Here is a 144179-nt window from a genome sequence, read left to right as displayed (position 1 = left end):
TGAACTTAAAGAAATATTTTTTAAATTTTATCATCTTTAATTAAAAAAATTTTTTATAATTAAAATAAATTTTTTTTTTATTCAAGAAATTTTTTACTTAATTAAAAATATTTAAATTTATTAAAAATAATATTTTTCTCTTTAAAATGATTTTTTTTCTAAAATCAAAATTATGTTTAATTATTTTTAAAATTCATATTAAATTTAACATTTGAAACTTTTATTTTTTAAAAGAGATTTAATTAAATCGCTCTAAAAATTATTTCTAGCGGTCTGAAATAAAATTTAAAAAGTTAGCAGTAAATTCAATAAAATCCGGTAAAGTTAACGTCCATCATCTTAGACTGATTCCCGGAATAAAATGCGGGTCGAGCTAGAGCTAGTGACCGAACTTTTAATTAATTTGCGGTGGAGACTTGGAGAGTTTTAAAAAATAAAAAGCACTAATCATGACTGTTTTTAAAAGTTTTGAGCAAACGTTTTTTGTACATCGACAGTTGACAGTTAAACTTAGCTACTACGGAGCTATATATAATACTTGTACTTAGACTTATTACGTTTTCTTCGATTTCTGAGGGAGTAAGACCGCCAGTGTACTATGGATGTACATACTTTGCTTAATAAAAATAGTACACGTCTATTCCTAGAAACTAAGTTGATATATTATTTATATTCTATTTAAATTTGTAATATTCTTTTTAATTTCATAAAAATATTCATTAAAAGAAGAGGATATATTTTTTTTAATACAAAATAGATATTTTTAGAAATTTAAAATTATTTTCAATTTTTTTTTTTCTTAATATTAAATATTATCTAATCTATATTATTAAGAGAATAAGCAAAATTTTATGGCCAGTGTATTTATATGATAAAATGAATTTTTATGGTTAAATTTGGTATCGTTAGATCAATAGTCAATTTATGATGATAAGTATTCAGGCTGCATTCGAAAATGCTATACATAATTAAGAAATTACCTTGTATCTTGTGAACTATTGACATTTTTAAAGATATAAGCTCATCCTGATATTACACTCATCAAGAGCTTTCATTTGAGTACACACATCAATTTTTTATATATTTTATATATTTATGTATATTATATATATGTATATGTGAAAAATATATCAAAAATGCATGTGGGTACTCGAATAAAAGCTCTTGATGAGTGTAACATCAGAATGAGCTTATATCTTTAAAAATATCAATAATTAAAAAATGACTTTGTATCTCGTGAACTATTGTCATTTTTAAAAATATAAGCTCGTCCCAACATTACACTCATCGAGACCTTTCATTTGAGTACCCACATCAATTTTTCATATATTTATATATATTATATATATGTATATATGAAAAATATATGAAAATGCATGTGAGTACTCAAATAAAAGCTCTTGATGACTGTAACTTCAGGATGAGCTTACATCTTTAAAAATATCAATAATTAAGAAATGACCTTGCATCTTGTCAACTTCTGACATTTTTAAAGATATAAGCTCATCCCGATGTTACACTCATCAAGACCTTTCATTTAAGTACCCATATCATTTTTTTCATATATTTATATATATTATATATATGTATATATGAAAAATATATCAAAAATGCATGTGGGTACTCAAATGAAAGCTCTTAATGAATGTAGCACCGGAATGAGCTTATATCTTTCAAAACGTGAATAGTTAAAAAATTACAGTGCAATTTAACAAAAGTTATTATTTAATAAAGCAAAATTTTATTCTTTTATAGTTCACATAATGACAGCAAGATTGCTATTAAAAATATCAATTAAAATTAAAAACTAAAAGGATATTTTTTTTTAATTAATTAATTTTTTTAAATTAAATATCTGATTAAAAATCAAAATTTGAATTTTCATTCAAAAAAAAGAATATTTTTATTAAATTAATTAATTTTTTCTTCAATCCTTGATAAAAATAATTCGACAAATTTTAATTCTCTTGACTTTGTAAATTTTCTGATAAAAATATAAATTACAAAATAATTTTCTTGCAATAATTTTTTTTAAGTACAAAATAAATATTTTTTTAAAAATTGTAAATAAAAAATTTTGTTAAAAAAAGGCTTTTTCTCTTTATACCAGAATAGCTATTTGTCTATAAATAACTAGATCAATTGAATAGAATACGAATATATGTTTATAAATGGGACCTGTAACCTTTGCTCACTTGCTCTGAAACATACACGTAATTTACATGCAGGAGCGTTAACAATAAATACAAACCTTACAAACAAACTCGGGCGTGACCGAACAATGCTCTTGTCTCTTACACACATCTACAATAATAGATATATATAATATGTATGAAGATGTTTAAGAAAATGTAGAGGTACTAGTAAAGAGAATGGCCTACATTCCGATGATGATACTTTACAATGTAGGTCGCGGGGTTCCCTCGTTCTACTTCTCTAAAAATATATTAAATAAAAGTTAAAACTATAATAAAAATATATTTAACAGTATTTACTGTAAAATAGTTTTATAGTTTGTAATTTAGTGGGCATCGGGCAGTACAAGAGAATAGGGAATAAATTTAATAACTTCTCTTATTCTTTCCTATTCTCTTTTCTTCTCCGCCATGTGCACCATTTTTTCCCAAACGGCAACTGCTTTTTTATTTTTTATAATTTTTTTTAATATATATGGATAGTAACTCTTTGTAACGCCGCTTGCCGTGTGTTGTGTAACCGAAAGGGGCTTTTAACCTTGAGCACACAACACTCTGATTTCTAATTCTAATCTAACTCTCTATTATTTTAGATTTTCAAGAATTTTATAACTAAGATTTTATTTTACTTTAAATTGTTAAATTTTTAACAAGCTTGAAAATTTTTTTTTTATTTTCATAATACTCGTCACATTTTTTTTTTTTTTTTTTTTTTGGTAAGAAGATTGAAGTGGAGCTTTTAAATTTTTTTTAATTGTAAGAGCTGATTATTTCAGTTTATTGGAGCGTCAAATAATACTTTTTTAATTGATAAGTTTGATTGACTTTAAAAATAATAATAATAAATTTATAACGATAGTTTTTTACAAGATTGAGAAAATTTTTAAAATTTGTAAAATTGATAATGACTTTTTTTTATAGAGAATTTGATCTTCTTCAAAAATTTTCTTATCATTTTTTTGTATCTTCAATATTTTAGCCACAAGTACTTTAAACTTTTGGAAATTACTGACAAGTTCTATAACTCTATTTTTTAACTTTAAAATCAAATTAAAAAGAGAGAAAAATTGACAAGGACCTTTTTTATAAGAAATAAAGGAGATCCAAGTACCCTTCTAGTGTAAACGATGTCTATAAAAAAATAATACGTACAAATACTTTTGTTATGCATCTTAAAATTAATTTTTAAATTAATTATTAACATTTTTGAGGAAATTTCCGAAAAATTTACTCATTGAATAATTATTAACATTTAATTGACTAATAAATAACATAATACTCTTAATTACCGGTATACACTTGACAACACCGCAAGAGTTCCCTAACCTTGAAATTAATCTATGTTTACTGTCTAACTAAAATGACTAAGATCTTCTGGCATTTAAAAACCGCGGTTACTTATGCGCCGAGTAACTGCGCAAGCGGTGTTGCCAAGTCAATCACAAGACTTTAAAGAACGGAAGTTCCGAGTGAATTTTCATAAAAAATCTAAAATATCTCCGTAATACGCTCGAAAAGCTACTTTTTTATTGTTTTAATCAAAAGCTCGCTACTTTTTCGATCAATTTCAATGAAAATAAAATTTTTTTTAAATCGTTAATTGCATTAAATTCTTAACCAAATACATGGCTGGTGAAATCTCCATTTTACATGTAAAAATTACAATTTTTAAACCTTATTATTTCATTAAATATCCCGGAAACCTACAGTTTTTTGATTTTTTTATTAATTATTAGGCTACGCAGATTGAATTTAATAATTTTCAGGAAGTTTTAAAAATTTTACTAATTCGCGTGGATCTTCTTAAGGAGATCAAAGTACCTTCCTAGTGTAAAGAATGTCTATAAAAAAATAATACGTACAAATACTTTTGTTATGCATCTTAAAATTAATTATTAAATTTTTGAGGAAATTTCCGAAATATTTACTCATTAAATAATTATTAACATTTAATTGACTAATAAAAAATATAGCACTCTTAATTACCGGTATACACTTGACAACACCGCAAGAGTTCCCTAACCTTGAAATTAATTTATGTTTACTGTCTAACTAAAATAACTAAGATCTTCTAGCATTTAAAAAGCCGTGGTTACTTATGCGCCGAGTAACTGCGCAAGCGGTGTTGCCAAGTCAATCACAAGACTTTAAAGAACGGAAATTCCGAGTGATTTTCATAAAAAATCTAAAATATCTCCGTAATACGCTCGAAAAGCTACTTTTTTATTGTTTTAATCGAAAGCTTATTATTTTTTCAATCAATTTCAATGAAAATAAAATTTTTTTTAAATCGTTAATTGCATTAAATTCTTAACCAAATACACGGCTGGTGAAATCTCCATTTTACATGTAAAAATTACAATTTTCAAACCTTATTATTTTATTAAATTTCCCGGAAACCTACAGTTTTTTTATTTTTTTATTAATTATTAGGCTACGTAGATTGGATTTACAAATTTTCAGGAAGTTTTAAAAATTTGACTACTTTGCGTGGATCTCCTTAATGATATAATTTTTTTGTATTTTTGATATTCAACTCAGAATTTTAAATTGAAGCTTAGGTATCAAAATTTTTGTAAATAAAGTAGTTTTTCATTTATTAATAATAATTTTCTAATATATATAATAATAATAATAATAATAATAATAATTTGTTGCAATTTTTTAATCATAATAAAACTTGTATTTTATAATTATTATAGATTTTTTTTTTTTTTTTTTTTTTCAAAGTTTTTTGTTAGAATAAATAAATAAAAAGAATAAAGATTAATTATTAATATTGATAGAAAGAACAATAAAAAAACATATATATTTATATAATTAAGAATCTAAATATATTGGATTAAATGTCATCAGAACTATTGTTGTAATGCGCAATCGCAACACGCTATCCAGACAATAACTATAAACTGCAAATATGTTATGTATTATTGCAAGTTGGCTATAAAATAGACTAAAAAATCTATAATATTGACAATAGTCATACTGGAGATCACGATCGTCGTACAATAATAATTATACACATATAAGTATCATTTTACAATCTAATATAATTTTTATAACATTATAGACGATACACAATTGTATATACGTGTCACGACTAGCGGTTATCATTGAAAAATGAAATATCCGTCAGTTTATCTACTCTATTTATTTTTTCAACGTTATCACTCAATTTATTTTTATTGCTGCCTCTTCTGTTGAAAATAATTCTTTATATCATAGAGGAAAAAATCAAGAAATAAATTAACACTTCATACATCAGAGGAATAATTATACGGAAAATTGTGAAAAGCTAAGTGTCAGAACTAGTGTGAGATGGAGAAAAAAACAAAAAGAAAAAATTCTGTTGTTTTATTTCGAATAATATTAAAACGAAATAATTCTTTATTACAATGTACTTGACAGGCATTTTTTCCGTTTCGAGTGTTTGTTATACATTAATCTAAAAATTTTTATTGTTAGGAAATTTATTGTTTGTTTTTTTCCTGGGTTGGGGAAAAAAAATTTTTTATGTTATTTATTATTTACATTTGATAGAATATTAAATTTTTTAAAAATTTATTATTATTACAGCTACCTTGCAGTCACTATGTGACTGCCGTGACGTGTGAACTATAAATAAATAAAATGTTGCTTTATTAAATAATGACTTTTGTTAAATTGCACTGTACTTTCTTAAATATTGACGTTTTTAAAGATATAAGCTCATCCCGATGTTACACTCATCAAGAGCTTTCATTTGAGTACCCACATGCATGTTGATATATTTTTCATATATACATATATAATATATATAAATATATGAAAAATTGATGTGGGTACTCAAATGAAAGGTCTCGATGAGTGTAATTTCGGAGTGACCTTATATCTTTAAAAATGTCAGTCGATAACAAGATACAAGGTCATTTCTTAATTATTGATATTTTTAAAGATATAAGCTCATCATAATGTTCTACTCATCAAGAACTTTCATTTGAGTACCCACATGTATTTTGATATATTTTTCATATATACATATATGTAATATATATAAATATATGAAAAATTGATGTGGGTACTCAAATGACAGGTCTTGATGAGTGTAACATCGAAATGAGCTTATATCTTTAAAAATGTCAGTTGATCACAAGATACAAGGTCATTTCTTAATTATTGATATTTTTAAAGATATAAGCTCATCATAATGTTCTACTCATCAAGAGCTTTTATTTGAGTACCCACATGTATTTTGATATATTTTTCATATATACATATATGTGATATATATAAATATATGAAAAATTGATGTGGGTACTCAAATGACAGGTCTTGATGAGTGTAACATCGAAATGAGCTTATATCTTTAAAAATGTCAGTTGATCACAAGATACAAGGTCATTTCTTAATTATTGATATTTTTAAAGATATAAGCTCATCATAATGTTCTACACATCAAGAGCTTTCATTTGAGTACCCACATGTATTTTGATATATTTTTCATATATACATATATGTAATATATATAAATATATGAAAAATTGATGTGGGTACTCAAATGAAAGCTCTTGATGAGTGTAATGTCGGGATGAGTTTATATCTTTAAAAATGTCAAACTTCACACGATATTTGTTAAATTGCACTGTACTTTCTTAACTATTCACATTTTTCAGGATATAAAATCATCTCGATGTTACACTCAACAAGAGCTTTCATTTGAGTACCTACATGCATTTTGATATATTTTTCATATATACATATATACAATATATATAAATATATCAAAAAATGATGTGGGTACTCAAATGAAAGGTCTTGATAAGTGTAACATCGGAATGAGCTTATATCTTTAAAAATGTCAATAGTTCACAAGATACAAGGTCATTTCTTAATTATGTATTTAGAGATGGAGAATTTTCGAATGCAACCTGAATACTTATTATCAAAAATTGACTATTGATGAGAATGATATGAAACCATGAAAAGGCACAACTCTAGGTCAAGACTTTTCCAACGAATCCAAATTTAACCATAAAAACCCATTTTATCATATAAATACACTGGCCACAAAATTTTGATTATTCTCTTAATAATATAGATTATTAAATTTTTTAGAATTCAATTTAATTTTAAAAAACAATTTTATTAAAAATATATTAAATACTTGCAGACTAAATTTAATAAGAAAATGTATGGTTTGATTAAAAATATATTTCTCTGAAATTGTTTTATTAAAAAAAAATTTTTTTTTATGTTTATTATTATTGAAAAAATTAATATAAGAAAAACTTTTTTTTCTGCATTTAAAATTACCATTCAGTTGAAAATAATAATAATAAAACTGAACTTTAACGATAAAGTTAACAACGGAGAATATTAGGATAGAGTATATGAAGGCCAAGCTAATCTAGTGAGCTCTTGCCTCTTCCTCTAAAATTCTCTCATGCAGCCACAGCACACACACAGATCTATAACATAAAACGTATATACATACAACATATTTAATACTTATAACGTATAATACAGTCTTTCGTGCGGTACATACGTATGTGCGTGACATGCGACGTGTTATGTCACGTCCCGTCGCGTGACTAACAAACTCTATTCCACATTTCGAAAATATAATATACAAGAAAAAGAGTTATATTATTATTTTATTTCATTAATTACAACAAATCATCAGATCCCAAACGTGTAATTTATAAATTCCTTTTTTTTTTTTTATATTTCATTTGTAATTGCGCTTAGAAATGTTTAATAGATAGTCAGAAATTCAAAAGTAATATTTTAAAATTCGCGCCAAAATTATTTATCGCCATGACACTGTTTGTTGCGTCTTCAATGATCAGTCACCGGTTTTAAGAATTTTTTGGTGATAATTATATAACTAAAAGGATTTTAATCACCATTTTTCACAGATATCTTCTTTTTAAGTGCATTATTCCAATAAAAAAAGAATTATGTTGATAAATAGTACAGTTCAAGAGTTATTTCGTCTAACAAATTCCTCCGTAATGGCCGTTCAAATTTATTGCTTAATATAACCTCACTTTGTTAAAAAATACTCTAAATTCTTGAAAAAATTCCTTATTTATGCTAAAATTAATCTAAAAATTGTTAAGGTGAGTTAATAAATAAGTTCAGCAAATCTAAATCATTAATATTAGAGAAGGTACAAATTTAATATTAATAATATTATGCAAAATATTAGAATATAGTGAGCGTAGCAAAGTGTAGAGTGTATTAAGCTTATGCAGGTTCAGTTGATTCGAGTTAAGTTGAGTTAAGTAACAAGGATCGATATGAAAGCACTCGGCTAAAAGGGGTTAGGGAAGCAAGGAGTTCTTTTAGTATTATAAGGACAGGGTTGCCAGTTTGGGCGATTTTCTTAAATTTGGGTTAAGTTAAACAAGATTTTCTAGATTTTTGTCCAAAATTTTAAAATATTGTCTTCTTAATTATTAAATTTTTTTTGTTTCTTCTTTTTAATTAAATTTGTTTAAATTTGTATATTTCTTGTCTTGAAAATCAGCTCATAATTATCAAAAAATTTTTTATTTTATCTTTCTTATAAAATTCTATCTTATTTCTAAATATGTCAATTTTACAATTGTTTTTCTTCAAAATTTGCTCACAATTATAAATAATTTTTTATTCATTTCTTCTTTATTATAAAATTCGATTAAATTTCTAAATATTTCAATTTATTTTCTTCAAAATCTGCTTATAATTATAAAAAATTTTCAATTTCTTCTTTATTAAAAAATTCTATCTAATTTTTAACTACGTCAATTTTTAAAAATTCTTCTTGTTCAAAATTTCCTCACAATTATAAATAATTTTTTTTTATTTCTTCTTTATTACTAAATTTATTAAAAATTGTAAATGTGTCAATTTTTTCCTTCAAAATTTGTAATTTATAATCTAAATTTTTTATTTTTCTTTTCCTTATAAAATTCTATATAATTTTAAAATATGTCAATTTAAAAAAATTCTTTTTCTCCTCAAAATATTATAAATATTTTTTTTTATTTCTTCTTATTATTAAATTAATTCAAATTTCTAAATATGTAAATTTATTTTCTTCAAAATTTGCTTATAATTATCAAAAATTTTTTAATTTTTTTTTTCTCATAAAATTCTATTTTATTTTTAAATTGTCAATTTTTAAAAATTCTTTTTCTTCCCAAAATTCTCTCACAATTATAAATAATTTTTTTTATTTCTTCTTTACTATTATATTTACAAATATAAATGTCATTTTTTATAAATTTCTTTTCTTTAAAATTTTCTCTACCTTTTACATTTTAAATAACATAATTACTAAAATTTTTAATATTAAACTACTGAAGAAATAAAAAGAAGAAATAAAAAAATTTAAAAAAATTGACTGATTTTTCAATTAATCTGCGGTTTTTTAAGGATGCTACTTTCTAGTGAGAATTTCCGGCAGCCCTGATCAAAGAGAAGTAACCTAAGAGCGATGGAAGGGATAGAAGAAAGAAAAAAGACGAAAGAAGAAAGAAGAAAGAGCGAGTTAAGGGTTTCGATGAGGTCACGAGTGGAAGGTGGATATGCTACCTACTGCACATATATATATATATATATATATATATATATATATATATATGTATATATATATGTATATGTATATATATATATATATATATATATATATATATATATATATATATATATATATATATATATGTATAAAGTAATGTCGATTGCACATATATATGTGTATGTATGTATGTACCTAGGATCTATGAAAGTATATGTAAGGGTTGTACGTTGTATGTTGCATGAGAACTAGGGCGAGGCCGAGTTACGTTATAGTTTTTGATCTACTCATGTAGGTACCCGCACCCTTTTATACACCAATATTTATTCTCTACTCTTTACTCATTATACTTACCAAGTTGTTGTTATTATTCGCATATATTACTAATTTTTACTTAGTATTACTTTTTAGGTTTTGTTATCACATGTCTGCATAAATTAATACTCATTATAATCAACGGACTTTTTACTCATTATCATTTTTAAATCAACCGATTTTTAGAGTTTTTTTTTTTTAATTATTTCTAAGAATTTTTATAAATTTATAATTTAAATAAAAAAGAAACTTATGGATTATTTATATAAAACTAGGACGGTATTAATTACATAAAATAAATTATTTATGGTTGGAGGAAATAAGAATCAATCATACTGATGGATATTGAGCAATTTTATAAAAAATTACTTGAATTTTTCGCAATTATTCCTTAAATAGTAGATAATTATGAAAATTTAATTTTTTCAATAGAATTTTTATTTAATTTTTAATTAAAATAAATTTTTAAATAATTAAAAAAAAAATAAAATAAAATAAATTTTTAATTTTTAATAGAATTTTTATTTAAAGAAAGAATTTCTTTATTTATTAAAAAATTTTTATTTTTAAGAAAATGTAATTTTATTTTATTTTATTTAAATAAACAAACCCAACAGCCTAGGCCATTAACAGGGTTAATAATACAGTAGTTAGTATATAAAAAAAATTTTTTGTTGTATAACAAGATGACTTATAGCTAGTAATTTCATATACAAATTACAAAGTGCTGTAATAAAAATTTTTGGAGCAAGAAAATTATTTTGAATAGTTTTATTGTCTTAAATTATGAAGAAATATTTTTAACTAAGAAATCTGAGTTTTATTTAATTTCAAAATTTTTTGTCAAGAGTTTTTTCTTTAATTTTATTTTTTTCAGAATTTATGAAAAAATTTATTCACATAAAGAGTTAATTTTTAAATAAAGAAAATTATTTTAGTTTAATGAAATTGAAGTTTAGATCAAGAAGAAAAATTTTTGGATCAAATATAATTTTGTTAAGCCAAGAAAAATTGTTTAATTCAAATTCTACAAATTTTTTTAAGTAATTTTTTTGATTTAAGAATTTTTCTTAAATTTATAAAAATAAAGCTTAGAAAGTTTCATAATTTTTCTCAATTAATTAATTAAACCATAAATTTTAAATCAAAATAAATTTTCTTCATTTAGAAATTTATTTTTTATCAATTTGTTAATATTTTTACCAATTATTAAATACTTTTGTTCCTTCAAATTCTCAATAATTAATTTAATAATTTTATTATTTCCCAAATTTACAAAAATTTACAAACAATATAAATTATAACAAATTCACCCAAAATTTCTTCCTTTAAAATCTTTAACTTCTCTAAAAACATTCCAAAAATTCAATCCTTGCAAAAAAAAAATTACCAAGCTGTCAATTTAAACTTAATAGCAATTATTATAAAAAAAATGTCAATAAAAAAATACTAAAAATACAAAATAATTATTTATTGATTTATTCGCGTTAACTAAATCAAAAATCATTGTATCTAATTGTACAAATTATTTTGTAACTAAAAATTTATGTATAATAATTAAAAAATTTCTAATTTATTTAAGATAAAAGACCCAGTTATTGACACTTGCAATTTTATTTTAATTAAAAAAAATAAATTAATAAACATAATTTTTAAATTTAATAAATTTTAAGATAATTGGTTTTTTGAGAACATTTTATTTTTTTAATTACAATAAAATTGCAAGTGTCAAACAACTAGGCCAGTGTCAGTAACTGGATATTTTACCTTGTATAATTTATAAATTTTTATATTATTATACATAAATTTTTAGTTACAAAATAGTTTGTACAATTAGATAGAATGACTTTTGATTTAATTAAAATATATTTTGTAGAATTATGTGATCTCGTTATTGGCCCTTGGCTGTTAGATCTTTTTCAAAGAAATAAATAAATACAAAATGATCCTAATGATTGTATTTAGGGCAATTAATACAATAAATAAATAAATAGGTTTTATTTGTATCACATAAGTTGTGTTTTCCAAAGTTTTTTACAAAGATTTTTTAAATCTAAAGTAACTCCGTTTTGGTCTCTTATTCTAACATAGCTTTGGTTCACTTAATTCTACTTTGTGCTGTAGATCTTTTTTAGTAGATTTCATAAAAATCTAACTATTGTAATTGTCCTCATAACGCAACTTTTGAAAAATTTTGGTGTATTTCGACCTAACTCGATGAGCTGAGTCAGAAAATACATATGGTTCAAAAATTTATATATGTATGTATGTATATATATATATATACGATATAACGCGGGGCTTGTCAGCATGATAACGTCTACAATTCTCTATTGATCTCAATGAAACTCTACATACTTATTCTACAGACGATTATGAAGGTCGAGTTCAAATTTGAGCCAAATCGGTCAATAAGTTTAGAAATTACAGCATTTTTAAATTTTGAAAAATACGAAAATTCCATATTTTTATCGCTTTTTCTTCAAATAACTTTTAAACGCGTCGAGATATTTGAATTCTGTAAAATGCATCTTATTGCTGAAAAAATAAGCTTCAATTTACATATTTACATGTATTTCTAGGCCAAAAAATATCTATTTTGGGTAATTATACTATTTATTTTTGCATAATTTTCAAATATTTTGGTGTACTCATAATTTTTTTTTCTTAAATTTATTTTATGAAAAAGAAATCTACTTCCATTTCGGCTGCCGAATGGTTTTTTTATTTATAATTATTTATTATATTAATGTTGTGCACGAAGAATTTACACTTATCTTTTTATTTTTACTTCCATTGTTTATACTTATGATTACTCCATATTATCCTATCTTTTTCGTACGCGTGATCACTATATCACCCGCTCTATACTCACAGCCTCATTATTATCATTACTTTTTTTACATTCACTCTTTTCATGTTCTCTCTGCATTATTTCTATTTCTTTTATTATTTTACAAAGATTCTTACATATTTTTCCTTTTAATTTTTCAACTATTTTAGCTCTCAATAAGTTCTCACTACCTTTATATTCTTCCCACTCCGTTATCATTTCTTTACATTCTCTACTTAATTTTTTTTTACATGGTAATTAATACAAATAAACTAGCTTTGAAAGTGACTGAGTTAAAAATAATTATTGCAAATGAATTATTGAATAATTATAATTAATTTACACCAAAAATAAATAATATCATCAAATGCTTGCTGATTTTACACAGTAAAAAAATTTTCGTAAAATTTAACATAAAATTTTGTGTAGATGATTTTTTTACATAAAATTTATGTTAATTCTACACAAACTTTTTGTATTGATCAATCCATCGATTTCTTAACACACTCAAGTGTTAATTCAAAGTAAAACTACACTTTTTTAATGTTACTGGCCAACCAACACAAAATTTATGTTAAAGAATACTCCCATTCGATTAGTAGTATAAATAACACTTTTTAAATGTCAATTCAATATAAAGGCTGTGTTGATGTTTTCTATAGTAACACAAATAATATGTTGAATTTACACAAAGATATGTTAAATTATGACGCCGCTCCGCTTTATTTTGCGCGGGATCTCGGGAGTACAAGCATAGTCACGTATGCCACACAAGATATTTAGACATGTGAATGTGATAGCCTCAACGTCATTTTAATTTGGTGGATTTTGATTTGTGTCATTACGTGAAATACTTAAATGCAGCGTGAAAAAAAATTATTTTCCATTAATATATAATTAACGAGTTTATTAATAATTAATAATTAGAAATTAATACATCATTAATTCTATAATCATCTATTGCCACTGACTTGTAGTAAAGTAGCAACTATTGATTAAAATTAATTAATCACTATTTAAAAATTTTGAATTCTTTAACTTTGTATTTATGGGAAACAATTTATTTTTTATTCAGAAATTAAAATCTATTTGAATATATATTTAAATTATTAATAAAACTCACAAATTTGACAGCTGATCTGAGTAACACAAAGAAAATGTTAAAATCAACACTTTATTTGTGTTATGGATAACATTTAAGTGTGTAGAAATCCGAGAATCAGCCGATGAAAGTCTTAACATATTTTTGTGTTACTTTTAACACCGAATTATGTTGATTTTATCAATATAAACAGTATGTGTAGAATTAACATAAATTTTGTGTAAAAAAATCATCTACACAAAATTTTATGTTAAATTTTACGAAAATTTTTTTACTGTGTAGTATCATATAATGATATAATTCCCAGCAAGATTAAAGAATTAAATGTCTATATATAAATAAAATATGATGAAAATAGTAGCATATCAGTAGCCAAAGTTAGGAGTAGAGCACATAATCGGCGCCGCGACGCCACGCGTCGATCGATGTTGTTGTCATGACGACGGAGTAGCGCACGATTCTCTACTACTGATTATTTATGTCAAGGATCGTACAGTGAAATGTGAACGCAAACGTATCTGCCTCCCGCTCTACTCACCCGACACACATACAAATATATATATATATATACATATATATCTATCTATCAACTACTCCTTTCACCCTTTGGCCCTTTCTTCCTCGCCCTTTACTTGCCAGCCGGAGAGAATCGAGCAAGAGCCCATTACACAGTCTTCGGGATCCAGAGCTATTTCTAGTGCTTTTTACCGTGCGCTGATTTTGCAAAGGGGTGAGTGTACAGTATGGAAGGTACTAGGTACTACTCCTACACCCCTACATCCCTACTAAACTCTCTATCCGTAGTATTACGACCCAGTTTATCCCTCCTTTTAAACATTACACCGATCGATTAATTCCTCCCCAAAAATCCGCTATTTCTTCACACTACCCCTCCTGCGATAAATAAACTCTCGAAATAAATTTTTGACACTTCTTTTGATGATTTATTTTCAGCGTTAATTTTATTTGCAAATCTCGAGAAATAAAAGGCGTTTCTTTGCTATTTTATTTCTATTCAACGGAGAAATTTTTTCGGGCTTCCAGGTAGGATTGTGTCCCAATGTGATATTATTTAACAGAGGAGCCGAGCCCATACCCACTTTAGAGTTTAAAAGGTTCATATGGGCTGTAACTTCCATCTACACCTCCCATTCGAGATCCTTTGGATATAATGAAGCTACAGCTTGCACCAATGACAGCTTAAGATTTCTTTTATATTTTTCAGCCTTTGTTGTTGTGCTTTTTGACTATATTTAGCTTTGCATCAGTTAGAGGCGAAATTTTGGTGACTAGAATTTTGTTTTTTTAATTTAGTTATCTAATTTGGACAAATTATTAATTTTTATTACTGTGGAACGCATCTCTATATACATAATTAAGAAATGACAATTTACATTGTGAACTATTGACATTTTTAAAGAAATAAGCTCATCCCGATGCTACATTCATCGAGACCTTTCATTTGAGTACCCACATCAATTTTTCATATATTTATATATATTATATATATGTATATATGAAAAATATATGAAAATGCATGTGGGTACTCAAATGAAAGCGCTTAATGAGTGTAACATCGGGATGAGTTTATATCTTTAAAAATTTCAATAATTAAAAAATTACCTTGTATCCTGTGAACTATTGACATTTTTAAAGATATAAGCTCATCCCGATGTTACACTCATTAAGATCTTTCATTTGAGTACCCACATCAATTTTTGCATGTGGGTACTCAAATGAAAGCTCTTGATGAGTGTAACATCGGGATGAGCTTATATCTTTAAAAATATCAGTAATTAAGAAATGACCTTGTATCTTGTCAACTACTGACATTTTTAAAGATATGAGCTCACCCTGACATTACACTCATTGAGACCTTTTATTTGAGTACCCACATCAATTTTTCATATATTTATATATATTATATATATGTATATATGAAAAATATATGAAAATGCATGTGGGTACTCAAATGAAAGCTCTTGATGAGAGTAACATCGGGATGAGCTTATACCTTTAAAAATATCAAGAATTAATAAATGACCTTGTATCTTGTGAACTATTGACATTTTTAAAGATATAAGCTCATCTTCACATTATACTCATCGAGACCTTTCATTTGAGTACCCACATCAATTTATCATATATTTTATATATTTATATATATTAAATATATTTATATATGAAAAATATATCAAAAATGATGTGGGTACTTAAATGAAAGCTCTCGTTGAGTGTAACATTGGAATGAGCTTATATCTTTAAGAACATCAATATTTAAGAAAGTACAGTGCAATTTAACAAATATCTTGTGAACTATTGACATTTTTAAAAATATAAGCTCACTCCGACATTACACTCATCAAGACCTTTCATTTGAGTACCCACATCGATTTTTCATATATTTATATATATTATGTATATGTATATATAAAAAATATATCAAAATGCATGTGGGTACTCAAATGAAAGCTCTTGATGAGTGTAAAATCAGGATGAGCTTATACCTTTAAAAATATCAAAAATTAAGAAATGACTTTGTTTCAAATGAACTATTGACATTTTTTAAAATATAAACTCATCCTGATGTTACACTCATCGAGACCTATCATTTGAGTACTCACATCAATTTTTTATATATCTATATATATTATATATATGTATATATGTATATATGAAAAATATATCAAAATACATGTGGGTACTCAAATGAAAGCTCTTGATGAGTGTAACATCAAGATGAGCTTATATCTTGAAAAAAGTTAATATTTAAGAAAATACAGTGCAATTTAACAAAAGTCATTATTTAATAAAGAAAAATTTTATTTATTTATAGTTCATAAGTCACAGCAGTTACATAGTGACTGCAAGGTTGTTAGTAAATATCATCGTAATAATGTTATATATTATTAATAAATATATTTTAATTATTTATGATTAATAATTAATAAAAAATAATTTATTATTAAAAAATAATTGTTTTAGAAAAATAAAAATTAATTTTCATTTAAAAATTGTACAATCAAAAATAATCTTTATTACACAATTTTTTTTCTTGTTATAAAAGTCTTTGTACACGTAATGCAAGTGTTGATATATAATTATTCATCAGCGAGAAAAAAAGCTAATTGGATGAATTAAATACAAGAAAAAAATAAAAAAAAAAGTTAATCATGAGTATGATTTAGCGAGTTGGATTTTCCGTAGAGGAAGCATTAAATAAAGTAAAGAGTAATAAAAAAATTAAAGACGTATGTCAGCTAGATATGTACGGACGGATAGCCGTTATCAGCCCGAGCACGCACGTATGTACATAACACATATGCATGGAAACGCCCATTACAATACTCTGTATTGTACAATGTATGATATGCGATACAATACGAGCTTCCTCATCACATCACATATCTTTCTCTACATTAATCTATATATATAAACATGTGTATATAAATACATACTGCTCGCAATTCGAATGCAATGACTGCTGATCGATTAATCGCTAATTCATCGTTTATTAGATGGTAAAATGATCCAACAAATAAACTTTATATCTTTCTACATTTTTTCATTACTTTAATGCGCTAATTTTTTTTTTTTTTTTTAATTATGATAATAAATTTATAGACTCAAATTTTCACAATCTTGTAAAAACTATAATCTATTTTCAAAATTTTAGCTCAAGGATTGATACGGTAAAATTGATAAGGATTTTTTTTTAGAGAATTTAATTTTCTTAAAAAAAAAACAAAATTGTCATTTTTTTTTAAATAGGGTAAATGTTCCAGTAGTTGACCGGGCACCAGTAGTTGACCGCTTTCATAAAAAAGTCCAAAAATTATTATTAACTGCATTTTTTATGACCCTGAAATTTATTTTTAACTATTGTTGAACTTATAATCATTACAATGAATAGGTATTCCAAATTTTATTTAATTTTTAGAACATCGAAAATAATTCATGAAAATTTTTCACCGCATGATCTGACTAAAATCGGTCAATTACTATAGTAGAGTATCCGAGAGGCGACTACATGTTTTAGTTAACAAAAAAGTTTCTATTAGGTTAATCTTGCCAAATTAAATTCTGAAGTAGTCTTTAATAGTTTTTTAACAAATCTTTTAATAAGATTTGACAAAAACAATCAAATAAATACCAATTCAACGACCGGTCAGATACTGGCACAATAAAACACCCGTTGTACCATAAATAAATGACTTCGGGCATCTATTGGAATCTGCTATTTTTCAAAATACCAGTAGTTGACCGCATGCACAATTGTAAGTTTCTGACCTATATAAAATAAAAATATAAATATGTTTACGTGATAATATTATGTTTACATAAGTGTTGTTATTTAAAATAATTTATAATTATTAAATTATTAGTAATGAAGAAGTATTTATGCTTATTGTTTAATGTGTTGCAAATAAGATGATTGTTGAGTCAAGTTTAAATTTGTACACTGATAGAAGGATTTATTAGCTATCAATAATTTAATTTATTTAAGAGAAAAGAGTACATTTATTAATAGTTAATTACCGTAACTCCTATTCTTTCCCGCATCACAGCATTATTTATATTTGTAAAAATGCTTGCCGTAAGATGGACGGTGTGGCTTAATGCATATAGAATAAGCGAATGGAAATTTAGTATAGACCGGATAGCTCAAATGGTAGAGTAGCCGACATGTCTTCGGAAGGTTCTGGGTTCGAATCCCAGTCCGAGCTATCTAATAATTTTTTCTCGCATATTCTATAAACTCACATTAAGATGATCCTCTCCACATTCCTTTCTCAATCCTTTCCTACCAATATCCTGTTACGTGAATGTGGAACGCTTCACGTAATAATTACCGTAACTCCTATTCTTTCCCGCATCACAGCATTATTTATATTTGTAAAAATGTGTAAGTAATTAATAAGTATTTATTTATATTTAACCAATATTTATTAACAGTTAATAAATATTTTGTTGAGTGAATTTGTGTTTCGCTTGCAATGTCATATGTTATGAAGATTGCTTATAAACAAAAATCATCTTTACAAATTATTTACATTAATTATATTATTTTATAATAACGTTTACTGTAACATAACAAATTTTATCACAGCTCATAATTATCTTTTATATTTTAAAATATTAAAAACATTAATTTATTTAGTGAATTGAATTATTATCATGTATTCCAGCTGTGGAGTTATAAAAAGTATCAAAAGAAAATTGCTATTTTTGCTTTTGATTTTAAATAAATATTTGTTAAAAGTTAACAAATATTCATTAAACATTAATGAATATTTATTAACAGTTAATAAATCGTATTTAATAAATAATTTATAAACTGTTAATAAATATTTATTAAACCCTATGATATTAACAAATATCATTAAATATAAACAAATCCTTCTATCAGTGTAACAAGTTTAAATATGAATTTTTTTGTTGATATTAGAAATATATAGACATAAATTTATAGTAATTAATAGTTTATTTTAAATAATAGTTATTATTTTTAATAATTGCATACGTGTGTCTCAAAAAAATATTTTGCTTTTGTCATTATTGAATCGAAGTTTAATTTACTAATCTGTTACTTTTTTATTATTATTAGTTTTGTTCTAAACAGAGGCTGGCAATGGCCTGGTTGGCTCGGTGCTCGCTTTTCGAAAGAGTGCGACCCGGGTTCGATCCCAGCACGCACCAATATTTTTCAGTGATTATAATTAAAAATATGTGCGTTACGTTACGTTGCCAGCCACTGGAAGTGGCAGAGATAGCCGGGCGGCACACGTCTGACTTGGGCGATCACGCATTTAAGCAACAACTTGAATGAGTGACCACTTTAGTCAGCGTTGGCTAGCGCGAGGGATCTCTGCACACTAGGAGAGGGGCCTAATGCTCCAGTGGTCGTTAAGGTAGTAGTCTTGGTAACTTATGCCTATTTTCATGACTTCTTTGGAGGGTGGTTTTTTATAGGAAAATAAAAATTAATTATCTTGAATATTTAGGGTGTTTTTATGCACATATTGAAAATATAAAAAAAAATTAGGAAAACGGTTGACCCTAAAGGCCATCTCTGCAACTTCCCGCTAATTCCGTTAATACCTGGCCGCTTTTTTGAGCTCTTCGAGCTCAAAAGTACAATCTGTGTGTTGTTTTAAGCTCTCCGAGCTCAAAAAGATACCTTTTCTATGCTTTTGAGCTCTTTGAGCTCAAAAGTCTGATAGAAGTTTCATAGAACACTATTTTTTGAATGTTCATACCGCAATAACTTTTGAATGAATGAACCGATTTTTACGCAGTTGGCGGCATTCTACGAAGTTTTTTAAGCCTTATAAATAATTTCTAAGTTTCAATTGGTCAAACTAGAAATTTCGGAGTAACTCTGAAAAAACACTTTTTTCGGTTTTCTTTCGTTCACGATATCTCTCGAACGAATCAACCGATTTTGACCAGATTGGCGGCGATCGACGTGGTTTTTCAAGGTTGAGAGCTGATTAGTTTTTGGAATCGATCGGTTCAGCCGCTTAAAAGTTATCCCAAAAAAACCACTTCAGAAAAAATTTTTTTTCCTACACGGAGAGAAATTTATAGGAACATTTTCAAAAATTATGGGAATGGTTCCTATAATAAAATGATCATTATAGGTATCAATCCTATGCTCATTATGGGAACCATACCCATAGTTTATTGGAAACGTTCCTATACAATAATGGAATAGCTTCAATATATTATGGGAATGGTTCCTATAATATTATAGGAATGGTTCCTGTACTATTAAAGGAATGGTTCCTATAATATTATGGGAATGACGCACATAATAATAGAAAAATGTTTATGTTCATAATAATGAAACAATCACTTCAAAAATATATAGTAATTATTATATATTTTTTTGCTAATAAATTTTTTTTTGTAAATAAAAATTGATCTTTCACTAGAGTGAAAAAATTTCTTTTTCATAATTTTTATTCACGTGTGTACTTAATTTTAAATTGTTTATTCCAACTCAGTTATTATTGTGTTAGATACTATTGAAAAATATTGTAGCAATTCTAAAGTTTCTCTAATAATAAGGATATTTTCTCACTATACAATTAGAGAAACAAAGCAGATGGAAATTTATTGTTTATTTTTACAATTTCATTTTATTTTTAAAACAAATTATTTATTTACAATACACATGTTGAATATTTATTAAATCCACCTTTTGGGTATGTAACTTTTATTGTTTATATGAACAATATTACTTACTTTACATATTTCAAATGATGTTATTAGGAAGCAAGTAAAATTATCGAAATTACTAATAATTTCAAATGCTTCAAAGTGGTCATCAAAGTCACAAATAACTTGAGTTGTAATGATAAATATCTTAATATTATTACACATCATCACTATAATATTATGGGAATGGTTCCCATAAAATTATAGGAATGGTTCCTATAATATTACAGGAATGGTTTCTATAATATCATAGAAACTATTCCTATATATTATGGGAATCATGCCGATATTACAGTTATAATTATAGGTATCGTTCCTATAATTATAGGAACCATTTCCATAATTATAGTAACATTTCCCAAAAATTATGGGTATAATTCCCATAATTTAAGTAATCGCTCCTAAAATGGTATAGGAAAACATTTCATTAAAATTATAGGAATGATTTCCATATTTTTCTCTCCGTGTACTTTTTTTTAGATTTCTCCAAATTTCTCAAAATCTATCGGTCCGAATTGGTTCAAATTAACAGGAAATCTAAGTTTGGCGAAGCCCTTTCGAATCGCACCAACCGCGATGAAATCGGTTCAACCGTTCAAAAGTTATAAGAGGTTTACATACTTACACACACACACACATACATACAGACATAGTGACACCCTCGCGGGAATAGTCAGGAAAGCTTCCTAGGACCTCAAAACGTCGAGATCTGATGAAAACTCGATTTTCGAAAAACGGGGTAAAACCAATAACTTCCCGATTTTTGAAAATTTTCAATTTTCTTAGCGGGAAGTTAAAAATTTATTTGAAAAAATTTAATAGTTTATTACTATTATTATTGTCACTCGAAGTTGGAACCTCAAAAAAAAATGGACGTGGGTGGCCCGGGTGATTTTGGCTCTTGATGTTATCTGAAATCAAATATTCATGATTATTCTTAATCTATAGACATGTAATTCTGGTTGGAACTACTGAAGTTAAATTTCAAGGGTAAGTAACAAAATGGCGGACTTTGAAAAAAAAAGTCCTTTTTTGCCCTCTGGGCGGAAAGTGGCAACTTTGGTCTCACTGCGCTAAACAAAGTTGCCGCTTTCCTCCTTCCTCGGACAAAAAAATATTATACAGCCCTTGGGAAGTAAAAAAGAAAACCTCAGATCACATGTAATTGTTGGCCGAGGCTTCGCCTCGGCCAACAATTACATGTGATCTGAGGCTTTTCTTATTTTCTTTCCCAAGCGGTGTAATATACTATTTATTTTAGCAAAGAAAGGGTTGTAAAATAAAAAGTTAGGGGTGAAAAAAATTCTTGTTAGTACCGACGAGAACTATAAGTGTGTAGAACAGCCTGTTAAAATTTGAAAGCAATCGGTTCAGTACACTGATAGAAGGATTTATTTGTATTAAAAAAATATTTGTTAATAATTAACAAATCATTTATTAGAGACCATTTTTTAGTATCAAACAAATATTTCTTAGTATTTAAAATGATTTGTTTGTATTTAATAAATCTGATATTCATTTATTAAATATTAATAAATCTTTTTAAATACTAAGAAATATTTGTTAAGGACTAAAAAATGGTCTCTAATAAATGATTTGTTAAATATTAACAAATATTTTTAACTATAAACAAATCCTTTTATCAGTGTAGAAAAAAAGTTAGGACCCGGGCCACCCACGTGCATTTTTTTTGAGGTTCCAACTTCGAGTGACAATAATAATAGTATTATTATTATTATGAGTTTTACTTGTATACCGTTTTCTGGTTTTTACAAGGCTAATTGTCTCAGCTTCTCCGCATATAGTCTTTTTTCAACTCTTTATTATCAACATATGCTCCGCTCTATATTATCAACACAATCTTTCAACTCTTTTATTATCAACATATTCTCCACTCTTTTTATAATCAACATGTTCTCCACTTTTTATTATTAACATGTTCTCCGCTTTTATAATCAACATATCATTTTTGCACATAACTCTATTCTCAATGCGGCTGTGGACCAACTTGTTCTTTCTGTACTGTATTTACCCTATTCCTCACCCCTTTCTATCGGTTGTTCGAATAGTGGCGATGGGGAAACCACAGAGAAAACCCATGCCAGTACAGTCGGCTACCGGAGCGATCTCCGACGGTTGGTGTTGGAACTATTCGAACAACCGTCGGGGCTCGAACCCTCGCCTCACGACATGATACACGAACGAACTAACGGGATAATGACTTAGTCCACTCGGCCATAATGCCGCTTCAATAATAATAGTAATAAACTATTAAATTTTTTCAAATAAATTTTTTTTTATATTTTCAATATGTAAATAAAAACACTCTAAATATTCAAGATAATTCATTTTTATTTTCCTATAAAAAACCACCCTCCAAAGAAGTCATGAAAATAGGCATAAGTTACCAGACTACTACCTTAAAGAAGAGTTTCTTATCAATCACTGTAGACTTAGCCCAGCTCCGACTGTACTATCATGGGTTTTCTCTGTAGTTTCCCCATGATTCTGTTCCAACAGCCTGAGAAGGTGAGGTTCAGGGTGAATACGGTACAGAAAGCACAAGTCGGTCCACAGCCGCAAAAATTAAAAGTAGAAATGAAGTGTCGGGTGGGACTTGCTGAGGTCCAATATGAGAAATAGAAAAAGCGTAGAGCTAGGAGAAAAAAGAGGAATTAGCCTTGTAAAAACCGAGAGGTGTACAAGTAAAGCATAATAATAATAATAATAATAATAATAATAATAATAATAATAATAATAATAAGGGTTCATATTTGCCTGCCAAGATGGTGTCATTAACACTCTAGAATACCGTAGCAAGGTGCTCCAGGTGCAGCTTCTGGACACGTCATGTAGGATGTGTAAACAACACCTGGAGACGCTCATGCACCTTTTGTCGGCATGTCCTGTGTTGGCGAGAGGTACATATATCCAGCGTCACAACGCTGCCCTGAGAGTACTGTACTACTATCTTCGTCATTTTTACGGTATTGATATGACACCAGTGCTGCCTTATCTACCAGGAGATATTCCCCAGGTTGTTGAGAATGACAGTTGCAAAATTTACTGGAACATGCCATTTGCAACAACCCGGCGGATCGATCACAACAAACCTGATATTGTGCTCTTCGACAAGGCCACTCGTGACATTTATGTCATTGAGTTCTCGGCCCCGGCTGAACACAACATCTCAGCCAAAGAAGAGCACAAAAGAAAAATATATCAGGATCTCCTATTTGAAATTGGCAAACTTCACCCAGGTTACCGTGTCAAACTAGTCGTCCTAATCGTGGCGTCCTTGGAGGGATGAAACAGTCTTTTGTATCCTCACTTGCCAAAGTTCCAGCTTGCACGTTAAAATCTGAGTTCTTGGCTGTCAGGATGCAGAAGGCTGTAATATTAAGTTCTCTCCGTCTACTTAGGGAAATGACTTTGGCCTGCTGTGGCCGCTAACCGCCTTGTTGTGCGGAGTGGTCCAGCAGTAATGGATGGAGCTCAGGCTGGGCCCTCGGAGAGTCGGACTCCGGGGACAACCCCCCTGAGCATTTAATAACATAATAAATAGTTTTGTTCTAAACTAAACAAATTTTGTTTACTAACAATACAAATCTAATTTCTAATAATCTAATAATCTCAGATTATCATCTTCTATAATTTGTATAATTTGTACCACTGAGTTTAACTCTTAAATTTATAATGCTCAATTTTTATACTCAAATTTATTTTTTTTCTTGTATTTGTCATAATTGTATTCCAAAGTAAAGTAAAGAAAAACGATCAATTCTTAATATCTAATATTTTTGAAATTTTATATTTTCATTAGTCATACGTGTACTTTTATTGTAACTCTTTTTGTATATTTTTGCCATCTGGCTATACTGCCTTGACATTGAAATTAAATAATAAATAAATAAATAAGCATAAAAACATTATACATTAAATATAAAAAACTAATTAAAATTTACAAAATAACCAATGTTTGATAATCGGTCAACTACTGGAACACTCCGGTCAATTTACTGGATCAAGCCGGTCAACTACTGGTGTTTTTATCTTACCTGCATTTAAATGCGAATTTATATGTAATTTTATGAATAATTCGATTAAATAACATTTCATATCAGAAACTTGAATATTTAAAGTTTAAATAAACTTAAAATTTTTATTTTTTAGCGTATAATAATTAAATTACAATCAATTGAAAGGCCAAAAATCTTTAATCGGTCAACTACTGGTACATTTACCTATTTCATTAAAATTATTATAAAATAAAAATAATAATATTTTTTTTTGGAACAAAAAATGGAGCGATTATTCTGGAAGTGCTTATTTTTCAGGAAAATTGTAGATGTGATACAATTAATATTATTTGATTTTTATTTTATAATAATTTTAATGACATAATATGAATTTGTTATAACTTAAAAATTTTTTCTAGGTCTATTTTTTCCGATTACTCATTTTTTATATCTTCAATATTTTAGCCACAATTAGTACTTTAAATTTCTGAAAATTACTGATAAGTTCTATAACTTTATTCTACAACTTTAAAATTCAATTTTGAAAAAGAAGAAAAAAGATAGAGCAAAATTGATAAGGACCTTTTTTTATAAGAAATTAAATTCTCTATAAAAAAAAAGTCTGATATGATTTTTTTTTATTTTTGATATTTGACTCAGAATTTTAAATTGAAAATTATATATCATAATTTTTGTAAATAAAATAGTTTTTCATTTATTAATGATAATTTTCTGAGATAAAATAATAATAATAATAATATTTTTTTTTTGTAATAAAAAATGGAGCGATTATTCTGGGAGTGCTTGTTTTTCAGGAAAATTGTAGGTGTAATACAATAAATATTATTTGATTTTTATTTTATAATAATTTTAATGACATAATATGAATTTGTCATAACTTTAAATTTTTGAAAATTACTGACAATTTCTATAACTTTATTTTTTAACTTTAAAATTAAATTAAAAAAAAAAAAAAAAAAAAAAAAGCAAAATTTATAAAGATCTTTTTTATGGGAAATTATTATTATTATTCTTATTATTCTCTATAAAAAAGGTCTGATATGATTTTTTTGTATTTTAAAAATTTAACTCAGAGAATTTTTAATTGAAATTTAAACATAAAAATTTTTGTAAATAAAGTAATTTTTCATTTATTAATTATCATTTTTTAAGATAAAATAATAACAATAATAAAAATAGTAACTGATAGATTAAAATATAAAATAAAGATGACGTTGTAATTTTTTAATCGATTTTCTTTATCTAGTAATTTAATATATACTTATCAGTATTTTTAAACAAGATATTTATTAGTTGTGAGAAGAAATAAATACATATTTTACTCAGCAGAAAATAAAGTAGATTGCTTTTGATTAAATATAAAAAGTTATTCCTCGTTATTTAATATTAATGACTACTATGGAGTAAGACGTGAGATTAATCGAGTGTTAAATAATATAATTAATGAAGCAACTAACTATATTTATTAGAAAAAAATTGGAGTATGTAAGTCTAAACATATCTACGTATATGTATGTAGATAAATTTATATGTGAGTGCAGTATAGTGGGTAAATTCTTTGTGGCTTCTGCATAGTTGTTCTGTCCCCGATATAAGCATTAGACTCATTCAATTGAAATTAATTAATGTGCCCGCTACGTGCTATCAAGTCCGCTGACCTATTCCTTCAGTAGGCGGTAGATGTATTTATTATTATAATATTTATGTCGAGAACTATATTTATTTTATTATTATTTTTTTAAATAATTATATTAATAATAATAAAAATAATAATAAACTTTTAAAAATTATTATTATTACTAGCAACCTTGCAGTCACTATGTAACTGCCGTGGATTGTGAATTATAAATAAAATTTTGTTTTATTAAGTAATGACTATTGTTAAATTCCACTGTACTTTTTTAACGATTGACTTTTTTAAAGATATAAGCTCATCTCGATGTTACACTCATCAAGAGCTTTCATTTGAGTACCCACATGCATTTTTATATATTTTTCATATATACATATATAATATATATATAAATATATGAAAAATTGATGTGGGTACTCAAATGAAAGGTCTCCATGAGTGTAATGTCAGGGTGAGCTTATATCTTTAAAAATGTCAGTAGTTGACAAGATACAAGATCATTTCTTAATTACTGATATTTTTAAAGATATAAGCTCATCCCGATGTTACACTCATCAAGACCTTTCATCTGAGTACCCACATGCATTTCTGATATATTTTTCATATATACATATATATAATATATATAAATATATGAAAAATTGATGTGGGTACTCAAATGAAAGGTCTCCATGAGTGTAATGTCAGGGTGAGCTTATATCTTTAAAAATGTCAGTAGTTGACAAGATACAAGGTCATTTCTTAATTATTGATATTTTTAAAGATTTAAGCTCATCCCGATGTTACACTCATAAAGAGCTTTCATTTGAGTACCCACATGCATTTTGATATATTTTTCATATATACATATATATAATATATATAAATATATGAAAAATTGATGTGGGTACTCAAATGAAAGGTCTTGATGAGTGTGACATCGTAATGAGCTTATATCTTAAAAAATGTCAATAGTTCTCAAGATAAAAGGTCATTCCTTAATTATGTATCTAGAGATAGTGCATTTTCGAATGCAGCCTGAATACTTATCATAAATTGACTATTGGTGCGAATGATATGAAACCTTGAAAAGGCACACCTCCAGGTCAAAACTTTTCCAACGATACCAAATTTAACCATAAAAACCCATTTTATAACATAAATACACTGGCCAAAAAATTTTGCTTATTCTCTTTATAATATAGATTATTATTTTTTTTAATGCCAACTCAATAATAATAATAAAAATTTGAAATTATATTAGAAATTTAAAAATTGTAGATTTTAGCTTTAGATATTCATAGTTGAGGCTAGTATAACATCCGGGTTAAAGATTAATCTATTTCTATGTACATTATTCATGCTTTTATTATATTAACTAAATAAATTATTGTGTAAGCAAATTTTTTCATTCGATAAATCTAATCGATTTATTTTTGTTAAGAATTTATTTTTTTATTTCTCTTAAAGTTCCGTTTAAAATCAACTTATAAATACTTTAATTATTTCTATAGTAATACCTAATTACTTTAATTTAAAACACAAAAAAAATCAATCTTTAGTGACAATTATTTTTTTTTTAAATATTTGTTTCTAAAAAAAAAAAAAATTTTCTCACTATTTTTCGCAAATTTTTTTCCCCAAAATTTAATCTTCAAGTACAACTAAAGGGAACAATCTAAAAAATAAATATTCATAATTATTATATACTTATATTTATTACCTAAATTATACATAACATATTTAATCTATTTCTACATTAATAATAAACTCCCTTAAATATCCTTGTCACACATAAATATTTTTTCCAGGACTTTTTCCTCATAAATGCCCAAGAAAAAATAATAAAATAGTAATAATAAAATAAACCTAGTGTATTTAATTAAGTAATCTTAACTATAACAGTAACCTTGTAATTATTTACAATTTTTTTTTTTTAATTATTACAACTCATTTTTATCAATTCATCGTTCAACAAAAATATAAGAAAAAAAAAAAAAAAATCCAAATTACTTATTAAATTTATTGAAAATTTTCCCATCTTATTCCTCAAAAATAAAGAAAAATATATATATAAATTTAGCTTGATTAAAAATTTACATTTTAATTGACAGAGTTGTAATTAGTGTCACTAGTTATCAGTTATCACGTCTTATCTTTATCTCTATCTCATTTTATACATATCAATATAATAATAACAGTTTAATAAAATTATTATAGAGTAGAGATAGAGATTTATAATCAGTTGGATTTCAAATCAATGTCTAATGGTATAAATAAATTCAATTATTTGACATACATGTGAAGCTGGAGTCTCTAAGGACATTAAGTTAATCTGTTATTTTAAAGATAATAATGGATTAACAAAATGATTTAACTTGAGATCGTTTTTAATAAATTATTCAAACAAATTATGTTGCTGTTATTTGTTGTAATTTTTCGTTTACTTTATCAATAGCTGCAATGTGATCTGGCTTTTCTCCGCGGCTATAACGCTCCCACATACGTTTGTACAGCATCTCCATTCCCAGTGCGTACATTTTGCAATCAAATAGCGGGCTCTCTGATCTTGCTTTCCAAACTTTTACTCTTATTCCTTTTAAGCTGAAAATTTAATTTAAATTAATTAGTAATCAATAGAAAAAAAAAATACTGAAATTAGTAGATGTATATATGTATATATATATTTTTTTTTTATATAAAAAAAATTTATTTATTTTAAAAATAGATTTTTATAAGAAATAAATTTTTATAAAAAAATATTTTAATGAATGGAATTGAGAACTTTTTTTTTTATAAGATACATTTGTTAAAAAAATTTAATAAAAATTTTTAAACAGAGATAATTCAATTATAAGATCTATAATACGAAATTTATGAGTTTTGATCATCTAAAATAGAAGTAAACTTTGCTCAGTATCAAAATAAATATTTTTATAATTTTGTAATTAGAATTAATAATAATTTAATGGCACTTTCTAAAACAAAGTATTCAAATCTATATTATTAAAAAAGATAAGTATTTAAACTGAATTTGAAAACACTTTATCTATAGATAATTAAGAAATGACCTTGTATTTTGTGAACTATTGACATTTTTAAAGATATAAGCTCATCCTGATGTTACACTCATCGAGACTTTTCATTTGAGTACCCACATCAATTTTTCATATATTTTATATATTTATGTATATTATATATATGTATATATGAAAAATATATCAAAAATGCATGTGGGTACTCAAATGAAAGCTCTTGATGAGTGTAACATCGGGGTGAGCTTATATCTTTAAAAATATCAATAATTAAGAAATTACCTTGTATCTTGTTATATATTGACATTTTTAAAGATATAAGCTCATCCCGATGTTACACTCATCAAGACCTTTCATTTAAGTACCCACATCAATTTTTCATATATTTTATATATTTATATATTTCACAAATATCATATATATGAAATATATAAAAATGCCATGTGGGTACTTAAATGAAAGGTCTCGATGAGTGTAACATCGGGATGAGCTTATATCTTTAAAAATGTCAATAATTAAGAAATTACCTTGTATCTTGTCAACTAATGATATTTTCAAAGATATAAGCTCACCCTGACATTACACTCATCAAGACCTTTCATTTGAGTACCCACATCAATTTTTCATATATTTTATATATTTATATATATTATATATATATGTATATGTGAAAAACATATCAAAAATGCATGTGGGTACTCAAATGAAAGCTCTTGATGAGTGTAACATCAGGATGAGCTTATATCTTTAAAAATGTCAATATTTAAGAAAGTTTATTCCAATTTAACAAAAGTTACTATTTAATAAAACAAAATTTTAATTATTTATAATTCACAAATCACGGAAGTCACATAGTGACTACAAAGTTGCTAGTATTTATAATTCTAATTATACTAGTTATTATCGAGGATAAAAATTTTTAATATGAAATTAAGATTAGCTTAGATGATAACAATTATCCTTTGTGATAATAACTGCAATCATCTCTCAATAATTCCTATTATAAATATCTTTTCCAGATCATAAAGTTCATACTAAAATTTACAATTGTAAATTTAAAATTAAACAAGTTAATTCTGATTAACAGTATAAATACCAGCCAACGTTTTAAATATTGATGTTAATAAAATAAAATTATCTGTTATTAATACAAATAATAAAAAAAAATTTTTTTTAATTTAATTCTCTCCTAAATTTATTTAAAAAAAAAAACCATAAAAATACTCACAATTCCCTATCAGTGCCCAATCTAACAGCAATATCCTGATACTCCTGCCTAGTCCTCGCCACCAACTCCGGACACCCAAGAGTATGCAGCTGACTAGCAGCAACCCTAGACGCCAAAGTCTCTCCCGGCAGTGTAACAACCGGAGTGCCAGTCCAAAGAACATCCATACTCGTAGTATGCCCATTGCACAACGGAGTATCCAAACAAACATCAGCCAGCTGCCCACGCCTCACATGTTCCTCCTTAGCCGCCACATTACTAAACAAGATCCTACCAGGAGCTAGTCCCAGTTGCTGAGCAGTAGCTTGCAAATTAGGCTCTCCCACCGCAGGAAACCTCAGCAACCACAGCACCGAGTTAGGCACGTGTTTCAGAATATACGCCCACATATGCAAAGTAAGCGGATCAATTTTATAAAGCTGATTAAAGTTGCAATAAACAACCGCATCTTCAGGAAGTCCGTACTGCTGTCTCGTAGTAATCACAATATTCTGCGGGACCTCTTCACCTGTAGCAGTTTTGGTATTAACCGGAGTAGGCGCCATGCCATTCTGGACCACAACTCCATTAACAGACATCTGACACTGCCCAGAAGCGATCATGGTCTCAATAGGAGTCGTCGTAGGCAACTCAGCGATCTTCATAGAAATTTCCACTGGCTTTGCTTTAGCATCAGCGACTACTATCTCGCGGATCTCCTTTACCATAGTGTTCTCAATCATCGGGGACAAGTCAGTGGCGTTAATCACCGCGACATTATCAGCAAGCTTGCCCTTCATATTAAGCTTGTCGGTTAAAATCAACCTTTCTTTTAAATGCGGGAACATCTGCTTGTGATCTCCAATGAAATAAGTGTGTGGCATGTAAGCCAGCTTCTCGCTGTACTGACTGGCTAGCTCCACCGGAGAGGTGATTTCATCAGTGATAAGATAATCCATGAAACTGGCCCCTGAAGTCCCGGGGTAGCCCAGCCACATCACCTGAATCGGAGCTGGACGAAGAGCAAAAATTTCATTCCTCGCTCCTTTGGTGTATCCGTTCATATTAACCAAAATATGAATCCCGTCGTTGTTAATCTTATCAGCAGCTTTGCCATTGCAAGGAATTTGCGACAAATCAATAAAGTGCTCTGCTTCTCGGGCAATCTTAGACCTGAAATTAATTAATAATTAAGTTTTAATTGATAATTGATGTTTGGTATTTCGACGGTCTAATTAGCAATTTGTTTGACTCCTTATTTTTTAGAGGGTGTTTTTTTAACATTTTGATGGAGCAATAATCCAATTATAAATTATTTGAATGATTTAAACCTAAATATTATATCTCTATTAGATATCAATGATATTAAATGGTTTTTTAAAGTAATAATAAATTTTAAACTAATTATTTTTTTTGTACAAATAGAAGATTCTCTAAAATGGAGTTAGACAATTTGCTAATTTGAACGTCGATTTTTTTTATTAATTATTAATTAAATTTTTATTAATTGGAACATGAACAAATTGATTTTGGATATTATGGGAATAATTTCAGATTGTTAGCCTGCCTTGATTTATTTAACATGATTTTAACAATTGATGTTTAATAGGGTGGCGCAAAAAAACCGACTATTTTTTTTTTTTTGAGTCTTGAGTGAAATATGTTAGTTTTTGATGTTTTAAGAGTTTTCTCAAAAGGACAGCTTAAAAAAAATTTTTTGAGGCCGCTCCAAATTTTTTAAAATTTCAAAAATCGTCAAAAATCGAATTTTTTTTTTTTTTAATTTTTTTTCTCGTTACGTCATAATTTTATAGGCCAAAAAAAAAAGGTTGTCCTGAAAGTTTCAGTTTAAAATGTGAATTTTAAAAGGTCGCTCATAATTTTTTTTAAAATTTATTAGTGGCTATTTAATTGGATTAGCATTTTTGGACTCTGAAATTTAAAAAAAATTATGAGCGACCTTTCAAAATTTAAATTTTGAATTGAAACTTTCAGGAATTTATTTTTTTTTGGTCTATAAAACTATGACGTAACGAGAAAAAAAAATTTTGATTTTCGACGATTTTTGAAACTTAAAAAAATTTGGAGCGACCTCTTAAAAATTTTTTTTTTGACCTGTTCTTTGTAAAGGGCTCTTAAAACGTCAAAAACTGACATGTTTTCACTCGAGACTCAAAAAAAAATAGTCGGTTTTTTTTCGCCACCCTACTGTCCAAGTTATACTACGATGTTCTAATTGGCAAATTGTCTAACTCCATTTTAGAGAATCTTCCATTTGTATGAAAAAACAATTGATTAAAAAATTTAATATAACTTTAAAAAACCATTTAATATCATTAATATTTAATAAAGGTATAATATTTTGGTTTGGATCATTCAAATAATTTATAATTGGACTATTGCTGTACCAAAATGTTAAAAAATTACCTTCTGAAAAATAAGGAGTTAGACCAATTGCTAATTAGACCGTCGACTAAGTTATGATAATATTTTGGAATGTAATTATAAGAATATTATTGTAAAGTATTTTGTATTCAATTGTTCTAGCATCTGAGGAAGTCGGGAAACCGACGAAACGTTGTGAAAATTTAAGGTAATTTGGTCGTCGCAATCCGAGGTCAAATTAATAGATATTTTTTTTTCTCTTTTGCAAGTGATCACTCGAAAAATATCATAAAATATAAAATTATTTCTAATCAGAATTTAATTGAATAAATTCAATTCATAATTATGGTTAAATAATTATAATAATATAACTATTAAAATATCAACTGACAAGTACTGGGCTGTCACAAACCAATAACAACTGTTATAGGTTTTGTAAGGTCGGTACTTAAAACAGTTGCTTACGGTGTTAATTTATTGTTTAAATTTGCAAATATCACTTAAATATGTTAAATCTGCTATAATTTACGTGAACTTTTAATGTATGTTTAATAACAATTTATTCTAATGCAAAAAAACTTTATGATTACATTTAAATTTCAAATTTGCCGCGCACCGAGAAGTCGCCATTCTTCCCCTGATAAAGATGGGGGAGTAATGTCTCCGACAAACAACAAAGATAGAAACCAATTTTTTATATTAAAAAATTAATTAAATTAAAACTATGTGGTAAATCGTTATCAAATTTTGATATAATATGTATAAAACATTGTTCTATCTATTGGAAAGTTTTTTTTATAGGGTCAAGCTGGCCGATTTTTTATAAATTCTCCACTTCCGGAGTTATTGAACAAGGACACTCATAAGAGATCGTGTATTTTTGCGAAAGTTGAATTAATTATATCTCTTAAACGGTGTGGTAAAAAAAACTGATTTTTTTTTCTATAGATGTATTAAATCATAATCTATCGAATGAATATAAAAAAATCTGGAAAACGGTTGACCCTGAAGGCCATTCCTGCAACTTCCCGCCAATTCTATACCTTAACGCTTGAAATTGCACTTATGACGTTTTTGAGCTCTTCGAGCTCAAAAAATAGCTTTTGTGTGCTTTTGAGCTCGTCGAGCTCAAAAGCTTGATAGAACACTATTTTTTGAATTTTCAAATCGCAATAACTTTTGAATGAATGAACCAATTTTCACTCGGTTGTTGGCATTCGACGCAGTTTTTTAAGCTTCATAAAGAATCTTCAAGTTTAAATTGATAGAGCAAAAAATTTCAGAGTAATTCCGAAAAAACACTTTTTTCGGTTTTCTTTCGTCAACGATAACTCACGAACGAATCAACCGATTTTGACCGGACTGGCGGCGATCGACGTGGTTTTTTGATGTTAAGATCTGATTAGTTTTTGGAATTGATCGGTAAAGCCGTTTAAAAGTTATTCCAAAAAAACCACTTTTGAAAAAATTTTTTTTTGAAGTTTTTTTGCGATTTATCAAAATCTACCGGTCCGAATCGTTCCAAAGTATATTCAAAATCTAAGTTTGGCCAAGCCCTTTCGAATGGCATCAACCGCGATCAAATCGGTCAAGCCGTTCAAAAGTTATAAAAGGTTTACATACATCCACACACACACACAACTTTTGAAAATCTTCGATTTTCTTAGCGGGAAGTTAAAAATATGGGGTCAAGTTGAAGTCCTTTGGCACCCAAACTACTTTAAATAAACATCGAATAAAAATATTTCTATCAAACTGTGAGTTATTACTTAATTGATTAATTATGGATATGTTCATATCCAACAAGACAATGAACTTATACCTGAAGTTGGTTCCATCATCAGTGCTGAGCGCGTAGCAGAAGATTTCAACGTTAGACTTCTCGTGGAGCCCCGGGATGGACTGCATTAGATGGCTAGTAGGATGGTTCCCAAAGTCGGAAGACACATACCCGATTTTGAGCCTGATTCCAGCTTCCCGGGGATACTTGTAGGGCTGCTTGTGGAGCACGTGGATCTTCTCGATACAGAGGTTCGCGTGGCGAGCCGCTATGGCCTTGCGGAACTCGTGGGACAGCGGGTAGAGCATGGAATGGTGAGGATGGACACTGGGCAGCCGATTCTTGTCCAGCTGCTCGGCGACTATTGAGACCAGCTTCTTCATGCGGGCTTCGTAGTCTGTCCAGTCGCAGGCGATCTGGAGACAATGCGCGAGGTTGCAGTACGCGTCGGGGAAGTCGGGTTTTAGTTTGAGAGCAGTCCGGTAGGACTGGATCGCCTCGGGGATGTTCCCGGAGTCTTTGTGGATAGAAGCGAGGTTAGAGTGTGCGTCAGCGAAGGCTGGGTTGATCTGGATCGCTCGGGTGTAGCATTGTAGTGCGCCTTGGATGTCTTGCATTTCTTTCAGGGTGTTACCCATGTTGGAGTATGCATCTGCGAAGGTTGGTTGAATTCGAATCGCTTCTTTGTAATGCATTAGCGCTTCGTTTAGTTTTCCTTGTTGCTGAAGGACTGAGGCTAGGTTGCTGTGCGCTGCTGCGAATTCTGGAAATACTTCCAGGGCTTTCAAGTACAGGCGGGTCGCTTCTTCTATGTACCCTTGCTCGCGCTTTATGTTGGCCTGGAAGGTTTAGTGGGTTAGATAAGTAAAGGGTTTTTTTATTTATTTATTTATTTATTAATTTATAAGATCATGGGATGGGGCATTTTTGGTTTGAGGTTTTTTAGTTTGGGCTTTTTTGGTTTAAGGGTGGCTTACCAGATTATTAAGGGAATCTGCATGGGTGGGACACAAGCGCAGGGCTGTGTTGTAACATTCTTCCGCTTCAACCACTTGACCTTTCTCCTTGAGGGCGTTTGCAAGATTACAGTAGGCATCCGGGAAATTTGGTTGGAGCTCAATTGCTCGGCGGTAAGTATCAATCGCAAGATCAATGAGCCTGTTGAATTTTATTATGTTAGTATTACATATAATGAAAAAAATTTGTTACTACTCCATTAGTCTGTATTAGTCTGTGGATAATTTTTTATCTTTATATCTTTTTAAGTTCATGCATAAAAATAATGCAATCTAATTATTTAACCATTTAATCTTGTAAGAAAAATATTATATGTATGGGTGATTCTCTGTAAGGACGTCTTAAATCTGTACAAAATTGTCCGACCAAATTATTTTTGATTTTATTAGAAAAAAAATTAACAAGGGCTACAAAACTATCAGCTTAATTATAATAAATTAACAGCCGAATTAATTTTTGCTTTTTCGATATTTGTGTATCTTTTGCCATATAACAGGGGACTGATTTTTTTTATCAAATTGAGAAAAATCAAGCAAATTATTTCAATGCATTCAACTTTTTAAGTTCTCAATCAATGTTTACATTAATTAGAATAATATTAAGACTTATTGATCCAATTTTATAAACAAAAATAGCTGCCAGGGGACTGAGTTTTGAAGTGGCCCAGACACATATTTCCAGCACAAACGGTGCTTTGACACTAAATAAAATGACGATAAAGCGCTAACAGCCCTATGATTTTTAACTCAAGGCTAATTAGATCCTTATAAACTTTACAAAAGGTAAAATAACACGCTGGATTTTTTTTTTTCTTTGAACTTCTGGCAGGGGACTGATCTTAAAATTCCTGGGACAAACTTTGGTTTAATGAATTTAATGAAACAAATTAATTTTCGGTACTTTTTATTGAAGAAGATTGTTAGTTAACTAATTAAGTTTATGAACATTATGGACCAAATTATATATTATTGACGAATAACTTAAAATTTAATCTTAAAGTTATAATTTTGGGACTGGGACAGCCCAGGGGACTGACATTTCGGTGGTTTACGAATTTATAGCAAAAAAACCAAAATTTATTCCATTTTAGTTTTCAATGCTCCAAATAGAAATGTTTTTTTACTTTCGTAATAAATTTTTTTTAGTAACAAAATAACAATTTTTCTTATAAAAAAATGCCTGGGACAGCAAAAAACATCCTTACAGAGAATCACCCCTATATAGCCGATCGGCATTTATTTTATATGAAATAAATAAATCAATAAATATGTTTTTTTTTTTGGTGGTTTTTTTAAGAATCGTAAAGTAAAAGACCCAGTTATTGACACTGGCCTAGATTGACACTTGCAATTTTATTTAAATTAAATAAAACAAACCGATTCTAATAAATTATTAAATAGAATTTTTTAATTATAAATTTTAAGGTAATTGGTTTTTTGAGAATATTTTATTTTTTTAATTAGAATGAAATTGCAAGTGTCTATCAACTAGGCCAGTGTCATTAACTGGGTCTTTTACCTTACACTGAAAAAAAAAAATTCTTGACTAGAGCGTAAATTTTCTTAGCTCAAGAAAATATTAAGGAAGATTGAAAATTTCTTGAATTAAGTCAAAGTTTCTTGGGCCAAAAAAATTTCTTCTTGCTCCAAAATAACTTTTGTCTTCCTTAAAATTTTCTTGGCACAAGAAGTTTGTTTTTTCTGTGTACGTACATTGAAGAGAAAAATTAAATTTATTTGAAAATTTTTATGTTTGTAATAATTAATTTTTTTTTAGCTCTTGTAATTTAAAAGTGAAAAAAATTTTGCTAATCTGAATTATGTAATAATTAATTAAAAATTTTAGTCGAATTGAAAAAAAAAATATTAAATATTTATTAGAATCTTTGATTATTAAATAATTTAATTTTTTTAATGCACAAATAAAGCTACATTACAAAAATTGAATTAAAAAAAATCATTTTTTATAAAAAAAAATTTTACAAAAAATAATTAAATTTTCTCTTTTGTGAGTTAGTGATGTTAATAAATTTTTTGTTAATTATTTTTATGGTAATTTTTTTAATGAGTTATAGACGCACTTATTAAAGAGAAAAATTACATTTACTTGACAAAGATTTCTTCATTTATTTATTTAAAAACTTTTATGTTTGTAATAATAAATTTAATTTAATTAGTTTTTTTATTTATAAACACACTCATTTTTTTTTGCTCTTGTTATTTAAAAATTTTTAAAAATTCTGCTAATTTCAGATATTATCTAATAATTAATCAAAGGAATTTTTTAATATTTTTTTGATTAAAAATTTTAGCTTTGAATATTTTGTAAAAATTTAAAATATCTATTAGAGTTATTAATTATTAAAAAATATGATAAACAAAATTTTTTAAACTCAATTAAATTTAAATTACAAAAATGAAGTAAAAAAATTTTATTTTTAAAATTTTAAGCGTGTGTAATCCTTTAAATAATATTAAAATCAATATTTATAAAAAAAAAAACTGTAAAAAATGATTAAATTTCCTCCTTTGTGTTTAAAAAAAAAAAAAAAAAGTAATTATTTCTCCCTACCCTCTAAACACTAAAGATAAAAAAGTATTTACCCTTGTTCATAATAAACACAAGCGAGATTTCCATGGACAACAGCATTGTTGGGGCTTAGATTCAGCGCTCTCAGATATGCAGCAACAGCTCTGTAAAATAATAACGAGATTAGTCAACCTTTTAAATATTTACCACTCTAATAATAAAATATTAAAAAAAGAAAAAAAGTATATCACAATTTAAAATCAACGCACGCGAGTAAATTCAGTCGAGTGACATTTTTTTTTTTTTTTTATTACTCCAGAAGTTTCTGGTTATACTATAAAAGCACTAAAAGCTTCTGCGACCTCACTATCTCTATAAAATATCTTTGGCCTTTATCGAGACGTTTAAATGTAAAAATCCCCGAGGTTATTTTAAAATTCAAAGGGACAAGATGGGTTGAGTCAATAAGCGTCAAAGTATCAGTAGTTAAATTTTTTATCTGCTTTGATAGCTAGCTAAAGAAGAAATAAAAATGAAAAAAAAATATTTAAAGACGAGGGATAATTAATTGACAAGACAAGACACCTCTTAAGCCAGGATTTAATCCAGTCGATGCATCCGCTCGGTACAGAGCTGGTGACAACGTTCTCCAGCTGAAGGCGTATTGAGGGCGCGTCAGATGTCGAGGGAGAGATCACTGTGTAGACAATAACACATTGGTACTCCATATCTTATCCATCTCTAATTACTTATCATTATCACAATGTATTTTTACAATCCTCCCGATTATCTATTCCTATCGATTTCATTTTCATAAGCGCTTTATTTATATCCTTATCGACCTTTTTTTTTTTCGTTATAAAAATAAAAACATTTACGGCCGGTTCCTTAGGAAACAACACCTTGTTATAACTATCAGTCTTTAATTATTTATTTATTTTATTTTTTTTTTTTAACTGATAAATAAATTATGTTGATATTTAGATGGCAGGAATTTTTTTACATTTTATAGTTTGTTTTTATAGTTATTGAATTTTTCCATTTCCGTTCTACATTCTAGCTTTTTTATTTTGTTTAGGTTGTATTCTGGTTGATATACAAATAATAGCGAGATGTTTGATTGATATTTGTTGACACGCCTGTTTACAATAACACTCGCGTACTCTCTCTATTTCACTTTTTTTTTTATTAATAAAATATCAGTATTTTTTTTTTTATTATTATTACTTTTATTCAATAAAATAATTTTTTACTAATAAATATTTTTTTTTATCAATATTTAAATATTATTTTAATTAAAAATTAATTAAATGATTTTAATATCAATAATTATAAAAAAAAAATTTTTTTTAATTTTTAATTGACAAAAAAAATTAATAAATTATTTTTGACTATAAAGAAAAAATTTTAATAAATTTTTAATTAAAAAAATTAATAAATTATTTTTGACTAAAAAAAATTTTAATAAATTTTTAATTGACAAAATTAAAAAAAAAATTAGTTTAAAAGAAATTCATAAATTATTTTTGACTAAAATTTTTATAAAAATTTTAACAAGAAAATTTTCTATATTTGATTTGAAATAAATTTTTAAAAAGTTAATAAGCAAAAAATACTTGATAGTTGAAGAAGTAGACGGTAGTTAATATTGAATAGTAGATATAAAATTTTGAAGATTGATTTTTAAATAGTGTATTAGTAATAATAGTAGTAGTAGTAATAATAATAATAGTTAAAATTGATAATTTAAGTTATAAGGTAATAGTTGATAGTTGTCTAATAGTAGAGAAATAGAGAAACGATGTGTTCGAGGGACTACGAACTAAACTACTGGCTTTGGTCGGTGTATCACAAGTTGAGATAGGGGTAGACTATGATTGTGATTTCCTTAGAGCCGGCGTCAGCGTCGGAGTCGGCGTCGGCGTCGAACGCACCACCTAATATGTGATATTATACAAAGTATTTGTTGTAGTACATTATTTATGTTATTTTTTAAATGTATACAATAACAAAACAAATAATAAATAATAATAAATTATTTTTTTAAACAATTTTAAAAATTCAAATTTTAAAATTCTGACTTAAGGATTTAAGCTACAATAAAATTGATAAATTTTTTTTTTAGAGAATTAAATTATCTAAAAACAAAAGTTTCTTATATTTTCAATATTTTAATATTTAAATATCTAAAATTCACGAATAAGTTTTATAACTTTATTTTTCAACTTTAAATTTAAATTTTAGGAAAAGCAAGAGAGCAAAATTCAGGACCTTTTTTGTACGACATAAAATTCTTTATAAAAAAAGTTCGGATATTATTTTTTTGTATCTTTAATAATTAATCCAGAATTTTAAATTGAAAATTAAAATTTCAAAACTTTAATAAACAAACTTAATAAAAATAAAAATTGAATAAAAATTTTTTTATCAATTTAATTTTTTTTTGTCAGTATAATGAATTTCTTTTTCGATAAATTAAATAATAAATTAAATGAATTAACGTTAAAATATATGATTTTTTCGTATCTTTAATATTTAATCTATAATTTTAAATTAAAAGTTAAAAATTAAAAACTTTAATAAACAAACTTAATAAAAATAAAAATAAAAGACAAATTTTTTTATCAGTATAAAGAATTTCTTTTTCGATAAATTAAATAATAAATTAAATTAATTAACATTAAAATCTATTATTTTTTCGTATCTTTAATATTTAAATCCAGAATTTTAAATTGAAAGTTAAAAATTCAAAAGTTTAATAAACAAACTATTTTTAAAAAATAAAATAACAATAATAATGAAACGAGGTATCTCTAGAGAGGTAACTCTGACTTTTGCCCTATCACCTATCTCATTGTCTCCTGAGTCTGGTGATTTGTACTCAATTTCAGGAGACTTTAACACAAAGGCGGATAGTGTACTACTATGTATTTTATCCAGTCATAGCTTTTTTTAATTTTTTTTTATTTCTTCAGACAAATATAATACTGATGAAGACGACATGATACTGGATACTGGATACTAGACAGAACATTACCCGTTCATTGCACTGTCTACTTCTTCTTATACGTTGTTTCTCTCTTAGCTGATAATATTTCACGGCGCCAGACTACTATTTACTTCTCCAATACATACTTTTTATTTTATGAATTTTCTTGTTTTTTTATTAATAATAATTTTTAAAATTAGTAAATGTGAAAAAAAAATAAAAAAATAAATTAAATAAAATTTAATTTTAAATTTTTAAAATTAAATTAAATTAAAAATAAATAAATTTTTAAATAAAAAAATAAAAAATGAAAATAGTATTTTAGTATCGATTGACTGAATGGCTTGAAAAGAGGAAAGAGAAGGACCTAGCAAACGCCCATTCAACATTAACTTGCTCATGCGCTATTTTATTTACTCATTTAGTTTATTGCGACAATAATCATTATAATTATTGCTATTACAGATTGCTTGGACAGATAAATAAAATCGATATTGAATATAATTTTACATCGGAATCAACTAATTGAATTTAAGTAGATAAATGTTTTATTGAAATTTCCCGTCCGCTGATTATACAAGTGCTCAAATAATTTCACTCCGCATTTAAGCTTCATTGAGTGGAAAAACACCCGACTTTTTTTTGTTCAGATCATTAAATCACAAATCAGTTTTGTTTGGACAAAAAGAGTTGATAAATAGATAAATATTGAGCAAATGGTTGTGAAAGTAAAGTTATTTGGATAGTAGGTCTCTCGGGGAAGAAAACAAGTTAATAAAAATATTAATAAAAATTCATAAGCTGGTATTTCTATGCCTTTGTAAATACTTTGTAGCTTGCGGTTTTTATATTAATAAATTATAATACAAATTGCTAATAAATATTTTTTTACAGTTTTTTTTAAAAAAAAAAAAAAAAACTAAATTTAACGAAAATATACTTTAGTAATATTTTAACATTAATTCAGTTAATTTATCGAAAAAGAAACGCTTTATAAGGTAAAAGCCCCAATAGATGATCACGTACCAGTATATGATCACTCCATGTATTTGTATATCTATATTCACAAATATAGGTATACAAATACATGGAGTGATCATATACTGGTACATGATCATCTATTGGGGCTTTTACCTTACTGACAAAAAAAATTTAGTATCAATTTTATTGTAGCTTGAATCCTTTAGTCAGAATTTAAAAAATAAGGATTTTAATTTTTTTAATTATTTCAAAAAATAAGTTATCTATATTTTTAAGAGAATAAGAAAAATTTTGTGTCCAGGATATATACATATGATAAAATCGGTTTTTTTTTAGTGTCATTGAAAAAGTCTTGATTTGAATTTGTGCCTTTTTAAGATTTTATATCATTCTCACCAATAGTCAATTTATTATGATAAGTATTTAGACTGCATTCAAAAATGCTTTATTTCTAGATACATAATTTAGAAATGACCTTGTATCTTGTGAACTATTGACATTTTTAAAGATATAAGCTCATCCCGATGTTACACTCATCAAGACTTTTCATTTGAGTACCCACATCAATTTTTCATATATTTTATATATTTATATATTTTACAAATATCATATATAAAATATATAAAAAATGCCATGTGGGTACTTAAATGAAAGGTGTCGATGAGTATAACATCGAAATGAGTTTATGTCTTAAAAAATCTCAATAATTAAGAAATGACATTGTATCTTGTGAACTATTGGAATTTTTAAAGATCTAAGCTCACCCCGACATTACATTCATCGAGACCTTTCATTTGAGTACCCACATAAATTTTTCATATATTTTATATATTTATATATTTCACAAATATCATATATATATATGCATATTTATTTATTTATTTATTTATTTATTTATTAGGTTTAAATGCCAAGGCACAAAGCCGAATGGCAAAAATGATATACATAAAATTATAATTCACATAAGTACCGCTAATATGTACATGATGGCAATAAAAATTTACATGATAGCTTAAAATATAAAATTTACATAATGATTAAGTGGACATAATGTTTTTAATCATAATAACCAGCTCACTATTATATTATTATTCGAGATTTATAAGAAAATCGAATACTCTTGTCTTGAAGGATTCTAATCCAAGAGAATTTGAAATTTCAGGAGGTAGATCTTGCCAAAACCGTATAGCTGACATAACAAATGAATGCTCGTAAGTTGTGGTAACAAAATTGGGTATTTTGAAAGTGATATTATTATTTCTATTGGCTATTCTTTGCGATCGTCTGATGACAGGGTCTTCTTCAATAAATAAATCACGCAGGGTGTGATTTATATTAGGGTGTGCCAAAATGTAACTACCTCGGAGAACCTTTTAAAATTGGAATTTTTAGTTCCGCTTTTAACAGAGGCTGCGTTTGGGCATTTCCTGATATATTTTGGTGTGAGACAATGTATTGGATTTTCATAAAATTTTTTAACAGAAGCTTAGTTTGGGTATTTCCGGTGAAAATTCAAAATTTGGCCGGAAGTGCCCAATTAAATCTCCTGTTAAAAATCTTATAAATAATCAAATGAATTCTCTCAACCCGAAATATCTCAGGAAATGCCCAAACACAGCTGCTGTTAAAAGTGGAACTCAAAATTCCAATTTTAAAAGGTTCTCCACGGAAGTTACATTTTGGCACACCCTAATGCATATATGAAAAATATATGAAAATGCATGTGGGTACTCAAATGAAAGCTCTTGATAAGTGTAACATCGGAATGAGCTTATATCTTCCAAACCATCAATGGTTAAGAAAATACAGTGCAATTTAACCAAAGTCATAATTTATAAAGCAAAATTTTATTTATTTAAAGTTCACGAGTCACGGCAGTCACATAATGACTGCAAGGTTGCTAGTTATTATTACTGCATAAAACGGTAAATTCATAAAAATAAACACTACAATAATAATTTGGCACAAATATCCTATATTTTATATACTAAAATTGATGGTAGAATGAAGTTAGCTTAGTATCGAAAACATGGACCCTGATTCCTTATTGGTTCAAGATTAGAGCACGCGCGTATGCGCGCAATTTGAATTTCTAGTAACAATAAAGTAACATTTTATCGGTAATATTCCATCACGAAGGACATAAACGGTGGACAATAGTAATCCATAAATCAATAGATGATAACTCGGTACTTTTAAGTAGATAATAAAATGTTGTCAAAAAGATTTATCATATAAACAATAAAACGTGAGTTTAATAATAGCGTCATAAAAAATATATTGGAATGCTTGGAGCCATAACAATTCAGAATAATGGAACAAAATAGTGGCGGAATATTTAATAATGCCCGATTAATTTTTAATGCTTTTATTAAACGGTGAATAATTAAAAATAATGGGAAAATTCAAGCAATCATACGAATGAGTTAGATTGCGTCCCAACGGGATTTTATTTTCCGGTGGCTGTATAGAACCGAGTTTTATATTTTTTTCACTTATTCTCCTTTATATGATCGTTTGGCCAACCGTGTAATGAAAAGAAGAATAAAACAAGTTGAATCCGGTCTTTTATAGCGTCATACAGACAATGGCAATGATAAAAAGAATGATTTTCTAAAGCATACCTCCGAGCTTAGTTTTGGAAAATGGAAAAGCGACAGGATCGATTCTAATAAAAGAATTAAATAAAAGTACCCTAAAAGATGGATAAAGTTTTGGGTGTGCTTAAACCTACCGTCTTATTCTCAGATTAAATTAAGAAAAAAAAAAAGACCACTAAGTTTTGTTAAATCTATTCCACGTAATGGACTGTTGCCTTCTAAGTAATAACTCTGAACCTTACCCGTACTTTTTTTATGAATGGGGCCGTGAATTCTCCAAGATTAAGTTGTAAAGTTTTATTAAAAGTATTTTACATATTTTGCGTATTATTTAAGATGAAATGTATGACTCGTGACTATCCACACCAGGTTTAGATCCCAGGCCAGAAATAACTGAGTCACTTTTATTTCGCACAAACTTTAAGACCGTCGTTTAGATTATTTTTTTCAACGATTGCCGATCAAATTGTGCGGGGAAATTTTTTTTTTACGATCAGGTTACTCGAAGAAGTAATAAAAATTTAATAAAAGAAATTTCAAATCAATCGCCCGAGTAGTTTTGAAGTTATAGCGTTTCCGTAGATTCACACATTAAATTCTACGGATTTAATTTCGTGAAATTATTGAGGTAATAATTTTTTTTTTTTAAATTATGTTTTTGGTAAGTTATATTTTAAATGTAACTAGAAATTTGAATAGCGCGCTACGCGCGCGCCTAAATTTCAATTAATAATGAATCGTGGCCCGTTTTTTGCGAATTTCGACCTTTGACTAACTTCAAGACTTTCATCCATTTTATAATATAGGATTATTAAGATCAAAATTTTTACCGCAATTTTAAAATAAATCGTTCAAATTTTTAATATTACAGCGAAAATATTGGTCCTATCAAAAATTTATTAAACAAAAATTGTTCAAAATTTTATTTTACAAAAAAAATGTTTCTTATAATTTAAAAAAGAAACCAATAGGGTAAAAGACCCCATTAGTGGAGGGGACCCCATTACTGAAACTTTCTTTGATTTTGATACTTATTCAATTAATGAAATCATTAATTTCAATAATGAATATATTATTTCTAATCTTTAAGAGCTTTAGATCAAAAAAATTTTTAATTTTTATTCCAAGTAGAAAATTTTTTCATTGAAAGAAAAAGTGCCACTAATGGAGTTTTTTTAGCTTATTTTCACTGTAATTCCAAAAATAAGATTCATAATAAAAAGTTCAAATTTTATTTTATAAGCAAAAAGGGTGATTCTAAAATAATAACATTCCAGGTGTACAAATAGTGATTATAAACTATCAGACATAATATGTTTTTCTTATCTTTCAAATTTTTATAATTTTTTATTTCAAATTTAAAAAATTTCTTTTTGTTTTTAATTTTTTTTTTAAAATTTGTCCTAAAGTCGCATAAACTACTAAGGTCAAAATATTCATTGGTGAAAATATTCATTGGTGTACGCCGGACTCGAACTCGGTCTAATGCTTTGGTAAGCAAGGGCCGGATCTGATAGGGCTACTGCGCGCCTTTTTTTAATTTTTAAAATTTTTTTAAACTTCTTAAATTTATCTTCTCCTTGCAGATGCTATGCAATGTATAAAATCATTATTTCTAAACATTCAATACATAAAAATGTAACATATTGTTGTAAATTGCCGAGAGAGTTTCTTTACAAATAAATAATTATTAATCTTACTTTTAAAATTATGGTGAAATTATTGATCCCAAGAAAAAAACATAAGACATTTTTTTTATAAAATTAAATTTTTAACTTTTGTTTGAAAAAAATTTTTCTAAGACTAATATTTTAGTCGTAATATCAAAAATTTTAACCATTAATTATAAATTATTTTTAATTTACATTAATGAAGAAAAAATATGCAAATAAATAAATAAATAAATATCACATCTGGGTACAGTAAATACTACTTAGAATAACTTTAATAATAAATTACCTTCTGTAATATTGAAATTCAAAGAAGATTTTTATTGTAAATTTTAAAAGAAATAAAATAAAATGCTTGAATAAATAAGACGTATTGAACTCCTTTATATCTTTCGTTCTGAGCTATCTAGCACAAGATTTAAAGACTAAAACTGTACGAGTATAAAAATCTCAAGTATATTTTTTTTTTTTTTTTTTCTACAAGTATTGTTTTTCTTTACCAGAGTTTTTATTAAAAAATAATGAGCCGGAAACTGTAATAAATAAACTAATAACAAGATCGATACTTTCCGGGACTCTGTTCAGTAAATTTATAAAAAAATATCAAAGGTGATTTTTAAAGATCGTTAGTACCTTGAACAATCAAGGCCGATAATTACTATGCGGTTAGTTTGTGGCGAAAACTTTGGTCGTTAATTGTATTTGAGCTTGATAATTGGTTGCTAAGCGATTACTATGCACGTTGATATCACGGAAATTAAACGTTCATAATTTTAATAATTTATTATCAAGTTAATAATTTGCTGGCAGAAATTATACTGTCAATATTAAATTAAAGACAAGTGGAAAAAATTAAAAGTCTTTAAATCAGATTAAATTCTGTGAAATAGCTCCGGGATGCTCTTCGGAGCATATGAGCTTCTACGTCATTAGAATTTCAATTATCTAAGCTGAGATTCACAATTACTGTTATAAAAAATGTTATTATTTATTTGTGTAGTAAATTTAATTGAAAAAAAAAAAAAAAAAGAAAAGAAAGGTTCCGTGACAGCCGAATAAAATGTCAGGAAAAATAAATTTAGCGATAAAATATCGAAAATTCGTTCCATTTAAATAGGTTTATTTTTATTTCTTCTCCTCGAATGGATATTAAATAATAAATCAGAGTGAAAGACGTGGGGATGAAAATGACGCGAAAAATAAGAAGTCAAAGAGGCCTTGAGGGTTACACTGGGAGTTTTAAGATCAATAAAAGGGTTCACGGAAGACTTTCGTTGCTTTCACACCCTTGAGATTACTCGATAAAAGCCAAAGAAATAAATGTCGAGATATTTCACGTCGATTTGCAATTTTAATTGTCAGGAAAATTTATTTCTCTGATTGTTTTAATTCCAAATTGATAAATAAATTAGATTAAAAATTTTACAGCGATGATTTTTATCCGAAATAATTTTTTTTAATATTCATTAGAACTTTTAAATAAAAAGAAAAAGTTTTAATTAACTTCAAAGTTTTCTGGACATTCAAAAATTAAATTTTAAAGTTTTAAATTAAATTTAATCCTTTGAAAATAAATTTAGAAGCAAAATGAAATCTACATTATTAAAATAATAAGATAAATTTTGTTTTCAGGATAGGTATTTGATAAAATGGGTTTTTTTAGTGAAATTTAGTGTCATTGCAAAGGTCTTGACTTGAATTTGTACTTTTTCAAGGTTTTATGTAATTCGCGACGATAGTCAATTTATTATGATGAGTATTTAGACTGCATTTGAAAATTCTCTATTTCTAGATATATAACTAAGAAATTACCTTGTATCTTGAGAAATATTGACATTTTTAAAGATATAAGCTCATCCCGATGTTACACTCATCGAGACCTTTCATTTGAGTACCCACACCAATTTTTCATATATTTTATATATTTATATGTTTCACAAATATCATATATATAAAATATATGGAAAATACCATGTGGGTATTTAAATGAAAGGTCTTGATGAGTGTGACATCGGGATGAGCTTATATCTTAAAAAATGTCAATAATTAAGAAAAGACCTTGTATCTTGTCAACTATTGACATTTTTAAAGATATAAGCTCATCCCGATGTTACATTCATCAAGACCTTTCATTTAAGTACCCACATCAATTTTTCATATATTTTATATATTTATATATATGAATATATGAAAAATATATCAAACTCGTAATGGTACTCAAATGAAAGCTCTTGATGAGTATACCATCAGGATGAGCTTATATCTTTAAAAATATCAAAAATTAAGAAATGACCTTGTATCTTGTTAACTATTGACATTTTTAAAAATATAAGCTCATCCTGACATTATACTCATCAAGACCTTTCATTTGAGTACCCACATCAATTTTTCATATATTTTATATATTTATATATAATATATGTAAATATGAAAAATATATCAAAAATGCATGTGGGTATTAAATGAAAGCTATTGATGAGTGTAACATTAGGATGAGCTTATATTTTTAAAAACGTTTATAGTTAAGAAAATACAATGCAATTTAACAGAAGTCATTATTCAACAAAACAAAAGTTTGATTTTTTATCGACTGCAAGTTTGCTAGTTATAAATAAAATAAATAAAATATTTAAAACTTACCGATCAAAAATTCTGGCTTCTTTGAGGACATTTCCAAGATTAATATAGGCATCGAGAAAATTAGGATCTAACGCAACAGCTTTTTCAAAGTGATGAATCGCCAGCCATATTTCACCTTGTGCATTGAAAACACAGCCTAGATTGCTCCAGGCGACGGCAAAATCCGGACGAGTCTCAATAGCTTTCAGGTAACAAGCCTAGAGTCAAATAAAAGAGACAAAAATAATATAAAAAATAAATAAATAATTAACTTGTTTTAATTAAATTTCGCGCCGCGCGCTTCGCCCGTCTCTCTTTCTATTATACTTCAATTAACAACAACAATAATAATAATGATAATAATAATAAAACTAGTTATAATTATTATAAAATAATTCAAATTGCCGCGCTGCTGCTATTGCGAGTGTCCAGTCATCAGCAAGAAAGATTTATTTTTATAACGATTAAAAATATCTAATAAGACTAATTACTCTTAATTCTTTCTTTTATTGAGTCAAGAACACGTCGCAATGTTTAAAGTCTAAGCCAGGATCTTGTTGATGTCCTCCTAGATAAATAAATTCAATAATTTACATACTTCTAGTTTAAATTGAAAAAAAAATATCTCAAAGAATTTAAAATACTTTATCGTATTTTTTTTTTTTAAATTTAATTTTACAAATAAAAAATTATAATAATTCCTTGAGACTTGTTTTTTCAATAAATAATTAATGTGTTGTTGTTAGCTAGTGTATGTATTAAATTCTAAGGATGCATTGGGTGTTTATGGATGTAATGAGCATAATAATGACTATGAATTAATGTAAGGACGCGCTAGGAGTGTCAGCTGTTTTTTTTTGCTTTGCTATAGAATTTCCTGAATGCGTCTGGTTAATTCTTTAGCAAATATTTATTAATAAAAAACTTTTTTATTCAGGACCTGCAATAATTTTAGGGATGCAAAAAATTGTCCAAAAAAAAAAGGTAGAAAAAAAATAAAAATAAATAAAAAATATTACGCGCATTGCGAGAGGCGGGCTTGCATAAATACACTGTATTAAATTCCGTACCTAAAGAAGAATAAATAAAAAAGGGGATTGCGGTTTGGCCGATCTCAAGGGAGAATTGGATTTAAATAAAATTTTTTTTTTTAATTTTAGTAAATATTTGATAAAGAATCGAGGATTTAAAAAAAAAAAAAAAAAACTACTTGTTAGATTGAGAGCTAAATTAAAAGTTGGGATTGGAGAAAAATATAAAAGGATTGGAGTAACAAATTGGAAATAAAAGGATTGATGGTGATCTGAAGGGAGTGGATAGAGATCGGCCTTGGGATCTACATTACCTTTGGTATACCCTTTGGTAGGTTGACGGTAGGTATGGGTCGCAAGCTCTCTCATACACTAAACGTATAGACACTCTGAGGAGAGACACATTGAGTATGAGTGTGCGTTACTGAACGAACCGGACTCTCGTTCATGAGATTTCACCCTTTGATGTAGCAAACAGTATGGGCTGATACCGATTGAATAGATCCGACTTCCTCTCCTAAAGTTGATAATCCCGTCAACAACAAGACAGCTGCGTTAATGTCTCTTCAATACACTCTCTCTCCCCTCTTCCCTCTTCTCAACCCCTTATTACTATTTTTTTTGTCACTTACACTATTCATTTTTTCTTTTTTATTTTTTTATTTTATTTATTTTATTTGATTTCTCAGTGAAATATTCTTTTTTTAAATAAGACTTTTTTTGTTCAACTGATGGTTGTTTTCTATGGAAATTTTATTTTTAAAATAATAAAAAAGATAAAATTATATTAATCCATTAAAAGTTCTTAAGAATCGTTTATGTGGTAATTTAAATGCAGATAACTTTCTTTTTTTTTTCGTTCGCGCGTATTTTGCATAAATATATTTACAAATTAAAATATTTATTCATTTAATTTATTTTGTTATTTTAAAGTAATTCATTTAATTATTTTTATTTTTATTTTTATTAAAATGATTTAATTAAATTTTGTAAATATATTTTTTTTTATCCGCCAGCGCCGCGCTGTTAAGCAGAGTACTTGATTTTTTTTTTTTTAATTCTACACAGTTTTATTAGGTAATTACAATGATTTATTTAAATGTTCATAACTAGCAACCTTGCAGTCATTATGTGACTGCCGTGAATTGTAAACTATAAATAAATAAAATTTTGCTTTATTAAATTGTGACTTTTGTTAAATTGCACTGTATTTCGTTAAATATTGGCGTTCTTAAAGATATAAGCTCATCCCGATGTTACACTCGTCAAGAGCTTTCATTTGAGTACCCACATGCATTTTTGATATATACATATATATAATATATATAAATATATAAAAAAATGATGTAGGTACTCAAATGAAAGGTCTCGATGAGTGCCATGTCAGAGTGAGCTTATTTATCTTATTATATCTTTAAAAATGTCAATAGTTCAAAAGATATTTGTTAAATTGCACTCTAATTTCTTAACTATTGACATTTATAAAGATATAAGCTCATCCCGATGTTACCCTCATCAAGAGCTTTCATTTGAGTACCAACATGCTTTTTCATATATTTTTCATATATATATATAAATATATGAAATAAATGAAAAATTGATGTGGGTACTCAAATGAAAGGTTTCGATGAGTGTAATGTCGGGGCGAGGTAATATCTTTAAAAAAACCATTAGTTGACAAGATACAATGTCATTTCTTAATTGTTGATATTTTTAAAGATATAAGCTCATCCCGATGTTACACTCATCAAGAGCTTTCATTTGAGTACCCACATGCACTTTTGATATATTTTTCATATATACATATATATGATATATATATAAATATATAAAATATATGAAAAATTGATGTGGGTACTCAAATGAAAGGTCTCGATGAGTATAATGCTGGGGTGAGCTTATATCTTTAAAAATATCAGTAGTTGACAAGATACAAGGTAATTTCTTAATTGTTGATATTTCTAAAAATATAAGCTCATCCCGATGTTACACTCATCAACAGCTTTCATTTGAGTCCCCACATGCATTTTTGATATATTTTTTTATATATACATATATATAATATATATAAATATATAAAAAATTAATGTGGGTACTCAAATGAAAGGTCTCGATGAGTGTAACATCGGGATGAGCATATATCTTCAAAAATGTCAATAGTTCACAAGATACAAGATCATTTCTTAATTATGTATCTAGAGATAGAGAATTTTTGAATGCAGCCTAAATACTTATCATCATAAATTGACTATCGGTGAGAATGAAATAAAACCTTGAAAAGGCACAAATTCAAGTCAAGAATTTTGCAATGACACTAAATTTCACTAAAAAAAACAATTTTTATCATATTACTATTCTGGAGACAAAATTTTTCTTATTCTCTCAATATAGACTAATTAAATAAATCATTATATTTAAATTCTGAATAATTCAAAAAAATAACCATCAATTCAAATCAAGTATTCTCGCGCAAATAATGCATGTGATGATAAAAATTAATGAATACATATATTGCTGTACAAAAAAAAAGTGATAAATTAATTAAAAATGATAGCTAATGATGAATTATCGCGCGCATTGATCTTATTTTAAAAATCTTATAAATACTTGTTGAAATATAATAAAATTTTAGCGCATAAAATAAGATCAATATAACAAACACAATGCACATGGAAGCATTTTAAAAATTAATAAAATGTTTTTAATTATTTTAAATGATTCCATGTCGCGCTGCTTCCGTCAACGTGTTGCTCCAATAATTAACCACCTTCATCAACAATGTTGACGGAATAAAAAATTCCAGTCTGCAATCAAAATTATAAATTGTTCCATTTTTTTCTTAAATTTAATATTAATAATATATATTTTTTTGTGCAAAAAAAAATTAATCAAATGTACTTAAGAGATAAATTTTGATTGCAGACTCGCGCTGCGCAGCATAAAATTAGCCAGCATAAAAAAAATTCATTAAAATATTAAAAAAAAAAAAAAGATAGCTTTCTGCATTGAGCAATTAAATTAAAACCAAATTAAAATCGCTCTACGCATTGCTTAAGAACTTTACTGGAGCCACATGCACGTTATGTATTAGTACTCTCTGATAAAATAAAACAATATTAATAAATCTCATATTTTCAAATTAAAAAAAAAAAATAAACTAAAGAAACAAAAAATTAAGAGTACTAATTCATAGTATTGTGACACGTGATAAATGATTACTAGCTTATAGTTAAAGTTACCTTGGCTTCATCAAGTCTTGCTAATGCTTTCAAAAGATTACCGAGATCACTGCGAACACAGTACAGATCCTGGAAGCAATAATTAAATTATTAATTATAGACAACGGTAAAATGATATTATATACGTGAGATTAGATGGATTACTCACTGGATTGTATTGCAAAGCAGTAACATAAGCTTGAACAGCTTGCTCCATATCTCCGGCAGCGACTAGCGCCGCAGCCAAATTTATATACCCGTCAATGAAATCCGGCTTTAGTCTGACTGCATGTCTGTAATTTTCCAGAGCTTCTTGGAGCTGTCCTCGCTCCTTGTAGACGTTTCCCAAGTTACTGTAAGCTTCTGCTAACAGTGGGTTTTGCTTTATGGCAAGACTGCTGTAGTGTGCAGATCTGAAAAATTATATTACATTTAATTTATATAATTTATGACATTAAATTATAATAATAAAATTAGCCGATATTTTTTATTTTTTTATTTTGCTTAATTTATTAAATTATATCTAAAAAATATTTTCAAAAAATTGCACTTATAGTTTTTGAAGTTTTTAACAAATGAAAAAATTTTTTTTTAATAATTCTTTAATAAAAATTTTTAGATGTCGGCTGACTTTATTTTCATCATTAAATTTAGCTGTCACTTGACAATTTTGTTATTTTTGTCAATAAAAAATTTTGTTCCAAAAAATTATTTAAAAAAAATTACATTTTTAATTTTTTAAAATTTCTACATGTCAATTTTTTATAATATTGAAGTTAGTCGTCAGCTATTAATTTTAAAAATTTTTTTAATAAACCAATTACAATAAAAAATGCTTCTAAAAATTTTCACTTGTAATTTTTATTAATTTTCACATGTGGAATTTTTTAATTAAATTTTTTTTATCATAATTTAATTACTATAAAATTCTAAAAAAAAATTTTAATATCTGTCAGCTTTAGTATTGTAATTTTTTTACTCATTTTTTTTTGACATAATTTATTTATTAAAAAAATTCTTAAAATTATCAAATGACCGCTAAATTAATTTTCATTAATTTATATGATAAAATTAGTTTTTAAATTATATTGTCAATATATTTATTTGTCAAAAATTAATTTATATAATTAAAGACTAAGAAAAATTTTTCAACGAGTATATCTCTATCATAAATTGGATTTTATATTTTTTCAGCGATATTTATAATTTAAATAATTTAGAGAGTAAATAAAATTTTCTGAGCATATTATTATTTTTAATTTAATTTGGTATCATCAAAAAGGTCTTCATGAAAATTAGTGCTTTATTTTGATTTTATATATTTTTAGCAGTAAATTTTTTATCAAATTTTTGGAGGAGTTTTCAATAGTTTTTTAATTCTATAAATTTTTTCTGTGACATTTTTCCATTAAATTAATTAAAATTGATCCTAAAATAGCGCTATTATTTTTAAAATTCATTAAAAAAATACCCAAACTATGTAAAGTATAATTATAAATATAAAAAAATTATTGAGTCAAAATTTTCTTATTCATAACCTGTAAATTAATGATTGCATGTTACTAGTAATTATTAATGACAATTAACTTGAGAGATATTTAATAATTTTTGTATGATCATAAATTTAGAAGATATTTAATAATTTTTAGAATCTTTTCTAACAAATAAATTTTTTTTTTAAATTGACGTAGAAATTTAAAAAAATTAAAAATGCTATTTTTTAAAAATAATTTTTTGAAACAAATTTTTTAATTAAAAAATTCTCTAGCGACTGCTAACTTTAAGGTCATAATTTTTGTAACAAATAAATTATGGCAAAAAAAATGAAAAAAAAAATTGAGATTTAGAAATTTAAAACAAATTAAAAATGCAAGTTTTTAGAACCAATTTTTTTGTTAAATAAAATTAAAAAATAGTCGTGATTGCTAACTTTAATGTAATTAATGATTAATTTTATTTTAAAAATTTTAAAAATAAATAAAAAAAATAATAAAGTTAGCCGACATTTTTGATTTTTTTATTTTGCTTAATTTATTAAATGATAACTAAAAAATATTTTTAAAAAATTGCACTTATAGTTTTTGAAGTTTTTAACAAATGAAAAAAATTTTTTTGTAATAATTTTTTAATAAAAAAAATCATAAAAATTTTTAGATGTCGGCTAACTTTATTTTCATAATAAAAAAATATTTACTTTTCTAGGCGCCGACATTGGAAGTGTATGGATGATAACAGTAATAAAACACCAGTATTGTTTGTTTCTTGTCGCCATAACTGCATGCAATGTCTCTCGGCGTTTTCATAATCTCCGGACTGGTATTCACGATGCGCCAACTCCAAGAGCCCTGAAATTAAAAATCAAAATTTTTATTCAACAATTTTTCATAAATAATTAATTATTAAAAAAAAAAAAAAATATTTTACTAACAATATGAATTATTTATTAAAATAAAATCATGTAATCTCTTAAATTCACCTTCTGCGTTGTGATTGCCCACAACTATATTTTGTCCCGAGTAATAATTAGAATATACTTGAGCATTTTTTTTAGTCAATTTATTCAAAGAATAAATGTTTGTTATCTGAGGATTCATTTTATTATCAGAATAATTAATATAAACTTTAGCGATTTTGTTAAATTTAGTTTTTTCTCACAACGCAGTTTTTATATTATAACCGTGACGGAGTTGAAACTTATAACAGCTGCGTAATATTTTCCTGTCCAGGTTTCACCCTGCGTTCAAATTACATGGAAGGGAGCACAGACCCACTCAGTAGGGAGCAGGAACCAAATCAAATGAACTAGGGGGGAATGTAGCAACGACCAGGAGTGTAATTACTATTTCTAGTGCCCTACTTTGATTTATTTTTACCTTTGCAAAATTATCTAATAATTTTTTTTTAAATAAATCAAATATAAATTTTTAAATAAAAAATTAAGTAAAAAAAGTTACCTTCAAATTTCATTTTGAAAAATATTTAAATAAATATTTTAACAAATATAATTAGAGATTTTTATATTGATACGTTACTGATGAGTATTGTAATGGACATAAACGAAAAAGGAATTTTATTGTACAGTTTATGTAAAGCAGATGGGACCTGGAATATTCCACTGATTTTTTTCTTTAATTCTAATACTATAGCATGACAATAACAATGACAGTGGTATAGTACAGTATCATTATAATTTGTACTGACACTTTAATTTTAAATTATGAAAATTATTAAATTATAATTTGAAGTTTAAATTTCTGGAAATGAAAATTACGCAGAAAGAAAAATTTATTAACTGGAGAACAAAATTCTTGGCTCAAGAAAATTTTCGGGTGTCTGAAGGAAGACCGGAGTTGTGTTGGCTGAAGTAAAAATTTTTCTTGAAATTCTATTCTTGATGGAAGTCATTTTTTCTTAATTCAAATTATCATAAATACTTGATACAATAAATTTTTATATTTGATCAAGATTTTTAGATACTTTAGGGAAGCAGCGCCACCTACTTGGCTGAGAAAAAAATTTTCTCACCTTGAGAAAATTTTTCTCTTGAATATTTGATACCCATTTTATATTATTTTAGTGTGAAATTACGTACTGAATGAAAAAAAATGATTCAATATTATTTGATCTTCCCATTTGACATTTTAATCAATAAAAATATTAATGAACATTCACTTCTATCTTTATATTTAATTTTTTGGAGCAAGATAGAAATTTTCTCAAGACAAGAAAATTTACTTCTATCAAGAACTAAATTTTTTGGAGCAAGAGGCTGAATTTTCTCAAAACAACAAGATTTTCTTGACTTAAATAAATTTTCTTGGATCAAGATACGTATTTATTATAGCAAGAGAATTAATTTTGTTGGAATAAGTGAAATTTCTTGTCAAAAAAAAATTTTTTTTCACTCAAGAAAATAATTAGGAAGAAAAATATTTTCTTGGCTCAAGTGAACCTTTTTTTCTGTGTAATTTAGTTGATATTTGATAATTTTTTTGACCAATAAATTATGACAAAAAAAATTGACATTTTAGAAATTAAAAAAAATAAAAAATGCATTTTTTTACAAAATATTTTTTTGGAAAAAATCTATTTGTTAAAAAAATTAAAAAATAGTTAACTGACTGCTAACTTTAATGTAATTTTTTGGAAAAATATTCCTGGCTTGTAACTAAGATTGATATAATTTTTAATTAGAGATTGATTTAAACTCGGCTTGCGCATAAGCTGTATTATTAGTTTCACGTAACAAAGAAACCTGATCAATACACATGAACACGTGTTCGTGTGCTTTATACGTATAATGCATATGTTAATTAATTTTTCTGTCAATTAATGGGGATAATTAATCTAATAATTTTTTTTTTCTAAATAATTTTAGCAAAATTTTATTTTAACGTGTTTGCAAAATTAAAAAAAAATAATTATGGTAAAAATAACCGATATAATTATTAAAAAAAAAATAAAATTACTCACCGACTGTAGAAAGTTGCTGAATTTCATTCATTTTTAATATAACACTGGCACCTGCAATCTGATGTCCCTGCTGAGGCTGTTGTGGTGCTTGCATTTTGTCTCTGTTAATTATTTATTCAATTAATCACTCTGATTATTCTCGAAGTTATGATTATGATGATAATGATGAATAATTATAACTATTAATAAAAATTATCAATGTTAATTTATTTAATACATTTAATTTTGGATGTTCAAGTGTCTTTGTCTGCCGCTCGAGCACAACTCACGGCCTTTTTCGGAGAAAACAACTCCCGATGCGAAAAAATAAAAAAACTTTTTAATTATTCGTTAGACCGTACCGAAACAATGGCTTTAAATTGCTACTTTTGATTGTGCCGTTAATTAAACGTAAAAAAATGAGATATCATACCCGATAACTATACGAGTTATTTGAAGACGCCATATTTAATTGATTTGCAATCCATGACCTGGCTCTCAGTCGTCATCTCTCTCTCTCTCTCTCCCTCTCTCTTTCTATTTTATTTTATCAATTGAGTTACAGTTTTTAAAATTATTAATTGGATTTTGTGAAAAAAATCCTTTAAGTATTAACCTCAAAAAATTAGTTATTAATTAATATCACAGTTAATAATAAAAATTTTTAAAAATAATTCTTTTAAATCTCAAACCTATTTTTAAAATTTTCGCGGGAAGTTAAAAATTAGGAAAACATTTCCTCTGTATATATCTTTGGTTTATATTTCCATTTTTAACAAATTTAAATTGCTTTAATGGACTATTTTCTAATTTTAGGCCTTTTCAATTTTAATTTTGTATGATGATATGATCTAATAATTTAGTAAATGTCTTTATATTTAGCTGTAGTTATTAAATATTGTTCATTATTCAGACTGTAATTATCAAGAGACTAATATTTTATTGATTTTCTTTTAATTGAACCATCAAATTTATTTGAAATATTTTATTTGCATATTTTTGAATATTCAAATTATTTCTCTGGTGATTTACCATTTAGGAATTTTTTATCTTTAACTAGGGTGGAAGTACTGTTTTTGGCCACCTTAGCACCGTTTTTGGCCAGTTAACATTTGAATTAATTTATAAAAAATTATAATATTATAACCATATTTTTGTTGAGTTTTAAAAAATTTGTATCAAAATAAATTGAGTTTATTATGGTTTATTAATATAAATTCATTTCTATCGTTTATTTGAGCAATAAATGGCCATAAACGGTACAGTGGCCACAAACGGTACTTCTACCCTATCTCTATATGTATAGTAGTTCTATGTACTATCTCTATGTATAGTACTTTTTTTTTTGGATAATTTCTACACGGAAAAAGTAAACTGTAATATTCACTCGGGTTCCGGTTAATTTTTATAGTTTCAAACAGTAAAGCGGATATCGGGTGGCAAAAATATAAATATTACAGAACTTAATGTAGAAAGTATAAAAGCCACAATTTATAATTTAATATACAAAATAAGTGATTAGTAGCTGTCACGATAGTAAATAACGACTCTTTCATCTTAAAAAATTACAGTTTCAAACAGTAAAAATTGCCGTTTCAATATATAGTCCATATTATGAGGAGAAGGGAAACTTAGATGAAAGAGATGGGGATCTCACTCTGGGAGAATTTAACATTTGAAACAATAAAAATTATACTTTTAAAATATACATTTTACCAGTCCAAGCAAGTCAATAATTACAGTTTGATTTTTAGCGTTGCGTTTAAAATTTACCATTTTACTTTGTAAATATTGACGGTGCTTGTATTAGAAATTTACTAACTTTATTTTATACTTTTTACATATCATAAGATTATTTTTTAGGTACGAAATGATAAATATCAAAGTTTGAATTCTTAATTATTATACTTTTCTGCCCTCCGGCCGGAAAGTGGCAACTTTCTGCCCGCTGCGCTAAACAAAGTAGCCACACTCCGGCTACGTCGAGCAGAAAAATAGTATACACACCTTGGCCAGTAAGAGTAAGCCTCAGATCACATGTTTGTCAACCTCGGCTTCGCCTCGGCCAACAATTACATGTGATCTGAGACTTTTCTTATTTTACTGGCCTAGGTATGTAATATACTTTAACATTTTAGACACTTACATAGCGAATATTACTGTTTTAAATAGTATTTTCTTCCATGTAAAGAGTAAATTGTAACGTTAAAATGGTAAATATTATAAAGTGAATAGTAAAATTACGATTTTACTGTTTGAAATGATAATTTTTAACAGTTGATCATTACTTATTATAAATCGACTGTTATTTATTACAGTTTACTTTTTTCCGTGTATAATTATGTTTGTTTGAGCTTACAATTATTTATTTTATGTGAATTTTCTTCATAGTTTCGTTTATTAATATATTAAATTTTCTATAGAAAATTTTATAAACATATTATTAATTGAAATTTTTAGTGAATTTCCACTGTTATACATTGAAATAAATATCTATCTATTTTTTTGGGTTTTCTAGAAAAAATAATTTATTTGATTATTTAAAAAAAAAAATAACAACAAAAATATATAGTACATTCAATAAAAATATTAAAAATTTTAATAAAAAAATTACGAATTTATCTGTGACGTACTTCCGTTGGCTCCCTTACTGGCATTGATTTAGGATTTGGTTAACTTCGTCGACTTCTACTATAACTTCAAATGTGTCATTTGGATTTGTCTGAGGGAGACGGAACTCCCATAATGGGATGAACACTAAAGGCGTTATCGTACTTTCCAAGATCGAGTTTCTTACTTCGTGACGGTGAAGGTATTCATAAGTTTGGCCTCCGAACCTTACCTCCTACGTGGCCAAAAAATGTCTGGTTTTATCGCTATGACTTTGCTTGTCAATAGAAATACCCAGGTATTTAAGGTCTCCTATAAAAGTTACTTTGGCAAAAAATCTAATTAATACGTGCCTGTCTAGTGGGTATAAATAATCAAATGGGCCACTTTCGTAGTTGCTGCTATTTGCTAAGATATTATCCCGCCACGGAAACTACTGCTGTTCTGGTTGAATATAACCCATCGCGCGAAATTATCAATTGTTCAAGTAAGTAAAAGAAAACTAAACTAATTCTAATGTAGGACAGTCCTTACTTATATATTGGCTGTTGAAATAAAGAAAAATTTTTGGCCATGAGTCATCATTTAAATTCCTGGAAATTTTCTTCCGTAGCTTCATTATCGTATAAATACTCATTTAATAACAATAGACTTAAATAAATCTCGCGTGACGATCATAACTCACACCCAAGTCCACAAGGAGGCAGTGCGATCAATCTAGTGCAAGCAAGTGACCTTGCTGGATAATAAGGTTTGTCGATTTTTTTAATTCCATGGTAAAGTTGTGTGCGTTATATCACGTTACAGATGCCGTAAGCGAGTATGAAAAAATGCAATTTTTTTTTCTAAGCCCAAAAAAATTTTAACTTCGACAAAGAATGTTTTTTGGCGTTATTTCACGTTCCAGGTAAAAGTAGGTCAATTCGCCAAAAAAAAAAAATTTATCATACACCCTAATGACACCCGAAGTGGGTACCAGGAGCCTTCAGGGCGTAAACCCCTAAATGCCCAAAAAATAACCGTTCAGCTGCCACTAAGAATGAAAATTGACCAAAATCAGAAAAAACAATCTGGAAATTGGTTGACCGGCGCAGGCCATCCCTGTAACTTCCCGTTTTTCGAGCTTGGAAGGCTTGAAAATCTCCCATGTGGATGATTTTAGCGCTTAAAGAGCTTAGTTTATCGAATTTTTTAATTTAAATTAAATTTATCATACCCCTTGTGGCACCCGAAATGAATACCAGGAGCCTTCAGGGCGTAAAAAAAAATTTTTTTTTTGGGAATCGACATATTTTTCCCTAAAAAGTGCAAATATTCAAAAAAAATTTCAATTTGTGTCTAGTTTCCATTTACAAATCTTTGACGAAAAAAATATCACTTTTTGATGTATTTTTGTTAAAAAAAAAAATCTTATTTTTCAAAAATGCTCTTTTAAGTATCCGAAAAATAAACAAAATCTATATGGGTGATTCTCTGTAAGGATATTTTTTGCTGTCTCAGGCATTTTTTTATTAAAAAAATTGTTATTTTGTTACTAAAAAAAATTTATTACGAAAGTAAAAAAACATTTCTATTTGGAGCATTGAAAACTAAAATGGAATAAATTTTTTGCTGTCCCAGTCCCAAAATTATGACTTTAAGATTGTATTTTAAGTTATTCGTCAATAATATATAATTTGGTCCATAATGTTTATAAACTTAATTAGTTAACTAACAATTTTCTTCAATAAAAAGTACCGAAAATTAATTTGTTTCATTAAATTCATTAAACCAAAGTTTGTCCCAGGAATTTTAAGATCAGTCCCCTGCCAGAAGTTCAAAGCAAAAAAAAAATCCAGCGTGTTATTTTACTTTTTGTAAAGTTTATAAGGATCTAATTAGCCTTGAGTTAATAACCTTAGGGCTGTTAGCGCTTTATCGTCATTTTATTTAGTGTTAAAGCACCGTTTGTGCTGGAAATATATGTCTGGGCCACTTCAAAACTCAGTCCCCTGGCAGCTATTTTTATTTATAATTTATTTATGAAATTGAATCCATAAGTCTTAATATTATTCTAATTAATGTAAACATTCATTGAGAACTTGAAAAGTTGAATGCATTGAAATAGTTTGCTTGATTTTTCTCAATTTGTTAAAAAAACAACAGTCCTCTGGCAAACAGTCCCCTGACATGTTATATGGCAAAAGATACACAAATATCGAAAAAGCAAAAATTAATTCGGCTGTTTATTTATTATGATTAAGCTGATAATTTTGTAACCCTTGTTAATTTTTTTTCTAATAAAATCAAAAATAATTTGGTCGGACAATTTTGTACAGATTTAAGACGTCCTTACAGAGAATCACCCATATATTTTTATATTTTTAGAGCGTGTTTGCAAGCTTATGTATTAATTAATATTAAGAGCGGTTAATAGTTGATTTTCAAACGTGTTTTTCTCATGTATGTGATAAAATTTAGAAAAAAAAACGCTTCGATAGACAATTAAATTATCTATCGAAGAGCGAAACGCTTTTTTGGAAAATTTTCATTTATTTATGCATAAAATGCGTTTTAAGATTCCATTTGTTGTACAAGTATGACAGAGATACTTTCGTTTGTCCAATAGAGGGCGAGAGAGAGAAAAAATGTAAACCCTTCTTTTAAAACTTAAATTTGTCGGCTGGTAAAATAATTATTTTGTGCATGATAAACTTGTGAAAACTTAAAAATAAAGAAAATGCTTTTGTAGATTTTGATCATATCTACAAGAGCATTTTTTTTATTTTTTATTTTAGCCATTTTTTTAGATGTTTTTTTAATTTTAACATAGAGTTTAGCCATTGTCGGAGCAATTTAAAAAAAATGCTCTTGCTGAAACTTAAGAAAAAAAATGTTAAAATAGATGAATTTCATCGATTTTGAAAAACAGATATTTCCAATATTTCAAAACAAAAATTTAATTTTAAAATTGTAGCTTAAATAATGAATTTAATAAATTTTTTAAAAAATGCTTTTACAGACAATTCAAATACACACTGTTATCACTTTGAAAAATCGTACTAGTCGATATTTTCATGAAAATATCGATTATTGAAGTTTCCAATTGTCAGATATCGGCTGAATTCACTCTCATCAAAATTAATATTTTTTTGCCCTCCGGGCGGAAAGTGGCAACTTTCGTCCCGCTGCGCTAAACTAAGTTGCCGCTTTCCGCCTTCGTCGGACAAAAAAATAGTATACACTCCTCGGGAAGTAAATAAGAAAGCCTCAGATCACATGTTTGTTGACCTCGGCTTCGCCTCGGCCAACAATTACATGTGATCTGAGACATTTCTTACTTTACTTCCCTAGGTGTGTAATATACTATGATAGTTAAAAAAATTTTTGTAAGAAATCAACTATAGAAAAAAAAAAATGAATTCGTTGAGTTGTAAAAAAATGAAAAATGCTATTTTTTAATAATAATTTTGTGGAACAAATTTTTTTGTTAAAATAAATAAAAAAATGGTCAAGAGACTGCTAACTTCAATGTCATTGAAAATTTTCAAAACCGGAATCTAATAATATTTATCGTAATAATTATTATTATATTTATAAAAATCTTTTAAATATTTAACTGTCAATAAATTATTAATAAAAATTACGTAGTTGTAAAATTAAAGTAGTCTTGTGGCGGTCTGAGCACCTCGACGCCACCAATGGCCAAGCCTGGTACTAAAATATGCCTCGAAGCCATCATCGGCCAACACTGGAATCAACATGAGTGGCGCCAACGTACCTGACTAGAACTAAATTATTATTATTATTATTATTATTATTATTACAACTAACCGACGCTACAGCTGTAGCTTTTCCAAAGAGAAATTATTTATAACTAATTGTTATCTAATAACTAATTATTATTTAAAAAAATACATTTGATTAACTTACATATCTGTGTAAATTATTGTAGTGTAGTAAACAAACCCCCTACAGTCTTGTGGCGGTCCGGTCGCCTCTCTCACGCCACAGCGGCCTTACACTGAACTAAATATACCTCAACACCACCAACGACGAGAGAGAAAACTACAGACCTTCCCGCCTACAAATTATTATTATTATTATTCTAATTACCAACCGACATTACGCGCTACAGCTGTAGCTCACTAAAAGTTTATTTATTTAAATGTAATTGTTTAAACTAAGTGTTCGTTTATAATAAAGTTTATTAGACCACGAATTTACTGATCACCTATTTATTTAATTTACCCGCTACAGTCTTTTTAAATCAGCGCCATCTGTCGCTAAAAAAATTTTTACTCGTGTCTTCCTGTTCCAGCTTGCCTGTTGGAGCATTTAACAGCCGGCAACGTCTCAGCGCGGATTTACACACTTTGTTAATTGTTAAAATTATTATATTTTGTTTTATTTATTAATTGTTTAGTAAATAATAAACAATGGCCGACAACAAAGAAAGAACTTTCATCATGATCAAACCCGACGGTGTCCAACGTGGACTCGTTGGTAAAATTATCCAGCGTTTTGAAGAAAAAGGCTTCAAACTCGTGGCCATGAAGATGGTTTGGGTAAGTTTTAATTTATTAAATATTATAATTACAAAGTTACTTAAAAAATTATCACTTTTCTGGAATATTTATAATTTTTGATTCAGAAAAATATGATGTTCAATTTTTTTTTTTTGAGGAACTCAAAGGTCAAGATTAAAGACTGTCATGGAAGGTTGATACTAATTTTTTTTTTTTCTTTTTTTAGCCAACTGAGGAGTTGCTGAAAAAACACTACGCTGACTTGGCTGCCAGACCATTCTTCCCCGGCTTAGTTAAATACATGAGCTCAGGCCCAGTTGTCCCAATGGTAAGTTTCGTAAAATGTCAAAGTTCATTTTAATCAATGTAGATATTTAAGAATGAAGCCTTTAAAGTTGAAACTTTATTATATTACATTAAAGTTAGCAGTCTTGGTCATTTTTTAATTTTTTTTTCTCTTAATTTTTAAATTTATTCCTAAGTTTTCTTTTTTAAATTCCAATTTTTACTTTTCAAAATTTCTACATTTCAATTTTTTTTTATATAATTTATTTATTAAAAAATTATTAAAATTTAATAAATATTTGCTAAATTAATTTTCATTAATTTCATATTAAAGTTAGCAGTCGCTTAATAATTTTTTAATTTTTTTTTTAACAAACAAATTTTGTCCTAAAATTTATTTTTAAAAACTTCCATTTTTAACTTATCAAAATTTCTACGTCAATTTTTTTTTTCATTTTTTTGCTATAATTTATTTGTTGAAAAAATTATTAAAATTTAATAAATATCTGCTTCAATTTTCATAATTTTATATTAAAATTAGCAGTCGCTTAATAATTTTTTAATTTTTTTTTAATAAACAAATTTTTTCCAAAAAGTTATTTTTAAAAAATTCCATTTTTAACTTTTTAAAATTTCTACATGTCAGTTTTTTTTTTCATAATTTATTTGTTGAAAAAATGATTAAAATTTAATAAATATCTGCTAAATTAATTTTCATAATTTTATATTAAAGTTAGCAATCGCTTAATAATTTTTTAATTTTTTTTTAACAAACAAATTTGTTCCAGAAAATAATTTAAAAAAAATTGCATTTTTAATTTTTTTAAATTTCTACATGTCAATTTTTTTTTCCACAATTTATTTTCTTAAAATTCAATAAATATCTTCTAAATTAGTTTCCATAAAAATTTTATTTATGTAACAGGTGTGGGAAGGTCTTGACTCCGTTAAGACTGGTCGCAAAATGTTGGGAGAGACTAACCCCAAGGACTCTGCACCAGGAACCATCCGCGGAGACTTTTGTATCCAGGTTGGACGCAACATCATCCACGGATCTGATTCAGTCGAGTCAGCCAAGCACGAAATTGGTCTCTGGTTCCCAGAAGACAAGAAAGAAGGTGTTATTGACTGGGCTTCCTGGGCTGAGAAATGGATCTATGAATAAGCTCCAAAATTCGTTAAGATTCTTGGCATGTGTTGAGCAGTACACTATCACTGCCTTTTGATTAAAATTTTAATAAATAAATGAATGATTCCATTCCTTAAAATTTTTTTTATTATTATTCCTTATCAAAATTTTATTTTAGATAAAGATTATTTAGGATGAATTTCAAATATTAGTTCTTTAAAATAAATATTTAATTTACTAAAATTACTTGCTAAATTATCAAATTATTTTTTAATCTTAAATTAATTAAAAAATTTTAACAAACAATTAAATTATTGTATTTATTAATAAAATTTTTTTTCAGCTATCATCTTACTATTAAAATTATTTAGACTAAATTTAAGAAAAAATTTATTTAAAATAAATATTCAATTTACTAGAATTACTTACTGAAAATTATTCATTTAATTTTCAATATTAAATTAAAATTATTTAGATTGAATTTTAAATGTTAATTATTTAAAATCAATAATTAACTAGAATTACTTATTGTAAATTATTAATATAATTTTCAATAAACAAACAAATAATTTTACGTTTTAATATTTTTTTTTTTTTTTTTAGTTATTATTCTTAGCATTAATAATTAAAATTAAAAATACTAATTTAAACTAAATTTCAAATTTTAAAATAGTATATTGTGCAACAAGTGCGACAACGTCGCACGAGTTGCACATACTATTTTGGATTACAAATGCGGTGATGTATGTGGGTACAAAATTGGGGTCCAGGGACAGAGAGAGCCCCAGTGGAGTCCCTAAAACAAATAAAAAGTTAGAAAAAAAGAAACAAATATAAATTAGATAATAAATTCAAAGTAATTAATATTAATTAACAAAAAATAAATTTACACACTGAAACAATCAACACATAAAATTAAATGACATTAAATTTAGCTGTAACTACAATTTTTTAATTTTCTTTAACAAACAAATCTGTTCCAAAAAATTATTCATAAAAATTGTATTATTTATTTTGTAAAATTCCTACATGTCAATTTAAAAAAAATTTTTTTTCATGTCATTAATTTATTTTTCACCAAAATTATTAAAATGATTATATTTCTGCTAAATTAATTTTCGTCACAATTAAACAGCTCAATATTAATAAATTATTTTTACTATCGTTAAAAATATTGTAATGTCAACCTTACTTTAATATTAACAGTTAGATTTTTTTTTGTTATTTATCTTAATTTTAGCAGTTTTCAGTCAATTGAATGCGACAAGGATAGTTTGAGTTCGCCAAGAATAATTTGCGTGCGACAAGTAAACTTGTCGCACTCAAATAACATTTTCTCCCCTCCGGGCGGAAAGCGGCAATTTTCCGCCCGCTGCGCTAAATGAAAATGCCGCTTTCCGCCTCCGTCGAGGAGAAAATAGTATTCTCACCACGGGCAGGAAATAAGAAGCCTCAGATTACATGTTTGTCGACCTCGGCTTCGCCTCGGTCAACAATTACATGTAATCTGAGACATTCTTATTTTCCTGCTCTAGGTAGAAATATACTATTTCATTCATGAAAAAACTCGCGCATAATTTTAAAATGGGCAAACGGCTCTTTTTAAACCACAACAGCGAGCGTCAAGATACTACTTTTCCCGCATGAGTAATACAAAAGTATTTAATTTTTTCTAATTTTCTTATAAATTATTAAGCTAATTTTTAATAAATAAATAATTATTTAAACTCCTTTAAAAATAAGAGAAAAAAAATGCATGCAAATATTGGACAGGAAAAAATGTTTAAATTAAAAAAATAATAATAAATTACGAAACAACCAATTATATTTATAATGTTGTTGTTATTAAAATTTATTCGTTGTCTTCTTGGACAGTAGTTTTTTCAGATACATATAAACCGTCTAAGAACATACGAATATCCTTATTTTTTACAGTGGTCGATTGTTGGATAAGTGCAGCTGTAACAAACAAACAAAAAATAACATTAGTAAGTATGTTGACACTCTAACAATAATAATTAAGTAAATATAATAAATGATAAAAAAAAAAATAAAAATAAATAAATAAAACAATTACCTGATCGTGAAACATCCTCTAAGGAGTTACCCTCAACAATTAGCTCGTCTTTTTGTTTCGTTGAGTTACTTACGGTAACTCCTGGGGCCATCTTAACTCTACGGATGAATTTCTCGCCCAAGAAATTTCTTATTTCAACAACCGAGTTGTTTTCGGTCGTAACGCAGTTAATTGGGAAATGCGCGTATACAGCACGCATTTTGTAGATGTAACCTTTGGTTACACCCTTCAGCATATTTTCAATATGTGAGCACACAGTGCGCACAGCGGCAAGCTCCTTCTTCTTGCCGAACCATTTTTCGACTTTCAAAGTCCTTGGGTTAATCATCTGCAATTAAATCATTAAGTTAGACACTTTCACTATTTATAAACAAACAAAAAAAAATTTATTTTAAAATAAAAATAAAAATTAATAAATGATATTAAAATTAGCTGACGTTTAATGATTTATAATTTTTTATTTTCATCAATTAAATAACAAATAAAAAAATTGTACGAATAATTTGTAAAATTTTCTAGATCCTAAGCCGCACAAAAACTTTTTTCATGTTTTGTTTAATTCAAGTTGACAATTGTCAACTATTGTTTATAATTATAAACTTTTTGACTTGTTAAATAAAATCTCCTAAAAAGTCAACATTTTATTTTGTAATGCTTGGAATACGAAATTTTTTCTTTTCATAATTTTTATTTATTTATTTATTTATTGAATACACTAACGCCAATCGGCTATTTACGTTATTATGATTATTGTTAATTTAATATAATAATATTGTTGATAGGGACTCTAAATCAATGAACATCAGTTTTTTTAATAAAAAAAAACTCAAATATCGGCTAATTTAATTTTTATAATTAATAATTAAAATATTAACTTACACGAATGTCCAGGGCGAGATGTTTGAACGATCGCTTCAGGGTACCTCTTGGTCCCTTTACAGTCACCATCCTTGACTTGACTGAGGCAGTCAAGCCATCAGGAATTTTAACCATTTGATTCGTCACGATCTGCTTCATGTTGCCAGCTAGAATGATAATAATAAATTTAATAGAATAAGACAATTGTCAATTAATTATAAACAATTATTGATAGAGTAAAAACATAACCTCCGAGGTTGTTTACAGAAAATTAAATGTTGAAAAATTGTTTAGAATAATAAGTGAAATTTTTTTTTCAAGAAAGTTTGAATAAAAGAAAATTGAGTAATTATAAACAAAATGATAAAATAAAAATTGTGACAGGTCTGGTGATTATTCGAGGTTAGAATCTTTGTTGAAAGAATTATTGCTGTGAGTAATAAATAATAAATGATAAATATTAGATGAAAATGATGGAGCGTGAAGAAAGGATTTTGTTTATGTTGAATTCTTTAATTATTTTTAGAATGCACATGCGATTTTATTGGATATTAATTGATGAAAAATTTCGTTACCTGATCGCACGCGAGTAAATCTCCAAAAGAATTTCACTGTGCTCGTGGACTATAGTGTGGACTCTGTGTATGATAATACAGAGAGTCCTATATTACGGTGCCATCTTGTGATTGTTAGGGAAATTACTTTTAAATTTTGTTATTTAGAATTCTTTTGTTGACATTTATTTCTCTTGTAAATAAAAATGAAAATTAATTTAGAACCCTATTAGCACAAAGCGAAACGAAGTTCACGTAAACCTGCGGCCGGAATTTGACGTAAAGTTTACGCTAACAGTAGAGCAACAGTTATACTTATAACAGTTGACGTGAAGTTAACGTTAACTTTCTGCAACTTTGCGTTAACTTTGAGCGAACCTTTCGGAAAATTCCGGCAATAGATTTACGCTAACTTGATGTGTAAGTTAAAGTCAAGTTCTGGGAAACTGTTGCAAATGCAGCGGTTGACGCGAAGTTAACATAAAGTTGACGTAAACTATTGAACATCAACCTAGTTGATGGTCAACCTGTGCTAACTGGGAAGGTATTTAATAATTTTTTTAACAAATAAAATATGGCAAAAAAATTGACATTTAGAAATTTTATAAAATTATAAATGCAATTTTTTGGAACCATTTTTTTTATTTAATAAAATTAAAAAATTGTGAAGTGATTGCTAACTTTATGTCATTAATTTTTATAACTTTTGTAGTTTATAAATTATGGCAAAAAAGTGAGTAAAAAAAATTGACATGTAAAAATTGAAGAAAAATTGGCAATGCAATTTTTTTAAAATATTGTTATTCACTTGTTATTATTATATCGCGTGACTAATGCAAAAAGGGCGCATGGCAAAGTATGCGCCCTTTTAGCTTTGCAAAGCTAAAAGGGCGCATAATTTTTTTTTTTTATCACCATTCGACTAGTTGACATATTCTTCGTCGAAAAATCAAGCATTGATTTCCTAAAGCTAAAAAGGGCGTATGTCTCTAATTATGCGCCCTTTTAGCTTTAGGAATTTGAAAATTTTGTGACCTAAAGCTAAAAGGGCTTATAAATTTTTTTTTCTAAATAATTCATTAAAATGCTCATTTTTAGCCTAAAAATTAAAAAAAAAAAAAAACAGTAGATTCACACGAAAGAGGCGTATTCTAACTCAACATACATTCTTTCAAAATTACAATTAAAAAATTACAAAATATGCGTGATTGTATTAATTTATTTTTTATTTGGAAATTATTTCAATCCCATTAGTTTTCGATTAATTTAACTATCCATTGCTTGTATAAAAATAGTTAAAAATTATTATTTTTTCAATATTGCTTAAGGACTTAAAAACAGCCGATCCCCTCTTTTTCTCGCGTCGCACTCACTGCAAGAAACGGTACTATCCTCGGTGCATTTATGATTATAAAGCTATTTAAATTTTATGTAGAAAAAAGTAGTAAATGATATATTTATATTGCAAAATTGTAATGTAATATTTAGTCAAGAAGTTATGGTTACCAAAGAAATATATACATTCTATCAAAAGAAGATATGCTGTGATGCTACGACAGCATTAAATCTAAGTCTTTTAACCATTCAACAATCTGATAGCAGCGAATGGTTTGCACAACGAGCACTGCGAATAACTGCCAGTAATGGATACAGGTTGAAAGGTCAATGTTTTAATGTTGAAAAAGTTGTGACAGATATGTTATACCCAAAACTAACTAAAAATGCAGCGATGACGTACGGAAAAAACAATGAGGATTTAGCATTGAAAGAATATAAACAGTTAGTTGATCCAAAGTGGGAGATTGTTAAAGTTGGTGTAATAATTTGTCTGCAACAACCGTGGCTATTAAGCTGTTCTCCGGACGTAATCCTTGTTTATGGGAATGAAGTATGGCAAAAGCGGCTCATAGAAATTAAATGTCCATATACTTGTCGCGATATTCCTGTTTAGGATGCTGATTTAAGCCAGTAAAATGTTCCATATCTAAAAGTTGATGAAAATGGATTACATTTGAGTACAATGCATTCAATTAACATTCAGGTCCAGCTGCAGATGTATGTGACTAATATAAAGTTTTGTTATCTGTACGTGTACTCGCCAAAAGGTAGTGTGTTACTTACCGTTCAACGTGACAATCAATTGTTGAATAACTTAATACCTCATCTTGAAAAGTTTTATTTTACTCAATACATACAAAAAAAAAAGTGCCATTCGGCAGCCGAAATGGAAGTAGATTTCATTTTTTACTTATTAATTAAAATTACAATTAGATTTTAACGTACGATTTTTTTTTGTAATCATTAGACTCAAAGTTTACACAGTTATTATATAAAATTTATTATAACTTTATTTTAGACTCAGATAGTTTTTTTCTACTATTAAATTTGCTTTCAGAACGTTTTTATCTCTCAGATTTTACTGTTAAATAAAAAAAAAAGGAAAAGAATTATTGTACTTAAATACTTTTCAATCAGTTTTATATAGACAAAACGACTGCAAGAGTGAAATTTCTTTAAAATGATCATAAGATGAATATTTTTTGTTTTAGAAAAAAATGAATGCACATAAATTGAAGCTTAATTTCTCAGCTTTCAGATGCATTTTACAGAAATCAAATATCTCGACGCATTCAAAAGTTATTTGAAGAAAAAGTAGTGAAAGTATCAAATTTTCAAAATTTCAGAATTTTGAAATGCTGTAATTTCTAAACTATTTAACCGATTAAGCTCATATTTGAACTTGACCTTCCTAATATTCTATAGAATAAGTATGTTGAGTTTAGTTCAGATCCCTTGAGAATTCTCCACGCTATCGTCGTGACAAGCCGCGTTATATATATATATAAACTTTTGAACTACATGTATTTTCTGACTCAGATCATCGAGTTAGGTCGAAATATAGTAAAATTTACGGAAAATTACGTCATGAGGACAAATACAATAGTTAGATTTTTATGAAATCTACTAATTATACGCCAAAGACTTAACTAAGTACTCAACTTTATCAACGGGAACTTGTAGGATGAGGAAAATGATATAAAATGAATATAAATTAAATAAATATATATAATAATAATAATAATAGAATTTATTGCCCAAAATTAGGGGTACAATAGCGGACCCCTGTTCCGCTTACAAAATTACATACTTAATTTTAGCTATCTTATATTCTATGTACATCGAGTCTTAACCTAGTTACAGAGATCGAGAAATCAGCGCTATCAATATATATATACATCTATCACCTTATTTAACTAAAAGAAAAACAGAAAAACAGAAGCGGGAAAAAGGCCGAGGCCAAGAAAAAACCGCTATTTCTCTCATACATCATCCATCCACACTCATCCTCTTGACTTCCGTTTCCGCTGTATTCTTCTACTTTTACCTTTAACTACTCTAATAATTTGTTTGAATACCCTACTCCATCCTTGAGCGACCCCATAACGTTTCTATCCCTTTAATCCATTCCTCTCCTTCCATTCTCCTCCCAGAACCTCCATTCTCATCTCCTGCCAGCCTTTTTCAAGCCCCATCCCTGAACACACTTCCCAAACATGTTCCCAAGTCTCCTCTTCCCTCCCACATACCTCACATAACCTTTTTCCTCTTTCCTCCCAGTATCTCCCCTTTTAGGAAATCTCCGAGCCTAAATCTAGCCATTCTACACCATCTATCTTCACTCCAACCCTTCTTCAGATATCCCGGTATACCCTTTTCTTTAATAAATTTATAATCTCTATTGCTTTCCGAAACCAGAATCTTTTCCCATCTCTCCCTTTCCTGCCTCCTTTTTCTATGTTCACCAGTTCTTCCCCTCTCATCGTGCCCGCTTCCCACCTTCTTTCCACCTCGTCTAGACTCCATCCTCTATTCTCGAAGTACTCTTTTCTCTCCGCTTCCCATCCGCAAAGCCCTCTACCCGCTTTGATTCTCTTTATCATTTCCAATCTGCATCTTCTTACTATTTCCCCTCCTCACTCCCTCTACAGCTCTTTTTTCGAATAAATTAAATAAATAATTGAACGGAATTAAGTTAACTGAATCGAAGTATATATTCAAAAGACTTAACATAAAATTAGAAAGGAGGTGATAAGTCTGAGCTCGAATACTATTCTGATTCTTCACTAGAATTTACTAAGTCCGACTCGCAGCAGTAGAATTGGCGGGAGCAGCTCTCCCTACCATCCGAGTATTCCGCTGTACTGGCCTTTTGGCAATTGGTCCTTCTCCTTTCTTCTGGGTCCTAGCTGTACTCCTACTCAGGTACTCGTCCTTTCCAGCCGTTGTTGAACTACCTGGGCTCGCCAGCAGAGTTTGTCCGAAGTATCATCATCCCTGGGAATTTACCGGACTGAGTGATTGAACTGGACTCGTCATAAATGAGGGTCACTAATCGGTTCAGACTATCTTCTCTTATTTTTTTTATACAATATTTTATATTCCTTAAGGGATGAAAATATATTTTCTAATATTTCTATAATTACTTATGTCGAGAGCAATTAGGTAGTAAATTTATATATTTATGGCTTAATCCTCTTTTCTATTTTATTATTCCTAGTCTATTGTGCTGAATTTTCGGGGAGTAAAAATACATTTTAACAATAACCTTTTTTACTAATAACTAAAGGTCTAGACCTAGGTTGTGGGGTTTTCCCAAAAGTTTTATTATAGTTGTAAAAATAAATTTAATGTTGAGTTTCGCGCTATCAAAGGGGTATCATCAGTGCTCGCGTGGCAGCGCCAGTCGCGATTCAACTAAACCGTGATATGACATCACACTTACTGTAGTTCTTTCGCCCGGGAGTATTAAAATACTCGGTTTCAGCGCGGGAAAGGAATCATTTTAAATAAAAGAATTCTATTTAGACGTTATTTAATTTTGATCAAAATTATTTAGTTAGTTTCAATTTATTATTATTATTTATTTATTAACAGCCTCAAACATAGGAAGAACATACTATCTACCGCAAATCGCAAATTACTTATCACGGCTTTAATTATTCCAATAATTGATTATTGCTCATTGGTATTGATAGATAACTCTAAAAGATTAGACTATAAATTACAGCGATTGATGAACAACGGCATCAGGTTCATTTTCGATCTGAAGCGTGATGACCATATCACTCCTTATCGTCGCTCCTTAAAATGGCTCTCAATCAAATCAAAAAGATTGTATCTCCTAGCTTGTTTCCTGTATAAACTGTTCAGTTCTGGTGAACCAAATTTTTTGAGGTGTCTCTTTATTGAGGAGCCACAAGATATAAGACGCTCGGAAAAGCTGGCTTCAAAGTATAACAATGTCTCGTTTAGCTTTCCTAACTTCTCAACAGCAGTATATGAACACTCTTTCTTAATATCATCAATACGCCTTTGGCGTGAAATACCATTGGATGTTATAAATTCAATTAGCATTGAGGCATTTAAATCCAAAGCATTTGAATTCTTCTACGACCTTGAACTCAGAGAGACATAGTAACCAAAGACTGCATTCACTCTACAAAATTTATAGATAAACTGATATGTACAAAACTTTATTGCTCAAATCCATGAGTGGTTTTCATGGTGGTTTATATTTTTTTTTTTTATATATTTAGATGATGACTATGTTTATAGTTTTACATGTACTTTAATTAATCACACTATGTATAATTTTGCCATTTGGCTCTTGCCTTGGCATTTGAATTGAATAAATAAATAAATATTATTCAAGTTGACAAAATATTAAAAAGCTTCAAAATATAAAATTGAGGTTTACAATGACGTGATCTTAGCAATCTAAGCTCTCGGTGAGAAGTGTCGTTACATAGTTTTTCCGAAGAGCTTCAAACTCCATTCTTCTCCCACCATAACTCCCATACATATATCCGCTCTTGTACATATATAAGTACACATATTTCTACTATATATAAATGATTTTCACACACTAATATATAATATTTTCTATTATATTCACATCTATTTATTTATAAATTATATATATATTGCAGTGCATTAATATTCGTATTTTGAAAATAAGATTAAGCTTATTACTATTTCTATCAATCTATAATCTATTAAAACTATGAAATAGTTTAATTGTTAATGTAAGAGATAAATATCATTTAATAATATTATTTTATACAATCTTATTCTTTTAACATTAATTAATAATTATTTATAAGTTGGATACAGGATATAAATTTTTAATTTAATTTTTATATATTTCGTTGCAATATTATATTAAAGCAAGTTTAACAAAAATATGTTATTTAACGATCTTATTTTTTTGTTACATATTTGTTACATTATTATTTAGCCGTTGAAACAAGGGATCATAGAATTTTTCTCACAGGTGTCTTTTATGGCTTTTCCTAAGAATCTCAAGTACCTAAGGTTTCTCAGCATTCAACTACAATGTCCCTTTGTACTCGATAATAGCTTATATTTATTTGAAACAAAATATACTCTATATAATAAATATTCTACGATACAGAACCTAAACTTTCTAATTTGGATAGTGTTCACTATTTAAATTATGAATTAATAATAGTATATTGTGTGACTAGGGATGAAACAAAACGACTTCAGACCAGTGAAGTTGCCTGCCCGAGCGAAGCGAGGGCTGGCATCACTCGGTCTGAAATCGTGTTTCATCCCGCGTCTATTTTTGCTCGACGGGCAGAAAGCGTCAACTTTCGGCCCGCTGCGCTAAACGAAGTTGCCCCTTTCTGCCTTCGTCGAGCAAAAAAATAGTATACACTCCACGGGAAGTAAATAAGAAAGCCTCAGATCACATGTTTGTTGACCTCGGCTTCGCCTCGGCCAACAATTACATGTGATCTAAGACATTTCTTACTTTACTTCCCTAGGTGTGTAATATACTATTTCATATAAGTTGCATTAAAAATGCTAGTTTCAATGTCTGGAGTCAACCAAAACTAGATAGTTTCAGACGAACAGCGAAAATACCATTTTGTTATGAAACTTATAATAAAATAGAAAGTAATAGTTTATTTTTTACCAAACATTATTCGTAAATTGACAAGTTTTCTTTTATCATTCTTATTTATGCTTAATAACAGAATTATAATATGTCAGTACAGTTAACGGTTAGAATGACAATTATAAAGGTATAAAATAAACAAACAATTGATAGGATTGAAAATAAAGCTGCAACTTCACCTCGCGGACAGAAAATCGTCATTTTCTGTCCGCCGGGAAGAAATAATTGATACCTGCCCGGCACAGTCGCATTGGTCTGAAATTGTCTAGTTTCGGTTGGCTCAACAGGCATTGAAACTCACATTTTCAATGCAGGTTATATGAAATAGTATATTACACATCTAGGGCAGTAAAATAAGAAATGTCTCAGATCACATGTAATTGTTGTCCGAGGCGAAGCCGAGGTCAATAAACATGTGATCTGAGGCTTTCTTGTTTACTGCCCGTGGTGAGAATACTATTTTTCTCTTCGACGGAGGCGGAAAGCGGCATTTTCATTTAGCGCAGCGGGCAGAAAATTGACGCTTTCCGCCCGGAGGGGAGAAAAATAGTATACACACCTTGGCCAGTAAATAAGAAAGCCTCAGATCACATGTTTGTCAACCTCGGCTTCGCCTCGGCCAACAATTACATGTGATCTGAGACTTTTCTTATTTTACTGGCCTAGGTATGTAATATACTATAATATAATCTAAATTACATTTAAATTTGCACTGGCTGGTAGCGTCACCTTCTGGATGCATCTAGAGGCATTACAATGGTAAGTTTTTTATTTAAATTTAAAATTTATTTTTTTAAGAATTGTTTTACTAAAAAACAGGGTAAAATCATGACATTAAAGTTAGCAGTCACTAGAAAATTTTTTAATTTTTTTTTTAACAAAAAAATTTGCTCAAAAAATTATTTTTAGAAAATTACATTTTTAATTTTTTTAAATTTTTACATGTCAATTTTTTTTGCCATAATTTATTTGTTAAAAAAAATTCTAAAAATTATTAAATATCTGCTAAATTCATCATCATGGTAAAATCAATAACTTCCTGATTTTCTTAGCGGGAATTTAAAAATAGATGTTTACTGACTTATTTTTTTTTATTTCGTGATTTTTTTTATAGTTAATTTATTTAAATTTAATTTTCAGCAAGGAATAAAAATAAAAGTTTGGAAAGCAAAATCAGAGAGCTCACTATTTAATTGCAAAACGTATGCACAGGGTGTAAGCAAAATGTATGCACTAAATACAACTCTGTCAATTCAAATGTAAATTTTGAATCAAGCTAAATTTTTATATATATTTTTTTCTCTATTTTTGAAAAATAGGATAGGAAAATTTTTAATAAATTGTATAATTAATTTGAGTTTTTTTTTTCTTATTTTTTGTTAAACGATGAATTGATAAAAAATATGTCATTTATAATTTAAGTACTAAATATAAGTATATATAATAATGAATATTTATTTTTTAGATTGCTTCTTGTAGTTGTACTCTATGATTTCATTTTGGGGAAAAAAATTTGTGGAAAATAATTAAAAAAATTTTTTTTTTATTAGAAATAAATATTGAAAAATTAAGTGACTAAAATAAAAAAATTAAATGACTAAAATATTAGATGTCATTAATTTTTTAGTTTTACTTACAAATATGTGATAGTTTTTTTATGTTAGTTAAATTAGAACTGAAAAAATGTTTTTAAAAAATTGCACTCATAGTTTTTAATGAATTTTTATTTTTAAATTTTTGTGATAATTTTTTTAATAAAAAAAATTCTAAAAATTTCCAGATGACTGCTAAATTCAGTGTCATAATATTTGTGGATAAAATCAACCCCAAGGACTCTATAGCAAAGCTATAAAAATTTAATTATTAATTCATTTTTAATTGTAAAAATTTAAGGTAATTAATGTTAAAAAAAAAGCCAGAAAATTTGATTAATCAAAACCGTATGAAAATAAAGTCCTTGAAAGGATTTTATACTTTAAAATTGAGTATTAAAATTCCCAAGAAAAAAATTTTTTTTTCAATATATATATTAAGACTATGAGAAGAAAGTTAATTGTAATAAATTTTATAAAGAAAAATTATTTAAATAATGCGATGAATTAAAAAAAAAAAAAAACCAGAAAAATTTCATTAATCAAAACCGTATGAAAATAAATTCCTTGAAAGGCTTTTATACTTTAAAATTGAGGATTAAAATTCCCAAGAAAAAAATTTTTTTCAATATATATATTAACACTATAAGAATAAAATTAATTGTAATTAATTTTATAAAGAAAAATAGTTTAAATAATGCGATTTAAAAAAAAAAACCAGAAAAATTTAATAAATCCAAACCATATGAAAATAAATTCCTTGAAAGGTTTTTATATTTTAAAATTGAGGATTAAAATTCCCAAGAAAAAAATTTTTTTTTCAATATATATATTAAGACTATGAGAAGAAAGTTAATTGTAATAAATTTTATAAAGAAAAATTATTTAAATAATGCAATTAATTAAAAAAACCAGAAAATTTCATTAATCAAAACCGTATGAAAATAAATTCCTTGAAAGGCTTTTATACTTTAAAATTGAGGATTAAAATTCCCAAGAAAAAAATTTTTTTCAATATATATATTAACACTATAAGAATAAAATTAATTGTAATTAATTTTATAAAGAAAAATAGTTTAAATAATGCGATTTAAAAAAAAAAAACCAGAAAAATTTAATAAATCCAAACCATATGAAAATAAATTCCTTGAAAGGTTTTTATATTTTAAAATTGAGGATTAAAATTCCCAAGAAAAAAATTTTTTTCAATATATATATTAACACAATGAGAATAAAATTAATTGTAATTAATTTTATAAAGAAAAGTTATTTAAATAATGCGATAAATTAAAAAGAAAAAATCTTATACATAAAAAAGTTAAATTAAAAAATTGATAAAATATTATTTTTGAAATATTAATACTTTATTCAAACATTAAATATATCTATATGTATATAATTATTCATATTAATTGTTTAAAATTTTAATTATTTGTTTGTCAAATATTTTTTTATACATGGCGCAGTCGCTTATCACATTAAACATTATCCTTGTATACCTTCAAACTTTTAATTTTCATTAAAAAATAATTAATTTTACATAATAATAAAAATAATATTAATCAAATCTTATATTCATGATTAATTTCCATGCATATTAAAAAAATTACTTCACAATTAATTAATTTTCCGACAATAATATATAACAAGATTGATAATATTGTACCTAAACAATTACAACATTTAAAAAATCAAATGAGAATGTAAAGTAAAAGAAAAAAAAAACACAATTCAACTCAAATTACTTTAATTTAAATAAAAGCCTTATAAATAAAAAAAAATAGTAATATTAATAATCATAATTACTTAATTAATAAACCATTAGGTTACAAGACAATAAACCTTACAACTCAAAAAAATTATTAAAGATTGAGGATTAATCGTTTTACTTTGGAATGAATGAGGTCAAATAAATAATTGACTGAAGCGTAACTCGCTTATTCAATTACTCAAAAACAAATTAATTATAAAATAATAATTAATAATAAAAAAATAAAATAACGAGGTTGATTACTAAATACTACAAACCAAAAAAAAACAACAAATTATCAGTTGGGCTTAATTTAAACCAAAAAAAAAAATTATTAATTTTAAATCTTATAAATTACAATGCCCAAGCGAATTATCAATCATTCAACCCCCAGAAGACTACCTTAAATTTATTTGTAATTTGTATTTGTAATTTATCGTCTAGATTAGGCAAAATTCTTTAAATTTACATTTAATCTACTGTACAGTGAACTTATTATCTTTTTTTTTTTATTTTAATCCATTAATATTACTTTTTTAATAAAAATAATAAATCAAATATCCTCTATATTTATACAAAATAATAATTCACAACTACGTCCTCGAGACACGTTTTTTGGCACTAGAATTAGCCTCTTGATCCTCTTCCTCTTCCTCCTCCTCCTCCTGCACCTCTTCCTCCTCCTGAACCCCCTGGCTATCTCCATCAAAATTATCCGGATCGACTTGATAAATAAAATCCGCGACATCTTGAATCGACTCGCCATCATCATTTTCATCAATTTCTTCCACATTCTGCTCAATGACAATTTCATTCCCCTCATCATCATTGGTGACCATCAGCACAGTATCATTAATCCTAATCTGCTCCTGAAATTCTCCATCATTAGCCATAGAATCCAAAGTATTCTCATTTAACCTTTCATCATCAATCTCCGAGCCATAGTATCCAGAGTTGCTCTCCAATAACTCCTTATCATCCAGCTCAGGAATGTTTTTTTTAGATTTCACCCTTCTAGGCTTTTCATTTTCATGAATCGGCATTATTGGACTAAGAACCGGTGGTCCATCATCATCATCATCAGTGTCATTATCTCTTATATTTTCTTTCTCCTTTTTTTCTTCTTCAGAATCATCATGATCGCTGTTGCTATTAGAATTGTCTTCTCTTTCAATAGTTACATTTTCATGTTCATTTTCAATGTCAGATTCACAAGCAGATTCTTCACTGTGTTCACCATTAACCAAGTCTTCAGAATCAAAGTCTCCTTCTGCTTCTTCTTCTTCTTCTTCCTCTTCACCTTCTCCTTCTTCACCTTCTTCACCTTCTTCACCCTCACCCTCACCTTCAACTTCATCATCATTATCATCAACATCAACCTCACCATCATCTCCTTCTCCTCCTCCTCCTTCTTCTTCTTCTTCTTCTTCTTCTTCCTCATCACCTTCACCCAACAAAGAAGCTTCATCACCAATCAAGCTTCCTTTATCATCATCAATTTTAACATCTTCATCCCCGCTTTTTTCTTCATGATCTTCATTTTCTTCATCTTCATCATCATTATCATTATCATTTTCATTACTATTATCATTGTCATTATCATTATCATTCTCATTGCCATCTTCATCTCTCCTCTGCTTATTAACAATACAATTAGCCATATGAGCTTCAAGTTTCTCCTTGCTATCAAAACTAAGCGCACATTTAGAGCACCAAATGTGCTCATTATTATTAATATGAATGCTCATATGAAGCAACAGCTTGCTCCTAGCATTATGATACCTCCCACAAATCTTACATGTAAAATTATTCCCCTCACAAGACAAAATAGCTTCATGAGCCTCTTTGAGATGCTGCGACAACCCGCGATAAGTCGTGCATAATTTCAAACAAACTCCGCAAGTAACAGCTGCCTCAGCTCTATGAAAGCGTATCAAATGCTGCCAGAGGTGCTTCTTAGCTGGCCACTGTTTCCCACAAACCTCGCAAGCACACACTGTATTAGTAGACTCATCATAAACCTTTCTAGAATCCTTGCGGTTGCATTTCATCGGGGACATCCGGTGAGATGAAGACAATGGCATTAAATTTGGCACTGGTTTGTGTCCAGATAATTGCAAATTAATATCTTCAAATAAATTAAAATCAGGAATATTTAAATTAGACTCATTTATAATATCAACAGGCTCCTTTTTAATCATATTATTATTTTTTAAATGCGTTTCAAGTATCGAGGTAGTTGTATTATCATTATTATTTTTTGATAAATTATTTTTACGCGTACAATTACTGATATGATTCCAAAATAATGTTTTAGTACAAAATTGTTTTTTACAATTTTCACATTCAAAATTTTCACGATTACGCATTCGTTTTTTACCACTATTAGTTTTCATTTTTTTAAACATCCTCTCAGGATCGGTATTATGAATCAATTGATAATGATCAGCTAAAGTTTCATAATTTAAAAATATCTCCGGACAAATTTCACAATCATAAGTATCTTGAGGTTTGCGCTTAGCCGACTTATTAACCTTCGGTAATTCATCATAAACATCATCATAAAAATCATCAAGCTCCTCTTTAATTCCATCATCATTACCCCCTCCTTTACCACCATCAGAATTATTTTCAAATCCCGCCAATTGATCCTTAGGCACATTATGAACATGCTCGTAATGATGTCTGATATCCGCGTCAGTTGTAAAAACAGCCAAACATTGTTTACAAGTTCTAAAAACTTTTCCATGGCATTTTTTCGTATGATCAAAAGCCTTCCACTTAGAAGCATATTGTTTCCCACAAACCTGGCAAGTATTTGCCTTTAACAAAACTCCAGGATGAACACTCTCCACATGATTCTTCAACTCCTGCGGATCTTTCATCGGTATCAAACAAACCCCACAAGAAACCCCAATTTCATTCCGGTGCAGTGACAAAATATGCATTTTTAATTTCAATTTATTCTCCACAGTATCTCCACAAAAATCACAAACATTCGGCGAGTGATATTTATGATCCTTCAGATGAGCTTCAAGATCTTCCTTAGTCCGGAACAATTTTTTACAGCTCGCATGGTCACAAGTCAAGTCTGGATGGTTCATATGATTAACACGATTGTGAGACATAATTCCAAGCTTGGAAGTAATCGTCTCATTACACAAATGGCATGTGTAACTACTGTGATGATTCTCAATGTGCTTCTGCAAGCTCGCCCGGTCCTTAAAAATTCTCTCGCAAGCTCTGCAACGGGTCAACAACGCTCCGGGATCCTTCCGATAATTTTGGCAACCTTTCATGTGTCTCTTCAATAAATACCGCTTGTGGAAAGCTTTGTTGCACTTTTCGCAATGATGAATCGTGTCTTCTTCAACAACGGGGGCTTTATAATTAGTTTCTTTAAGAACTTTCTTGCTTTCGGGCTCGTAGCGGTGAATTTTAGCAATATGCGCCGCTAAATGATCCTTAGAAGCGCTCGTTTTTAAACAATACTTGCAAGTAACGTCCTTGTGACCTTTGTGGACTCGATTAACATGCTTCCAAAGGTGAGAAGTCCTTCCGTAGCATTTGTTACACAAATCACACGGGAATAATCCGTGGATTATTCTTCTGTGCTGGCACAAGTCTTCCCAACTTGGAAATATCAAGTCCGTGCACATTTCACAAGTCAAATCAACCTCAGCTGCGTTACTTTCATACGTACTAGCAGGTATGACTTCACTTACTGACTCGTTAACGCCATTGCTGTAATGTTCAACTTCTAACCCATGAATTTTACGGTGGCGCGACATTTTAGATTTATTTGAATAAGGACGACCGCAAATGTCGCAACTAAAGTCCCCGTTTGTCAGCGGCCAGTGCTTACTCTTAACATGACCGCTTAATTGAATAACATCCGGGAAGACTTTCAAGCAAACACCGCAAATTAGAGGAACAGTGTCGGAATGAACTCCCATAACATGCTTCCAATAATCGACCCGGCTGCCCCAAAGTTTTCCACAAATTTCACAAGTATTAGGCGAAGCGCCTTGCAAAATATGATGCTGAGCATGTTCATTTTTAAGCGACTTGGTAGAAAATATTTTACCACAATCCTCACGCTCGCATCTAATTTGGCTTTCTGAGCTGTGAAAACTGCTGATGTGTAACCAGCGCTCCCATTTACTTGGATGAGAACTTCCGCAAATTTCACACACGAAAAATAAGTGATACTGCGCTTTGTTCCCATTTGGGTTAGCAGGACTGGAATTAACAGCAAGATTATTATCAGTATAAGGAGTCTGTTCTTTATGCGCGTTGCGCTGGTGGCGAATTAGGTGGTCTTCATTTGGAAAAGACTTGTAGCAGATAAAACAATCTACCTTCTCACCGTCCTCATGATCAAAATCAACAGACTTTAATCTAAGATGATCCTGAGTGGTGTCATTCATATTCTCATTGCTGTAATACCCGCTGTTTAATTGAACAAAGTTAGCTGGATCATAGGAAGGATCTATATTGTGAATCGACACATGCGTCATTAATTTCTTCCTTGAGTCATGTTGTCTGCCACAAATGGTACAACTGTAGCGCCTTTGTTCTGATATTTGAAGCTTAGAAGCTCCGTGGTACATATTTACGTGGTTCAACAATTGATCATTGTCCGTACAGATTTTTAAACACACTCCACAAGCAAATGCTGCGTATTCTTTGTGAGTAGCGCGTATGTGCAGCCATAAAGAAGCTCGGTCGTTAAAATCACGGGTGCAAATTTCACATACAAATACTGTTTCTATCTCAATCATATCTTGCTGCTGAGTTTCATCTTCTTCGTCAACATTGACAGGAGAAAAACAAGGCTCGCGTTTTATTTTAATTTCTTCACGTAGATTATTTACAGGCAATTTTTTTTTCAGACATTTTTCATCGTCTAACATTGGAGCTGGGTCTACACCGTGGGAGGAAATAATATGCCGACTTAAAGAGGATTTTAGTGTGAAATGTTTTTTGCAGAGAAGACAAATGAAAGGTTTGTCGGACTCGTGAGTGACCTCGTGGTCTTTTAGAGCTTCAATTGAAGTAAAAGACTGAGGACAAGTTTCGCAAAACCATCTCTTGGGTTCGGAATCTTGAGTGTCAACTTGAGGTACTCTTAGTAATTTATAAGGATCGCGGTCGTCACGCTTAAGTCCTTCGGCTCCGCGAGTCAAAGCTTGCTTTAAAATAGTCAGCTGGGGATTTTTTGATAATTTAGCCTCGGCTGTGCGGTAATCTTTGCTGTCTTCGTCAGACTCAAAGCTCGAAGCTTCTGAGGTGTCCATAAGACTCTTGCCCTTCTTTTTTAGCAGCAAGCTTATTGATTCGCGGATTCCAGTGCAGACTTTTTTGTGCTTGTTCAAGTCGGTGATGTTGGTGTACATCTTCGGGCACGTGTTACACTGAAATCGATTGTCTGAGGGGACATAGACACCGAGTTTAGGAGGCGGAGGCTGGCCAGTGTGGCGAGACTTTATGTGGTCCATTAGATTTCCACGTGTCGAGTACAAACGTGAGCAGTATTGACACGTTACTGCTGGGTGTCCTCGGTGATTTGAAGACACGTGACCCCACCGGTGCTTGGCTGTTGAGTAGGATTTGTTGCAGAGGTCGCATTGGTACAGACGCTTGAACGATGTGTGGTCGTCTGTGATTACCTTTTCACCCACTACGTCTCCGGCTCCGGCGTGAATTCGCGCGTGCAGTGACAGGTGGCCTTTGGAGCTGAAGGCTTTGTTGCATAATGAACATACGTAGACTTCGTGGTGCTCGGATTTGTGTTGGAACAACGCTGGTGAGCGAGATGAGTTCTGCTGGTGCGGGTCGGGCTCTTCTAGGTCTTCTGTTACCATCGGAGGCATTTCCAAAAAATCACTGGGGTTTGTCTCCATGTCCATTTCGTACTCCTCGTCATATTTTCTGTCCTCGCCATCTTCTAAGCCTGGACAGAAAAAAAAAAATAATTTAAATCAAGAGAAAAATTCTTGAACCAAGAAAATTATTTTGAAAAGTTTCATTGTTTTGAATCAAGTAAAATTTACTTAAACCAAGAAAAATTTTCTTAGCTTAAGAATTTTTCTACTCAAATCAAGAAAATGCTCTTCAAAATTATTTACTTGGGTCAAGTAGATTTTTTTTCTGTTTTTATAATTTTTTTTTAATATATGTTCATTTAATGGTAAATTTTGAGACTGAAATTAATTTGATAAGGTTAAAGACCCAGTTATTGACACTGGCCTAGTTGTTTGACACTTGACACAATTTTATTCTAACTAGAAATTTGAATAGCGCGCGCCTTAATTTTAACCAATAAGGAATCAGGTCCCATTTTTTTGCGAGTTTCGACTATTGACTAACTTCACACTCTCGTGTATTTTTATTGTAGCGATTAGAAAAATTAAATGTCCTCAAAAAAATCAATTTTTTTTTTATTTATAATTCAAAAACTAGATTTAGTAATTTATTAGAATTGATTTGGTTTTTTTAATTAAAATAAAATTACAAGTATCAATCACTAGGCCAGTGTTAATAATTGGGTCTTTTACTTTAGAAATTTTTTTTATAATTTCATAACAATTGAATTTTGTAAAAAAAAAATTTAGTAAAAATTTTACATGTGAAAATTATTATATAAAAAAAAATGTAGTAAAAATTTTACATGTAAAAATTATTATAAAAAAAATGTAGTAAAAATTATTATAAAAAAAAAATGTAAAAACTATCAGTGGAAATTTTTTCAAATATTTTTTTTATTATAATTTATTCGGGTAATTATTTACAAGTGGGGTCAAACTTATTTTTGGTCATATTTAGGTGAAAAATTAACTTTTTTTTATTCTGTTTGGTTTACGGCGCATTTACGATAAAAAATGTGATGAAAGAAAAAAATAAAGATTTCGATAGCTTTTTTGCCTTTAAAAGTTGGAAAAAATTTTGGCTTTCATGTTTTTGGATGAAATTTCTACTTTATTTTTTTTTTATTTTATTAATACATATATATTTTTTTTTAATACGTAAAAAAATGAACAATAAAAAAAAAAGTTGAATATCGCAATTTTCTAAAATATTTATAAATTTTTTTTTAAATTGTTCATTTTTTACGTGTTAAAAAAAAATATATTAATAAAATATTATTAAATCAGCTTTTTTGCCTTTGGAAAAAAATTTGGCTTTTATGTTTTTGGATGAAATTTCTACTTTATTTTTTTTTTATTTTATTAATATATTTTTTTTTAAATACATAAAAAAATGAACAATTAAAAAAAAAATGTTGAATATCGGAATTTTCTAAAAAATTAAAATTTTTTTGAAAATTTGTTAAAATGGTGATAATCAAATTTTTTTTTTAAATTGTTCATTTTTTTATGTATTAAAAAAAAATATATTAATAAAATTAAATAGAAATTTCGTTAAAAAAAATGAAAATAAAAATGGTGGACCCCACTTGTAAATATTTACCTTTATTTGCTATAAAAATTTTTAAAAAATTAACAGCTAATTTCAATATTAATTAAAATTATTAAAAAAAAATAAAAAGATAAATTACCTTCTTCAGTTCCACTGTGTTCAAGAATTTCTTCAATTTCCTGATCGGCTTCACCGTCAGAATTTAATCTCGGTGGAGTACCCAACGCGGCATTCGGATTAACTATTGGTGCTTCAGGTATAAGAATTGGCATCTTTTCTTTTTCCTTAAGTAACTCTGAGCGCAACTCTGAATGTTTTTCCATGTCATTATGTAATCCACTGCTTGACTAATTTAAAAATAATTAAATATTATATTATTAATTAATAAAAATAAATGAATAAATACTTACAGATTCTTTTGGTGGTAATTTTCTTTCCAAAAGCGCGACAGCATTAACGCAAGCCGTTCGAAAATCGTAAAAATTTTCCAGATTATACATACAACGGTAACATAAACATTTTGGTAATCTGTCATCTTCATCAATCTGTAATGAAAAATAATTTTAAAAATTAAATTCATTTACATAAAAATTAAATATTACTTAAAAACTAATTAACTAGAAAAAAATAATTTTCTAAAATAAAATTTACGATGAATAAATTTAAAAATGACAAAAGAGAAAACCAGGATACTGTAATGGGTACCTGGACAAAGGATTCACGGTCAAAAGGACCCTCCTTAGGATTAAGGAGAGAATAAGAAGGAGAAGAAGAAGAGGAAAATAGTATTTTGCTGGGTCGTAAATGTGAATAGCGAGGCCAAATTCAGGTCAGAGTTTCTCTTGTACAATCGGAGCCAGGTATACGACCACTAGGTTGTAAAGTGGGACAGGTAAAACGTTCGGACGACCGTAGCAGAGAACGAGCATGTGCTGGGCTGGGTCTGGGGCCGAGGCAGTTAACTTGCAAGACTCGTCTTGCCGGAGAATACAATAACACTCTCTTTTTCTGGGGGCCAACGGAAAATACTCCGAAATGCAGAGCCTCAACGAGCAACGTGATGTTGGTGATCTTCACCAGAAGACATCATTTTTAATTTATCTTCGAGGTATGGATAATAATCCATCAGCAATAATCAAGAAGAGGACGTGGTAAGAAATATGCCGCAACAAGATGACACTGGATATCATCCCAGATTATACTCAGTGATATCTGTGGTGAAAAAAAATTTCAGATAGTTACACAGAAAAAAAGATTCACTTAAGCGAAGAAAATATTTTTCTTCTTTTTTAATAAATAGATTTTTTCCAAAAAATTAATTTATAAAAAATTGAATTTTTTATTTTTAAAAATTTTTAAAATGTCAATTTTTTTTCTACTTTTTTGCCATAATTTATTGGTCAAAAAAATTATCAAATTTCTGCTAAATTACACAGTAAAAAAGGTTCTGAGCCAAGAAAATATTTTTCTTCCTAATGATTTTCTTGGGCGAAAAAAAAAATTTTTTTCGACAAGAAATTTCACTTATTCCAACAAAATTAATTCTCTTGCTTTGAGAATATGTATTTTGATCCAAGAAAATTTATTTAAGTCAAGAAAATCTTGTTCTTTTGAGAAAATTCAGCTTCTTGCTCCAAAATATTTAGTTCTTGACAGAAGTAAATTTTCTTGTCTTGAGAAAATTTCTCTCTTGCTCCAAAAAATTAAATATAAAGATAGAAGTAAATTTTCATTAATATTTTTATTGATTAACATGTCAAATGAGAAGATCAAATAATATTTCATCATTTTTTTTCATTCAATATGTATAATTGCACGCTAAAATAATATAAAATGGATACCAAATATTCAAGAGAAAAATTTTCTCAAGGTGAGAAAATTTTTTTCTCAGCTGAAGTAGGTGGCGCTGCTTCCTTAAAGTATCTAAAAATCTTGATCAAATATAAAAATTTATTGTATCAAGTATTTATGATAATTTGAATTAAGAAAAAATGACTTCTATCAAGAATAGAATTTCAAGAAAAATTTTTACTTCGGCCAACACAACTTCGGTCTTCTTTCAGGCACACGAAAATTTTCTTGAACCACGAATTTTGTTCTCCAGTCAAGAAATTTTTCTTTCTGTGCAGCCTCTTGCTCCAAAAAATTTAGTTCTTGATAGAAGTAAATTTTCTTGTCTTGATAAAATTTCTCTTATGCTCCAAAAAATTAAATATAAAGATAGAAGTAAATTTTCATTAATATTTTTATTGATTAACATGTCAAATGAGAAGATCAAATAATATTGAATCATTTTTTTTCATTCAATATGTATAATTGCATGCTAAAATAATATAAAATGGGTATCAAATATTCAAGAGAAAAATTTTCTCAAGATGAGAAAATTTTTTTCTTAGCTAAAGTAGGTAGCGCTGCTTCCCTAAAGTATCTAAAAATCTTGATCAAATATAAAAATTTATTGTATCAAGTATTTATGATAATTTGAATTAAGAAAAAATGACTTCCATCAAGAATAGAATTTCAAGAAAAATTTTTACTTCAGTCAATACAACTTTGGTCTTCCTTCAGGTACCCAAAAATTTTCTTTTTCAAGAAATTTTTTTTTTGTGTAAAAAATCCAGATTATACTCATTGTAATCTGGATTATGCTCATTGTAATCTTTATTATACTAGCTATTATCTGAAATTTTTTTTTCACTCAGTATAATCTAGGATGATATCCAGTGATACTTTACACTGAGTAGAGACACATGCGGGGGACCTGGTACGACTACGGCTGCAGTGGTGGGAAACCGCTTTAACTAAAACGTATTTCGCTCCGTCTGTTCGGCTGCTGGTGCTTGTTGGTGGTTATGCTGGCATGCCGCTGCCGACGACGTTCAGACGATACGAGACGAGCTAACCAGCGGACATATATACCATATAACACACAGATGCAGATCTGTGTAAGTGTGTGTAATATAGCACAAACGATACGAGAAGTTTGTGAAGTAAGAGGATAGCAAGATGAGGTGGGGAAGTGCCAGTCGGGGTAAGGGGCTGCCGGGCGGGCGGATGCAGCTTGAGCGACAACAACTACCAACTCTTACAAAACGTGATGTTGATATTGTCGAGCATATCACACACTCTTAATGTTCGAGTTACCACTTAAATCATCAAGATGAATCTATTATACAGATTTTATAATTGATGTTTAGATATTTCTATAATAATAATAATTATTGTTTTTTTTTTTTTTTAATTATTCAAGTGGTAATGAATAATTAAATAAAATAAGAAGAAATAATAGAGCGAAGAAGAGAGTGGATAGCTGAGTTTAGAAGAGTTATCATTTATTGTTGACAAAGTATGCTGGGAAATTGGGAATGCTGAAGGACTGGATAGGAATGAGTAGTAGAGGACAGAGAGCTAAAGCCTGACTGACTACTGCCCGACGGTGCCCACGGTACTCTCAAGGATGACGATCGATATTAAGAGACCCGGAACGTATTTTTTTTTTATTTTATATATCTCTTCCTATATTCTCTGAAAATATCTATAATATAAATTTTAAATTATTTCAAGTGTCTTATGAAAAAAAAAAAAAAAATAAACAATATGTGACTGCCGTGACTTGTGAAATAAAAAAAATTAAAATTTTTGTTTTATTAATCAATGTATTTTGTAAAATTGCACTGTATTTTCTTAAATATTGACGTTTTTGAAAATATAAGCTCATCCTAATGTTACACTCATCAAGAGCTTTCATTTGAGTACCCACATGCATTTTAAAATTTTTTTCATATATATATATATTATATATAAATATATGAAAAATTGATGTGGGTACTCAAATGAAAGGTCTCGATGAGTGTAACATCGGGATGAGCTTATACTTTTAAAAATGTCAATAGTTTACAAAATACAAGGTAATTTCTTAATTATTAACATTTTTAAAGATATAAGCTCATCCTGATGTTACACTCATCGAGACCTTTCATTTAAGTACCCACATGGCAATTTTTATATATTCTTAATATATACATATATATAATATATATAAATATATAAAATATATGAAAAATTGATGTGGGTACTCAAATAAAAGGTCTCGATGAGTGTAACATCGAGTCGAGTTTATATCTTTAAAAATGTCAATATTTCACAAGATACAAGGTCATTTCTTAATTTTTAATATTTTTAAGGGTATAAGCTCATCCCGATGTTACAATCATCAAGAGCTTCCATTTGAGTACCCACATGTATTTTTGATATATTTTTCATATATACATATATATATATATAATACATATATAAATATATAAAATATATGAAAGATTGATGTGGGTACTCAAATGAAAGGTCTTGATAAGTGTAACATCAGGATGAGCTTATATCTTTAAAAATGTCAATAGTTCACAAGATACAAGGTCATTTTTTAATTATGTATCTAGAGATACATTTTCGAATGCAGCCTAAATTGACTATTTGTGAGAATGAAATAAAAAATTTTTCTTATTCTTTTAATAATATAGATAATAAACAAAAATAGGATAGTCACGTGTTTAAAACAATAGAGCGCCCGGATAAAATATTTTTTTCATCTAAATATGGTGAGATTAGTACGTGGCCTTGATCATCTCGAGTGCGTGATAAAAGCAGCATTTGGTTTTACAGAATTTTAGGAAGTAGAATGAAAGAGCAGTAGCGCGAGCTGAAGGCAGCCGGCGACCTCGCTCTCTCGATCTAGCGAGTATAACGCCCGTACCGGCCGCGCCTCCTCTTCCTTTACACCGACACTCGTTCACGGCCCCCCGTTCCACCACGTCTCGGGCTCCCCGAGGCAACCCTCGTCCACCGTCACCATGTTGGCTCTTTATGGCTGATCCACCTAACCAGCAGCAGCAGCTCCACTAAAACTCTGCTCTAAGCAGAAACCAAGTTAAGCCTTCTAGTGTTGAACCTGGTGTGTAGTAATTAATAACAATAATAATTACACACTCTTAGCTTAACTCAAGCTAATGTACCAACATACGTCTGTATGTCACACATGTCTGTATATTTACACATTTAAATGTTAGTTACACTGCAAGTTGATTAAAAACTCTCGTCTTTAGGTTCGAATTGTCCAGAATTCGAAAGTCCAAGGTAAGGTGGGCATCAGCAGCGACACTCGCTGTAAGAACGAGGACGAGGACGTAATGTTGATCGGTGATGATGACGACGACGATATGACGCACGAGGGAGTGGACAACAATTATAGCCAACGCAGTTTAGTTTTTTAAATCTACATGATGATCATCATGATACAATTAGCTGAATAAATATCTACGTCTATAATTCTATTAATTTAAAATAACAAAAAAAAATAATAATAATATTCTAAATTTAATTAATTAATTAATTAATTTTTAAATAAATAATTTACCTTAAATGGTAGACAAGTTTGTATTTTATCAACAAGCTGACGATTTTTTCCTTCTTGTCCAAATATATCCATTTTAACCGCATCATAAGATGCACACAGGCGACACAGCTCGTCGTAACGTTCTCTCGACTCCATCTTCGTAACAACTTGTAACCAACGTGAGTGTTAATATTATTAATATTATTATCAATACTTCAATAATATATATTAATTATTGAGTGTAAATAATTATACAAATTAATAAAATCGGAATTAAAAAGAATTAAAAACAGAAAAGGTCCTGGCTCGACTGATTATCCTGACTACCGACTACTGATGTGTCCCAGTGGGAGGGACGAGCAGCAGCTGCTTCTATACTACCACCGCTGCTGCTGCTGCTGCTGCTAGAGGAGGCTACAGGAAATCCGACTTGTTACGATTGCAACGTCGTCGTGGTTCGCCGTCGTTGCTGCTGTCGTCGTTGTTGTAGTTGGAAATTTTATACTGACTGTTGCGATTACTAACCACCTCTTCCTCGTGGTTAATCAACACACTCTTACTGTATGTATTATATCATGTATATATTACATTGTATATTTATGTATATGTATGTATGATTCACTTATTCACTCGCTCACTTACTATTTACTTAAAAACTCACTAACTCACTAAACTACATAATACATAACTACACTCTCAGAGGAATTCATTGCAATATTTGCTCGTGGTCGCCGTCGTCGCGGATGCTCATGGAAGATGACGAGTGCTTCCACCAATGCTTCAAGATTAAACTATGGAGATTTTTATTTTTTTTTAATGTTTTATTATTATTTTAGAATTGTTGGATTTTATTTTATGTTTGTTATTAAATAGTTGTTTTTTTTTTTTTTTTTTTTTTTTTTTTTTTTTGAGGAAAATTATTAGTTTTGTAATTATTTAAAATTTACCAGATCTGAGAGCTGATTCGGTATTTTATCAGCAAGCACTAGCTGATTGATTGGCTAGCGGAGGTTATTGTGTCACTCTACTTTAAAAAGTAACCGGAGGCACGCTTATCGCACCCAATGCATGCACGCCGTTGTAGTTTATCGGGCGTCCACGACGCTCTTGGGACTCCTCACGCTAAGGTCGACACTGATCAACACCAACAACCAAGCATCAAGCACCAACACCCGGGCGCAGCCATCTTGGACACAGACCACTTGTTTTCATCCCCACTTTTAGCACATTATTATTTCATTCTGGGATTGGTTGCTTGGATACCTGGGTTATGAAATTGGCGCGATTATTTGAAAATTTGTTTAGCGGATATATTTAATAATTTTTAGAACTTTTGTCAACAAATAAATTACGGCAAAAAAAATAAGGAAAAATAAATTGACGTGTAGAAATTTTAAAAAATTAAAAATGCAATTTTTTTAAAATAATTGTTTAAAATTGATTTAATTGTTAAATAAAATTAAAAATTTATCAAATGACAGCTAACTTTAATTTCATCGCGATTATTTGAATTTTTGTTTTATTTATTATTTGTTAATTGTTATTTATTTATGGTGAAGTTAGATGAAAATTAATTTAGCAGAATTTCATAAAATTAGAAAATTGTATTACAAATAAATTATGGAAAAAAATATATATAAAATAAAAATTTACACGTGAATATTTTTTAAAATTATGAATGCAATTTTTTGAAAATAATTTTTCAAAATAAGTTTCTTTGTTAAACTTTGATGTCTTTGAAGTTAGCCGTCAGCTGTGGATTTAAAAAATTTTGCTAACAAATTAATTACACAAAAAAAAATGACAATATAGTTAATAGTTTTTATTTTATTTATAAAAATTAAATCAGCTGACATCTGAAAAAGTTTAGAATTTTTTTATTGAAAAAATTATTGAAAATAAAAAAATAAAAATGGAAAAATTGTCAAGTTTCTGCTAATTTAAATGTCGATATTAATTATAACTAGCAAGCTTGCAGTCACTATGTGACTTCCGTGACTTATAAGCTATAAATAAATAAAATTTTGGTTTATTAAATTAATGACTTTTGTTAAATTGCACTGTAATTTTTTAACTGCTGACATTTTTAAAGATATAAGCTTATCCCGATATTACACTCATCAAAAGCTTTCATTTGAGTACCCACATGCACTTTTGATATATTTTTCATAAATACATATATATATGATATATGGATGATTCTCTGTAAGGATGTCTTAAATCTGTACAAAATTGTCCGATCAAATTATTTTTGATTTTATTAGAAAAAAAATTAACAAGGGCTACAAAACTGCCAGCTTAATTATGATAAATAAACAGCCGAATTAATTTTTGCTTTTTCGATATTTGTGTATCTTTTGCCATATAACATGACAGGGGACTGACTGCCAGGGGACTGATTTTATTTATCAAATTGAGAAAAATCAAGCAAACTATTTCAATGCATTCAACTTTTTAAGTTCTCAATGAATGTTTACATTAATTAGAATAATATTAAGACTTATTGATCCAATTTTATAAACAAAAATAGCTGCCAGGGGACTGAGTTTTGAAGTGGCCCAGACACATATTTCCAGCACAAACGGTGCTTTGACACTAAATAAAATGACGATAAAGCGCTAACAGCCCTATGGTTATTAACTCAAGGCTAATTAGATCCTTATAAACTTTACAAAAGGTAAAATAACACGCTGGATTTTTTTTTTGGCTTTGAACTTCTGGCAGGGGACTGTTCTTAAAATGCCTGGGACAAACTTTGGTTTAATGAATTTAATGAAACAAATTAACTTTCGGTATTTTTTATTGAAGAAGATTGTTAGTTAACTAATTAAGTTTATAAACATTATGGAACAAATTATATATTATTGACGAATAACTTAAAATACAATCTTAAAGTTTTAATTTTGGGACTGGGACAGTCCAGGGGACTGAAATTTCGGTGGTTTACGAATTTATAGTAAAAAAACCAAAATTTATTCCATTTTAGTTTTCAATGCTCCAAATAGAAATGTTTTTTTACTTTCGTAATAAATTTTTTTTAATAACAAAATAACAATTTTTCTAATAAAAAAATGCCTGGGACAGCAAAAAACATCCTTACAAAGAATCACCCATATATAAATATATAAAATATATGAAAAAATGATGTGGGTACTCAAATGAAAGGTCTCGATAAGTGTAATGTCGGAGTGAGCTTATGTCTTTAAAAATGTCAATAGTTCACAAGATACAAGGTAATTTCTTAATTACTGATATTTTTAAAGGTATAAGCTCATCCCGATGTTACACTCATCAAGAGCTTTTATTTGAGTACCCACATGCACTTTTGATATATTTTTCATATATACATATATATATAATATAGATAAATATATGTAAAATTGATATGGGTACTCAAATGAAAGGTCTCGTTGAGTGTAACATCGGAACAAGCTTATATCTTTAAAAATGTCAATAGTTCACAAGATATAAGGTCACTTCTTAATTATTGATATTGTTAAAGATATAAACTGATCCTGATGTTACACTCACCAAGAGCTTTCATTTGAGTACCCACATGCATTTTTGATATATTTTTCATATATACATATATATAATATATATAAATATATGAAAAAAATGAGGTGGGTACTCAAATGAAAAGTCTTGATGAGTGTAACATCGGGATGAACTTATATCTTTAAAAATGTTAATAGTTAATAGTTCACAAGATACAAGGTCATTCCTTAATTATGTATCTAGAGATTTTTGAAGCATACTTTTAATGCAGCTTAAATACTTATTATCATAAATTGACTATTGGTGAGAATGATATGAAACCATGAAATGACACAACTCCAGGTCAAGACTTATCCAACGATACCAAATTTAACCATAAACACCCATTTTATCATATAAATACACTGGCCACAAAAGTTTGCTCATTCTCTTAATATAGAATTGTAAAATAACATTAATATTAATTTTAATATTTTTATCATTTTTATTTCATTTACATAAATCTTACCTTAAAATTTAATATTTCATTTTATTTACCTAGTTACTTATAAGTATATTAATTATAGTTAGTTCTAATAATAATAATAATAATATTTATTTATTTAAAAGTTTATGTTATCCCTAGTTTTTAATCTGTATTTCTTATAAGCATAAATACAATGCAAAAAGTTTTTCATTTATACATTTTCACATGGGAAAAAAAAATTTTATCGTAAAAAAAACAAAAATAATCTGCGCTCAACGCACGTAGAACTTGAATTTAAATATTTAAAAAATTAATTAGTATAACTGAAGAGACGGAGCTTGTAAATCACGGCAAGATCACAGCCAAATTACACATGAAACAGACCTTCAAAATCATCCAAGTATGATAGATTGTAATCGGGTGATTCTGGGTTGAACTCGTCACTATCATTAGCTGAATCATCGCCGTCGAGAGTATCATCATCGTCGTCGTCATCATCATCATCATTCTCATCGTCATCATCATCATCATCATCATCATCGTCGTCGTTGTCCTCACCTTCGTTCAAATTCTGATCCGCGTCGACAGCTTGGTCTGCATTATCGAGATCTAGAGTCCAGAAACAAAATATCAACTATTAATTAATTAATAAATAATTAATTCAACTTATTTACAGCTAAATTATTTAATTTCGTTAATTTTTATTAAAAACTAAACAATAAATAAATAATTAATTCAATATATTTACAAGTACGTCATTTAATTTCATTAATTTCAATAAAAAATCAATTAAAGCTAGCAACTTTGCAGTCACTATGTGACTGCCGTAACTTGCGAACTAAAAATAAATAAAATTTTGCTTTATTAAATAATGACTGTTATTAAATTGCACTGTTCTTTCTTAACTATTGACATTTTTAAAGATATAAACTCATCCCGATGTTACACTCATCAAGAGCTTTCATTTGAGTACCCACATGCATTTTGATATATTTTTCATATATACATATATATAAAATATATACATATATATAAAATATATAAATATATGAAAAGATGATGTGGGTACTCAAATGAAAGGTCTCGATGAGTGTAACATCGGGATAAGCTTATTCTTTAAAAATGTCAATAGTTCACAAGATACAAGGTAATTTCTTAATTATTTATATTTTTAAAGATGTAAGCTCATCCCGATGTTACATTCATCAAAAGCTTTCATTTGAGGACACACATACATTTTGATATATTTTTCATATATTCATATATATAATATATAAATTTATTAAAAATTTATGTAGGTACTCAAATGAAAGGTCTCGATGAGTGTAATATCGGGCCGAATTTATATCTTTAAAAATGTCAATAGTTCACGAGACACTTGTTAAATGGCACCGCACTTTCTTAACTATTGACATTTTTATTACTAATTTACTAAAAATAAATAAAATTTTGCTTTATTAAATAATGACTGTTATTAAATTGCACTGTACTTTCTTAACTATTGACATTTTTAAAGATATAATTTCATCCTGATATTACATTCATCAAGAGCTTTCATTTGAGTACCCACATGCATTTTGATATATTTTTCATACATACATGAACATATATGTACTAATAAATGAAGAGCCGGTTTTTTTGTCCGGTTATACTGCGAAAACTACTGAACCGATCGGAATAATACCAATACCATGAGATGCAGCGTGTTTCGGAGAAGGTTTTAGTATATGATATGTTGATAATTACTTATCCGGAGCCTATATTTTTTTGACTTAGAAATAATGAATTTTTACTGTAACTAAATTTATTCTATTCGATTGTCATTTGTTTAAAATAAATTTTTTAATTCTATTGGTTATGTTTATATACTAGGCAGATTTCTTCACTTATGAGACCTGCAATTTCTTTAACTGAAACTTTCAATGCTCATTACAAATTTTTTTTTCATATCAATTATTATTAATTTTTGTAAGAAAGACACGGGAATGTTATAATGATTGCACATTGAAAGTTACAATGAATATTAGCTAGAATAATTACATGGATAAAAGGTGCATGCCAATTCGATGGAATTGGGAATCTGTGCAAGTCAAAACAATACTCTAATTAAATTTCAAGTCTAGATCTAAAAATGCAATTCTATAAAACGCTCAGCGGAGCGGGCGAGTAACAGCTAGTATAGTATATATAAATATATGAAAAAATGATGTGGGTACTCAAATGAAAGGTTTCGATGAGTGTAATATCGGAGTGAGCTTATATCTTTAAAAATGTCAATAGTTCACAAGATACAAGGTCATTTCTTAATTATTGATATTTTTAAAGATGTGAGCTTATCCTAATGTTAGACTCATCAAGAGCTTTCATTTGAGTACCCACATGCATTTTTGATATATTTTTCATATATACATATATATAATATATATAAATATATGAAAAAATGATGTGGGTACTAAAATGAAAGATCTCGATGATTGTAATATCGGAGTGAACTTATATCTTTAAAAATATCAATAGTTCACAAGATACAAGGCCATTTCTTAATTATTGATATTTTTAACGAAATAAGCTTATCGATGTTACACTCATCAAGAGCTTTCATTTGAGGACCCACATGCATTTTTGATATATTTTTCATATATAAATATATATAAATATATATAATATATATAAATATATGAAAAATGATGTGGGTACTCAAATGAAAGGTTTCGATGAGTGTAATATCGGAGTGAGCTTATATCTTTAAAAATGTCAATAGTTCACAAGATACAAGGTCATTTCTTAATTATTGATATTTTTAAAGATGTGAGCTTATCCTAATGTTAGACTCATCAAGAGCTTTCATTTGAGTACCACATGCATTTTTGATATATTTATCATATATACATATATATAATATATATAAATATATGAAAAATGATGTGGGTACTAAAATGAAAGATCTCGATGATTGTAATATCGGAGTGAACTTATATCTTTAAAAATATCAATAGTTCACAAGATACAAGGCCATTTCTTAATTATTGATATTTTTAACGAAATAAGCTTATCGATGTTACACTCATCAAGAGCTTTCATTTGAGTACCCACATGCATTTTTGATATATTTTTCATATATAAATATATATAATATATATAATATATATAAATATATGAAAAAATGATGTGGGTACTCAAATGAAAGGTTTCGATGAGTGTAATATCGGAGTGAGCTTATATCTTTAAAAATGTCAATAGTTCACAAGATACAAGGTCATTTCTTAATTATTGATATTTTTAAAGATATGAGCTTATCCTAATGTTAGACTCATCAAGAGCTTTCATTTGAGTACCCACATGCATTTTTGATATATTTTTCATATATACATATATATAATATATATAAATATATGAAAAATGATGTGAGTACTAAAATGAAGATCTCGATGATTGTAATATCGGAGTGAACTTATACTTTAAAAATATCAATAGTTCACAAGATACAAGGCCATTTCTTAATTATTGATATTTTTAACGAAATAAGCTTATCGATGTTACACTCATCAAGAGCTTTCATTTGAGTACCCACATGCATTTTTGATATATTTTTCATATATAAATATATATAAATATATATAATATATATAAATATATGAAAAAATGATGTGGGTACTCAAATGAAAGGTTTCGATGAGTGTAATATCGGAGTGAGCTTATATCTTTAAAAATGTCAATAGTTCACAAGATACAAGGTCATTTCTTAATTATTGATATTTTTAAAGATGTGAGCTTATCCTAATGTTAGACTCATCAAGAGCTTTCATTTGAGTACCCACATGCATTTTTGATATATTTTTCATATATACATATATATAATATATATAAATATATGATGATGTGGGTACTAAAATGAAAGATCTCGATGATTGTAATATCGGAGTGAACTTATATCTTTAAAAATATCAATAGTTCACAAGATACAAGGCCATTTCTTAATTATTGATATTTTTAACGAAATAAGCTTATCGATGTTACACTCATCAAGAGCTTTCATTTGAGTACCCACATGCATTTTGATATATTTTTCATATATAAATATATATAAATATATATAATATATATAAATATATGAAAAAATGATGTGGGTACTCAAATGAAAGGTTTCGATGAGTGTAATATCGGAGTGAGCTTATATCTTTAAAATGTCAATAGTTCACAAGATACAAGGTCATTTCTTAATTATTGATATTTTTAAAGATGTGAGCTTATCCTAATGTTAGACTCATCAAGAGCTTTCATTTGAGTACCCACATGCATTTTTGATATATTTTTCATATATACATATATATAATATATATAAATATATGAAAAAATGATGTGGGTACTAAAATGAAAGATCTCGATGATTGTAATATCGGAGTGAACTTATATCTTTAAAAATATCAATAGTTCACAAGATACAAGGCCATTTCTTAATTATTGATATTTTTAACGAAATAAGCTTATCGATGTTACACTCATCAAGAGCTTTCATTTGAGTACCCACATGCATTTTTGATATATTTTTCATATATAAATATATATAATATATATAAATATATGAAAAAATGATGTGGGTACTCAAATGATAGATCTTGATGAGTGTAATATCGGAGTGAGCTTATACTTTTAAAAATGTCAATAGTTTACAAAATACAAGGTAATTTCTTAATTATTGATATTTTTAAAGAATTGAACTCTTCCTAATGTTAGACTCATCAAGAGCTTCCATTTGAGTACCCACATGCACTTTAGATGTATTTTTATAAATACATATATATAATATACAAGTAACGCTCCAATCACCTGCCAATTATCCGTTTACGTAAATGTTAGAAAACATAGAACGTAGATAAATAAGTGCTTATCTATTTCAATTTATTATAAACATCGCTTAACAATATTATCGACCCAAATTAGCAACAACTTAAATTAACAATAATAAATAATTGGAGGTCACGTTACTTAACTTATAATTGTTCAAACCACTTATCCAAAAAAATTAAGGCTTATTATTTTAAATAAATGTTATGCATATTATTGTTATTCACTACCTTTGAATCTACAAAGGGTAAATAAAGAATCAGTGGCAGAACTTGTAATCAATATGTTTTTAATACTTCCATAAAAAATATCCCATTATAATTTCATTTTTTCAGCAACGCAAACCGTAAGTTATTTTAAAAATAATTTAATTTAAAAATAAATAATTCTTGCTGTCTTATTGTTGCACTCAAAAGGCGTGAGTTCGAATCCTGCCGTCAGTTTTTTCTGTTCTTTGAAATAATTTGATTTTTTCTAAAGAAGAAACTTATTTAAATCCTCAGATATACTTAATTTATAAATTTTTATTGTAAGTTGTAAAAATTTTGGTGTAAAAATGGTAATAAAGGTATAAAATTCTTTCGGTGTAAATTTTCTATCCGTATATTTACTTTTTACACCATTTTGTTCTATTAGGTATATTTTCGTTGAATAAGCAACAATTGGTAATTAAATATTCGTCAATACTTAATCTTTATTCTGAATTAATTACGATATTAATATTATTTATATTTTAGCGGACTCGACAGACGTTGTCCTGTACACACGTCTTAAATTTAGAAATTTTGGGAATCAGCTTTTATAGATAAAAACATCATTAGTTAACAAAATGCAATAGTCATTCGTTAATTATTAACATTTTCGTAAATATAAGTCCATTCTGAATTTATAATTATCGAGACCTTTCATTTGAGACTCCACATGAATTTTTTTTTTGCTCGACGGGCAGAAAGCGTCAACATTCGGCCCGCTGCGCTAAATGAAAGTGCCGCTTCCTGCCTTCGTCGAGCAAAAATAGTATATTACACATCTAGGGCAGTAAAATAAGAAATGTCTCCAGATCACATGTAATTGTCGGCCGAGGCGAAGCCGAGGTTGACAAACATGTGATCTGAGGCTTTCTTATTACTTCCCGTGGAGTGTATACTATTTTTGCTCGACGAAGGCAGAAATCGGCACTTTCGTTTAGCGAAGCGGGCCGAAAGTTGACGCTTTCTTCCCGTCGAGCAAAAAAATAGTATACACTCCACGGGAAGTAAATAAGAAAGCCTCAGATCACATGTTTCTCAACCTCGGCTTCATCTCGGCCGACAATTACATGTGATCTGAGACATTTCTTACTTTACTTCCCTAGGTGTGTAATATACTATTTTTTATCTTATATAATATATGATATTTATAAAATACTAGCTGTTATTCGTCCGCTCCGCTGGGCGTTTTATAGAATTGAATTTTTAGATCTAGACTTGAAATTTAATTAGAGTATTGTTTTGACTTGCATAGATTCCCAATTCTATCGAATTGGCATGCACCTTTCATCCATGTAATTATTCTAGCTAATATTCATTGTAACTTTCAATGTGCAATCATTATAACATTCCTGTGTCTTTCTTACAAAAATTAATAATAATTGATGTGAAAAAAAAAAAATTTGTAATGAGCATTGAAAGTTTCAGTTAAAGAAATTGCAGGTCTCATAAGTGAAGAAATCTGCCTAGTATATAAACATAACCAATATAATTAAAAAATTTATATTAAACATATGACAATCGAATAGAATAAATTTAGTTACAATAAAAATTCATTATTTCCAAGTCAAAACAATATAGGTTCCGGATAAGTAATCACCACTATATCGTATACTAAAACCTTCTCCGAAACATGCCGCATCTTATGGTATTGGTATTATTCCGATCGGTTCAGTAGTTATCGCAGTATAACCGGAAAAAAAACCGGCTCTCCATTTATTAGTATAGATAGATAGATAGATAGATAGATATAAATGTATAAAAAGTTGATGTGGGTACTCAATTGAAAGATCTCGATGAGTGCAATGTTGGAGTGAGTTTATATTTTCAAAAATGTCAATAATTCACTAGATACAAGGTCATTTTTTGATTATTGATATTTTCAAAAATTTAAGACCATCTTGATGTTACATTCATCAAGACATTTCATTCAAGTACCCACATAGCATTTTTTATATATTTTATATATATGATATTTGTGAAATATATAAAATATATGAAAAATTGATGTGGGTACTCAAATGAAAGGTCTTAATGAGTGTAACATCGGGATGAGCTTATATCTTTGAAAATGTCAGTAGTCGACAAGAAACACATTTATTTCGTAATTATTGATATTTTTAAAGATGTAAGCTCATCCTGATGTTACACTCATCAAGAGCTTTCATTTGAGTACCCACATGCATTTTGATACATTTTTCATATATTCATATATATATATAAATATATAAAATATATGAAAAATTGATGTGGGTACTCAAATGAAAGGTCTCGATGAGTGTAACATTGGGATGAGCTTATATCTTTAAAAATGTCAATAGTTCACAAGATACAAGCCCATCTCTTAATTATGTATCTAGTGATAGATAATTTTCGAATGCAGCCTAAATATTTATCATAATAAATTGACTACCGGTAAGTATAATATGAAGCCTTTGAATGGCACAAATTCAAATCAAGACCTTTGCAATGATACTAAATTTCACAAAAAAAAACCGATTTTTTATGACTATCAACACAAAATTTTACTTATTCTCTTAAGAATATAGATCAATAAATAACTAATTACATTTTTCCAACTAAATGCTAGAATTTTAATAAAAAAAAAATAATTACCATCGCCATTATTGTCATCATCATCATCAGAATCCGAATTAGAGCCATCATCATCATCACTAGCATCAAGATCATCTTCATCATCATCCTCATCAGCTTCATCTTCATCATCCCTCCTCCTCCCAACATCATACAACCTAACCGACGATTCCTGTACATTAATATACTCCTCGCCAACATTCTCCACAATAGCAATCTGCGTGTCATATTTATTGCACGCCAAGCTATAAATTCCCTTTTTAACATCACAGGTCGCAATAGACGAGTAATCTAACGCATCAAGAGTTTGAAAAGCCGTCGAGCAAGTCGGCTCATTATCATTATCCTGCTCCACAAACACTCCATAAAGTATATGATTAACCGGGGAGAAAACAACTTCATGATTTTCCAACGCCGGGACAGTATTGAGCAAATGGAATGTCCTTAAATCCCAGACTTCAGTGTGAGAAATAATTTCCGTCCCACTAGGATGAAAAAATCCATTTATAGAAGCGTTTAATTTATCAAACTTATGAATTTCTTTTCCTGAATTAACATCCCAGAGTATTCCATCACTCAAAACAAGCTCATCATTAACACTAAAAGTCGCGCGGTTCCTAAAGTACCCATTAGACGCAATCGACGGGGTCAAAGTACTGACCAATTTCCCGGTCGCGATATCATAAATCGTCGCAGTATCGCCCTGAGTCCCAATAATTTTATCCTGATGCTTGCTAAACTCCACATAATCCTCAGCTTCCATAGTAAGCTTGAGATCAAAGAAAGTCCCGATGCTCCAGAGCCCAGACAAGGGTCGTCTCCAAGCAGTTGAAGTCAACAGCAAATCTCCCCTTTTATTGCACTCCATGTGGCTGAGATACGACTCGTGGCACTGATAAGAAGCTTCTTCAATCCCCGTGTGAATATTAAACATCTTAACATCTCCGGAATAAGTCCCGACCATCAGCGACTGCTGGTCCGCAGAAAAGGTACAGCACATAAAAGCGCCCTCAACATCAGTGGGTCTGAAAGTTTTTATCGGACAAAATCGACTGTAAATATATCTTCTATCAAGCCGCTTGTCATTGATCCCAACTTGCCTCCTGGTGGACCTCACAGTAATATTAGCCGCCGCGGAGCTCTTAGGTCGCGGGTCAGGACACTTGTGCGGCTCGAAGAGATTGAACTTAGGACAAGTCACCATTGGATTTTTACAGAGCGCGTGTTGGTTAGTCAGGTACTCCGTAACAATTGAGTCTAGAGTAATTAAAGGAGTTGTATGAGACGCAAGAGGTAGCTCAGCTCCTGCAACCGCTCCAGGGTCGCGAGAAATTTGCTTTTGTAAAGATCTGTTGAAGGGAGTGGACAAAGATTGGTTCATTGAATTAACCTTGTCTTGCTGGTGCTTCTTCTGGTTTATCTGGAGCTTTATCGGCTGGTTGTTGGAATTAGACTGGTTCAGACTGTCCGCTAATTTAATCCTAACTCCAGGAGTTATTGGTGTACTAGAAGTGTGGGAGATATACCGAGTCGACGGCGGAGTTTGAGCAGTAGACCGATTAAAGCCGTCCCGTTGGTTCCGAGGATTTGTGTTATAAATATACCCCGGAGAGTATCCTGGACGGGCAGCTACTGTCGGAGCAGGGGTGCTGTAAGTAAACGGCTGGTACGAAATCATAGGCTTCATTACCGCTGTGTCCAGTCCAACTGACCGCTGGAGCTCCGCAGCTACGTGGTACAATCCCTCAGACACAAAATGCTGGTAGATTAATTGGTTAAGTTGCTGCTTGTCGTACTGAATTTTAGTCTGAGCGATGACATTAGCCCGATGGAGACTCGCTAAGGACAACTCGTACTCGGCATTGGTAGGCTTAGCTTTTCCAGAGACTCTCTCGATTAATTCCAAAGCGTACTTCTGGAACATCACGTGCTCCTGACGCTTCTCGTTGTGGATCGGGTTGGTCATTAGAGACTGAAGCTGGCCTCCGGTGAACATCGAAAGCTTCCCGATAATCTGTCTGACTTTTTCACTGCGTGCAAGACCAGCTAGAGCACGACAAGCCAGAGCGCGGATGCTGTCAGCGTCGGTGATGGGAGTCTTGACCATCATCAATTGTAACAGCACCATGATTCCGTTGTTAGACCTCACACTAGACCAGACTTTCTGGATTAATTCTTCAGAATTGTAAGTGTTTGTTTTTTTCTTATTAGACCCCGTGGAGGAAAATCGGACCACTGTTCCTGAGACTCGTTGAATTGGAGCGCAAACGCAGTTTACAATAGCTCGCAAGGCAGCGCGCTGGACATCAGCGTCGGGAGTTATCTCTCCCTCAGCAGCGGCTAGGAGTAAATTAATCGCCATGGTCATTGATGAGTCTGGCATGTCCACGCGGTCGCAGAGTAGAAGCATTACTTTTGGAACGACTGTACAGACTGCGATTACGTCTAAACAAGAGCGGACTGTCTCAGAGCAGGATGAATTGTAAGCTCGGTTGCTAAAGTTCCACTCTCTAGCAAGCGCTATTATCTGTAGTAACAAAGTGATAGAACCTAGCTCATACAATTTTTCCACAGGAGGCCAATGCGTGCGGACGTTCATCAATTTTAGAAGAAGTTCGACCTTTTCTTGAGCTTCCTCTTCGTTTTTAAATTTACAAGGCTTGCTAGATAAAGACTGAGGAACCACTTGCTGTCCTAATTCATTCTCGACCCTCTGTTGCTGCTGGAGCTGCTCGGCTTTGAGGTACAAGTGCGCTTCGATGTACTTCTTTAAAGCTACGGCGACATGTCGGACAATTTGACGAGAAGCGCACTCTTCATCGTCGTTTAAAATTGATTCATCTTCAACGTTTAGGATTGGGAGAGTTGATATTACGTTGAAGAGCTTGCGAAGGCCGTCTTGCGCGTCGAACTCTTCAAGGATGATTTTAAAGGGGAAGGAACACCCGAAGAACATGGTAGCGTGGCACCTTCCGGAGTCGTGGCTTCTCTCTAGGAGCCAGAGGGCGTAAGTTACTAGGTTTGAGATTATTGCTTTTGGCTTTTGGCACACACGCTCTAAAGCGTCTTCGCAGTAAGCTAGATAGTAGAGGCAGATTGAGACACCTGTTGCTGCTACGCTGGGTCGAGGGACGTCCAGGAGTTTGTCGAGGCCATTGGCGTTTAAAAATTCTATTGAGAATTTTTTGTGGCAGAGGAGAGAGGCAAGGTATTTTAAAGCTTCGAACGCAAGCCGGCTGTCTTTGGTCTCGCGGACGTTTATGTATTTTAAAATTAAGTCCAGAGCGTTTTTTTCAAAGACGTGTTGGAGAAATTCTTGGTATTCTCCCATTGGTGTTAGGTAACGGAAGATCAGCATTTGCTGGGTCGCTAATGTTGGTGGGTACATTTGGATGTTTCCTATTACGTAAGACTCCATTTCTGCCCAGGAAGAATTTGAGTTTCCCTCGAGAAGCATTGAGGGAGTGCTCACGCTGTGAGTGAGGTTCCGAGTGGCACTTGAACGGGCGATGTTTAAACTTCGTGGTGGAGTTCCGCGGTTTGGAGTGTTAGAAGGCGTTCCTTGGTCCTTTAAGGAGTTTGGAGTGTTGGGGACTGATTGAGGAGGCGACATTATTTGTTGGTAGTCGCTGGACTTCATGGGAGTTGTGTTTTGAGGTTCCTCGTCGTCGGGACTGCTTCGGCGTTTTTTAGTAGGCTGGACTTCATTGTCGGGACTGTTGGGGCCTTCTTCGTTGAGGAAACTCAAATTGTTGGAGTTTTTTACGCCGTTCTCGAGCTTATCGCGGATTTTTCGCTTTCCTGGCACGCATTTGTTCTCGGAGTCACCGAAGCTGTGGCGGTTGTGGCCGAAACTCGCGAAAGGACGGTTGTTGACAGTCGGGTGGTCTTCTTGGAGTTTGTGGAGGCGTTGCAACATTAAGGGGACCATTTTTGCGTTCTGCTCTCGGAATCCCGTTGCTATGTCTTGGACCTCCATGGCTGCTGCGAGTAAGCCTGTGGCGTAGCTACGGAGAGGTTCGGGGCTCTTTTCGGCCCAGGAGAATAATCGGTGGATCAGACCGTCGTTGTCCGGCTGGAAGACTGCTGAGGTTTCTAAACCCGGGAGGATGTCCAGCATCAGTCTGCACGCTGCTATGTTTAATTGACGCACGTCTCGGCCGGATATTCCTGCTCTTGTGTAATAGGAGTCTCTTAAATAGTCGTTTATAAGCTGGAATTAAAATTTTTTACTTAGTTGGGGGATTTTGGAGATGGGAAAAAAATGAGAGAAATTAGAAGACACTTGAGAATTTTTTTATTAATATTTAAGTTCTCGTCCATATTTTAAAAATATTTAAATGATTAGATCTTGGGAATTTGGACAATAAATGAAGATGTTAAATTATAGGAACTGCAACGTTTCGCTGATTTATTTCAGCTTCATCAGGCAAACTAAAAATAAAAATTTTAATTATCCCAACCATGATAATTAAAATGATCTAACCAGAAGTCAGTTGTAAACACACTTGACAGTTAGACGTTGTTGATTGTTTGTTTTACATAATTAATTTATTAATTAAAATGGTATTTGAGAGAAATCTTAACAAGTTGTTAACATTGTAATTTAAAGAGATGTTTGAGATTATGAATATGCTGTTTTACTCTATTACATCTATTGACTTTGTAAAAATGAGACAAGGATGTTAACCATAAGAGTAACTATTGTTAGTTTAATTTATTTTGTTGTTGTATATGTCAATGATTTGTATTAACTAAAAATAATTTTTATTTTTAGTTTGCCTGATGAAGCTGAAATAAGTCAGCGAAACGTTGCAATTCCTATAATTTAACATCTTCATTTATTGTCCAAATTCCCAAGATCTAATCATTTAAAAATTTTTTTAATTTTTTTGAAAAATAAAGTGAGGCTAAAATATTTTTTTTTTTAAATTTAATTTTTTAGTTTTTTTGAGCTTCTAAGAATGAAATTTTTTTCTTTAATTTATTAATTAAAAAAATTTTAAATATCATCAAGTGTCTTTTAATTTCAGTATCATTTAATAATGACACAAATTAGCAAACACGACAATTTTTTTTTTTTTAATAACTTTTTTTAATAAATTAAATAATTTTTTTAATAAATTAAGAAAACTATTCTAAAAAAATTTAATTAATTATTTTTCTCGAGCTTCTGAAAATGAAATTTTTTTCTTTAATTTATTAATTTAAAAAATTGTAAAAATCATCAGATGTCTCTTAATTTCAATATCATTTCATAATAACACTAAAATTAACAGACACTTGACAACTTTTTTTTGAAAAATAAATTAAGTTGAAAACTATTTAAAAAAAAATTTAATTTTTAATTTTTTAGAACTTCTACAAATGAAATTTTTTAAATAAATTATTTGTGCTACAATTTATTTATTAAAAAATTATGTCTTTTAATTTCAGTATCATTTAATAATGACACAAATTAGCAGACACTTGACAATTTTTAGAACTTTTTTTTTTTTAAATAAATTAAGTCTAAAAATTATTTTTCAAAAATTAAATTTTTTATTCCTAGAGCTTCTAAAGATTGAATTTTTAAATAAATTTTTTTTTGATACAATTTATGTATTAAAAAATTCTAATAATCATCAAATGTCTCTCAATTTCAGTATCATTTAATAATATCACAAAAATTAGCAAACACTTGATATAATTATTTTTTAAAAATGAACTGGCTAGAAAATTATTTTTAAAAAATTAAATTAATTATTTTTTTCGAGTTTCTAAAAATGAAATTTTTTCTTCAATTTATCAATTAAAAAAATTATTAAAATTATCAGATGTCTATTAATTTCAATATCATTTAATAATTACACTTAAATTAACAGACTTGACAATTTTTCATTAAAAATAAACTAAGCCTAGAAAATTATTATTACAAAATTGAATTTTCAATTTTTTAGAGCTTCTAATAATGAAATTTTTACAATAAATTGTTTTTAAGACAATTTATTTATTAAAAACTTAAAAAAAAACATCAGATCTTTTCAGTATCATTTAATAATAACTCTAAAATTAGCAAATACTTTTTTGAAGATAATTATTTTTTTTAAATGAAATTTTTTAGAGGTTCTAAAGATAAAATTTTAAAAATAAATTTTTCATGCTAAAATTTGATTAAAAAATTCCAAAAAATTGTCAGATGTCTCTCAACTTTACTATCATGGAAAAAATATACTCACCCTAGTCATAAAATTATCTTTACGAAATAAAACCTTGAGGATGTGCCCAAAATTGCACTCCGGGTCAGTGCGGGACGGATGACGCTCGTCGAAGGGGTCTGGATCCATTTTGAGGTAGTTTTCAGTCTCCGACTCGATTATTTCGGCTAACCTTTTAAGTGTTGGGATTGGATCGTATGACGACGATTGGTGATCTTCCTCCCATTGCCTTAATATTTGAACAACGTCCGTCTCTCTGGCAAGTGCATCTGTCGTAGCCATTTTTTAATCTGGAAAATACAATTATTTATTAGAAAAAAAATTATAATTATTTTTTGTTTACTTATTTACAAATAAATTTTTATAAATTTTTTTTATCATGTTCCTCAACACTGACCTTGAGATAAGATAACTGTCAGAAATTTTATAAAATAATTACACTTTTGTTTAATTTAATTAATTACACTAAATAAAATAATTACAACTAAAATTCTAACCTCAATTTCATAATTCCGGATGGTAAAAAAAATAAATTCATACTTTTAATTTTATTATCAAGCAATAAAAATAAAAAACAGAATACAAAAAATTTTTTTTGTATTAAATTAAAAAATTGTTATTAGTTATTGAAAAAAAAAAAAAAATATTATGTGTTATTAATATATAGGTTACTCACAAAATTTTTAGATAAATAATTAATCATAAAAAATGTGACTTACTTTGGTTATTAAATATAATTTTAAGAATAACAGTCAGTGAAAAAATGATATTTCGATGTACTTAAATTTATTTTTAAGTTTAATTTATAATCAACTCTATATTAACGTAGTTTTATATTCTCACAAATAATTACGAAAAATGCAAGAATAAAATGCACGCGACAGCTCAACTTATATATTTTATTTGTATTATATATCTATGTATATTTAAATGTGTATAAGTACGTAAGCGCATGGCCGGGTACGGAGGAAAGAATTTTGAAGACTTGTATCGATTGATAATAATTCGATACTCGATAATCGAAGGCTCGGGAAAAGATTACGATTATATCTACGATGCCAATAGGCCAATTGGCCAATAGGCGGCGTGTTGCGCTTTTTAAACATGGTTTGAATGTGTTTTTATGTGGTTTATTTCGATTTTTAACTTAATAAAATAACGAGGTATGGGAGTTAAGTCGAAATAATGAGATCAATTTAAAATTTTTAGGATCGATAGAAATATATTTAATACGTGTTGTGTTAAAATTTCAGAGACCTAGGGTTGATAGTTTATTTATGAAACAAGATTCAAAACAGGTCATTTAACATTGTAATGACATACCAAATCTCACACCTACTCTTGTTTTAATAAATTTCATGATGAAAAAATAATGAGAAAGCTTCGAAAAACTCATTGTAAGAAAAAAAAATTAGGAAAACGGTTGACCCTGAAGGCCATCCCTGCAACTTCCCGCTAATTCCATACTTAGGCGCTTAAAATTGCACCAATGGCGTTTTTGAGCTCTTCGAGCTCAAAAATACAAATTATAGGTTATTTTGAGCTCTCCAAGCTCAAAGAGATTGTTTTCCTATGCTTTTGAGCTCTTCGAGCTCAAAAGTCTGATAGGGATTTGGTGACACTATTTTTTGAATTTTTAAACCGCAATAACTTTTGAATGAATAAACCGATTTTTACGCGGTTGGCAGCATTTGACGCAGTTTTTCAAGCCTCACAAAGAATCTTAAATTTTGAATTGATCGCGCTAGAAACTTTGGAGTTATTCCGAAATAACACTTTTTTCGGTTTTCTTTCGTTCACGATATCTCTCGAACGAATCAACCGATTTTGACCGGACTGGTGGCGATCGACGTGGTTTTTTGAGGTTAAGAGCTGATTAGTTTTTGGAATTGAACTATTAAGCCGTTTAAAAGTTATTCCAAAAAAACCACATTTGAAAAAATTTTTTTTTCAGTTTTTTGAAGATTTCTCAAAATCTATTGATCTGAATCAGTCCAAATAGTTTTCAAAATCTAAATTTGGTCAAGCCTTTTCGAATGGCACCAACCGCGATGAAATCGGTCAAGCCGTTCAAAAGTTATAAGCGGTTCACATACTTTCACACACACACACACACACACACACACACACACCGCGGCAACCTCGCGGGAATAGTCAGGGAAGCTTCCTGTGACCTTCAAACGTCGAGATCTGAGAAAAACTCGGTTTTTGCAAAACGGGGTGAAAACAATAACTTCCCGATTTTTGAAAATCTTCGATTTTCGTAGCGGGAAGTTAAAAAATTTTCAAAAATTATTGAAAAAATAAAATTAAGTTGAGGGTACTTAGTTATAAAAATAATTGAGTTTGAAAAATCTAAATTTTAAAAAAATAGTCAGCCATAGCAAATGTGGGTTAATAAACACTTTTTTCGGTTTTCTTTCGTCAACGATAACTCACGAACGAACCAACCGATTTTGACCGGACTGGCGGCGATCGACGTGGTTTTTTTATGTTAAGAGCTGAATAGTTTTTGAAATTGATCGGTAAAGCCTTTTAAAAGTTATTCCAAAAAAACCCCATTTGCAAAAATTTTTTTTGGTACTTTTTTTGCAATTTCTCAAAATCTACTGGTCCGAATCGTTCCAAAGTATATTCAAAATCAAAGTTTGGTCAAGCCCTTTCGAATGGCACCAACCGCGATGAAATCGTTCAAGCCGTTCAAAGGTTATAAGCGGTTTACATACTTTCACACACACACACACACACACACACACACACACACACACACACACACACACACACACACACACACACACACACACACACACACACACACACACACACACACACCGCGACAACCTCGCGGGGATAGTCAGGGAAGCTTCCTGTGACCTTCAAACGTCGAGATCTGATGAAAACTCGGTTTCTGCAAAACGGGGTGAAAACAATAACTTCCCGATTTTTGAAAATCTTCGATTTTCGTAGCGGGAAGTTGAAAATTATATCATCTAATGAAATAGTCTTTTCTAAATAACATATATTTTTTGCGAAGATATAAACTATCATTTTCATATTCAATTTTAGAGTTCAACTATACCTCCAAATTTTGAGCAGGCTGAAGCCGTATAATTTTAACAGCACTCTAATCTCTAATAGGTTTATAGACTAGTGATCAGCATTGTGATTTGTATTAATTACTGCAAATTAAATAAATTTTATAGTTAAAAATTATTGAACGTTTTGAATTGAGTTTTTTTTTTTTATTTATAATTGAAAATTCGGTTTTTCATTCATAAAAAATGTAATTAAAAAATTAAATACCAATATTTCTCATTTTTAAATGAACATATTAAATATTCACAGTATTATTTTTAATATTATTCAATAATATGTTATATTTCTTTTGACATTTCAATAAAACGTTGAAAATTATTGCTAAGCCTATTGCCATATATTTTATTAGTTTAACTACTGCTCCCGGAGTGTTGAACTACTGCGGATTGTCAGAATTGATCGTTAAACTACTACTCCTTTCATAGTCTATTTTAAAAACGTAATAGAAAAGTAAGGTCCCTCCTCCCCCCTTTATCCTTTATTTCCCCAGTTCCCAAATTTGTCTTTAATGACAAATTTAGCTATAAATTATGGCTCTTTACCGTAAGATGGACGGTGGCGTTTATTACTCGGTAGTTCTTATTAGGTGACGGAATAGTAGTTACGGACAATGTCTCGGATAGCTTAACTGGTAGAGCCTTTGGCGCGTAACCAAATGATCCGGGTTCGAGTCCCGGTCTGGGCTGACTGAATTATTTTTTCGGTTACCGAAAAATTCCTACTAAGCTCCCTCCTCCCCCCTTTATCCTTTATTTCCCCAGTTCCCAAATTTGTCTTTAATGACAAATTTAGCTATAAATTATGGCGAAAACGTATCTTTATTATTTTGCGCTTCAATCAATTCAAAATTGTTTATATTTTCGTGAAAATCACTAATTTGAACTAATAATTACATCTTTATATATTAAAAGTAGGGTCAAATAAGTTTTACTTTGAAACCTGTTCAACTACTGGGTACTTTACCTTAATAATTTAAAAAAAAAATAAAAAAATTAAAAACATCGGCTAACTTTAGTATTATTAAAATTACTAATATCTAATTCTATTTATTAATTGATTAATTGCATTTTTTAATTTTTAAAATTTCTACTTGTCGATTTTTTTTCTATTTTTTTTTGCTATAATTTATTTGTTACAAAAATTATTAGAATTAATTGACTATCTGCTAAATTGATTTTCATAGAATTTATTGACAGTTAAATATTTAAAAAATTTTTTATAACTATAGTAATAATTATTACTATAAATGTTAATGAAAATTAATTTAGCAGTTTCTCAATGATTTTAAAAATTTAATAACAAATAAATTATGGCAAAAAAAATTGACATGTAGAACTTTTTAAAAATAAAAAATGCAATTTTTTTAAAATAATTTTTTGGGACAAAATTTATACGCCCTTTTTGAGTTTGTCACGCAATATAATAAACTAACTTTCTTTTAGATAAATTTTTCTCTTAATTCTATCTTAATACATGTAATCAATAACTATTTAAAAAAAAATTATTTCCAAACATTTTCACTAATATTTGTTTTTTTAATCTCATGTGGAATTTTTTAAAATAATAATTTCATTGTTATAAAATTAAAAAAAAATCTCTAATTTCTGTTAATTTTTGTATCATTAATTGATGTATATTTAAGCCTCAACATTTTTTTTTTAAATAATAATTTTAACAACTTACCTTCGTTTCCACATCATTGATTTTGGTTCCTTCAAAAAAATATTTTTTTACTTATAATTTTTATTGATTCAAAAAATAAAAAATTTTCAAATTTCTGCTAATTATTAGTATCATAAAAAATGAAGAAAAGGTTATCAAATAATCATACAAAATTGTTTTTATTTTTTATTGTTTTTTTTTCTTATAAAAAATGATACAACAGATAACACATTTATTAGTTAATAATATAAACTATTGAGCAATATATAAATAGAACGCGATCATTGGTACATCTGTAGTCCAATAATCAAAGTTGTTTATTGAATTGAATTTTATTAATTATTAATCGCTAATTAACCATTAAATACGTAATTTAAATTACAAAAAATTCGCTTTTATTTTTTTTAATTAAATTAATAATTAAGCCAAAAAAATTTACAAAGTATCCTAAAATAAATTAGGATTTAATTGCACGGAATGAAATTAAAACAATTTCAATTATTGGACTTCAGTTTAATACGACGGAGATGTTACAATTTATTTTTTTTAAATGAGTGGATTTTTTTTTGAACGCGAGGAAATCGAAATCTGTGATAGACTCGATTGCTTATCGGTGTTTACTTTTAGTAACTTTTTTTCTAAATGAAGAAAAAAAAATAAATTATAAAACAAATATTTTTTTCCCATTGATAATTAATTCGTATAACTAATTCACATTTATAATCATCATTATTCGACATTTTTTAAATTACATCGCATGAGTTACAGGTTGTCACACTTGCGAGACTTTTTTTTTTTATCTAATTCAGTATTTTATAATTTTCGTTGCACACTAATAGATTTTACGAATTTAAATAAGCATTAAACAATACATTTTTATTTAAACTAATTTTAATAAATTTCAGTAAATTATTTACAAAGACCGCATGTTTTTTTTTGTCTCGCATTTAACTTTGTAGTTATATCTATTTAAATTTAAATTTTATTAAACCGCTAATTAGATAATTAATTTACAGAAATGCGGACACTGTTATAAAATAAAAAAAAATTACGAAACGTATCGAAAATAATTATTAATAATAAAATCGTAAAATCACAGTGTATTTTTTTTACGCCTAAATACATTTAAATATAAAATAAATAACAATCGTAACAATAGTAATGATAATAATCAACTAAGTAATAATAATAATAATTGATAATTAATTAATAATATTACAAACTAACAATAATAATTACTATTTTTTAAATATTTTTTTTCGCCTTCGCATGTGTGACATTGTCACTTTTATTTTTCATACAAAAAAAAAACAATAATCATTCAATATTATATATAAAAATAATACGATTACGTATTGATATTAAAATGATTATATTTATTAAATAAATTTATCAACATTATCATCAAAAGTTTATACCATATATCATACTTGCAAAATGAATTTAAAACTTTGGTAATTATTTACAAGTAAGGTCAACCCCATTTTTTTTGACCCCATATTTTTTTTTTTTATATTTATTCGAAATATTATGATTAAATACATCTGAAGAAAAAAAATCAGATGTTTTTATCTCATTATTTAAGAGATATAATTAATTAAAACTATGCAAACATACACGAGCTCTAATGAGTGTATTTGTTCAATAATTCCAAAAATTATGGGCTTGTAAAAAATTGGCAAATTTGATCTCACGAAAAAAACTTTCCAATAGATAGAACGATGCTTCATAAATATTCTATAAAAATTTTATAACGATTTACCACATCGTTTTAATTTAATTAATTTTTTAATATTGTAAATTGGCTTTTATTTTTGTTGTTTGTCAGAGACATTACTTCTCGATGTTTATCAGGGGAAAAATGGCGACTTTCGGTGCAAGGCAAATTTGAAATTGAAATATAATCATAAAAGTTTTTTTGCATTAAAATAAACTGTTATTAAACATACATTAAAAGTTCACGTAAATTATAGCAGAGTTAACCTATGGAAGTGATACTTGCAAATTTAAACAATAAATAAACACCGTGGGCTACTCGGCTGTCCAATTTCAAAACACAGTAACTAACATTGAGAAATTTTTCTTATTAAAAAAAAGTTTGCCTGCTAAATTGATGAAAAATTTTATTTATGAATAGAAAATACTTGAATATAAATATTTTTAAGAAAAAATACTTGAAATTATGATCTAAAAGTTATAAAAATGCAGCAATATTAACAAAAAATTAGGTATAAAAATTTTGCAGTTACTGTGTTTTAAAATTGGGCAGCCGTACTATTTTAAGTACTGACCTTACATGTGTATCACAGTTGTTATTGTGTTGTGACAGTCCAGTACTTGTCAGTTGATATTTTAATAATTATATATTTGTAATTATTTAACCATAGTTATGAATTGAATTTATTCAATTAAATTCTGATTAAAAATAATTTTATATTTTATGCTATTTTTCGAGTGATCACTTGCAAAAAAGAAAAAAAAAAATCTATTGATTTGACCTCGGATTGCGCCTACCAAACTACCTAAAAATTTTCAAATTTTTATTTTGATTCTGCTTTTTTTTTGCGGCGCATTTATAATAAAAAATGAGAAAGAAAAAAATAAACATTTCGATAGCTTTTTTGCCTTCAAAAGTTGCAAAAAATTTTGGCTCTCATGTTTTTGGATAAAATTTCTATTTCATCATTTTTTGATGTTTTTGATATATTTTTTTTTTTAAATACATACAAAAAGAAACAATTTAAAAAAAAAATCAATATCACAATTTTCTAAAAAATTTATAAATTTTTTTGAAAATTTTTACAATTTGTTAAAATTGTGATAATCAACTTTTTTTTTTTTAAGGAGGTTCAAGCGAATCTAATGTGAAAAATAATTTTCATCTTTGAGCTTTGAAATTAAGTATACGTATAAATAAATACATGTTTATTTAATCCGGCAAGTAATAAATACGAAACTTATTTTATTAAATAAATAAAAATCATAAATTATTAAATTGTTCAAATTATTTTAAATTAAAATAAATAATTTTAACGAATATTGGGAAGACTAAAAATAAAAAAAAAATTTTAATATTATTTTGGCTTATAAGTTACGCTCTAACTACCTTAAATTGTTCATTTTTTTTTGTATTAAAAAAAATTTTTTCAATAAAATCAAATAGAAATTTCGTTCAAAAAAATGAAAATTAAAACGCTCGACCTCACTTGTAAATATTTACCAAAACTTTTGATGAAAAAAAAAACAAAAAATAATAATTACAATATTTTTTATTAGAATAATGATGATTAATATATAGATTAATCGCGCTTCATTGAAGAGGTACAGCTGTGTTATTTATTATTTTTATAACTATTATAGTAAAATAATAATTAAATATCTTATCAAGCAATAAGATCTCACGACATAATTTTAATTAATTTTAATCTTTACTCAGCTCTGATTAATTACCAAAAACCCTGTTGAATAAATTGTTGATCTTGTAATCGATCTAACTCTATGATTGTTCACATCTCTTTTTAAAAAAATTAACACACAGTCTTATCACAATCAGACCATACATAATCGTTCACATTATCCAGATTTTTATTTTTTTTCTTCAATTTTTTTCTAACTCACCTAACTTTATGTACAGAATTAAATTTTTCACGATTATTATCATTAGTATGTAAATAAGTTGATTGTTATGATTATTATCATTACTATTATTAATATTATTATTATGATTATTGTTTAGTGTTATTATTAATATTAATATTATAATAATAATTATTATTTTATTTGTTTTAATTATTTTTGTGTTAAATACCGTGACGAGCCGAGGCACGAGGTGGTTCGACGGACAACGAGGTAATTATTTAGCCTCGACATCGAAATCGAGGACAAGAAGCTTTGTTTCTTCGGTACCATTACGACTCCCAACAGCACAAACAAGCTTTGTATCACTCGCACGAATCCTCCATACGACGCCACCACTTCCACCGCTTTCTAAAGCCACGAGATTTCTTATAAAATCACCTGAAAATTTTTTTATAATTAATTTGACAATTAAAATAATTCCTAAACTAATATACAGAAAAAAAATTTTATTAAATATTAGGACAAAAATTTGTTAAAAATATTAATTTTATTATTGTGAACTAGTAATCTTGCAGTCACTATGTGACTGCTGTGACTTGTGAACTATAAATAAATAAAATTTTGTTATATTAAATAATGAATTTTGTTAAGTTGCACTGTACTTTTTTAACTGTTGACGTTTTTAAAGATATGCGATCATCTCGATGTTACACTCATCAAGAGCTTTCATTTGAGTACCCACATGCATTTTGATATACTTTTCATATATACATATTATACATATATGTAATATATATAAATATATAAAAAATTGATGTGGGTACTCAAATGAAAGGTCTCGACGAGTGTAATGTCAGGGTGAGCTTATATTTTTAAAAATGTCAGTAGTTGACAAGATACGAGGTCATTTCTTAATTATTAATATTTTTAAAGATATAAGCTCATCCCGATGTTACACTGATCAAGAGCTTTTATTTGAGTACCCACATGCATTTTGATATATTTTTCATATATACATATAGATAATATATATAAATATATGAAAAATTTATGTGGGTACTCAAATGAAAGGTCTCGATGAGTGTAATGTTGGGGTGAACTTATATCTTTGAAAATATCATTAGTTCACAAGATACAATGTCATTTCTTAATTGTTGATATTTTTTAAAATATAAGCTCATTTCGAGTTTACACTCATAAAGACCTTTCATTTAAGTACCCACATGGCATTTTTTATATATTTTATATATATATATATATATATATATATATATATATATATATATATATATATATGAAAAATTGATGTGGGTACTCAAATGAAAGATCTCGATGCGTGTAATGTCGGGGTGAGCTCATATCTTTAAAAATGTCAATAGTTCACAAGATACAAGGTCATTTCTTAATTATTGATATTTTTAAAGATGTAAGCTCATTCCGATGTTACACTCATCGAGACCTTTCATTTAAGTACCCACATGGCAATTTTTATATATTTTTAATACATACATATATATAATATATAATATATATATAAATATATAAAATATATGAAAAATTGATGTGGGTACTTAAATAAAAGGTCTCGATGAGTGTATCATCGGGATGAGCTTATATCTTTGAAAATTTCAATATTTCATAAGATAAATGGTCATTTTTTAATCACGTATCTAGAGATAGAGCATTTTCGAATGCAGCCTAAATTCTTATTATAATAAATTGACTATCGGTGAGAATGATATGAAACCTTGAAAAGGCACAAATTAAAGTCTATAGGTATTTGTTATTCAATTAATTTTTGCGACAAAATTCTATATTCTCAAAAATATTAAAGAATATATGTTCTTATTTAAGAAAAAAAAATTTTTTCTTGAATAAATTTTACTTCATTCAATTATTTTTTGTTTTGATTAAAAACATTGAAACTCTCAAAAATTATTTTTTTAATTCAATAATTTTTCTTTTAATTTTTTTTCTAGTCTAAAAAATTCAAATAATATAAAAAAAAAAAAAAAATTAAACTTACCAGTCTTAACATCCCACAATTTCACAGTTCCATCATCCGAAGACGTAATAACAAAATGACTATTAAACTGAAGGCAAGTAACGGCCGACTGATGTTTATTAGGCCCAGATAATGTTTGTAAACAATGTCCATTAACAATATCCCAAACTTTAACAGTTGAGTCAGCGTTACCGGACACTAGAATGTTGTTACGTAATTCCATGCCCGACGTAAGTGACTGATGACCCATTAAAGTATGACGACAGGCCCCTGTCTCGACTTCCCATACTCTGATACTGGTGTCCAATGATCCACTTACAACATGAACTCCATCAAACTAAGCCCACAAAATTAAATCATTAAAATTATAATTATTAAACAAGCCAACTTATTTAATTAAAAGCTACCTGAAGAGAGTACACGCGATTAGTGTGGCCTTGAAGCGTGTGCAGGCATTCCTCACGCTCCGGATTCCACACTTTAACCATGTAATCGTAAGCACCGCTAACAACTAATTTTCCATCATATTGCACGCATCTTACAGCAGCCAGATGACCAACGAGAACGTGTAGACACTCTCCGGTATCTACTTGCCACACTCTCAGCGTCGCATCTCTGCTGCCGCTTACCACTTTGTTACCATGAAGGTGCATACATCGAACTGTCGACGTGTGCCCGTACAGGGTATGAATGCACTGACCCGTATCTGCGTTCCACACTTTTAATGTGCGATCCGTACTGCCGCTTATTACTGTCGTACCTGCCATTTGGGAAGACCACACGCCTCCTGTATGACCCATCAGTGTCCTCAGGCACTAGAATAAAATTATTTTTTTATTATTATTTATTTATTTATTCATTTGTTGATTTGTTACCAAAGACTAATACCTAATATTTATATAATAAAAATAAGGAGAATTGTAATTGTAGTGTGTAAGGATAAAGTGTATAATGACTATTTTTACTAAAAATAATTATGTAATATTTAATATTAAAATTTTAAAGATATTCTGAATATCAAAGCTTTGTAAAACACATGAATGTGATACAAATAAAACTCATATCTATCTATCTTATTTATTCATTTGAACACCAATCGGCATTATACAACAATTAGTATATTCCCTAAATTATAAGATATAAATTATAAATTTTTTAATTCTAAAATTTGAAATTTTAGCTCGAAAATTGCACAAAAATAAGTTTATTTGAAGATGCTTGGAAAAAATTCAAAATTAAAAAAAAAATTAGAAAATTAACGGCGTTATTAATAATATTGCAAAATATGTTTTTTTTTTTCAGATTAGAGCGGAAAGCCTTATTAATTATTAATTATTATTAAAACCTTACTAATTATTATCACCGCATTGGTTGGTATACAATTTAAGGAGTTAAAAATTTGATTAATATATAAATAAAAAAGAAAAAATTTACTTTAAACAAGACAAAAAATTATTGAATCAAGTAAATTTACTTAAATTTATTTGTTTAAAAATTTTTATACTAAAATTAAGAAGATAAAGTTCTTTAAAATTATTTCAAGCAAAAGATCCAGTTATTGACACTGGACTAATTGTTCGACACTTGTTTGACACTTGCAATTTTATTCTAATTTATTTATTTATTTCTTTATTGATAAACTCAATAGCTCTGTGGCCAATTACAAGGTTACATAAAAAATGTTCTTAAAAAACCAATTATCTATATTATTAAGAGAATTAGAAAAATTTAGTGTCCAAAATAGTCATATGATAAAATCGGTTTTTTTAGTGAAATTTAGTGTCATTGCAAAGGTCGTGATTTGAATTTGTGCCTTTTCAAGGTTTTATATCATTCTCACTGATAGTAAATTTATTATGATAAGTATTTAGACTGCATTCGAAAATGCTCTATCTCTAGATACATAATTAAGAAATTACCTTGTATCTTGTGAACTATTGACGTTTTTAAAGATATAAGCTCATCCCGATGTTACACTCATGGAGACCTTTCATTTGAGTACCCACATCAATTTTTCATATATTTTATATATTTATATGTATAAATATATGAAAAATATATCATAAATGCATGTGGTTACTCAAATAAAAGCTCTTGATGAGAGTAACATCGGGATGAGCTTACATCTTTAAAATTATCAATAATTAAGAAATGGCCTTGTATTTTGTCAACTACTGAAATTTTTAAAGATATAAGCTCATCCCGATGTTACACTCATCAAGACCTTTCATTTGAGTATCCACATCATTTTTTCACATATTTATATATATTATATATATATGTATATATAAAAAATATATCAAAATGCATGTGGGTACTCAAATGACAGTTCTTGATGAGTGTAACATCCGGGTGAGCTTATATCTTCAAAAACGTCCTTAGTTAAGAAAGTACAGTGCAATTTAACAAATGTCTTGTGAACTATTGAAATTTTTAAAGATATAAGCTCACCCCATTACACTCATCGAGACCTTTCATTTGATCACCCACATCAATTTTTCATATATTTATATATATTATATATATGTATATATGAAAAATATATCAAAATGCATGTGGGTACTCAAATGAAAGCTCTTGATAAGTGTAACATCGGGATGAGCTTATATCTTTAAAAACGTCAATATTTAAGAAACTACAGTGCAATTTAACAAAAGTCTTTATTTAAGAAAGCAAAATTTTTGTATATTTATAGTTTACAAGTCACAGCAGCAACTTAGTGACTGCAAGGTTCCTGGTATTTATTAATTTATTAAACTTGATTTTTTTTGTTAATTAAAATAAAATTGCAAGTGTCAATAACTGGATCTTTTTCCTTACTTGATTAAAGTAATTTTTTTTTCTATGTATAAAAAAATATAATACCTTTCCTGTAACTGCTGACCAAACTTTGAGAGTATTATCATCAGATCCACTGACTATACGATTACCAGAAAATTGTAAGCAAGTAATTACATGCTCGTCGTGTCCCTTGAGAACCTTTGGCGGTCTTATTGGCTTAGTTCGCCAGTTCATTTTAATACTATATTGACGCATGTAAGCTTGTTTCCAAGGTGAACTACAAATGCTATTACTACGATTGCTCTTGCGCTTAGTAAATGAAACATCCTTAAGGTCTTCTATGCCCTCAGATCGGCACTTTTCTTTCCACAGAAGATTGTCATCGGCAAGAAACCGCCAATTTCTACATGTTTGGGCGGCGCGTAATAAATCTCGGGGCTCTAAAAATGCCAAGACAGACAAAGCGAGCTCTTTTGGTAACAGTGATATAAAATCCCGCTGGAATTGGGGCTCTATTACTTGCATCATGTGCCGAACTTGCGTCGGCTCACAGCATTCTATCAACTCATCAATGGCTACCATTCTTTCTGCGTTTGTCCATTTCTGAAATAAATTATAAAGAATTAAATATTGTAATTAAAAAACTTCAATAAAATAATTTTAAAAAATTTACTTGGAATTGAATTAACCAGTTGTTCATTTCTGGCGGTGGATTGGCTCTCGTTGGTATTACAAATCTCACATGTTTTCCTTTATCATCTAATTTTTTAGTTATCCTAAACAAAAAAAAATAATTATTAATTTACATTGATTCATCATTTTAATTCAGGTATTACTTAAAGTTACAAAATTTCTTTCACATTATTTTTTTTTAACCAAGGAAATGATGTGTTTTTTATTCGACGTGGCAGTAATTATCGGTACTAACTTGGATTTACTTATCGTTAAAAAAAAAAAATTAGAAATTAAAAAATATCTTGTTTTTAAAAGCCCAGAGATAATTTTTTAGTAATTAATAATTAATTAAATTTTTTAAATGTTTTTCTATTGATAAGTTATTTATGAATGTTTATATTTATCTTATTTAATTGATAATATATTTTTAGAGCAGTCCAATACAAAATAGATTTTTTTCTTCAGTATAAATGATAATAATAAAAATTTTTTTTCTTACAAGATAATTTAAATTTAGAAATTTAAATATTTTACTTGACTTATTTTTAAGTAAGTCTAAAATAAAATCTTGAACATCAATCAATATCACAAGGAGAGTTATGTAATATTTTTTTTACTTTTATTTTACCATTTTTTAAGTAATTTTTTATGATTAAAGTTTAATAATGAAATTATCTGAAGTATTAAAGAAAATTAAAAATAAAAAAGTTTATTTATAATTAAAATCAAGCACAAATAATCAATTAAAATAATAATAATAATAATAATAATAATAATAATAACCAGCAACCTTGCAGTCACTATCTGACTGCCATGACTTGTAAATTATGAATAAATAAAATTTTGCTTTATTAAATAATGAATTTTGTTAAATTGCATTGTACTTTTTTCACTAATGACGTTTTTAAAGATATAAGCTCATCCCGATGTTACACGCATCAAGACCTTTCATTTGAGTACCCACATGCATTTTTTATATATTTTATATATGTGATATTTGTGAAATATATAAATATATAAAATATATGAAAACTTGATATGGGTACTCAAATAAAAGGTCTTGATGAGTGTAACATCGGGATAAGCTTATATCTTTAAAAATGTCAATAATTAAGAAATGACCTTGTATCTTGTGCACGATTGACATTTTTAAAGATATAAGCTCATCCCGATGTTACACTCATCAAGACCTTTCATTTGAGTACCCACATGCATTTTGATATATTTCTCATATATACATATATATAAATATATAAAATATATGAAAAAATGATGTGGGTACTCAAATGAAAGGTCTCGATGAATGTAATGTCAGGGTGAGCTTATATCTTTAACAATGTCAATAGTTCACGAAATACAGGGTGATTTCTTAATTGTAGATATTTTTAGAGATATAAGCTCATCCCGATGTTACACTCATCAAGACCTTTCATTTAAGTACCCACATGCATTTTTGATATATTTGTCATATATACATATATATAATATATATAAATATATGAAAAATTGATGTGGGTACTCAAATGAAAGGTCTTGATGAGTGTAACATCGGGATAAGCTTATATCTTTAAAAATGTCAATAATTAAGAAATGACCTTGTATCTTGTGCACGATTGACATTTTTAAAGATATAAGCTCATCCCGATGTTACACTCATCAAGACCTTTCATTTGAGTACCCACATGCATTTTGATATATTTTTCATATATACATATATAAATATATAAAATATATGAAAAAATGATGTGGGTACTCAAATGAAAGGTCTCGATGAGTGTAATGTCAGGGTGAGCTTATATCTTTAACAATGTCAATAATTCACGAAATACAGGGTGATTTCTTAATTGTAGATATTTTTAGAGATATAAGCTCATTCCGATGTTACACTCATCAAGACCTTTCATTTAAGTACCCACATGCATTTTTGATATATTTGTCATATATACATATATATAATATATATAAATATATGAAAAATTGATGTGGATACTCAAATGAAAGGTCTCAATGAGTGTAACATCGGGATGAGCTTATATCTTTAAAAATGTTAATAGTTCATGAGATATAAGATCATTTCTCAATTATGTATCTAGAGATAGAGAATTTTCGAATGCAGCCTAAATACTTATCATCATCAATTGACTATTAATGAGAATGATATGAAACCTTGAAAAAGAACAAATTTAGGTCAAGACTTTTCCAACGATACCAAATGTAACCATAAAAACCCATTTTATCATATAAAAATACTGGCTACAAAATTTTGCTTGTTCTCTTAATAATATAGATAATAATAAAAATTTACTTACATAATATGGTTAGTCTTATCCTCTGGATTAATTTTTTTACATGGCAAACTAATAAATTGCGTTTCACTTTTTCTTTTTCTAACCGATTGAAAAAGTGTCAATGGTATACTATTAGAGACATCATCATTCGGATGTTGTTCTTCGGCAGTGACATTAATAGCTACAACATGTCTGTACATATCATCAGAAGGAAGATTATCTATTGATTTCTGTACATCTGGATCAGTAGTCAGCGAATCATCGTCTACTGCTACCTCTTCTTCACAGTCAGGATCACAGAACAGCCCGTTTTCACTAATCTGTAGATTAACATCAAACATCAACACACCAACAATTAGCAACCCATAAATAACCCAACAATCCCAATAAATAAATTAATAAATATCTAAATAAATAAATAACTGAGTAAATAAATAAATTAATTCATTAATTCATTAATAAATAATTAAATAAGTAAATTAATTAATTAATTCATGAAAATTAAGTTAACCGACATCTGAAAATTAAAAAAATTTTTTTTCATTGAAAAAATTATTACAAAAAAATTCATTTTTAAAAAACTTGAAAAACTGTAAGTGCAATTTTTAAAAAATATTTTTTGGTTCTAATTTAATTATTGAAAAAAAAATAAAAAAATAAAAAATGTCGGCTAATTTTTGTGTCATAATTAATTCATTAATAAATAAATAAATAAAGCCAACATACTTCACTCTCTTCTTCACTGGTCTCCTCTCCGGCCTCCTCGGTTTCATCAAACTCCTCCGAGTCAGCCTTCGACAGCAAACAGCTGATTTCAGCATTACTGGGTCCAGGTACACCTTCAGCTTCGACAGGACTGGGACTGCTACCGCTCGGTTTATCGCCCTCGATTGTTTTCGAAGATGATGAAAGTGACGTAGACGGTGACGAGGATGTTGACAATGAGGATGAGGGTTCTGACATTACTGTATCATAGGACCCGTGGTCTTTCTGAGAGTAATAAAAATAATTATTTACTTTCCAGATTTTAATCACTTGCTCCAATTACTTGTAATTAAATATAAAATTAAAAAACTGACGTAATCATCTAAAATATGAATCGATTTAGTACCTAACCTCAACACTGATTATCTCCAGCCCACTCCAGATAATATATTTTTGTAAATAATTATATTTATATTTACCAAGTATTTAATAAAAAAAAAAAAAGTTAAATAATTTCTATAAAAATAATTTTTTTCAAGATATTTTTCTTACCAAAAGCGTTTAAATATCACGAGTCCAGATTTTCTTAAGGCAAAACTCACTATATTTTTGGCAGCTACGGTACTTTAATTAACACGGTGATTATAATTTATATATACATTTATATCTATATATATCACGTATAACACATGATGGAAAATATATTTTTTTTCTTCCCCGTTTATTTAAACAGTCACTAACCGAGGTTAAAGTATCACGGGGGTGGTGTGGAAATTTATACGCACCAAGTATATACAAAAAAAATATACCTATACATACATATGTATCTACACTACGTGGTATATATCTATATATATTTTACTATACATATATAGTGTATATAGATATATTATTTTTATATATAAGAAGAGAAAAATGAAGACGGCAGGTGCGAGGATTATCCGAAAGAGGCGAAGTGAGAGATCGTTTGTACTTTGTATCAGTTAATTTTGTAATAAAATAAATAAAATAAATATTAATATATATGGAGTATGTACACAATATTTTATTATTTATATTGTGTGAAAAAATCAAAGATTGACCGATTTTTATTTTACTAAACTGGAGTAAATAATTTTTAAAAAATTTTATTAAATTGTTTAAAAAAAAAAAATAAATTGACCGGATAAGCAGCTGGTGGACGTTCCTCCGTGCTCCGAATCCAGCGAGATTGCTGGTTCGTGGAGCAACAGCAACCCAAACCAAAGATCCCTCTTTCCTATATAATATCTTTCTTGTATATTATACCTGTAATGATACATATATGTAAGAAGAGAATTAGAGGAAAGAAGAGAGCTCAATAGGGCTGCAAGCTGCTGATCAGCTACAATTCAGCTTCTTTTTTATTTAACTTGTAGTCTTATTCTATTCTTTGTGTACATATCTCATTTTTTTATGCGCATGCGGTATAAATATTGTTTTATTTACAGTGTTACCAATTTTAATATTTTTTTTCATGTAAAAAAATTGATAATTTTTATTAAAAATAGCAAATCATTGTTTATTCTTGTCATAATTGTTGGAGAAATTTGGTGACATTAAAGTGAGCAGTCACTTGACAATTTTTTAATCAATAAATTTGCTCCGAAAAATGATTTCTAATAAATTGGATTTTTTTTTTAATTTTCTAAATGTCAATTTTTTTCCTCATTTTCTTTGACATAATTTATTTGTTAAAAAAATTCTTAAAATTATATAATATCTGCTTAATTAATTTTCATATTAAAGTTAGCATTCTTGACAATTTTTTAATTTTTTTCAACAAACAAATTTGTAAAAAATGCATTTTTAATTTTTTTTAACAAGCAAATTTGTAAAAATTGCATTTTTACTTTTTTAAAATTTCTACATGTCAATTTTTTTTTTAACATAATTTATTTGTTAAAAAAATTATTAAATTAATTTTTATAAAAATTTGTTGAGTAAAAATAATTATCAGACGTATTTCTTCATTTAAATCAAAATTGCATTAAAAAAATTACCAGCAAATTTACTTTGTTTATTATTTAAAAATAACTTCTTTGCAATTTGCTGACAAGACATAATTATTTATGAAATTTATGAAACATTAAAAGCAATAAATTTTTTTATTAACAGTAATCCAAATTTTTGAAAAAAAATCCCTGAAAATAAATTAAAATTTCTTTAAATAATTAATTTATACAAAAAATTTAATTATTAATTACTTAATTTACCATTTTTAAGACTTGTCATTTTTTCTGAACAGTCTTGATGTTTTTTTTTATGTTTCTGTCAAAAATTTTATTTCTCAATTTCGGATTTCAGCCAGCTGTCCTCTGGAGCCTCAAATCAGTACTAAAAAATAGTAGATAAAAAAGAAACACTCTCTATTTCTTCCTTCTCCATCAAACGCTGCCATCTGAACTAAAATATTTACACCACACTCGGTATCTAAATTAATTTTACAAATAAAATTAATAAATAAAAAATTTCAAAATTAAATTTTTAATAAAGTAAAAAAGTTAAGGAAAAATGTAATACTTAATAATTACATTCATGAAATAAAATTTAAAATTTTAATAATGTCTTAATTTCAGAGATTAATAAGCCGCAACTTAAAAATTCTCGTCGGAATAAATCTTTAGATTAAAATATGAGGATGCTAATCCAGAAAATCACAAATTTCAAAAATTTACATTGTTGCCAGTCTGGAAGTGCGGTTGCGGGTACGCTGCGTAACTTTACACATATATGATATCTTTTTCATATACGACATACGTGTAACTAACACCTTTTACACCCTGTTGCCACGTCTGCTGCGGTACAGGTTTTAAAAGTAGCATTCTTATATCTTTTACAAACCCAAAGAATGAATTTTTCAGGTATAAAAAATTCTATATAATTTTTTTTTTTATTTTTTTAACAAATTAATTACAAAAAAAAAAAAAATATTTAAAAAAAAAATTTTCACAGTAATTTTTTGAAATTTTTGAATTTAGAATTTTTTTTACTAAAATTTTGTTATAAAAATTTAAAAAAAATTGACAGATTTCTTTAAAAAACTCAATTGAATTTTTTTTTTAATTTTAATTAAAAAAAATTTCTATATTTATAATTTTTTGTTAAAATTTTTTTATAAAAATAAAAAAAAAAATTGATAAATGTCTAAAAAATTCAATTGAATTTTTTTTTTTAATTTAATAACAAATTAATTACAAAAAAAAATTTTTTTTTTAATTTTTACAGTAATTTTTAAAAATTTCTAGATCTAAAATTTTTTATTAAAATTTTGTTATAAAAATAAAAAAAATTGACAGATATCTTTAAATTATAAAGATTAATTTTTTCTCCGATTTTTCCCAATAATTTTTCTTCTGATAAAATAACCATATATAAAAATAAAAATATAGTTTGATTTTAAAAATAATTTATTCAGTATTTCAAAATACTTATGCAAATACATTTTTTATAATAAATATTTCGAAGTTTTATTTGCATTACACTCGACGCTATTGATTATTTGATGCCACGGTGATAAAATAATAATTATACTAAATAAAAAATATCTGAATAAATTCTTCGTTATATATATTTTATATGTGAATGTAATGTAAATTTAGCTCAATGATGAATTAAGTATAAAATATATATAATAATATCATGCGATTTAGTATAAATTGGAGCAGAGTAGGATTTATTGTATGGGAAATAGGATAGCATGTGGGTGATCGTTTTTACCGGCTTCAATACTAAATCCTGAGGCATGTATGTACACATAAATATATATATACATATATATATATAGTTATATATATATATATATATATATATATATATATATATATATATATGGACAATACATAGACCAAATTGTGCATTGAACATTGAGCTTGGGGTCTCACTGGCAATATAAATGATAAAGTCTCAGTAGTCGCTACGCTTCAGTCCAGAAAGCATCTAGTCCGACCCTTAAAGTAATAATCTTAATTACAACTTGTAATTTTTTATTTTATATACTGATTATTTTTTTTTTAATCCTTAACAGACTAATAAATAGTTAAATAGATCCAGAGCAATGGCAGAATTTTTGGGAAAAAAATACAAGCTTTTTAGCAGCGACAAATTCGACGAAATGATGAAGGCGTTGGGTGAGTACCGGCTTTTTTTTTTTTTACAAAAAAAAATAAAATAATAAAGTGTAGAATTTAATTATTTTTTTTTTGTAATTTTTTATCTTTATTACAGGCTCTAAAAATTAGTTTTTGATAATTAACTTAGTAATTGACAAAAATAGGAGTGGCGTTTTCAATTATTACTTCAGACAAATCGTACTATTTATTCTAATCACTGTAATTACCCAGGTGTTTTAGTGATGACCGTGCAGGATTATAAATATATATATTTATGATTTTTTTTTGTATCTTAGTAATTTATTTGCGTGGCATTAATTATCTATAATGGCTTATTTTATTTTTATATTTGTCTAGTTTGAATTTCTTATGCGTAAAAAAAATTTCGGTACATTTAATATTATTATTTATCATTTAGTATGTTAAATTATTTCAAATGGATTTATTATTTTTATTTGTGATTTTAAATTACAAAAAAAAAAACATTTTTTTGCAGGAAGTTAATCTGACTAATTTGCAATTTAAAAAATTATTAAAAGATTTTAATGATTATTAAATGGTAATTTTAGATTTTTTTTGTTTGAAAGATTGAAAATTTTTTTAGTTATATTTATTAATTTATTAAAAAAATTTCGTTTAATTTCTTCATTTTTTTTTAGTTATATTTATTAATTTTTTTTTTAAATTTAATTTAATTTTTCATTTTTAAATTAATATTTTTTGTAATAAAAAAATTATTAAAATATTTTTAAATGGTAATTTTAGATTTTTTGTTGATTTAATGAATTATTAAGATTGAAAATTTTTTTAGTTATATTTAATAATTTAAAAAAAAAATAATTTAATAATTTAAAAAAAAAATAATTTAATTTTTGTAATAAAAAAATTATTAAAAGATTTTTAAATGGTAATTTTAGATTTTTTGTTAATTTGATGAATTTTTAAGATTGAAAATTTTTTTAGTTATATTTATTAATTTAAAAAAAAAAATTAATTTAATTTTTCATTTTTAAATTAATATTTTCTGTAATAAAAAAATTATTAAAATATTTTAATGATTTTTATATTGTAATTTTCGATTTTTTGTTAATTTGATGAATTTTTAAGATTGAAAATTTTTTTAGTTATTTTTATTAATTTAAAAAAAAATTTTATTTAATTTTTTTATTTTTAAATTAATATTTTTGTAATAAAAAAATTATACTACTGCAGTGCAGGAAGAAAATATAATAATAATAATTTGCCGGAAAAATCAATAGTTAATTTACACGCGAAAAAATTAAATCAAGATTTGTTCGTATTTTACAGAAAAAAAAATTCAAGATAAATTTGATATCATTGTTTACAATCGAGCAATTTTATTATTATTATCTACACATTTACAGTGAGCAAACATGATGTATATAATAATAATAAAAATAATATTAGAGACTTAACTGGGCGGGAATCGCAAATGCTTGCTCATGACACGCTATCATTATGTGCGAAAATTGGCTACAGCTTATTATTAACGTATCAACGTTTATTGCATGAATGACTTTTACTGTCCAGAATGTGTCTCATCCCCGAGATTTCTTAACAATTTATCGGCAATAAAGTTATCATCTATTATACAACAAAATGTTTTCGTCCAGAATCAAATATTATCATTACGAGTTTAAGATTTTACATAATTGACATAACAAGAATCCGTTAGTTGTAAAATAATATCACCATCATTATTTTTATTTCATTTTAATAATTTGTGCAGCCACTAAAATATAATCGATTCTCCTTTTAAATTTTATCGCTAATTAAATACCTGAGTTATCGATAAAAGTACTTTCACTTGTACTTAATATTAACTAATTTGTTAGTGTTATTTTTATTTTCATTTTATTCATAAAAAAAAACGTTTTATTGCGATAAAAAGAAAGTTAAGGATAAATACTTGTACTGAGATAACTCGCTGATTGATAATTATTTTAGAGGTCAAAGTCCATACTCTAATCTCTTTTACTCCAGTTAAGAGTTCACTTTATTGATTTAACATTGAATATTTATTATATCTCTTTTTATCACTTTCTTCTTCGTGAATTTTCATTGATATTTCTTCTTTAATAAATTAATTAATGGAATATTTTTGAAATAACTGTCTGAAAATTTATTTTTGAAGTTTTTTAATTTTATTATTAAATATTTAATCATTTTAATGATCAATATTTTTTTTTTGTAAAAAAAAAAAATTAATGGTTGTCAGTCAATAAAATTGAGTATTGAAATTTTCTTTTTATGTAATGAATAAATGAATCAATTATTAGGTTTGTTAAGAAGTAATTAATGACTTGCAATTTATTAATTTTTTACTGTCAATTAATTATTATTCAATTTATTAATAATAAAACTATTAGATAGTTGCAAAATTTATTATTTGTTAAGCAAATAAACTAGCAACCTTGCAGTCACTATGTGACTTGTGAACTATAAATCAAGAAAATTTTGCATTAATGATAATTACTTCTGTAAAATTGCACTGTACTTTCTTAAATATTGACGTTTTCAAAAATATAAGCTCATCCCGATGTTACACTCATCAAGAGCTTTCATTTAAGTACCCACATGCACTTTTGATATATTTTTCATATATTCATATATATGAAATATATATAAATATATGAAAAATTGATGTGGGTACTCAAATGAAAGCTCTCGATGAGTGTAATGTCGGGGTGAGCTTATATCTTTAAAAATGTCAATAGTTCACAAGATATAAAGTAATTTCTTAATTATTGACATTTTTAAAGATATAAGCTCATCCCGATATTACACTTATCAAGAGCTTTCATTTGAGTACCCACTTGCATTTTTGATATATTTTTCATATGTACATATATATAATATATATGAAATATATGAAAAATTGATGTGGGTACTTAAATGAAATATCTTGATGAGTGTAATGTCGGGATGAGCTTATATCTTTAAAAATGTCAATAGTTCACAAGACATTCATCAAATTGTGCCGCACTTTCTTTACTAATAACGTTCTTAAAGATATAAGCTTATCCCAATGTTACACTCATCAAGAGCTTTCATTTGAGTACCCACATGCATTTTTGATATATTTTTCATATATACATATATATAATATATATAAATATGAAAAATTGATGTGGGTACTCAAATGAAAGGTCTCGATGAGTGTAATATCGGAGTGAGCTTATATCTTTAAAAATGTCAGTAGTTCTCAAAATACAAGGTCATTTCTTAATTATGTATCCAGAAATAGAGAATTTTTGAATGCAGCCTAAATACTTATCATAATAAATTGACCATTGGTGAGAATGATATGAAATCTTGAAAAGGCACAAATTCTAATCACACCTTTGTAATGACACTAAATTTCACTAAAAAAACCGATTTTATCATATGACTATCCTAGACACAAAATTTTTTTTATTCTCTCAATAACATAGATTATAAAAAAATTTTTTTTTTAATTTTTAAAAAATAAGTTACAAAAAAAATTTTCTATTAATCAAAAAGATTTTTCCTCCTTAATAAATCTAATAAAAAAACATTAAGTCACTAAATTAAAAGCTCAATTAACTTGACTTATAAAAAGTGACATTTAATCCTTGCCTCGTAAATTAGACCATCAATAGAAGTCATATAAAAATAATAACCAGTCTATAAATGAGTTGTATGCATAAACATAAAATAAAATTTATTCTAAGATATGAATTTATAATTTTTAGGTGTCGGCCTGGTGACCCGTAAAATGGGAGCAAGTGTGAGCCCAGTTGTCGAGCTGACCAAAGACGACAACGACCTGTACACTCTGAAGACAACGAGTACATTCAAGACCTCTGAAGTTAAGTTCAAGCTCGGGGAGGAATTTGACGAAGAGACACCGGATGGCCGCAAAGTTAAGAGTGTCATAACTTTAGATGGCAATAAAATGAGTCACATTCAAAAGGGAGAAAAAGATACAGTCATTGAACGAGAGTTCACTCCTACGGAAATGACTGCTGTTAGTACCTATTAACCAACACTTCGTAGCGTTATTACCACACATGATTTTATTTTTTATTTTACGCCACACCGTGCTATAAAATTAGACATCAGTTAGATCAGTTGTTGCTAAAAGAAGAAAAAATAATCCTTCAGACGGATATTCAATGACATTTAATTTATATACTTATTTAATTGTTATTATTAGGAAGTACTTGGCCCTTTAATTATACGGGTAATTTCTTATGATTGGTCAAAGTACCGGCTATAATACTCTTTTTAAATCTATTATTGTTATAAAATATTATATTTCTAAAGTATCGCCTGAAGAAAAGAAGGGATAACGACTCGCAATCAAGTAATGTAATGTCGTGTCGACTTTTTTACTTGATGACAGTTGATTGAGCGAATTAGTCACCATGATTCAATTATTCACTTAATATTTATTTTAAGGACTCAATACTTTTATTATACAAGCTCAATACTCGCTAATTTTAGACCGGTTCTATTCTAAGTACCCTTGAAATTTAAATTGTTCATCGTACCCACAGACCGGCAGTCTGGAATTTTTTTTTCGGTAATTTAATTTCACTCTTTAAGTACTAAAGAATTTTTTTATGATAAAATTCTTGGTTAAATTTTTCTTATCAGTTAATTTTAGCGTCAAGTTATAAAACTCAAATTAGTGTAGTAAAAAAAGATTAGATTAGAAAAAAAAGTTTTTTGTCATTTATATTTTTCAGATGGTAATTTTGTTTAGAAAAAATTTTTTTAAAAATATAATATTGCATTGAAAAAAATTTGTAGAACATCGCGTGAGATTTATATCAATTTGCTTGATATAAAAATAATGAACATGAGACTAGAGTTTACATAAAATTTTTTATTATTTTTATTTTGATATCAATCGCTATTTTTTTTTTATTTAAATAAAAATTGCTTTTAGTTTTTATTTATTATTTGTTTTATTTTTTTCAGATCATGAAAGTAGACGACATCGTTTGTACTCGTGTCTACAAACTTCAAGCATAAGAAGATAATTTTATTTCAGAAGCTATTGCACCAAGTGGATCCACTATCAATTTATCATTTTTTCTACTTTTCTGCTATTATAATATTATTATTTTTTCTAATATAATTATAAAAATTTACGATTCAAATTATAAATAATGAATTTTTGGGAATATAAAGTACTTTGTATTCAATAAATATCTAAAATTAATTTATTCTGTGTAATTATTGAGATTTGATAATAAAAATTTCATTCTAATCCTTGATAAAAAATTTTAATAATAATAATAAAATTAATTTGAAATGAAAAAAATTAAAATTGTGAACTATTAGTAAATAAAATTTTGTTCTATAAAAGAATGATTTTTGTTCAATTACACTGTAATTTTTTAACTGTTGACGTTTTTGAAGATATAAGCTCATCCCGACGTTACACTCATCAAGAGCTTTCATTTGAGTACCCACATGCATTTTGATATATTTTTCATATATTCATATATATGAAATATATATAAATATATGAAAAATTGATGTGGGTACTCAAATGAAAGCTCTCGATGAGTGTAATGTCGGGGTGAGCTTATATCTTTAAAAATGTCAATAGTTCACAAGATATAAAGCAATTTCTTAATTATTGACATTTTTAAAGATATAAGCTCATTCCGATGTTACATTCATCAAGAGCTTTTATTTGAGTACCCACATTCATTTTGATATATTTTTCATATATACATATACATATATATATAAATATATAAAATATATGAAAAATTGATGTGGGTACTCAAATGAAAGGTCTCGATGAGTATAATGTCAGGGTGAGCTTATATCTTTAAAAATTTCAATAGTTCACAAGATACAAGGTCATTTCTTAATTATTGATATTTTTGAAGATATAAGCTCATCCTGATGTTACACTCATTAAGAGCTTTCATTTGAGTACCCACATGCATTTTTGATATATTTTTCATACATACATATATATAATATATATAAATATATAAAATATATGAAAAATTGATGTGGGTACTCAAATGAAAGGTCTCGATGAGTGTAACATCGGGATGAGCTTATATTTTAAAAAATGTCAAGAGTTCACGAGATACAAGGTCATTTCTTAATTATGTATCTAGAGATAGAGCATTTTCGAATGCAGCCTAAATACTTATCATCATAAATTGACTATTGGTGAAAATAATATAAAACCATGAATAGGCACAAATTTAAGTCAAAACTTTTCCAACGATACCAAATTTAACATAAAAACCCATTTTATCTTATAAATACTTGCCACAAAATTTTACTTATTCTCTTAATAATATAGATTATCAAAGCTTGAATTTTTATAAAGTTATTTCTAAATTTTAATATAAATACTTGTTTTGTAAACATTTACTCAAGTGAATATCACTTAGTAAAAATAAAATTTTAAATATTCCCCGCCATTTTTTAATTTTAGGTTATGTCCAACAATAACAATTACTCTAACCTGTGCAATCACTAGTCTGTAAGTAAACTATACCTGGTAAGTAAATTTACAAACTAATCAAATGTAAATAAAAGCAAAATTAAAAAAAAAAATAAATTTTTCAGAAAATAACTAATAAAAAAATGGAAGAAGCAACAGATGCCGCGTCAGTGACAACTAACAAGAAGAGCCTTATAATATTCGGCAGAGATGTTACGAAGATCCCATGCTTTCGGAATAGCTGGTTGTACGGAATCTGCAGCGGGTTCGGGTGTGGAATTCTGACGTTTATGTTCACCAGCAGAACACCACTGGCTTCTCACGTCTTCATAGGCTCGACTTTTGGAGTTACCCTGGTATATTTCTCGGTCTGTCGGTATCGATTTGCTAAGGATGACATGATGGCTAAGCAGCTCAGAGTTTATATGAAAGACTCCATGGGTCTCGAGGGTGCAGACCGGGAAGCTAAACTTAAACAAATAGAAGAACTCGCCAAGACTCAGACTAAGTAGAAGTAATTTATAATTTAATTACGGGTTTGTAAAAAAATATATGTACATAGGACTGTTTTGTAAAATATATGCTCAGTTTGACAGTAAGTGGTCTTGATATTTTTTTTTATTTTATTAAATTTATTTTTATTAATTCCAGTGATCATTTTTTTTTTCAGGTAAATAATAATAATTATTTTAAAATTGAATTAAAAAAATCAATTTTTATTATGCTGATCCAATTAAAATATAAATTTGGAGTTTATTATAAATTATTTTAGTAAATGTGTATTTTAAAATTATCAATAAATATTTTTTATTTCAAGATAATTTTTAAAATTTTTACAACAAGTTATATTATTAAAAAAAATTTCAAGTGTAAATTTATAAAAATAATTTACTTGTTATAAAAATTCTTAAAATTTTCAATTAATTTTAAATATAAATAATATTTTAGTTCATTAAAATAAGTGTAAATTTTTCTAATTAATAAATCAATAGAAATTTAATAATTTTTGAGATTTTATAAAAAATCAATTATAGATAATTTTTGATATAAAAATTTTGAAAAAATTATCAGTTAATTTTAGTATTATAATAATTTTTTAAATTAGTGTCTCTAATATTATTATTAAAGATATTTTCATGACCGATTGTATATATATAATGAAAGTTTCATTATATATGGCTTGGCAACCAACCCCATTTATTTTTTCAAAGTTTGTCTTTACTCTCATTCAAATTTCTTTCATTTCTTTCATTTCAATTAACATCTTTATTACTCGAATAGATACTACAAGCTTCCAGCTTTACTAGTATTCAAGTTTGATAGATTTCCATCGAACTTATGTACAGAGAGGATGTCTCTCGACCAATAGGGAAGATGGAAGTGTCCATCTCTCGGCTTGAATTAGATCCACTAGTCATTTGACCAAGATGGCATGAAACTTTCATTCTAAATATTATTTTGGTTTATTAAAATAAGTGTAAATTTTTCTAATTAATAAATCAATAGAAATTTAATAATTTTATAAAAAATTTTTTAATATGAAATTTTTGTTATAAAAATTAAAAAAATTAACAGTTAATTTTAGTATTATAATAATTTTTTATTGCATTAAATTTTTTATTTGAGCAGCATAAAAAAATTAATTTTTTTTCCAGAAAAAATATCAATTATTATAAAATAAAAAACTTATTAAATAATTTCAAATCTAAAATAATTAAGCAAATTTAAAAACTTATCAGTTTCCTTTTACTAAAAAACCAGAAGCTTTTAGCCTCATTAACTCTATCTTTTTTTCGAACTAAAAAATCCCAACTTAGCATACTGACAACTCGATAAATTTCTTCTTCTTAAAAAAAAAAAAAACTATAATTAATGAGTCTAAAAGCTTAAAATTTATACATAAAAATAATCTGTGATAGTAATCAAAAAGACGAAAAAATTTGTTAATTTATAAAATTTCCAGTAAGGAAGAAAAAAAAATAGTTTTTGAATGGAGACCGGTCGCCCTTCCTCGACAAATTTCATCATTATTATTATCACCATCAATTTAACTTCCACATAATATAATATCTGCGTACCTGTACAGGATCCCACTCACAATCACAATAAAATAAAATGCCTGTACAGGCACGAGCGTGGTTACGTGGACAACGTAAACGGACAAGTCTAAATTTAGAAGAGCTCCTTTTATTGCGGCCAACCTTGAACAGGGACTTCAAGTTTAACGTTTCCACACTCGACATACCAACTGGTCTCCGGAGTCTGAATCAGAAAAGCCATAAACATCTGTACTAATATAACCGAAAATAACTCATCCATCGTATCCAGAACTGTCTGGTGATATGAAGCGTCATCTCATCAAATGAAGAGAAAAAGAGATGCTCCATTCACTCAGCACATCCCAAAAAGATTGCCTACATTATCTTATAATTTCTCAATATCAAGACATCACATATCACATAATAACACGAAATCTCTCAATCTTGCATTACTCTAATCGCCTTGAGCAAACAAATATCAAATAAATTGAATTTATGGAAAAATCTACCCGGCCTTCACATAAAATTAATATTCATCCGATCCAACACATTTCACACGAATTTTCTTTATAGTTTTCATTTTCATTACCATTATTCTAATTGGTGCCTTTGGATTATTTACCGCCGGCCCGATAGACTCTGTTTACAACTTCTTCAGTCTATAGAGCTAGAAGAGAGGTACTTGTATAATAAAATCATCTCTTCTTACTGAAGAGATAATACATTCAATTTATTTTTAACGTTTCTCAATAGAATTAACTAATAATTGAGAAATTATTAAGTCGAAGAATTTATTTACTTGTACTTGGTGTTAACAAATTATTTCGCTGTGAAGATCATGGTAAGGTTTTATTTGTTATTCATTATTTATGGGTTATTATTTTATGTTGTAAATTTTTTTAATTTATGGCTTGTAATAAAATTTTGTATTGTGTAAAATTTTATTTTAAATTTAGAAAAAAGGCCCATTTTTTAAAGTAATTTTTTCTTGGTTAAAAATATTAAAAAAATTTTTAAATTAACAAAAAAAATTGTAATTAATTAATTTTTTACAAAAAAAATTATAATTTATTATTTTGTTTATGAGTTATTATTATTATTATTATTATTATTATTATTATGTTGTAAATTTTTATAATTTAGTGTTATATAAAAATTTAAACTTTCTGAATTTTATCAAAAATTAAAAGAAAAAATCGATTATTTTAAATATTTTTTTTTTTGTTAAAAATATTTAAAAAATGTTTAAATTAGCAAAGAAGAAAAATTTTAATTATTTAATTTTTTACAAAAAAATTATCATTCATTATTTTGTTTATAAGTTATTATTATTATTATTACTTTGTAAATTTTTAAATTAAGTTATTATTAAAAAATTAAAAGAAAGAATCGATTGTTTTAAATATTTTTTTTTAGTTAAAAATATTTAAAAAATTTTTAAATTAACAAAGAAGAAAAATTTTAATTATTTACTTTTTTTTTTGTAAAAAATTGTAATTATTTAATTATTTTGTAAAAAATTTAAATTTATTATTTTAGTTATGGGTTATTATCAGTATTATTATTATGTTATAAATTTTTATAATTTAGTGTTGTATAAAAATTTTAATTTTCTGAATTTTATCAAAAATTAAAAGAAAGAATCGATTGTTTTAAACATTTTTTTTTTTAGTTAAAAATATTTAAAAAATTTTTAAATTAGCAAAGAAGAAAAATTTTAATTATTTAATTTTTTACAAAAAAATTATAATTCATTATTTTATTTATGGGTTATTATTATTATTATTATTATTATTATTATTATTATTATTATTATTATTATTATTATTATTATTATTATTATTATTATTATTATTATTATTATTATTATTATGTTGTAAATTTTCATAATTAAATGTTGTGTAAAAATTAAAATTTTCTGAATTTTATCAAAAATTAAAAGAAAGAATCGATTATTTTAAACATTTAAAAAAAATTTTTAAATTAGCAAAGAAAAAAAATAATTGATTAATTTATTTGTAAACATTTTTTATAAATATTAAATTAATAAAAAAAAATAATAAATAATTTTTTGACCGCCAGAAAAAAAAATGATTGATTAAATAAAAAAATGTATAATTGATTTTGAGTAAAAAATGATAACCCATAAAAAAAGCAATCAATCAATAGTCAAAACTAATCATAAGGCTAGATCGAAAATAGATTAGAAAAAAAGCAGATAAGTTAGCTGGTAATTAAAAGCGATTTAAAAATAAAAAATAAATAAAATCTGACACCTCAAGTGGATCTTAACGACGAGGGCGAGCGACCAGGAGCTTGTATTGGGTCTACTCCAGACTCAGGTGAAAGTCCCTGTATCCGGAGAGAAATTTTCAGACAACGCTCTCGCGTAACAAGCAATTGAGGAGCGACATTGAGGAGCCTCCGAAGGTACACGTTAAACTTAATGGGTTCACCTTTAAAACACACACACTCGAGCATTCATTAACCGCCGAATTATAATTATACCGCGAACCTTTTCAATAATCAATCTAACGCTCTTACTCTGAGTTTTTTCGGTCACTCGCCCAATAATTAGTGTACTTTTTTTTTTTGGTGAAAAAAAATTGTTTATTAAATCGTAATCATGCAATCCCTAATCGGTAATCGGTAATGTTTAGAAAGCTAAATTGATTTCGACGGTAAGAGTTATTAAAAATTATCTGTCAATGTCTTTTGTCGCTATTGCAAACAACATATAAATAAAGATTACTTTTATTTTATTTATTAGCGATTATTATTTAATCATTTATTATTGATATTAAAGATACTTTTCCTTGACTTTTAAACTTTTGATTTTTTGTTACAATTATTTATTATTTTTTTATTTATATTATTCAATATTTTAAAATATTTAAAATTATTCTTTTTAAAAAACAATCTAAAAGTTTTTCTTAAGTGCATTTCTTCTTTTATCAAAAATTAATTTAATTTTTTTTTCTTCTCAGGTTTATTTATTGTTAAACATATTTTTTTCATATTTAATTCAATTAAAAAATTTTTAATTATAAATTATTACTTAAAAATCAAAGAAAAAAATTTTTTTAGTTTTAATAAAATTAAATGAAAATTAATCATTTCTTCTTTTATCAAAAATTAATCGATTTTTTTTTCGGGTTTATTTATTATTAACATTTTTTGGTTTTTTAAGTAATTATTTATTAAAAAATTTTTAATAAATTATTACTTAAAAATCAAAGAAAAAAATTTTTTTAGTTGCGATAAAATTAAATGAAAATTCATCATTTCTTCTTTTATCAAAAAATTAATTGAATTTTTTTTCTTTTTTAGGTTTATTTATTATTACTTTTCTTTGGTTTTTTTAC

General features: G+C 27.7%; 8 protein-coding genes and 2 long non-coding RNA genes across 19 annotated transcripts; 5 read left to right on the top strand and 5 right to left on the bottom strand.

Annotated features, from left to right (window-relative positions):
• Positions 1-28563: 28563 nt before the first annotated feature.
• On the bottom strand, positions 28564-64757 carry LOC123267825 (UDP-N-acetylglucosamine--peptide N-acetylglucosaminyltransferase 110 kDa subunit). Of its 6 annotated transcripts, none has more exons than XM_044732680.1 (11): positions 64614-64757; positions 58399-58499; positions 56120-56270; positions 54095-54338; positions 53947-54015; positions 49698-49894; positions 38892-38981; positions 36249-36429; positions 35314-36110; positions 31128-32279; positions 28564-29468 (listed from the first exon to the last, which is right to left on the bottom strand). In XM_044732680.1, the coding sequence occupies exons 1-11, from the start codon at positions 64706-64708 to the stop codon at positions 29276-29278; spliced, it is 3270 nt and encodes a 1089-aa protein (XP_044588615.1). In that variant the 5' UTR covers positions 64709-64757; the 3' UTR covers positions 28564-29275. The 6 variants fall into 6 exon arrangements, with proteins under 6 accessions (XP_044588615.1, XP_044588621.1, XP_044588618.1 ...); XM_044732686.1 differs by lacking the exon at positions 64614-64757 and adding an exon at positions 58811-58958; XM_044732683.1 differs by lacking the exon at positions 64614-64757 and adding an exon at positions 58579-58925.
• Positions 64758-65264: 507 nt separating this feature from the next.
• Positions 65265-67048, top strand: LOC123267827 (nucleoside diphosphate kinase). Its single transcript, XM_044732688.1, has 3 exons — positions 65265-65534; positions 65722-65823; positions 66706-67048. The coding sequence occupies exons 1-3, from the start codon at positions 65406-65408 to the stop codon at positions 66943-66945; spliced, it is 471 nt and encodes a 156-aa protein (XP_044588623.1). The 5' UTR covers positions 65265-65405; the 3' UTR covers positions 66946-67048.
• A 1668-nt stretch (positions 67049-68716) lies between these two features.
• Positions 68717-70523, bottom strand: LOC123267826 (60S ribosomal protein L9). Its single transcript, XM_044732687.1, has 4 exons — positions 70420-70523; positions 69866-70011; positions 68987-69314; positions 68717-68868 (listed from the first exon to the last, which is right to left on the bottom strand). Exons 2-4 carry the CDS (start codon positions 70001-70003, stop codon positions 68762-68764), a joined length of 573 nt encoding a protein of 190 aa, XP_044588622.1. The 5' UTR covers positions 70004-70011; positions 70420-70523; the 3' UTR covers positions 68717-68761.
• A 10229-nt stretch (positions 70524-80752) lies between these two features.
• LOC123267788 (zinc finger protein 729-like) lies at positions 80753-94382 on the bottom strand. The gene is made up of 4 exons (XM_044732627.1): positions 93555-94382; positions 88558-88692; positions 88287-88494; positions 80753-86681 (listed from the first exon to the last, which is right to left on the bottom strand). Exons 1-4 carry the CDS (start codon positions 93687-93689, stop codon positions 81319-81321), a joined length of 5841 nt encoding a protein of 1946 aa, XP_044588562.1. The 5' UTR covers positions 93690-94382; the 3' UTR covers positions 80753-81318.
• Positions 92160-100973, top strand: LOC123267791. Of its 2 annotated transcripts, none has more exons than XR_006510130.1 (2): positions 92160-92234; positions 100920-100973. It is a non-coding gene; the product is annotated as an uncharacterized LOC123267791 (long non-coding RNA). The 2 variants fall into 2 exon arrangements; XR_006510129.1 differs by lacking the exon at positions 92160-92234 and adding an exon at positions 100603-100684.
• LOC123267790 lies at positions 92607-93759 on the top strand. Its single transcript, XR_006510128.1, has 2 exons — positions 92607-93092; positions 93244-93759. It is a non-coding gene; the product is annotated as an uncharacterized LOC123267790 (long non-coding RNA).
• LOC123267789 (protein mahjong) lies at positions 97633-112302 on the bottom strand. Of its 2 annotated transcripts, none has more exons than XM_044732628.1 (4): positions 112102-112302; positions 111404-111672; positions 105207-109398; positions 97633-98106 (listed from the first exon to the last, which is right to left on the bottom strand). In XM_044732628.1, the coding sequence occupies exons 2-4, from the start codon at positions 111662-111664 to the stop codon at positions 97865-97867; spliced, it is 4695 nt and encodes a 1564-aa protein (XP_044588563.1). In that variant the 5' UTR covers positions 111665-111672; positions 112102-112302; the 3' UTR covers positions 97633-97864. The 2 variants fall into 2 exon arrangements, with proteins under 2 accessions (XP_044588563.1, XP_044588564.1); XM_044732629.1 differs by having other exon boundaries at positions 97999-98131.
• Positions 112303-119554: 7252 nt separating this feature from the next.
• LOC123267012 (F-box/WD repeat-containing protein 7) lies at positions 119555-128992 on the bottom strand. Its single transcript, XM_044731477.1, has 8 exons — positions 128726-128992; positions 128195-128457; positions 127490-127788; positions 125179-125281; positions 124590-125108; positions 122132-122539; positions 121746-122061; positions 119555-120157 (listed from the first exon to the last, which is right to left on the bottom strand). The coding sequence occupies exons 2-8, from the start codon at positions 128429-128431 to the stop codon at positions 119994-119996; spliced, it is 2046 nt and encodes a 681-aa protein (XP_044587412.1). The 5' UTR covers positions 128432-128457; positions 128726-128992; the 3' UTR covers positions 119555-119993.
• Positions 128993-132030: 3038 nt separating this feature from the next.
• LOC123267154 (fatty acid-binding protein, muscle) lies at positions 132031-137522 on the top strand. The gene is made up of 4 exons (XM_044731697.1): positions 132031-132147; positions 132219-132321; positions 136041-136315; positions 137275-137522. The coding sequence occupies exons 2-4, from the start codon at positions 132249-132251 to the stop codon at positions 137326-137328; spliced, it is 402 nt and encodes a 133-aa protein (XP_044587632.1). The 5' UTR covers positions 132031-132147; positions 132219-132248; the 3' UTR covers positions 137329-137522.
• A 1225-nt stretch (positions 137523-138747) lies between these two features.
• Positions 138748-141320, top strand: LOC123267176 (cytochrome c oxidase assembly protein COX20, mitochondrial). 3 transcript variants are annotated; one of them, XR_006509993.1, is made up of 3 exons: positions 138748-138832; positions 138901-139370; positions 140862-141320. XR_006509993.1 is itself a non-coding variant. In XM_044731715.1 (2 exons), the coding sequence occupies exon 2, from the start codon at positions 138919-138921 to the stop codon at positions 139285-139287; it is 369 nt and encodes a 122-aa protein (XP_044587650.1). In that variant the 5' UTR covers positions 138748-138832; positions 138901-138918; the 3' UTR covers positions 139288-139374. The 3 variants fall into 3 exon arrangements, 2 of the variants coding, with proteins under 2 accessions (XP_044587650.1, XP_044587652.1); XM_044731715.1 differs by lacking the exon at positions 140862-141320 and having other exon boundaries at positions 138901-139374; XM_044731717.1 differs by lacking the exon at positions 140862-141320 and having other exon boundaries at positions 138794-138814; positions 138901-139374.
• Positions 141321-144179: the final 2859 nt, after the last annotated feature.

Source organism: Cotesia glomerata, linkage group LG6, assembly GCF_020080835.1.
Source record: "Cotesia glomerata isolate CgM1 linkage group LG6, MPM_Cglom_v2.3, whole genome shotgun sequence".
Taxonomy (NCBI): domain Eukaryota; kingdom Metazoa; phylum Arthropoda; class Insecta; order Hymenoptera; family Braconidae; genus Cotesia; species Cotesia glomerata.
Note: the sequence above shows the minus strand (reverse complement) of the source record. Positions and strands in the feature narration are given on the sequence as shown.

Excerpts from the sequence above, each read along its gene's own strand:
- LOC123267154 (XM_044731697.1), top strand. The coding sequence starts at position 132,249 with ATGGCAGAATTTTTGGGAAAAAAATACAAGCTTTTTAGCAGCGACAAA. Across the intron at positions 132,322-136,040 it reads CGAAATGATGAAGGCGTTGG|GTGTCGGCCTGGTGACCCGT; the intron begins GTGAGTACCGGC and ends TATAATTTTTAG. Across the intron at positions 136,316-137,274 it reads CTCCTACGGAAATGACTGCT|ATCATGAAAGTAGACGACAT; the intron begins GTTAGTACCTAT and ends TATTTTTTTCAG.
- LOC123267825 (XM_044732680.1), bottom strand. The coding sequence starts at position 64,708 with ATGATGGCTTCGAGGCATATTTTAGTACCAGGCTTGGCCATTGGTGGC. Across the intron at positions 36,111-36,248 it reads CAGATTCCCTTAATAATCTG|GCCAACATAAAGCGCGAGCA; the intron begins GTAAGCCACCCT and ends TAAACCTTCCAG. Across the intron at positions 29,469-31,127 it reads TTGGGCACTGATAGGGAATT|CTTAAAAGGAATAAGAGTAA; the intron begins GTGAGTATTTTT and ends TTAAATTTTCAG.
- LOC123267788 (XM_044732627.1), bottom strand. The coding sequence starts at position 93,689 with ATGGAGTCGAGAGAACGTTACGACGAGCTGTGTCGCCTGTGTGCATCT. Across the intron at positions 88,495-88,557 it reads AATTACCACCAAAAGAATCT|TCAAGCAGTGGATTACATAA; the intron begins GTAAGTATTTAT and ends TTTTTAAATTAG. Across the intron at positions 86,682-88,286 it reads ACACAGTGGAACTGAAGAAG|GCTTAGAAGATGGCGAGGAC; the intron begins GTAATTTATCTT and ends TTTTCTGTCCAG.
- LOC123267176 (XM_044731715.1), top strand. The coding sequence starts at position 138,919 with ATGGAAGAAGCAACAGATGCCGCGTCAGTGACAACTAACAAGAAGAGC.
- LOC123267789 (XM_044732628.1), bottom strand. The coding sequence starts at position 111,664 with ATGGCTACGACAGATGCACTTGCCAGAGAGACGGACGTTGTTCAAATA. Across the intron at positions 109,399-111,403 it reads AAGATAATTTTATGACTAGG|CTTATAAACGACTATTTAAG; the intron begins GTGAGTATATTT and ends TTTTAATTCCAG. Across the intron at positions 98,107-105,206 it reads TGATGACAATAATGGCGATG|ATCTCGATAATGCAGACCAA; the intron begins GTAATTATTTTT and ends TCTGGACTCTAG.
- LOC123267826 (XM_044732687.1), bottom strand. The coding sequence starts at position 70,003 with ATGAAGCAGATCGTGACGAATCAAATGGTTAAAATTCCTGATGGCTTG. Across the intron at positions 69,315-69,865 it reads ATCTCGCCCTGGACATTCGT|ATGATTAACCCAAGGACTTT; the intron begins GTAAGTTAATAT and ends ATTTAATTGCAG. Across the intron at positions 68,869-68,986 it reads AGAGGATGTTTCACGATCAG|CTGCACTTATCCAACAATCG; the intron begins GTAATTGTTTTA and ends TGTTTGTTACAG.
- LOC123267827 (XM_044732688.1), top strand. The coding sequence starts at position 65,406 with ATGGCCGACAACAAAGAAAGAACTTTCATCATGATCAAACCCGACGGT. Across the intron at positions 65,535-65,721 it reads TGGCCATGAAGATGGTTTGG|CCAACTGAGGAGTTGCTGAA; the intron begins GTAAGTTTTAAT and ends TTCTTTTTTTAG. Across the intron at positions 65,824-66,705 it reads CAGGCCCAGTTGTCCCAATG|GTGTGGGAAGGTCTTGACTC; the intron begins GTAAGTTTCGTA and ends TTTATGTAACAG.
- LOC123267012 (XM_044731477.1), bottom strand. The coding sequence starts at position 128,431 with ATGTCAGAACCCTCATCCTCATTGTCAACATCCTCGTCACCGTCTACG. Across the intron at positions 125,282-127,489 it reads GATAAGACTAACCATATTAT|GATAACTAAAAAATTAGATG; the intron begins GTAAGTAAATTT and ends TTTTTTGTTTAG. Across the intron at positions 125,109-125,178 it reads ACTGGTTAATTCAATTCCAA|AAATGGACAAACGCAGAAAG; the intron begins GTAAATTTTTTA and ends AATTTATTTCAG.